General features: G+C 41.1%; 4 protein-coding genes and 3 long non-coding RNA genes across 9 annotated transcripts; all 7 read right to left on the reverse strand.

The window, feature by feature from the left end:
* Positions 1-24,697: 24,697 nt before the first annotated feature.
* On the reverse strand, positions 24,698-120,033 carry LOC309503472 (uncharacterized protein). Of its 2 annotated transcripts, none has more exons than XM_082176311.1 (5): positions 119,954-120,033; positions 119,750-119,869; positions 119,364-119,495; positions 25,261-25,362; positions 24,698-25,114 (listed from the first exon to the last, which is right to left on the reverse strand). In XM_082176311.1, the coding sequence occupies exons 1-5, from the start codon at positions 120,000-120,002 to the stop codon at positions 24,924-24,926; spliced, it is 594 nt and encodes a 197-aa protein (XP_082032437.1). In that variant the 5' UTR covers positions 120,003-120,033; the 3' UTR covers positions 24,698-24,923. The 2 variants fall into 2 exon arrangements, with proteins under 2 accessions (XP_082032437.1, XP_082032438.1); XM_082176312.1 differs by lacking the exons at positions 119,364-119,495; positions 119,750-119,869; positions 119,954-120,033 and adding exons at positions 25,565-25,696; positions 25,941-26,057; positions 26,142-26,203.
* Positions 76,739-80,115, reverse strand: LOC309503536. The gene is made up of 3 exons (XR_014207704.1): positions 80,073-80,115; positions 79,743-79,907; positions 76,739-76,879 (listed from the first exon to the last, which is right to left on the reverse strand). It is a non-coding gene; the product is annotated as an uncharacterized lncRNA (long non-coding RNA).
* LOC309503549 lies at positions 80,117-80,577 on the reverse strand. Its single transcript, XR_014207718.1, has 3 exons — positions 80,550-80,577; positions 80,315-80,422; positions 80,117-80,225 (listed from the first exon to the last, which is right to left on the reverse strand). It is a non-coding gene; the product is annotated as an uncharacterized lncRNA (long non-coding RNA).
* Positions 80,576-82,399, reverse strand: LOC309503485 (uncharacterized protein). The gene is made up of 5 exons (XM_082176326.1): positions 82,190-82,399; positions 82,035-82,097; positions 81,099-81,153; positions 80,830-80,922; positions 80,576-80,633 (listed from the first exon to the last, which is right to left on the reverse strand). The coding sequence occupies exons 1-5, from the start codon at positions 82,322-82,324 to the stop codon at positions 80,593-80,595; spliced, it is 387 nt and encodes a 128-aa protein (XP_082032452.1). The 5' UTR covers positions 82,325-82,399; the 3' UTR covers positions 80,576-80,592.
* Positions 83,621-86,366, reverse strand: LOC309503679 (uncharacterized protein). Of its 2 annotated transcripts, none has more exons than XM_082176444.1 (7): positions 86,192-86,366; positions 85,774-85,872; positions 85,332-85,564; positions 85,047-85,225; positions 84,831-84,927; positions 84,631-84,740; positions 83,621-84,398 (listed from the first exon to the last, which is right to left on the reverse strand). In XM_082176444.1, the coding sequence occupies exons 1-7, from the start codon at positions 86,280-86,282 to the stop codon at positions 84,263-84,265; spliced, it is 945 nt and encodes a 314-aa protein (XP_082032570.1). In that variant the 5' UTR covers positions 86,283-86,366; the 3' UTR covers positions 83,621-84,262. The 2 variants fall into 2 exon arrangements, with proteins under 2 accessions (XP_082032570.1, XP_082032569.1); XM_082176443.1 differs by having other exon boundaries at positions 84,645-84,740; positions 86,192-86,363.
* Positions 111,114-115,811, reverse strand: LOC309503561. The gene is made up of 3 exons (XR_014207730.1): positions 115,186-115,811; positions 114,884-115,140; positions 111,114-111,438 (listed from the first exon to the last, which is right to left on the reverse strand). It is a non-coding gene; the product is annotated as an uncharacterized lncRNA (long non-coding RNA).
* On the reverse strand, positions 111,835-114,490 carry LOC309502544 (uncharacterized protein; the record flags this gene model as incomplete). Its single annotated transcript, XM_082174948.1, has 4 exons — positions 111,835-111,855; positions 113,054-113,299; positions 113,363-113,863; positions 114,119-114,490. 4 exons carry the CDS (start codon positions 114,488-114,490, stop codon positions 111,835-111,837), a joined length of 1,140 nt encoding a protein of 379 aa, XP_082031074.1.
* Positions 120,034-144,179: the final 24,146 nt, after the last annotated feature.

Below are 144,179 nucleotides of genomic sequence, written 5' to 3' on the forward strand. Positions count from 1 at the left end.
GAATGTTGGCAACCGAACAATGCTGCTGGTACCCATTCACTTCTATTATATGGACACCAAACCAATGCAGGTCAATGGGCACCATCGTTGTTCGGTTACCATCCTTCTTCAAAATATCTTCTTCTGTGTTCTGAAGAAGAAAGTCATAAAGATTTGAAATGACAAGAGGTGAGTAAATGATGACAATTTTATTTTGGGGTAAACTATTCCTTTAATATTTGCATTATTTTAATACATGTTTTCACTCATACATTTTATAGGAGCTACAACCTTTACATTGACAATGCAAACAATGCAACTTTACACTGGAACAGATAGGTTGGCATGGAACAGATAGGTTGGATGGGGAAAAATGTATGGTGTTGTTTAGGGGTGTGACGATACAGGTACCTCACGATTCAATTCTGTGGCGATATGTGGTCCACGATATGATAATATCACGATTCGCGATATCTACGATATTCAATATATTGGAAGAAATTTCATCAACGATATATCACGATATATGTGACTGAAAAGTAAAAGAAGGAATAAGGAAATAAGGAAATTTTATGCATTTATTAATGCCAACATTTCCAACATTGTGCAAATAAATATGCATTTGCATAATAACTCACTGCCTCCTGGTCTTAAATGTAAACACTGTACATCTAGACAGATAAAAGTGCATGAACATTACAAAACAACATGAACATTAACATGTGTAAACCATAATACTGAAACGTCAGTAGTAAGTTACTGTAAACAGTGGACACATCAAGGCATATTCTTCTTGAGGAACACTAACTGATCAGCATGCTCAGATGTAAGAGCACACCTCTGAGCAGAGATTATGTCACCGGTGGTAGAAAAGATTCTCTCTGATTCTCTCTGTTGTCAACATTCTGCAAAATCCATCATTCTCGACCACGCTGTAAGGGCGAAGGTCCTTGCAAATAAATTCGGCGATGGACTTAGTGATACTCTGTGCCCTCGGCGACCCAAAGGGGAGCTTTGCTTTGAACGCAGTAGTGATTGTCAGCTGACTTGGTTTGCCCTCATTATCACCTGAGAGTAGTTCACCGTGATAGCGAACGAGGTGCATTTGCAGATTCGTAGTGTTGCTATATATATTTTATATATATGTTGGTTGTTATATTTTATCTTTGCAAAGCAGTTCTTGCAGATTGCATAGTCTTTATCCAGTGCCTTTCCGTCGACTGTCTCGTAAAACCCGAAGTGTCTCCACACTTTAGAGTGGAAACTAGCGGGTGGGTCTTTGATTCGTTTTTTTATTGTTTTCCGCCATTCTTCTCGCTTCTCTTTTTTTCTGCAATTCTCTGTTGTTGTTAGTTAACTTGTGTTCTTCACCGGCCGCTGTTTGCGCCACTTTACCCCTATTTACTCGAACAGCGCCCCCCGCAAACAGAATGGTAGATATTGGGTAGTGACAGTGACACTGACAACGGGTAAATTAATCATTTTGTGTTGTAATAAAATATCGATATTGGGCGTTAGTGTATTGATTATTTATTGTGACAGAGAGCACAACAATATATTGCAATATCGATTTTTTTTCCCACCCCTAGTGTTGTTACCTTCTGTGGTTTCCTCTGCTGGTCCAATGAGATTGGCGTAGAGGTTTTTTTTGACTTCCTTCTTTTGCACTCCTGATGATGTTTGGGGCCATTTCATTCAGAGATGTTTCCATGTTCTTCACCAAGTCTGTTCCAAACCTCATTGTCATTTCATGCAGCATCTTAAATACAAAACACGACAATTACTTCAGGTGCTTATATCCAAATTACACACTTTCAGCCAAACAAGTTCCTTAAAGTCAACATGAACTGGAGGTTGCAACTGACTACCATATAGTGATGTTTTTAACGATTAATTTCGACACCCCTACATTATATTAGAGTCTTCCCGGTAGAATTTGCGCTAGAGCTCCCATTTCTAAATTACCTCAATTTATAAGTTTTCATTTGTACCTCTGACACTTTCTTTTGCATCAATGAGGTTTATAGTTTGAAGCCAGTGGCACGTGTCATCTAGGCCTACTGACCATTTATCAACCATGGTTATCTGGGGATAAAAGAAAACAGAGCATAAATAACAATTCACAAACCAGCTATGCATTAAACACACCTAAACATTGTTGGCTTTTGAACATCTGAATGCTAAATTTAACCATGTGCTATCATCACTTTAATCCAGCGCATGCGCACAGTAAACATAGACGAACACTGCGCAGTAACTGCACAGTTTTAATGCAGACCGGCCGGAAGTTTTGAACTGTAACGTTAGCAGTGTCCACTTTCCTGCTGAGTTTAGCTCCAACCCTGATAAAACACACCTGAACAAGCTAATCAAGATCTTCGTCTGTTCTGGGTTGGAGCTAAAAACTGCACGAAAGTAGATCTCGCGGGCCAAAGTTAAGAACTTCTAACGTTATACCTGTTAACATAGGCCTGGGAAAAATACTCACCGCAAACTGAGTAACGTTATGTGTGAAACTGCGACACACATTCACATATCATTCGCCTCCGTCTTCCACCCGGTTCACTTTTATTTGAATCGGCGCCGTTTATTTGAACAACGAGCGCACGCTTCATTGAAATTAAAATTCACGCTTCTAACTCGAAGCTCGTCTCCTTATAACACAGCTATCTTATTGTAGTTGACAATTTCATTAAAATTAACAAGTAAATAAAGGGAGCCTGTATCTTAATTAATTTAAAAACCGGAGCAAAATCAATTTAACAGGGCTTTCTGAACCGATGGCTGACGAAGCCCATCAGTAGGCCTACTAACGTTACACAATAGCAGTGTTTTTAACTGAGGTAAATTTTGCTTCTAGTATCAGTATTTAACACAAGGGCTACTCTAACCAATATAAATATTAACTGTAATACTAAATATTTCGGTAAAATCATTTCAAAAATGTAAAAACTTAACTTACCTTAAGGTATGAACGGGGGAGAAATGGCGGACTCGTCAGTTTGAAAAATTAACTGTCACTTGTCTCACTTGTCTCGAGGTTCATCTTCGCCAATCCACCAATAGGAATTCAAGGATGACACAACCCATATATGCCACCAGGGGGATTTTTACGCTTATTTGTTTTTAATGTTCCCATCACAATATGGTATACAAAATAAAGAAAACTCCTGGTTAGTTTATTTTTCTTCACAAAATGATTCGTCAAAAAGGTAAACTATAATGTATTAGGAAATATAAGTTTCATGCTAATGTACAGCTCAAATCATACATTAACTAGATATTCATATTTTTGACTACAGCAGTCATTCTCATGGGTCTTGACTCAAAAAGCTTTGTGAATGTGTTGTGTAGGCCTATAATTATTGTGTAATCTTTAGTTTACACTTCAGTCATAAAACATGAATTATAGAACCATTTTAATAAAAAAAGGTTCTTTGCTATGCAAGGGTTCTACATGGAACCATTTTTTTGGTAAAAGGTTCTATTGTCCAAGTACGGAACCCCAGGGTTCTATACTGCCCTGCAAAGGCAAAAGACCTTAACTCGCTAGAGTGTGAAACTGAGAAAAATTACTTTAAAGTTTCTGTTTTGTCCAGACAAAAGTATTATAGGTAGGACTCCCAAAATTTGACAACTAGTTGCTATAATGAATAAATGTTTGTATGCAAAAAATCTTGAGCTCAAACTTGACCTTTGACCCTTGTTTGGCTGTTACTGTACTCTGCCTTTGTATCATATGCCAAAAATAAGTCGTGCAAAGGCAAAAGGCAGTAACTGACATATAATCAATATTTGCTTGCTGTCCCCCATACTTACATCCATTATAAGAACACCCAACCAAGGTCTAGTCATCATGGTATGTGTTTTAAATTATATAGAAGACCTTTGGTTGTTCCTATTTAGTGCTATAATGATCAGGATAGTGTGGCAAGCAACACTAACAAAGTTAAACAGTATGACAGTTACAGATAAACAGATAAGTAAAACGTAAACAGATAAGTTACTTTGCATACTTACAGTATGAATAAATGCAAGAAATATTTTCACAATAAAGATAATTTAATTATAATTGAATACAAATGTTTTTTTAAATAAATTACAGAGGAGCAGTAATTTATCAATTTGCAACAAGAATATTTTATATTCATTAGGCGTGTTTAGGCCTTTATTTTGAAATAGCAATAAACATGAAAAATCATGAAAGATTGGTAGAAAGCTCAGTTTGTTTCTTGGTTTTTGAACCAAGAGTTCAAAAAATAACACCAATTAAATGTTATTTAAAAAAAAAAAAGTCAGATTTAAAAAAAAATATGTAAACAAAAATATTATGGATTCTCGATTTGTGATGCGGCTGCCAGCTATAACGCACATATATGCTCTTTATGCGTTTATTAGAGGTTGAATTAAAATGACGGTGACAGTTAAAGGGTTAAAGGTACAATATGTAAGAATTTTGCATTAAAATATCCCAAAATCTCAAGGCCAGTGTTATATATTTTGTTAAGTTGATTACTTACAATATCCCAAATGTTTCCAACTATTTTTAAATCGTGAGAAAATTGCGATTTTATCCAAGGAAACGGGGCGTTAGAACAGGGGGGAGCTGGGAGTCGCCAGTCAATACCGTCATATCCGCGTTACCCTCGGTTTCCGCTCGTACTGCGTGGAGTCCTGGACAAATGCGGAAGTTGTAGTTGTAGCGTCTATCAAGCTACAAACTTTAGCTTGTTTCTTGCAGTCGTTATGGTACACAATTATTCTTTACCGATTGCTGCTGGTTCTGTCGACAAAGCATGCTTAATTTTATATTTTCCAAATGTAGCATTCGGTAATAGTTATGTTTATGTAAGGAAAGTATTATTGCTTTAGATTTGTGTTTAGTTTATTGACATTGTTTATCACGTCTGGTGTTTATGGCCATGTAAATAAACATAGCATGTGTTATACATAAAGATTAATCAGTATTTTGGCAAATGATGTGGGCATGTTCGAATGTACTTTTACAACAATTGTTTAGAACACGTAAAACTGCGCAGCGTTATCACAACAATGAATTCAACAAATACAGTAACATCTATGATAACCAATTTAGTATTAAACCTTACTTTTCTTGCGGTTAATTCATTTTAATGAAATAAAAGTGTGATGAGGTTTAAGAGTCAGGAAGGAAGAAGACAGGGGTCGGCGCGTGACTGGGACTCGTAGGCTACTTTATTAAAATAAAGCAAAACAAACAAAAGCCGCGCACAACGCGCATTCACCGTGGCAACCGCGACGGCTCAAAACAGTTCAAAAATGAGAGCTCGGATCCACCGGTTCTCTTTCTCTGCGTCCAATTTTCTCTCCAGTCTCTCTCTCGTTCCAGCGCGGCTTATAAGCTCTCCACGCCAATAATACTTTGCACTTGATCTACTTGCTCGTCTCTTCTCTCTCCCGTTACAGACCGCGCTGAACCACGCCCCCCTCGCCACAAAAAGCATGTCATTAAACGCAACATTTATAAAAATAGAACTTAGCCTCATCCATGAACATGATTTTTCGATTCCCGTCTGACAGATTTACATCCACGGTGGAGTTTAAAACGACAGTTCCCATCATTCCACGCTCCTTCACATCGTCATCAAGCTACGCCGTTGTTGTTGTTTGGAATGTAGCGCCCTCTAGCGGCAAAAAAATTATTGCATATTGTACCTTTAAGGGCCACCAAACTGCTCAAGATGCACAGTCAACGAACTCGACTTGGATTACTGCTTTTTAATTCTGAGATAATATAGACAGAGTCAACCGAAAAAAAGTTGGAATTACTTTTACCATTTAGGTTAACCTACTTTGTACGGACGTTAGCGATAACTAGCTTAGTGCTATATGGATTTGTGTAAGATCTGACATGGACACCTGCAAGAAGGAAATATGGCTCAAACACGTATGGATTGTTGTGGTCCGATACAGCAGATGACGTGCGCATTGCTATGGATTGTGGATTATGCATCTTCCATGGATTATATCGGATTGAATGGAAAGGTAGGATGCCAGTGTATTTAATAATTGGTTTTCGGCGTCTGATGTGAGGCGAGTGTCAACGTTAGCGCTAATTTACGTGACACAGATTAAATTTAGCTAGCTCCGGGCTGTCACTGATATTGACAGATCTGAACCATCGCCCTGAACGAAAATAACAACATTTATGACAACCTATTAGCTTGCATACCATCTAAGTATGGCTTGTTCACCTTGCTTTGTTTCTAATTGCATACTTGGAGCAGTTTGTCTGGCCAAAGATGTGTTGTGTGTATGTTACGTGGTTTGGTGACGATTAATGAGCGGCAAACTTTGACAGTATGACAGCCAGAGTACAGTAACATCACAGCGGCACCGTAACATCTCTCTTGATGCCAGGCTAAACAAAGTCAGAACACCGTAACTCAACTTCAGCGTGCTGGAACAAAGGCAAAGAGCCGAAACAACTGTTACGGCGTTCTGCTGTGGTTTCTCCTATGGTTTTGGAAGTTACGGTTGTCATGGCCCTTTATTTTCTCGTTAAAACAATCAAATTGACTCACGATATTTATTCACATGATAAAGGAGGTCTCAAATACCACAAAAATGACACTAACTCATTTTTGACCAAACATGATGTTACGGCGTTTTGCCTTTGTAGGGCAGTATATAGAACCTCGAGGAACCCTTTTTTTTAAAGAGTGAAGTGTCATAAGCACATTTAATAACAGATGATCCTATCAGACAATGTCCTTATTCATTGTGTGTGTGTGTGTGTGTGTGTGTGTGTGTGTGTGTGTGTGTGTGTGTGTGTGTGTGTGTGTGTGTGTGTGTGTGGAGAGAGAGAGAGAGAGAGAGAGAGAGCCTACATTAGATCTTATTGAATCATATAAGCTCATTTTATATTTTAATTGTCACACTTTAAAGGTACAATATGTAAGAATTTTGCATTAAAATATCCCAAAATCTCAAGGCCAGTGTTATATATTTTGTTAAGTTGATTACTTACAATATCCCAAATGTTTCCAACTATTTTTAAATCGTGAGAAAATTGCGATTTTAACCAAGGAAACGGGGCGTTAGAGCAGGGGTGAGCTGGGAGTCGCCAGTCAATTGCGTCATATCCGCGTTACCCTCGGTTTCCGCTCGTACTGCGTGGAGTCCTGGATAAATGCGGAAGTTGTAGCTGTAGCGTCTATCAAGCTACAAACTTTAGCTTGTTTCTTGCAGTCGTTATGGTACACAATTATTCTTTACCGATTGCAGCAGGTTCTGTCGACAAAGCATGCTTAATTTTATATTTTCCAAATGTAGCATTCGGTAATAGTTATGTTTATGTAAGGAAAGTATTATTGCTTTAGATTTGTGTTTAGTTCATTGACATTGTTTATCACGTCTGGTGTTTATGGCCATGTAAATAAACATAGCATGTGTTATACATAAAGATTAATCAGTATTTTGGCAAATGATGTGGGCATGTTCGAATGTACTTTTACAACAATTGTTTAGAACATGTAAAACTGCACAGCGTTAACACAACAATTAATTCAACAAATACAGTAACATCTATGAAGTATTAAACCTTACTTTTCTTGCGGTTAATTCATTTTAATTAAATAAAAGTGTGATGAGGTTTAAGAGTCAGGAAGGAAGAAGACGGGTCGGTGTGACTGGGACTCGTACTTTATTAAAATAAAGCAAAACAAACAAAAGCCGCGCACAACGCGCATTCACTGTGGCAACCGCGATGGCACAAAACAGTTCAAAAATGAGAGCTCGGATCCACCGGTTTTCTTCCTCTGCGTCCAATTTTCTCTCCAGTCTCTCTCTCGTTCCAGCGCGGCTTATAAGCGGTCTCTCCACGCCAATAATACTGCAATAAGACACAGGTGCATTTGCACTTGACCTACTTGCTCGTCTCTTTTCTCTCCCATCACAGACCGTGCTGAACCACGCCCCCCTCGCCACAAAAAGCATGTCATTAAACGCAACATTTATAAAAATAGAACTTAGCCTCATCCATGAACATGATTTTTCGATTCCCGTCTGACTGATTTACATCCACGGTGGAGTTTAAAACGACAGTTCCCATCATTCCACGCTCCTTCACATCGTCATCAAGCTACGCCGTTGTTGTTGTTTGGAATGTAGCGCCCTCTAGCGGCAAAAATTCTTGCATATTGTACCTTTAATGGGTAAAATAATTTATTTAATGAACAAATCAAACACAAACATGTAAGGTTTTTATTTGTACACATAACATTGAAACTATGGAGTGTTGTGGTCTAACACAGGCTTCTGTCTGCTTTATTTTAAAGAAGCACCAGATGGCACTGCTCTCTGCGCTGTTCTCGACACTCTCGAAGCTTTGAATCTTTTCCCGGAACAGTCAGGGGAAAGCCTCAGTGATTCATGAGGCTTCATTTCCCCATCCCTAGCCTCGACACAATATGGCACATTTGCTTCAACTGTTTCACGAAGCCTCGATCTGCCCACCACTACCCAGTGCTTCACAAAGCTTAATTTCACCATCACTAAGGATATGTTTCCAAAACGAAGGTTTACTTTAATTAAACAGGTCAGCAGAACAGGTAGCAACACACATCTAAATATAACAGAGATCAGACAAAGACTGACAGAACAGACGTAACTTAAATACAAAAACAGATTACACTGATTAACAGAACACAGGTGATACAGATGATGATGATTGACTAAACAGGTGATACAACTGAACTGATAATGACAGTAACCATGGAAACGAAGGAGTGGCGGGAAAAGAAGAAAGGAAAACAGGAATCAATCAAAATACAAACTGAAAATCCAAACATACACTGACATGTGACACATATATCACTGAGGATTTCAAAAGGGACAGTTAAAAATTGCTCCCCCTTTAAATTTTGAATTTGGTAAAGACATTATTGTTACATTTATTTGTATAACTGGATTTCACTGTGTTCATTTCGGTTAAACTCAGGTTCGTCAGCAGGGGGCACCCAAAGCGTTAAGGCCTATTTATACATCTGCGTCGAACTGCCGCCGTAGCTACGTCGTAGGCTGTGTGTAGTGTGCGTACCCTTCGGCGTACCCTGACGTGCACCTCTCCAAAAATGTAACAACGCGTCAACTGTGATTGGTCTGCCAGAACCCCTCCCTCGGGGTTTCACATGCTCCCTAGGTGCGCGTCAACGCGGACAACAACGCAGAAGTATAAATTAAAACCAACACGTTGCCTACGGCGTATAGGCTCCGGCGTAGGTCCGACGCAGAAGTATAATGAGGCCTTTACACTACGCATCAGTAGCTGACTAGCAGAATAGAAGTAGCATTCAGTACGTGATGAAGTGCGGTGTACATGCAAAGAAAAGCGCTCCTTGTTTGACCTGTGTTTTTCATGTCTTTTGAACAGGTAAGCTGACAATAATCTTTAGTAATGCCCAGTATTGTATTTTTATAGAGCTATAGTTCATGCCTGAGACGTTAATAAAAGTTTAATTTGAGTTTTGTTAAGAGTGTTGTACGTATAATGGCGGACGAGAGTGTTAACAACTCAAGAGAAAAACAAGTAACTTTTAAGGTGAGCAAAAAGGAGGAATAAAGGCCTAAAAAGATATATGTTCGAGATGTGAGTGCGAGACGAGAGATAATTAACCAAATAGATGTGTACGAAGTCGTGTGTAGTGACGAGTCTGGGCAGTCTGAGTTAAGAAGGCACACGTGTCTGTGATTAGTCTACACATTGATATTAACCTCATTTAGCATCACTTTGTCAGCCATTACATGTAAAAGCACATTCAGTATGTACTGTTAATAAGAACTCCAGTCAGATTCAGTGGTAAAATGCTTTTGTTAATCATTTTGTGAGCTTATTATGAGAACACAGTAACTGGTGATCGGTTGAAATCTAGTTCATGATATAGTCAGTTCATTAGCATATTTCATTGAAAATTAAAAACAATTAAAACAGTGATTAGAAAGAGTATTAAAATATATGTGCAGTTATCAATACTAGAGTAATGTGAATTTATATTAAATAGCTATTTACATGGTTATGTTTATCGAGTTTAAATGCATGACTCGCTTGTATTCATGTTAAAGGAGTTTGTGATACTTTAATGACGTTATTCGCCTTTCCTTTATGCCATGTGAGAGCGGGCACAGCACATGTTTAGATCTATGTTAATAATAATAATAATAATAATAATTTGTTACATTTATATAGCGCTTTTTCTGAGACCTCAAAGTGCTTGTCTCAGAAAGACAAGCATGTTATGATGTTTATGTATTTAGAGCATGTATTTCTTGAGAATTGAGTGTGATATGAAGAGTAATGTGTCTAGTGCTATGTGCCTGCTTAGACATTTGCACTGTTGGCCCAAGCTGTTTTTTTTACATGCATTTTTTATTTCTCTTTGCTATTTGGGCTTATTGGAACCTAATTAGAATAAAAACTAAGTATCATCTTTTGATATTTTGTACTTTTAGAGAAAAATGATGTCCACATATGTGGATTCATGGTCCGAATTTCCATAAAACACAATAAAGTCACCTTTGTGTAATAGAATGAAAAACTCTTTATTTCTGCCTTGAACACAGCAGTTTTTTTCCTGACTGTTTTTTAATGTATTAATAACACATACACACATATTTTTTGAACATGTTTTGACTATCAGAGAGTAAAAACAACATGGAAACTTTGCATTTTTGCCCAGCCATGTCTGTCTAGATATGCTAGAATCTTGCGGAATATACGCGCAAATCTTGCTCTAGGGACATGGAACGTCACCTCTCTGGCGGGGAAGGAGCCTGAGATTGTGCGTGAGGTCCAGAGATTCCGACTAGAGATAGTTGGGATCACCTCCACGCACGGCTTGGGCTCTGGAACCACACTCCTTGAGAGAGGATGGACTCTTCACCACTCTGGAGTTGTCCATGGTGAGAGGCGGCGGGCTGGTGTGGGTTTGCTTATAGCCCCCCAGCTCAGCCGCCATGTGTTGGAGTTCACCACGGTGAATAAGAGGGTCGCTTCCCTGCGCCTTCGGGTCGGGGATAGGTCTCTCACTGTCGTGTGCGCCTATGGGCCAAACGGCAGTGTAGAGTACCCGGCCTTCTTGGAGACTCTGGGAGGGGTGCTGGAAAGTGCTCCGACTGGGGACTCCGTCGTTCTACTGGGGGACTTCAATGCCCACGTGGGCAACGACAGTGACACCTGGAGGGGCGTGATTGGGAGGAACGGCCCCCCTGATCTGAACCCGAGTGGTGTTCTGTTATTGGACTTCTGTGCTAGTTACAGCTTGTCCATAACGAACACCATGTTCAAGCATAAGGGTGTCCATCAGTGCACATGGCACCAGGACACCCTAGGCCGGAGGTCAATGATCGACTTTGTGGTTGTTTCATCTGACCTCCGGCCGTATGTCTTGGACACTCGGGTAAAGAGAGGGGCGGAGCTGTAAACTGATCACCACCTGGTGGTAAGTTGGATCCGATGGCGGGGGAGGAAGCTGGACAGACTCGGCAGACCCAAACGTACTGTGAGGGTCTGTTGGGAACATTTGGCCGAATCCCCTGTCAGAGAGATCTTCATCTTCCACCTCCGGCAGAGCTTCGACAAGATCCCGAGGGAGTCTGGAGATATTGAGTCCGAGTGGACCATGTTCTCCACCTCCATTGTCAACGCGGCCACTCGTGCTGTGGCCGTAAGGTCTCCGGTGCCTGTCGAGGCAGCAATCCCCGAACCCGGTGGTGGACACCAGAAGTAAGGGATGCTGTAAAGATGAAGAAGGAGTCCTATCGGGCCTGGCTGGTTTGTGGGACTCCTGAGGCAGCTGACGGGTACCGACAGGCCAAGCGGACTGCAGCCCGGGTGGTTGTGGAGGCAAAAAATCGGGCTTGGGAGGAGTTCGGTGAGGCCATGGAGAAGGACTACCGGTCGGCCTCGAAGAGATTCTGGCAAACCTTCCAGAGCCTCAGGAGGGGGAAGCAGTGCCCTACCAACGCTGTTTACAGTGGAGGTGGGCGGCTGTTGACCTCGACTGGGGATGTCATCGGACGGTGGAAGAAATATTTCGAGGATCCCGCCAGCACGTCTTCCATTGAGGAAGCAGAGGCTGAGGGCTCGGAGGTGGACTCGTCCATCACCCAAGCTGAAGTCACAGAGGTAGTCAAGAAACTCCTTGGTGGCAAGGCACCGGGGGTGGATGAGATCCGCCCCGAGTACCTCAAGTCTCTGGGTGTTGTGGGGCTGTCTTGGCTGACACGCCTCTGCAGCATCACGTGGCGGTCGGGGACAGTACCTTTGGACTGGCAGACCGGGGTGGTGGTCCCTCTTTTTAAGAAGGGGGACCAGAGGGTGTACTCCAACTATATCCGGGTACTGGAGAGGAGAATACGGCCGATAGTAGAACCTCGGATTCAGGAGGAACAGTGTGGTTTTCGTCCCGGGGTGCTGGAGGGTTCATGGGAGTTTGCCCAACCAATCCACATGTGCTTTGTGGATTTGGAGATGGCATTCGACTGCGTCCCTCGCAGCATCTTGTGGAGGGTGCTCTGGGAGTATGGAGTTCGGGGCCCTTTGCTAAGGGCTATCCGGTCCCTGTACGACCGGAGCACTCCGGCAGGGCTGCCCTTTGTCGCCGGTTCTATTCATCATTTTTATGGACAGAATTTCTAGGCCCAGCCAGGGGCCGGAGGGTGTCAGGTTTGGGGACCACACGATTTCATCTCTGCTCTTTGCGGATGATGTTGTCGTGCTGGCCCCATCAGACCAGGACCTTCAGCATGTACTGGTACGGTTTGCAGCCGAGTGTGAAGCGGCTGGGATGAGAATCAGCACCTCCAAATCCGAGGCCATGGTTCTCAGTCGGAAAAGGGTGGTTTGCCCGCTTCAGGTTGGTGGAGAGTTCCTGCCTCAAGTGGAGGAGTTCAAGTATCTAGGGGGTCTTGTTCACGAGTGGGGGAAGGATGGAACAGGAGATTGACAGACGGATCGGTGCAGCTTCTGCAGTAATGTGGTTGATGTACCGGTCTGTCGATTTACCGGTCAATCTACGTTCCTACTCTCACCTATGGTCATGAGCTGTGGGTCATGACCGAAAGGACAAGATCCCGGATACAGGCGGCCGAAATGAGCTTTCTCCGCAAGGTGACTGGGCGATCACTTAGAGATAGGGTGGGAAGCTCGGTCACTCGGGAGGAGCTCAGAGTAGAGCCGCTGCTCCTCCACATCGAGAGGGGTCAGCTGAGGTGGCTCGGGCATCTTTTCCGGATGCCTCCTGGACGCATTCCCGGGAAGGTGTTCCGGGCATGTCCCACCGGGAGGAGACCCCAGGGAAGACCTAGGACACGCTGGAGGGATGTCTCCCGGCTGGCCTGGGAATGCCTCGGTGTCCCCCCCGGAAGAGCTGGAGGAAGTGTCTAGGGAGAGGGAAGTCTGGGCATCCCTGCTTAGACTGCTGCCCCCGCGACCCGGCCCCGGATAAGCGAAATAAGATGGATGGATGGATGGATGTATTTAGTGATTTAATTATTTATTTCATTGGGACCATGTACAGCTTTTTAGCTGCATCAGAGCTAGCTTTTTTTCCCATTTTACGTGTGTGCATGTTTACTAGCATATTAGCTTTTTCGTGGAGCTTCAGTCCATAAGTACACTTACGTATACGTCATGTTTAGTGACCTACAAAGTTGCTAGTTTTACACTTTTTATTTTTTTTATTTTTTTTTATTTGCATGTCATGACAAACAAGGCTTTTATAAATATCTAAATCAGAATAAGCCATGAAATATGACAGAACTTCTTACCTGGTCGACGTTTGTGTATGGAGCTACCACTTGAATCTTCCCTTGTGTTCGCCGCCATTTTGAATTTTGACCGTAGTGTGTTATAAACTTCTGACACCACCAGATGGCAGTGTAAGTACCCCCATACGTGTCCATAACACCACCAATTCAGCAGTGAATACAATTGTGGACATAAGAGCTAAAATGTTCTGTCCACGTATGTGGCCACTAAGCCCTAGGAGGTTATGATAATCTGTTAACCCTCTGGGGTCTGAGGGATTTTGGGGTCCTTGAGATGTTCTGACATGCCCTGACATTTGTGCTTTTTTCAGTTGCTTATAAACATATTAATGACAAAGGTATAATTACACTCTATTTAGCACAAACAGGGCTACCATAATATGTGAGCAACATGCATGTACATGTTTGTATTTTTGAGAGAATAATGTTTATGCATGGTTATTGAAAAAACTAAAAACTAAAGTTTCTGAAATAAGGCCACAAAACACATACTAAATATGTGTCAATAAGACTTTTGACTAATGGATGTCGTTGCCTAGAGTTTTTACTTCAAAATGATGTGAAAATCATCCTACCTAATAATTTACATAACACAATACATTGATTTAAATCTTGTAAAACACTTTTTGTTTGTAAAGGCAATATGCGCAAGGGGCGTCAACGATTCAACAGCATCATGCATATTTAGTGATTCACACCTGAGGAGAAAATGGGGCCCGCATACTTAACCCCCTGAGGTCGACGGTATCGCCGGCGATACCAGCTCGCTTTTTTTTTTATCAGTGTAAAATAAACTCATAAATACTCTGTTGACTTTGATTTTTCATAGGAGTTTCGTACATCAATCGATTCTGTTAAATGTGTATTATTTTTGTGTATACTCATCATAAAAACAAAGTGTTGAGCTTTTCGCCAAATAAAGAAAAATAAACACGAAGCGAGTTCTGCCTTCTCTCTGTCAGTGTAGTCCATTCTGAAACGCGTCCGAAAATGAACAATAACTCACCGAATACTTCTCACACAGACACGTGAGATATGTCTTTATGAAGCTTGAAATCTCTTCTTTTAAATGAAGTAATTTATATAAAAAACTAATGTTTTCAACTCATGTAATCCGTTTGAAAGCAAGGAGAGGTACCGTTTTTCCTTCTGCCTCATTATCTCTATAATGAGTTGAGGCCGCCCCGCCCCCGGCGCTATTCAAATGGTAAATAGTTTAGGTGATCTAGTATGCATCGCATACGCCCCCCGATCAATGCCATAAAAACACAGTTTCTTCATCAGACTTACTGATAGTTCATCGCGTTTTGAGTATGGCACGCTTCTCCAGTAAAGACGCCCTTCAGATGATTCTGGACAGCGAGGAAGTTGTTTCCTCAGAAGAAGATTGTAACTCAGACTACGAACGGCAGCATTTTGAAGAGCGAATTCCGCCGAGGACACAATTTCGGAGTAAGTTTTACTTAAAAGTCTTTTGTCTTTTATTTTTCGTGTTCGCATTTATGAGGAAAAAACAATATTACGTGACAGTTCTCCATTATGGACGCGAGCGCTCTGAAAGCGCACTAAAAGACTTTCAAACTTTCACAGAGACCTCAAAACAGAAACTACAAATCCTTTCTTTAAAACGAATTTCGTTTTGTATCAATTGTATCTTAATTTTAATAATTTTTTCATTAACAAATTTCCTGGATTTAAAGTAAATATAGGCTAGCAATCACAACATAAGGTGCTTGAACTGGAGATCATCATTAACCAGACCGTAGCCTACTCGCCTCACATGTCTAAAAAATGTGAAATATATTTACAGAAAGCTGGTTCTAAACAAAACCATACAAAACAAAAAACTATGTAGCCTAATAAATGTGCATTTCTCCGGTGCGTTCACTAGCCTACTGCGAAGATCGCGAGTCAATAGCCTATCGTCAACTTCATCTTTGCCAGAAGTTACATTTAGATTGCGTGTGTGAATGAATGATGATGTTTTAGCAAACTGTATTGCTATACTGAGGAAAGGAAAATTCGACTGAAATATGTTGAAATAAAATGTATCTATTTGTATAAGCAACGTATTAAACTGCAAATTAACAATATGCCCTAATATTTCATGAAAACAACGTTACAGTCAGGCGAAATATGAAAGACAACATCTTGTTGACTAGATTTGGGTACAGTTTTTACTGTAGAATATACTGCCACGTCAAATAAGCTTTTGTTTAGCAATTTCTATATCTATTTTTGTCAAAAATAAAGTCATCAACTAAGATGTTAGCTGTTCCAATGTTGACTATATTCAAACTAATGAATACATAGATAAAATGTAGGCCTATAATCATTTTTTTTTTTACAAAGAAAGAGTACACTTGAAATATTGTTGAAATTGTAATTATTGTTGTAATTGTAACCTTTTTAATAAAATAGCAAAACATATTTACAAGATAGATTTAAGCAAAATCTTAAATGGTCAATATAAGTCTTCTTCTAAATATATCTTTTGTCCTTGCATTGTGGCTCAGTCAGTGTCACACCTGAGTGAATGGCTCATCATTATGCAGAGTGGGTGGGACATTGTATTCTAAGGTGTAAACCACTCCTCGTTCACGCCCCCCTCGCATATTGGCTTTCCAAGCAAAACCTGTTTTACATCAATTTAAATCAATGTATGGTTTTATGTGAACGATAAAGCAAGACTATTTTCACATAATTTTGAAGAAAAAACTATAGGCGACGACATCCATTAGTCAAAAGTCTTATTGCCACATATTTACTATGTGTTTTGTGGCCTTATTTTAGAAATTTTTGTTTCTAGTTTTTTCAATAACCACGCATAAACATTATTCTCTCAAAAATGAAAACATGTACATACACGTGGCTCACATATTATGGTAGCCCTGTTTGTGCTATATAGAGTGAATTTACACCTTTGCCATTAATATGTTTATATGCAACTGAAAAAAGCACAAATGTCAGGGCATGTCAGAACATCTCAAGGGCCCCAAAAACAGCCCAGACCCCAGAGGGTTAACCCCCTGAGGTCTACGGTATCGCCGGCGATACCAGCTCGCTTTTTTTTTATTAGTGTAAAAGAAACTCATAAATACTCTGTTGACTTTGATTTTCCATAGGAGTTTCATACATCAATCGATTCTGTTAAATGTGTATTATTTTTGTGTATACTCACAATAAAAACAAAGTGTTGTGCTTTTTGCCAAATAAAGAAAAATAAACACGAAGCGAGTTCTGCCTTCTCTCTGCCAGTGAAGTCCATTCTGAAACGCGTCCGAAAATTAACAATAACTCAGCGAATACTCAGTCAAACAGACATACAGACAGACAGGCATGAAGCTTGAATTCTCTTCTTTTAAATGAAGTCATTTATATAAAAAAACAATTATTCTCATCTTGTGAAATCTGTATTAAAAGAGAGCGATTCCAGTCGAGCTCATCTCATCTCATTACGTTATAATCGGCCCCGCCCACGGAGAGCGCGCGCTATTCAAACGCAAATGGCTGAGGCAATCCTGTGAACGCCCCCATCAGCTCGAGAAAACACACACGTTTATTTAGATCATTGTTTACACCGTCTTGCAGCGCTGTGAGGAATAATACTAATGGAAAATGTCCCTCAGAAGTGCGGGTATATCGAGGAGCGAGCTGAGGAATACAAGTAAGTTTTTTCCTTCTCACGTGAATTTCTTCACGTGGGTTTCTGTTTATGAATGAATAAACGGCATGAATGCGCGCTGTTTACCACAGCTGGCAAAGACAGTTTAAATTTAAATCGCGTGTGTGAATGAATGATGATGTTTTAGCAAACTGTATTGCTATACTGAGATAAGTAAACATCGACTGAATGTTGAAATAAAATGTAGGCTATTTGTATAAGCAACGTATTAAACTGCAAATTAACAATATGCCCTAATATTTCATGAAAACAACGTTACAGTCAGACGAAATATGAAAGACAACATTTTGTTTAGTAGATTTGGGTACAGTTTTTACTGTAGAATATACTGCCACATCAAATAAGCTTTTGTTTAGCCATTTCTATATATAAAATACGATTTTTGTCAAAAATAAAGTCATCAACTAAGATGTTAGCTGTTCCAATGTTGGTTATATTCAAACTAATGAATACATAGATAAAATGTAGGGCCTATAATCATTTTTTTTTACAAAGAAAGAGTACACTTGAAATATTGTTGAAATTGTAATTATTGTTGTAATTGTAACCATTTTAATAAAATAGCAAAACATATTTACAAGATAGATGTAAGCAAAATCTTAAATGGTCAATATAAGTCTTCTTCTAAATATATCTTTTGTCCTTTCATTGTGGCTCAGTCAGTGTCACACCTGAGTGAATGGCTCATCATTATGCAGAGTGGGTGTATTCTAAGGTGTAAACCACTCCTCGTTCACGCCCCCTCGCATATTGGCTTTCCAAGCAAAACCTGTTTTACATCAATTTAAATCAATGTATGGTTTTATGTGAACGATAAAGCAAGACTATTTTCACATAATTTTGAAGAAAAAACTATAGGCGACGACATCCATAAGTCAAAAGTCTTATTGCCACATATTTAGTATGTGTTTTGTGGTCTTATTTCAAAATTTTTAATTTTTAGTTTTTTCGATAACCACGCATAAACATTATTCTCTCAAAAATGAAAACATGTACATACATGTGGCTCACATATTATTGTAGTCCTGTTTGTGCTATATAGAGTGAATTTACACCTTTGCCATTAATATGTTTATAAGCAACTGAAAAAAGCACAAATGTCAGGGCATGTCAGAACACCCCCAGGGCCCAAAAAAACGCTCAGACTCCAGAGGGTTAATGAGCCATTCATTCAGGTGTGTCACCTATAGCCACAAGAAAGAATGCAAGAGCAATATATATATATATATATATATATATTCTACCAAATTGGTTCACAGTTGGAAGCATGTCAATTATTTATTTTTTTTCACAAATTGTGCTTGCAAATTGTATAATATCCAGGAAAACATGTCTAGTAATTGTGCAGCTAATTCTCATACTGTATTTTCAGTTTTGGAATATGTATCCTCTCCCCAAATTTGTCAATAATAAAACACAATTACAATTATTTAAAGAAAAGGCTTATATTTACCTTTTAAAATTTGTTTACATCTACCTTGTAAATATATTTTTTTATTAAAAAGGTTACAATTACAACAACAATTGAAGTGTAATCTTTCTTTGTAAAAACTAAAGTATACATTTTATCATACATATTTCAAAGTTAAGGATTCATTACTTCGAATATGAGCTGAAGAACGAGCTGAACACGCTCAAAACAGTGGAGATGATTGTGGACTTCAGGAGAAAATCCCCAGCACTCCCTCCTCTCACCATCATGAACAGGTCATTCAGGTTCCTGGGCTCTACCATCTCTCAGGACCTGAAGTGGGCAAATCACATTGACTCCATTGTGAAAAAGGCCCAGCAGAGACTGTACTTCCTTCGCCAGCTGAAGAAGTTCAATCTGCAACAGGAGCTGCTGATCCAGTTCTACTCAGCCGTCATTGAGTCTGTTTTAAGCACTTCCATCACTGTCTGGTTTGGTTCAGCTACCAAATCGGACATCAGGAGACTACAACGGACAGTCCGGACTGCAGAGAGGATTATTGGTGCCCCCTTGCCAACCCTCCAGGACCTGTACTCTTCCAGAGTGAGGAAGAGAGCAGGTAAAATCATCACAGACTCCACTCACCCTGGACACCCCCTGTTTGAACTGTTACCGTCAGGACGGCGACACAGATCACTGGCCACAAGAACATCCAGGCACAGGAACAGTTTCTTTCCACAGGCCATTTCCCTTCTGAACACTTAACATGCCCCCCAATGCATATGCCTGCAAGTGCAATACTCCCACTGTCTAGTGCAATATTCTCTAACTCAGGTGATATTTATATTTATATTATTCATACTACTCAAAATACTGTAAATATGTTCATAATCTGTAACATGCACTAGACTCCCACTGTCTAGTGTAATATTCTCTAACTCAGGTGATATTTATACTTATATTATTCATACTACTCAAAATACTGTAAATATGTTCATAATCTGTAAATGTTTATTCAGACTAAACCCAACTGTGACCCCTTTTTTTACTTTTATACTATTTTTTTTTTTTATATATATTTTATTCTTATAATTTGTATTACTATGTTTCTTGTTGTGTTTGTATATGTGCACTGGAAGCTTCAGTACCAAGAAAAATTCCTTGTGGGTGCAAGCACACTTGGCAATAAAGCTCTTTCTGATTCTGATTCTGAATATAGCCTACATTGACAAAACATACTATATTTAACATATTAGCAAAAATTGGCAAACAAAAGCTTATTTGAGGTGGCAGATATTTTACAGTAAAAATGTGTAATCTGTCCAAAACTAATCAATGAAATGTTGTCTTTCATTTGTCTGTAACATAGGTGTTTCGTTTTTATTATAAGGAATATAAATGTTAAAGGTGCATTAAGCAACTTTTTCATGTTAAAAATACCCGTTTTCTAACCCATACATGCTTAAACAATTGCCTGATGGGCAGAATGAGCCCTTCTCTGATCACTGAGATTGTCTCTATAATCCTGTAAAGTAAAATAAATAAGAGGGATTCGGGACGGAATTTTAGACTGGGCGTGACGTCATGCGCGTTCACGGCACGCTCACCTGGCTGTCTGGCAGGTTTGTGTATTCGCCGCCATTCTCCGTAGAAGATGGATTCTAAGAGACCGGCTTGTAGTTCATTTCAAACACCAACGCAAACTCCACGTAAGATAAAAAAAAGAAAACTTTTGTCCGTGAGCGTGCACACTTCTGGCTGCAGTTTCGCTTGCCGCCAGAGGGGGCATAGTTCTGCAAAAACTCAGAGACTTGCGCAATGCACCTTTAATTTGCAGTTTAATACGTTGCTTATACAAATACATTTTATTTCAACATATTTCAGTCGATTTTTACTCAGTATAGCAAAATAGTTTGCTAAAAGCAGATCATTCATTCACACACAGACAGAAACGCGATTTACTTGAGAATGAAAAAAAACGTACTACAGTATTCCATCCGTTACTCCTCGAAATACCAGCACTTCTGAGGTACATTTTCCATTATTATTATTCCTCACAGCGCTGCGAGACAGTGTAAACAAGTACAATGATCTGATTAAACTTGTGTTTTCTCGAGCTGATATGGGGGCGTTCACAGGCTTGCGTGGATTGCCTCAGTAATTTGCGTTTGAATAGCGCGCGCTCTCCGTGGGCGGGGCAGATTAAAACGTAATGAGCTGAGATGAGAACGACTGTCATCTCGCTCTTTTCTTACAGATTACATGAACTGAGAATATTTGTTTTTTATATAAATTACTTCATTTTAAAAGAAGAGAATTCAAGCTTCATGCCTGTGTGTCTGTATGCCTGTTTGACTGAGTATTCGCTCAGTTATGGTTCATTTTCGGACGCGTTTCAGAATGGACTTCACTGACAGAGAGAAGGCAGAACTCGCTTTGTGTTTATTTTTCTTTATTTGGCAAAAAGCAAAACACTTTGTTTTTATTGTGAGTATACACAAAAATAATACACATTTAACAGAATCGATTGATGTATGAAACGTGTTTGTAATATCAAAGTCAACAGAGCAAAATGAATCTCTTTTGAACTGATAAAAAAAAAAAAAAACGAGCTGGTATTGCCGGCGATACCGCCGACCCCAGGGGGTTAAGGTATCACACAATAACAGAATAGAAGTAGCATTCAGTACGTGACGAAGTGCGGTGTACATGCAAAGAAAAGCGCTCCTTGTTTGACCTGTGTTTTTCATGTCTTTTGAACAGAAATACATGTGTTGCCCCAGGAAGTGACATCGCATCCTTCTTAAAAGTGTAACACACAGCATAAGCAGTTGTCGTGACGATTTTTTCTTTGATACACTAACCGGACTTTGAGTTACAGCCATTTGAAATGTGTATTTGATTGCTCTTCCGGGGGCCGTTGCTGGGCCCCTGGGGGTGGAAGGGCGGTACAATCTACACATATCTATTCTCCTCATCATGGACAACAAACTTTGTGGAGTCACATTTAAATTTCTTAAAATTTTTACCATACTTTATTACACAACAGTTTATTGGAGGACACAGCATAAAGTTGATAAAATAGCATAAAGAGAAATGAGATTCAAGATAAATAAAAATGGGTCTTCAAAAATACATTAACATCATATTAATCAATTCACAACTGCTGAAGCAACAAAAATGAGTGCCAGAGAATCCTATTCAGTCACCTATGATACAGAAAACAGATTTGATATTGTGTTGGAAAATAATGATTCATTATCACAGCTAAACTGGTTTATTGCTCTTCCCTGTACATGTCTCTATCAGGTTCATGTTCTTCTTCCTCGTCTAAACAGTTTGTTCAGTTGTACCCTAGAGTACAACAGATGAACAGAAGATGTGATCACTGATGTGGTGTAGCTTTTTCTCAACCAGGAGTCATAGTATGTTGAGGCCATTGTCGAGCGTGAACTGCAGTGCTAATAGAGTGTCGTAATTGTGTGCCGTGGACAGAAGATCAACGGCCAAGGTCAGGATTTTTGTTAAATAATACATTCATTTTGGTCTGTTTTTCACCAATCCCTATCATATACCCCCAGAATAATTGGAATATACAACACGTGTTGCATGGGACCATTCTCTAAGATACTTCTGAATCTTGATGCTGGTCACTATTTACTGCCATTATCTGGACGAGCGGAAGCGGATTTTGTTTTTTCAATTTCTCCTTGTGTGGCCCGAAAAAGAAAGAAGGGTATATGGCATTAGAACAACAACAGGGTGAGTAAAAAAAATTAAAAAATAATAATATTTAATTTTTTTATTTTAACCCTCTGAGGTCGGCAAATGCGCCCCCGCGTTTTGCTGGATTTTCTTCACATTGTAGAACTATAAACTTAAATTACTCCGTCATTTATGGTCATACAGAAAAAAGAAATATAAAAAAAATAATCTGTGATATTTCTACTTTTGTATGTGTCCACTTACAATCAAATCAAAACATTGTGCTTTTGTAAAATAAAGAAAATAAACAGGGTGTGCGTTCTGCCTCTCCGTCGCGGTGAACTTTTTTTTCTTGAGCACGTCTATAAACTGAAACAAAACTCAGCGAATACTTCTCACACATTTATGAGCCATATACCTTTATACACATTTAAGTGTGTACTTTTAAATGATCGGATTCAAACTGAAAACAAATATTCTCTGTTTAAGTAATTTGTATAAAACCAACAAGATGTCCAGCTTCTCAAACGCTTCCTAATTATTTTTAATTCGAACACGCCCACTCGCGCAGAGATTCACATGCAAATCTCCACATGGGACGCAAACGCCCTCGTTACCTCAAACACAAAACACCAAAACACTTCACAAGTCTCTGCTTTTCGTCGAGTTTGGAAGACACGTCTGAGCTTACATTGGATTTAGGCTACCTCAGAACGCGATTTGAAGAAAGATGTAAGGTAAGAAATTCTTACATATTAGTTTGTTATTGTTGCATAAATTTCACATTGCAGTTGAACTGTCTCTAGATATATGGTGAATATTATAATATTTAGACCCGTGTTTACTGTTACTGTGTTTGTGGATATCTGCTCAAACGTAGATATGTATATGGTAACCATAATGTTTTATATTTGAGCGCGATCACGTTTGAATGTATCATATTTGATACATTCGAAAAGCAAAACGCACCAAACGGCTTCATGTTTTTACTATTATCTCATTTCATATCATCATAACGAATGGAAACATTTGAAGTAACATGATAATCAATATATTTTTCTCTAGCTTAGATGTTACTGAAATATTTTGGAAGATTTATAGGCTGCTATAGGTTATTGTTATTATCATTTTATTCAGCACTGCGCATAGCCTATGCCTACAAGGCACAACAAACCTGGTGTTTATTATATTATATATTGTTGGAAACATTTGTGTGTGTGTGTATTCTGTGAATTTTAAAAAGCAATTTTAACCAGAAAAATCTAAAATGTATTCCCAAAATCGTGCAGGCCTTTCTCTTGATATCAGTATGTTCACTTTTTTTTTTTTTTTAGGGCCCAGATGCCACTGAGTCCTGCTGACTTCAACATTCACATGAGTCTCTGTACATGAACATGATAAAGTGAAAATCAAACACCTTGGAAATGAAAGGTATGTACAATGTTTTTAGGAATGGCACAAAGGTCTCTGTCTTTGGATCATTGTTTTCAATGAGTGTTTTTTTGTCATTTGCTGTGTATCTTTGGATTATGTTGTGTTGTAAATAAATCAAACAATCTAAAAGCCATTCTTTTTTAAATCTCCTCATTCTTTGTGCAAGGTTGCTCTGAATGACAGGGCCTGATCGCTCCTAATAGGGCCGTTAGGGGAGTGTCTTTGTCTTTCTCAGGTGTGAAAAGCTTACATATTAATGAGCTCCCGCATAAAGCTTTCTCACACAAAACACGTCGTAACATTTTTAAATCAATATATTGTCTTATCTGAATGAGCAGTCAGTGTGATTTTCACATAGTTTTAGAGCAAATATTCTAGGCTACGTCATGCAATTTTCAAAAGTCTTGTGAAGAAATAATCAGTATGGGTTTCATGACCTTATTTCTGTGAGATTTTTTTTTTTTTGTATTTTTACAAACCACGCATAAATGTCATTATCTCAAAACAACAAACTTTTACACACATGCTGCTGATATATTATTGTAGCAGAGTTTGTGCTGAATACAGTGTAATCAGACTTTAGCCATGAAAATGTCACTAGTAACAGAAATAAGCACAAATGTCAGAGCATGTCAGAACACCTCCAGGGCCCAGAAAACAGCTCAGACTCCAGAGGGTTAAGAAAGAAAATATTTGTATTATTGCAGAGTTTTATCTGACTTTTTTTTTTTTACAGCATGACAAGCTTAATTTATTATGACCTCAGGAACAAGGTAGTATTTTATTTTGTAAAATGTCACATCAGAATTTTACAGCAAAAACATCACATCAGAACACCAAAGATACAGAGAAAAGTTATTGATTACAGTGTGTCTGATTGTAGAATGTGTCAAGCTGCTGGATTCAGTGCAGCAGGAAGTAGGAGAGCAGAGAACAGCAGAGGAACAGGAAGCTCTGGGTGACACTCTGAGCACCGTTACACAGGTTCCCCTCACAACATGAGATGCTCTGACCATTTTTAACCGATGATTTGGCATCACAAAGATTTTTAGAGACACAGCCTTTTACAAGCATTATCAGGCCTTCAACATTATCTGATGAAAAGAAAGAGAAGAAAAAACTAAAAACAAAGGCTGCTTCAGTCTAAGCTGTACAGGTACATTGGTATTTGTGATCTGTATCAAATGTTTAAACCTAAGAGAGTTTAAAAGATAATGATCTTCCTTTTCCAGATTCTCACCTGTTAATGTAATGCAGCGGTCTTCGTCCCCTATACAGCTCAATGGTTTTGAGCAGCTCTTTTCATCACAAGTGTAACATTCCTTTCCATTCGGGACGGGATCTACAGAAGGAAAACAAGTATTCTTTTATTTTACTTTATGTACAAAATATCCAATGAAACAACACTCCTTTATCGGCTCTATTCATTCAGTTCACGGCAGACAGCCACAACCTGCATTTTATTTTCTGATTGAATGTCATTTGGAAGTAAAATGAGTGTTGACTTTACAGAAGATTTGCACGTTGTCATTTAAGTACAATACCTGGAGGATCTTGGCGGTTACACAGGTCTGTGTTACAGCAGGAATAAGTCGTCCTCATAGAGCCGTAGTTTAAGGAAAAACTTTGACAGTCAGAACTACAACCTTTAGACATCGCTTTAGAAGTAATGCCACCTAAAAATATGAATGATACAGGAAAGACCAATTAAACTGGAAAATTGATTTAGAACTTTTCTTATTTACATTTTTTAAATACAGATTATAACACTCTGAGAGAAAAAATTTAATAAAATAAAAATCTTTGTAGAATATTTTGTTTAAAATTGTTAATTCCATCAGAAAAAAAACAAGAATTTGTTATGTCGCAGCTCCAGTAAATAACAGCAGCATCTCCAACTTTAAATCATATTGGACTTACCAACTAGTGTTGCTGCTGTTGAACTATAGCACCAAGATCCAGCTGGACATGTTGTAGCCTTTTGATCTGCACAAGAATTCGTCTGACTGTCGCACTCAAAACACTGGAGAGAGTGTCCTTGTGTAATAGAAAAGAGAGAAAGAGACATCAATTATCTGTATTTGTACCAAGTAAAATTACAAAAGTTATTTGACTTCGTACCTGCAGTGAAAAGAAGGAACAGAAGAAAAACTGAGGTCTGCAGATCCATCTTTGATCAGGAGGTGAATGAAATAATGTGCCCATTTCAGCACTCATTTTATAGTGTAGCAAAAGGGGAGGATCTCCATGAGAAAATTAAAGTTTAATAGAAGTAGACATTTCTTGAAACAGAAACTTGAGCTCACATTTGTCAGTTAAAGATAAAGGAAAGTTTAATGAGGATTTCCAAGAAATGTAGTCTACAGTGTAAATAATTATTTGATCCCCTGCTGATTTATTAAGTTCCCACTTACAAAGAAATTAAGGGTCTATAATTTTTATGGTAGGTTTATTTAATGGATAGAGAATATCAACCAAAAAATCCAGAAAAAAGAAGAAGAAAAAAAAAGAAAACACATTATATAAAGATTATACATTGATTTGCATTTCAGTAAGTGAAATAAGTATTTGATCTCTAAGCAAAACATGCCTTGGAAACAAGTTTTTTACGTTTTTTACAATTAGGAGTACTTTCTTAAAGCGACAGGACTAATCTGTGTTCCACATGGGCACATAACCAACCTGTGGGAGGCAGAATCCTTGCTGGTTGGTAGGGCATAAGTGGGCGAACTTACAAAATCAGCAGGGGATCAAATAATTATTTCTCCCACTGTACTTAAATCAACCTCCTTAAAGTGATAGTTCGCCCAGAAAAAGAAATTCTGTCATCTTTATTCACCCTCATTGCAGGAGCATAATTATGGAAGTAAAATAATTGCATACGTTTTTGAAACCAAAAAGCCTGTTGAATTGCACTACTTGAAAAAAATAGGCATTGCATTAACCATGCTTGCATTTTAATGCGATGTATTTTAAGGGCTTGCATTTTTATGGGCTGAAATTCAGCATGGTTGAATATTTAAGCTATGAATATTTCAGTTCAAAACATTTCAAACACATTTTCATTATTAAAAATTCAATAATCCATATTCACCTTATATATTTAACTTCCAAAATAAAATTAGTTTCCAAAAAATCCCCTGCTGGTGAGGTCGACTAACAGCAGATGGATAGTATGCTCGGCAATCTACTGCTTTTCCTGCAGTTCCTGGGCGTCACGCCGGTTTCACACCGCAAGCGTCAGCAGCGCGTGAGCAGCGCGTATTTTTTTCGGCGTCCATGTTATTCAATGAGTGCATTCACACCGCACGCAGAAGCGGCGCAGAAGCGGCGCGGCAGCGCGTAGCAGGAGCAGAGCAGGAACAGCAGTGCCGCGATAGTTTCGGCGCCCAGTCTATTTTTAACACGCCGCTTACGCTGAATTAAAGTGACAATGCATTGATCATGGCCAAAATACACCGCAATTTTACCCAAAAAGCGCATTGATGATGTATATTGTGTTTTAAACAGACAATCAAATGACCAACAGCAATTTAAAAACAAAACAATTGTCCAAAAACAAATTAGTTGGCCGAACAATAAAAACAAAGATGAACCAAAAGTTATATAAATGAAATTAATAATAAAATACAAAAATACTTGCTTCTTGACAAGTATTTTCTCCTAAATTTATTTGAAAACGAAATAAAGCAATGCCAACTCACCCATTATAGAGTACTCTGTCTGTACACATGCCGCGGTTCAGCCGCGCGTGACAAACGCTGCCAGTGTGAAAGCAAAACGCACGTGTCCTGCTCCCGCTCACCATACGCACTGCTCCTGCGCTGCTTATGCTCTGCTAACGCGTGCAGTGTGAAACCGGCGTCAGTGTTGAATTTACTGTCGAATTTGAACCACTGAATTTGTGGAAGCGAATTTGAAAAGCGAAATAAAATAGACCGAAAATTGCCTGTTGAATATTATAGATTGTATTTTTAAACAGTTTGAATATTTTGGAAGTAAAATATGAAAGGTGAATATGGATTATTGAATTTTCAATGCCTATTTTTTTTCAAGTGGTGCAATTCAACAGGCTTTTTGGTTTCAAAAACATCTGGCATTATTTTACTTCCATACATAATTTTTCTTATGTTCAGTGACAATTATTGCATAATATGCACCACGCATTTAAGTTTCTGAATATTTGTGTTTTGATTGTAAACTTATTCATGTGTACTATTTAGGTAAATATTCTCTATTTTTATATAAAAAATGTGTTATATGTTACAATTATGCACTGGGGACCTATTATGCAAAATTCACTTTTACATGGTATTTGAACATACATGTGTGTTGGCAGTGTGTGTACACAACCACTCTATAATGATAAAAATCCACCCAGTGATTTTTTTTAAATCCCCATAAATCATAAGCAGTGCAAGCCATTCGCCATACTGGGCAAAGTGATGTCACTTTGCACAGGCCCTTCCCACGACTGTTGACTGACACTGCCGTATTAGCATAGACCCGCCCTGAGTGAGCTGTACACAGTTCAACATTGTTTCGATGCTAGAGCAGGTGTAGACAAGAACGTCTCCTAAGATTTTGAGGTGTTTTGTTGTTGGATGTAAGAATCCCAGCACACATAACCAACCTTCTAACAACATTTTAACAACATGGCCAAAAGGTTGCTATAACTACATTTGTGTGGTGAAGGTTGTTACAGCGTTGTCACAATGTTGACACTGAACCATTGTTCAGGGCGGTTGTGCCAGGGTGTCTGGACAACCACTGGATGACATGTGTACTCGTCACTGCCCTGAAGCGCAAATCAGCCTTTTAAATTTCAAGCGACCGTTGGGCCGTCTCATTCTTCATCGAGTGAGGATACATGCCCTAGTGAAAACACTTTATTGTATTTGAAATATATTCCCTTTTTCAATAGTACACTGCAAATTTACAAAAAATTTTTTTAGTATCTTTAAATATATTTAAAGTATATTAGCATCATGTTTTTACCTTTTTTCACAATGCAACCTTTAACACACTGTACTTTAGTATTTTTTCAAAAAAAAAAATATTTTTAAAAAATATACTTGAAGTGAAAACGTCTCAGGTTACGACTGTAACCATAGTTCCCTGAGAAAGGGAACGAGACGATGCGTCGATAATGCTTTGGGAACGCCCCCGGCGTGAATGCGTCTGAAGCATCTATGTCAACTAGTCCAATGGAATGAATGAAATGCGCGTCACGGGCGGGTGACGTCATGACCAGGAAGCTATAAAAGCGCATCCGGTGAAACCGGCTTTAGCTTCGAAATTTGCCGAAGCAAGTCGATCACAGGAATGCAGGAAGTATGGCAGGGCGACGCATCGTCTCGTTCCCTTTCTCAGAGAACTATGGTTACAGTCGTAACCTGAGACGTTCCCTTTCGAGGGAACTCGCGATGCGTCGATAACGCTTTGGGAACGAGAATACCCAAACCGCCAGAATTCCAAATGCCTGAGTGTAAGCCTGTTGTCAAAACCACACTAAGCACTAAGCACCTGAGACCCTGGGGCAGCATCCAGGTCCAGGCTATAGAACCTGACAAAAGTGAGCGGAGAGGACCAGCCCGCCGCATCACAAACGTCTTGCAGAGAAACTCCGGACAATAAGGCTTTAGAAGCCGCCATACTCCTCGTGGAATGAGCTCTGACCTCCAAAGGACAAGGCTGGCCAGAGGACTCATAGGCAAGAGAAATAGCCTCGACTATCCACTTACTCACTGTCTGCTTAGAGGCAGGAAGACCCTTCTTGGGTGATCCAAAACAGACAAACAATTGATCGGACTTCCTCCAGGAAGAAGACCAATGAACATAAGTATCCAGTGCTCGCACTGGACACAAAAGGTTCAGCTTTTCCTGGTCCGAAGAAGTAAAAGGAGGAGGACAGAAAGCCTGAAGCACAATAGGCCTCGGAATAATGGTTGGCACCTTAGGGACATAACCCTGTTTAGGATACAAGAATGCCTTGACCATTCCCGGTGCGAATTCAAGGCAGGTGGGAGAAACCGAAAGGGCCTGAAGATCTCCGACTCTTTTGAGGGACGAAATGGCTAGTAGAAAAACAGTCTTGAAAGTCAGAAATTTCTCTGAGACCGACTCTAAGGGCTCAAACGGAGCCCCAGATAGGCCCTCTAGTACCAATGCCAAGTCCCAAGCCGGCATCCTAGTGCGTGTTGCAGGCCTTAGCCTCAGGGTGCTACGAAGGAAACGAGTAATCAGGGGGTCTCGACCCAACGATATACCACCCACCGGGACGTGGAAGGCCGCAATGGCTGCCACGTATACTTTTAAGGTGGATGGACATAAACCTGACGCAAAGCGATCCTGCAGAAACTCCAGTACTGTGTTTACTGAACAGTTAACCGGGTCCCACTGACGCTGGTGACACCAAGAAGTGAAGACTCTCCATTTCAAAGAGTACAATTTCCTCGTAGCGGGAGCTCTGGAGCTTAGAATGGTCTCAACAACCTCGGTTGAAAGACCACTCTCTATGAGTTGGGCCCCCTCAGGGGCCAAACCCAAAGTTTCCAAATCTCTGGTCGGGGGTGAAATATTGTGCCCCCGGCCTGAGACAGAAGGTCTCTCCTGATCGGGATCTCCAAGGGAGGACCGTCTAAGAGATGAATCAGGTCCGCAAACCAGATTCGACTCGGCCAACGCGGTGCTACTAACAGTAGGCTTATTCCGTGCTGACGAACTCGCTCCAGAACTCCTGGGAGCAGAGCAACAGGGGGAAAGGCGTACAGACGTAGCCTCGGCCACGTCTGTACCATAGCATCCAGCCCCAAGGGGGCTGGGTGAGTAAGGGAGAACCAGAGTGGACAGTGCGTCGTATGCTGAGACGCGAACAGATCTACTTCGGCCTTGCCGTAAAACTCCCATATCTTCTCCACCACCTCGGGGTGAAGTCTCCAGTCCCCTGGCCTCATCTCCTGCCTCGACAGGACGTCTGCTCCGATATTCTGGCCCCCTGGAATATACACTGCCCTCAGAGAGAGTATTTTCCCCAGGGACCACATGAGGATCTGGTGCGCCAACTTGCATAGTGGACGCGAACGCAGACCCCCCTGACGATTTATATAAGAGACCACCGATGTGTTGTCTGTCCGGACAAGCACATGGTGATCCCTCAGGTCTGGGAGGAAATGTCTCAACGCGTTGAAAACGGCCATCATCTCCAGGCAATTTATGTGCCAGGAGAGATGATGACTCCTCCACAGACCCTGAGCTGAGCGGCCTTCCATTACCGCTCCCCAGCCGGTGAGGGAAGCATCTGTCGAGATAGCAACTCGATGGCAAAGAGCTCCCAACACCGGACCCTGGGACAGGAACCAATGTTTCCTCCATATAACCAAGGCGTGGAGACACCGCCGCGTGATCTTGATCATACGAAGTGGGTTTCCCCTCGGGGAGAACCCTCTGGTCCTGAGCCACCACTGCAAAGGTCTCATGTACAGCAGGCCAAAAGGTATCACGTTGGACGCCGCTGCCATGAACCCTAACAGTCTCTTGAACTGTTTCACAGTGCGTGACTGGCCTAACTTTAGCTCTTTCATGGCTGATAGGATAGCAGCTATACGAACGGGCGATAGAATGGCTCGCATCGTGACTGAATCCCATACCACACCCAGAAAAGTGGTCCTCTGTAATGGAGATAGCACACTCTTCTTGGCGTTGAGCCTCAACCCCAATTTCTGCATATGTGCGAGGACGACATCTCGATGCCGAACCGCTAACTGTTCTGCCGCTAAGAATCAGCCAGACGTCTATGTAATTCAGAATACGTATGCCCTGCAGCCTGAGCGGGGCCAGAGCTGCATCTACGCACTTCGTGAATGTGCAGGGTGATAAAGCTAGCCCGAATGGAAGCACCCGATACTGGTATTCTTTGCCCCCGAAAGAAAACCTCAGGAACTTCCTGTGCTGAGGGAGGATGGAGACATGGAAGTAAGCGTCCTTCAGATCTATCGTGACAAACCAGTCCTCGGATCTGATTTGAGTCACGATCTGTTTGAGTGTCAGCATCTTGAACTTGAGTTTTTGAACTGTACGATTCAACAGACGAAGATCTAAAATGGGACGCAACCCCCCATCCTTTTTTGGAACGATGAAATAACGGCTGTAAATCCCCGATTCTCTGTCGGGTGGATACACCTGCTCTATCGCTTCTTTTGCCAGAAGAGCTTTCACCTCTTGCTCCATCACCAGAGCCTGCTCGGGATGCACCAACGTGGGCAGCACCCCGTTGTAGCGTGGAGGACGAGAACCAAACTGGATTCTGTATCCTTTATCTACTATATGCAGGACCCATTGAGAAATATTTGGCAGATTCTTCCACTCTGTCAGAAAATTGACTAAGGGAACCAGCCTCTCGAGGCTGGCCTCTGGTGTAATCGAGAAACTCAGCCCGGGGGCCTGAAACATATCGGCAGGAACCACTCGAACTGAATGTTCTTGAACCCCCCTCAGAAGGTTCATATCTGACGCAATGTCGCGTTGACATTGCGCCAGACGATCGCTGGAGACCACTGCGCCCCGAGACCAAGGGTGCGGGGTTGGCAGAATGGCCCCCTGAGGACACCGAGGAGGAGCGGACACCGTATGCTGAGGTGTGACCCGCTCCACTCCGGGTGGGGCTGCCCTCATGGGTCTGACGCCATAGGAGTCAGGACCTTTTCTTTTGAGCCGAAGCCTTCTTAGCCTGAAGGACGGTCCTCAGATCCGGCTTCTGCTTCGAAGGCTTCGGCTGAGAGTGTTGCGTCTGCTTCCAGTGTTTCTGTGGCGGGGCACGAGACGCAACACTCTCTTTTTGCTGTGCTCTGTATGAGGAGCTTGACGGCTGGGGCTGCTCACGCCCAGCAGCCCCAGGGGGCTGGACACGGCGAGGGAGAAATCTTTTAAAAGCTTCTGACTGTTTTTTGGCCTCCTGGAACCTCTCGACGACAGAATTAACCGCGTCGCCGAAGAGGCCAGAAGGCACAATAGGTGCATCTAAAAGGAAAGCTCGATCTTTATCTTTAATTTCTGCCAGATTCAGCCAAAGGTGCCTCTCAGTGGCTACAAGGGCTGCCATAGACCGCCCAATCGCTCTGGCGGTCTCCTTAGTAGCCCTGAGAGACAAATCTGTGGCCCGACGAAGTTCTCGAACCTCATCGGGCCCCACCCCCTCACTCTTGTCCAAATCCCCCAGCAGATCAGCCTGATATGCCTGGAGCAATGCCATAGTGTGTAAGCACGCTCCAGCCTGACCTGCTGCCGTATATGCTTTGCCCACGAGTGTAGATGTTGCTTTTAGTGGTTTTGTGGGCAAAGCTGAGGCCTTCAGAGACGATGCTGAACCAGGTGACAGATAACTCGCAAGCGTCTGTTCAGCCTGGGGCATCGACTCATAACCATACTCTCTCAATCCCTTAATCCCTGAATATACATGAACTTGGGGGCTATATAATCGAGAAGAATATGGTTTATTCCAAGATCTGGACAGCTCACTGTGCAGATCAGGGAAAAAAGGAAGGCCTCGTGGTGGAAGTGATATATTAGATGTTAGGAAACGCTCATCTAATTTACTCTTAGGACGAGCGTCCCTTTTCTCGGCTGGCCAATCAATATGTAATTTATCCACAGCGCGAGTTATCACATCCACCAACTCCTCATATGCTGGAGAAGAGGACTGTGAATCCTCTTCCCTCATAACAGTGCTTTTTTCACTATCAACACTCAGTACATCTAACTCCTCGGAGCTAGAGCACTGAAGCATTGGGCTCTCTCCCGGGCGGAAGAAGCCGCAGCGCGGGCTTCCGACACCGGAGAGAGAGCGCTGGGTGCCCCAGGACAGGAAGGAGATAAGGTCCTCGGACCCGTCTCCAACCCTTCTGAGAGATCCTTTTGCGATCCCCAGGAATGCATTCTCCGTGCTGCACCCTGAGGATCGCGGGGCTGACCACTTTCCTCGAAAAGTGACAACCGGGAGCGGAGCGTGCGGAGAGGGAGCCTCTCACAATGCTGGCAATCAGCCCCCTCGAAGGCTGAAACCGCATGCTCCACTCCCAAACAAATGACACAAAGCTTGTGTGTGTCACCACCCGTTAAATAATGCAGGGAGAAGCACAGAGTTTGAACATTTGTTTTTCCATAATAGACAGACAACAGTAAATATAACAGACAGAGTACACAGATCGCTTGCTGAGGCAACAGAAGCTAAAGCCGGTTTCACCGGATGCGCTTTTATAGCTTCCTGGTCATGACGTCACCCGCCCGTGACGCGCATTTCATTCATTCCATTGGACTAGTTGACATAGATGCTTCAGACGCATTCACGCCGGGGGCGTTCCCAAAGCGTTATCGACGCATCGCGAGTTCCCTCGAAAGGGAATTCAGTTTATTTTTTAAAAGTGTATTTATTTGCACTTCATTAAAAACAATAGAATAATACAATACAATAGTATTTTGTACAAAGTATGGCCAAGTTTTATTTGTCTAATTATGTACATTTGTTATTGAACACAAGGTATGCAGTTCATTACTTTTTACTCAGATACATCACACCACGATAGCCTTGTGGGCAAGTGCACCGACATATGCTTCAGGAGACCCAAGTTCAAGTCTCGGCTCGTGGACCTTTCCTCTCCCACCTCACTTCCTGTCTAGCTGCTGTCCTATCCTAATAAAAGGTGAAAATGGCAAAACAAATTAACAAATGCAACACTTTTGTTTTTGCCCCCATTTTTCATGAGCTGAACTCAAAGATCTAAGACTTTTTCTATGTACATGGATCACTGTTCAGACATTGACACTGTCACGTTCCGCACGAACCCTAACTAAGATGGCGGCGCGCACAGACGCTGCGGCTTTGTGCTCCCCACATAGGTGTTGTTTTATGCTAATAATGTTTTTAATATTGAGTATTATTTCACTAACAAGAGCGAACACTTACTACAGTCGTCAGGAACTACTACAGATCGGATCGGACTATACAGACTACTATTATAATACGGAAGCAATACCACAGGAGATTTTCAGATCACCAGGACCATCCTTGATTCCTATTCACGAACGACGGCGCAGACGGCGCAGGGAGAGGAAGCAAAAGAGGGGTAAACGAGCAGGCCTACTAGCAAAACTAAAAGCAGCTCCCCATAAAACCCCCATCCCGAGTGTCTTTCTTGCAAACACCAGATCACTTACCAACAAAATGGACGAGCTTCGACTGGACATTGTTACACATAAAACCACAAAGGATTGCTGCCTTCTGATTTTCTCAGAGACATGGCTGAACGCCACCATACCGGACGCCGCAGTCGAGTTAGCAGGCCGTACGCTACATCGCGCAGACAGAACGGCTGAATCCGGTAAGAAATCGGGAGGAGGACTTTGTGTTTATGTAAATGATTCCTGGTGTACAAATTCAACTATAATCAATACGTTTTGCTCTCCAAATTTAGAATATTTATTTTTAAGATGCCGACCATTTTACTTGCCCAGGGAACACACAGTTGTGTTTGTTATTGCTGTATATATACCACCTCAAGCTAATGTTAAGTTAGCATTGGAGCAGCTATATGACATCATCAGTAAACAACAGAATAATCACCCCGATGGAGTGTTTATTATCGCTGGGGATTTTAATCAAGCACATCTTAAGACTGTACTGCCCAGTTTTTACCAACATGTAAAATGCAAAACTAGAGGTGAAAAAATCCTAGATCATGTTTACACAAACATAAAGGATGCTTATAAGGTCATACAACGACCCCACCTCGGACAATCAGACCATATCTCCTTGTATCTCTTACCTGCATACAAAGCACTTGTCAACAGTGCTAAACGAACTAGCAGGATTATTAAAACTTGGCCTGCAGTTGCCATGAACCAACTCCAGGACTGTTTTGAAAATACAGAGTGGAACATATTTTCCCATCAGTCCGATTTAGAGACATTTACTTCATCTGTACTATCATATATTAGTTATTGCGTAGATAACGTCACGGTAAATAAAAAGATTAGAGTATACCCAAACGAGAAACCATGGATGGACAATGTAGTAAAACAGTTGCTCAGAGCAAGGGATATAGCTTTCAAATCAGGAGATATCTCTGCTTACAGAGTTGCCAGAGCTAATCTCAAGAGAGGCATCAGGTCTGCAAAATTAAAATACAAACAGAGGATTGAAGAGGATTTTAGTAATAATTCTAATCCACGGAGAATGTGGCAAGGCATTCGATCAATTACAAACTATAAAAAGAAAAATGACACACAACAGATGTCATTCAACAATAATGTTAACCTAGCAGAAGAACTAAATAGTTTCTTTGCTCGGTTTGATAACCAAAATAATGAACTGCCTGTTTACCTGCCAGAAGACTCACAGCACCTGGTTCTAAATACTGTTGAAGTACGGCGGGCACTAAAAAACATCAACACAAGGAAAGCAGCCGGCCCAGATGGTGTGCATGGACGTGTGCTACAAGCCTGCGCTGACCAATTGGCAGAGGTGTTCACAAACATTTTCAACCTCTCCCTCTCCTTGTGTGTGGTCCCCACGTGTTTGAAATCTACAACTATTGTGCCTGTTCCAAAAAGAACTATGATAACATGCCCCAATGATTATCGACCGATTGCTCTCACTCCTGTTATTGCAAAATGTTTTGAACGATTAGTAATCACACACATTAAAGACTCAGTACCAGCTGACCTAGACCAATATCAGTTTGCCTATCGGGCAAATAGATCGACAGAGGATGCTATCTGCGTAGCTTTGCATACTGCCCTGACACATCTGGAAAAGCCCAACACATACATCAGGATGCTTTTCGTCGACTATAGCTCGGCTTTTAACACTGTTGTACCGAGCCAGCTGACCAACAAACTACATGCATTAGGACTAACTCCCTCTATATGTCGCTGGTTATTGAACTTCCTTACCAATCGCCCCCAGTCAGTGCGGTTGGATAAGTATACATCATCTACTCTAACCGTGAGTACTGGTGTGCCACAAGGATGTGTGTTAAGCCCCCTCCTCTATGTACTTTTCACCCACGATTGTAAAACTACCCATGAGTCGAACGTTCTGGTCAAATTCGCAGATGAAACAACTGTTATTGGACTTATATCAAATAACAACGAAGATGCCTACAGGGACGAGATTCGGAATCTGGAAGCATGGTGTGACATTAACAACTTAGTCCTGAACATCAAAAAGACTAAAGAAATTATTGTGGACTTTAGGGCCGCCAAAAAAATCATCCACAACCCAATAACCATCAAAGATGATGTTGTGGAGAGAGTCCCTAGCCACAAGTTTCTAGGAGTTACCATCACTGAGAATTTCACATGGGGTGAGAACACTGCAGGCATAATAAGGAAAGCCCAACAACGCCTCTTTTTTCTGAGGAGGCTAAGGAGAGCTAACCTTCCGCAGAAGCTGCTGGTCAATTTCTATAGATGTACTATAGAGAGCATACTAACAAATTGTATGACAGCCTGGTATAGCAGCTGTACTAAAGCTGACAAAAAAACCCTGCAGCAGGTTGTTAAAACAGCACAGAAGATTGTAGGCATTGATCTGCCATTACTGGATCACCTTCACAACACTCGCTGTTTGAGAAGGGCTATCACTATTATTAAGGACATCACACACCCTTGTCATAGCCTGTTCCAGCTTCTTCCATCGGGCAGGCGTTTTCGGTCAACCCGCCTCCGTACAAACAGATTAAAAAACAGTTTTTTTCCGACAGCAATAATATTGCTGAACTGTGATACTTCCATGTTGGACAATATTTAGCAACTGTTGATAATATGACATTTCTGAGTGAAATAACAATTCTTGCTGCTATATAGGTATGCAATAATATTAGTATTAGTACCATTGTATTTATTATGGACATGCCAATTAACAAATATCATGAATACATTTGAAATGTTTATTATGAGACAGTTTCTTAGCTTTTATATTGTATTTATTATTGTTAAGCTTACTAATATATTTATAAACTATTCTATTTTATCATGCATTTATTTATCAATTGCATTGTTAACTACTTGTGTTGTTTTTTGTTTTTAAATGAAAATTTACTTTTCCTTTTAAATGCGCTGTGGGGATGTCGCAAATGTAATTTTATTGTTTTATACAATGACAATAAAGTACTTCACTTCACTTCACTTCACTACACAAAAGGCCTATTTCTCTTAAATATTTTTCACAAATCTGTCTAAATTTGTGTTAGTGAGCACTTCTCCTTTGCCGAGGTAATCCATCCACCTCACAGTGAGTTGTATGAATGTGAATTGTTTTTATTGGAGAGAGAGTTAATTGACTGATACTGAAACTTTTGCAAAGTGCACACTCTTTAGGGATTACCATTCAGTGAGGAGGATGTGAGAGAAACTAGGTTAAATAATTAAGTATTTCACACCTGCAATTTACTAGTATATGACCAACACCTACACACTGGATGGGACATGATACATCCTGTTTAAACAGAACCATAAGTTTTATAATACATCCTGTTTAAACAGAACCATAAGTTTTGTTTTCTCTGAAATGATTAATGATCGGACTTTAGACATTGTGAAAGACAAAATCTTAAATGACCCTAGAACACATCAGAGTGAGTTTCATCATTTTGATCACAATCTCAAGAACATTATAAAAAAAAACTTATTTTGAGGAATACACACACACACACACACACACACACACACCTCTATATACTGTATATATATATATATATATACATATACATATATACTGTTTATATGTATATACATATATGTGTGTGTGTGTGTGTGTGTGTGTGTGTGTATATATATATATTTATACCATGGGCTGTTTAAATACTCGATTCTGATTGGCTGGAAGGTGTGCAGTAAAACCCTTTAATGCACAGGTAGTTCCAGTCAGTTTGATTACAGTTCGAAATTAATCCGCTACTATAAACATTGGTAACCATAGTAACACAGTTACACAGTAACAAAGTTACACTTGCAAACAGAGTGAGAGACACATGAAAACGTTTTTTTAGGTAGGCTAAATGGATGATTTTTGCATATCGTTTAATGTGTATGGTGAATATGGCAATTTTGAGAAATGGGCCCAGGCACAAGACGAAATAGAAGACTTGGAGAAGACGTTGAATGACAAAAAGCGGCACAAAGAATTAACACCGGCAGAGCTAGATAAGATCGAAGACGACAAAGATGAGGTCAATACGAAAAAGACAACTAAATGGGCAGTTAACACTTTGTGACTTTTTGCGCCAAAGACAGAACAATTGTGATTTCGAGACCTACTCTGCTTCTCTTTTAAATGAGACATTGCGGGAGTTTTATGCCTCTGTTCAATCTACCGCTGGACGTGAATACAGTGTTGCAAGTTTGATGTGTCTCAGAGCAGGTATAAACCGTCACATTACAAAATACAACATCATAAGTGATAAAGACTTCAAGTCAAGCAATGCCGTCTTTAAATCAGCTTTAAAGCGCTACAGGAAAAATGGAAAAGACACCAGCGTTCTTCATCCGCGTATTACTGAGTCTGACTTGGAGAAAATTAGAAATGCACCTGCACTCTCCCCTTTCACACTCACAGGACTTGTAAGAAAAGTTTGGTTTGACATACAGCTGTGTTTTGCACGGAGGGGAAGAGAAGGAAACCGTAACCTATCAAAAGAGTCTTTCTTTCTCCGGCAAGACGAGAATGGGAAAGAGTACCTGACCCTGGCGCATAACCCAGAGACAAAAAACCACAAGGATCCCACTGCATCGGATAGGGAAAATTTACGAGGATTTATGTTTGCGAGCCCCGGCGACCCACTTTGTCCCGTGGACAGCTTTAAAAAATATCTGTCAAAGTGTCCAGAAAATGCCGGAGCGTTCTATTTGCATCCGAGACGCATCCCTCTGTGCAAACTCGAGAGCACCGAAGTGTGGTTCACCAGGGAGCCGATGGGGCTCAACTACCTTGGCAATATGCAAAAAAATATTTGTGAAGAGGTTGGTATAGATATTTCGTTTTTGCCCATAAATTTAAACTGTGTTTATATTATTTTCCAAATCTAAATTGTGTACTTTAAAGTCTTGTTATTCAGGTGGAAGGTATCTCACAAATGTACACAAACCATAGTTTGCGGAGCACTGCCGTTGGACGACTCTCTGATGCAGGACTAGAAAGTCGCCAGATCATGTCAGTGACAGGCCACCGATGCGAGGCGAGTTTGCGGTCATATTGGGCCCCATCTTTGTCAGAGAGGAGCGCATGGAGTGACATACTGACATCTAGCACCTCAACAAGCAAAGCGAAACATAATTTCACCTCCAAGCCTAAACCTGAAATAACCCTACCCTTTTCCATGTCTAACTTCACGATAAATGGAAATGTGGAGTTTAACATCAGTTAGTAGGCTATAATGATGAGTAAAACAATCCCCTATCGAAATTTCCAACTGTTTGATTTTTTTGTTTTCATTTAATTTAATGCATTTCAATAAATGTAATGTGTCTTTATATAGTAGGCTAATTGTGGTTAGAGACGCTGGTTTTATTTAACACTCTACATAATTCATTTAAATAAATGACATGATTAGTTCAAATAAAGATTGCCTTGTCACTGTCAGTGTTGCCTGTCATTCATAAATAATTGTAATAAATCCATTAAAGAATCATTAAGTTAGCTATATGCTTAAGCAAGGAGGGGACTGTAGCTGCTAGACTTTAAAGAGACGCACACAGGTAACGTTAACGTTAACTCGCGCACGCATCTCTCTCTCTCTCTCTCTCTCTCTCTCTCTCTCTCTCTCTCTCTGTTCCTTCTCTTTCAGTTCTCTGTCTCTCTCTTTTAATAATCATTAAGTTAGCTATATGCTTAAGCAACGAGGGGACTGTAGACTTACACACTCAGGTAACTCGCGCACGCATGTCTCTCTCTCTTTCTCTCTCTCTGTGTTTCTTCTCTTTCAGTTTGTGATAATTCATTCAAATAAAAGCAATCCGATGGCTCTACTTTATTTAGAGCGGACGGAGTGCTAGAACTAACGAGCTGTAACTTAAAAAATAACCGTCATTTTTACACGTTTTTACACATTTTTAACTTGGAAAATAACCAAGGTATAAGCGGGATAATCCACGGCTAGCCATGCATTAAAGAATTTTAATGCACTTCGTAGAGGCAACCACCCTCCGCTTCGCGTCGGGCGGTTCTTCGCCTCTACGTCGTGCATTAAAATCCTTTAATGCATGGCTAGCCGTGGATTATCCCTTACATATATATATATATATATATATATATATATATATATATATACATATATACACATACAGTATATACATACATATATATATACACACACACACACACACACACATATATATATATACACACTCACCTAAAGGATTATTAGGAACACCATACTAATACTGTGTTTGACCCCCTTTCGCCTTCAGAACTGCCTTAATTCTACGTGGCACTGATTCAACAAGGTGCTGAAAGCATTCTTTAGAAATGTTGGCCCATATTGATAGGATAGCATCTTGCAGTTGATGGAGATTTGAGGGATGCACATCCAGGGCACGAAGCTCCCGTTCCACCACATCCCAAAGATGCTCTATTGGGTTGAGATCTGGTGACTGTGGGGGCCATTTTAGTACAGTGAACTCATTGTCATGTTCAAGAAACCAATTTGAAATGATTCGAGCTTTGTGACATGGTGCATTATCCTGCTGGAAGTAGCAATCAGAGGATGGGTACATGGTGGTCATAAAGGGATGGACATGGTCAGAAACAATGCTCAGGTAGGCCGTGGCATTTAAACGATGCCCAATTGGCACTAAGGGGCCTAAAGTGTGCCAAGAAAACATCCCCCACACCATTACACCACCACCACAAGCCTGCACAGTGGTAACAATGCATGATGGATCCATGTTCTCATTCTGTTTACGCCAAATTCGGACTCTACCATCTGAATGTCTCAACAGAAATCGAGACTCATCAGACCAGGCAACATTTTTCCAGTCTTCAACTGTCCAATTTTGGTGAGCTCGTGCAAATTGTAGCCTCTTTTTCCTATTTGTAGTGGAGATGAGTGGTACCCGGTGGGGTCTTCTGCTGTTGTAGCCCATCCACCTCAAGGTTGTGCGTGTTATGGCTTCACAAATGCTTTGCTGCATACCTCGGTTGTAACGAGTGGTTATTTCAGTCAAAGTTGCTCTTCTATCAGCTTGAATCAGTCGGCCCATTCTCCTCTGACCTCTAGCATCAACAAGGCATTTTCGCCCACAGGACTGCCGCATACTGGATGTTTTTCCCTTTTCACACCATTCTTTGTAAACCCTAGAAATGGTTGTGCGTGAAAATCCCAGTAACTGAGCAGATTGTGAAATACTCAGACCGGCCCGTCTGGCACCAACAACCATGCCACGCTCAAAATTGCTTAAATCACCTTTCTTTCCCATTCTGACATTCAGTTTGGAGTTCAGGAGATTGTCTTGACCAGGACCACACCCCTAAATGCATTGAAGCAACTGCCATGTGATTGGTTGATTAGATAATTGCATTAATGAGAAATTGAACAGGTGTTCCTAATAATCATTTAGGTGAGTACTGTATATATATATATATATATATATATATTAGTGGTGGGCCGTTATCGGCGTTAACGTGCTGCGTTAACGTGAGACTCTTATCGGGCGCAAAAAAAAAATATCGCCGTTAATCTATTCTCAAAGTTGGGTTGGGAGCTGGGTCTGTACTACGCAAGCTATGATGACTTTCACCTTGATATTTTAGCGCGGATGTATATGTATTCGGTGTTCGGTACGCATTGATTTTCAAACCGAACGGTTCGTTGGACCATTTTTCCTGCTGACCAAAATTTCGTTATTTCAAATGTAGGCGGGTCGTGCGTGGCAAGCGCGCTCATAAAGTAAGAGACGACGGCGCGACCACAACATTGTCCGACATCAAATGGCAAACGTAATGTAAGCGGAACGAAACTGAGCTACTCGTTATTGTGTGGTTGACGGACCGTTGTTTATCAGTTTGGACCAAAGCAGCGCGAGCCGATCGTGATCATGTGACACTGTTACTACACAGCGCTAAGAGATCCAGTAAATAAATTATTTGAATTCGCTACTTAACCCTGAGGTCGAGAAACGCGCCGACGCGTTTTGCTGGATTTTTTTCACATAGCAGCAACATAAACTTAAATTACTCCGTCATTTATGGTTATACAGAAAAAAGAAATATAAAAAAATTATCTGTGATATTTCTACTTTTGTATGTGTCCACTTACAATCAAATCAAAACATTGTGCTTTTGTAAAATAAAGAAAATAAACAGGGTGTGCGTTCTGCCTCTCCGTCGCGGTGAACTTTTTTTTCTTGAGCACGTCTATAAACTGAAAAATAACTCAGCGAATACTTCTCACACATTTATGAGCCATATAACTTTATACACATTTAAGTGTGTACTTTTAAATGATCGGATTCAAACTGAAAACAAATATTCTCTGTTTAAGTAATTTGTATAAAACCAACAGGATGTCCAGTATCTCAAACGCTTGCTAATTACTTTTTAATTCGACACGCCCACTCGCGCAAAAGAGATTCACATGCAAATCTCCACATGGGACGCGAACGCCCTCGTTACCTCAAACACAAAACACCAAAAAACTTCACAAGTCTCTGCTTTTCGTCGAGTTTGGAAGACACGTCTGAGCTTACATTGGATTTACCCCCAGAAGAAGAAGAACGCGATTTGAAGACAAGAAAGATGTAAGGTAAGAAATTCTTACTTATTAGTTTATGGTATTGTTGCATAAACTTCACATTGCAGTTGAACTGTTGCTAGATATATGGTGAATATTATACTATTTAGACCCGTGTTTCCTGTTAAATACTGTTTGTGGATATCTGCTCAAACATAGATATGTATAACCATAATGTTTAATATTTTGGAGCGCGATGGCGTTTGAATGTATCATATTTTGGAGCGCGCTGTGGGTTTTAATGTATCATATTTTGGAGCGCGATTGCGTTTGAAAGGAAAAATGCACCAAACATTAGGCTTTATGTTTTTACTATTATCTCATTTCATATCATCATAACGAATGGAAACATTTGAAGTAACATATGATAATCAATATATTTTTCTCTAGCGTAGCTGTTCTTGAAATCTTTTGGAAGATTTAATTTATTGTTATTATTATTTTATGCAGCACTGCGTAGCCTATGCCTACAAGGCACAACAAACCTGGTGTTCATTATATATTGTTGGAAACGTGTGTGTGTGTGTGTGTGTGTGTGTGTATTCTGTGAATTTTAAAAATAAATTTGAACCAGAAAAATCTAAAATCTATTCCCAAAATCGTGCAGCCCTATAGTTTCTCTTGATATCAGTATGTTCACAGTTTTTTCTTTTTTTTTTTTCTTTCAGGGACCAGATGCAACTGAGTCCTGCTGACTTCAACATTAAAGGGATAGTTCACTTTGAAATTAATTTTTGGTATGTTTTAGCTTACCTCAAGGGCATCCAAGATGTAGGTGTCTTTTTTTCCTCAGTAGTTTCAATTTTTATATTTTTAGGTCAAACCGTTCTTGTCTGTCAGTCATAATGCAGGTCTATGGTCACGGTCTCAAAACACATGCACAGAGTCCAAATTAAAACAATTCCCCGTCGTCCAAATTAAACAATTCCCCATCGTAAGTACACATTGATGGCCTAAGACACGAAACGAGCGGTTTGTGTGAGAAAACGAACAGTATTTATATCGTTTTTACCACTTATACACAGCCATGTCGAAGTGCTCTGATCTGACGTGTACGCAGACTGGTGCATAGATATATACACTAGATGTCGCCTTAAAGACATTCGTTCAATGAACTGCCGTAGACAAGGCGACATCTAGTGTGTATATGTCTATGCACCAGTCTGCGCACACGTCAGATCAGAGCACTTCGACATGGCTGCGTATAAGTGGTAAAAACGATATAAATACTGTTCGTTTTCTCACACAAACCGCTCGTTTCGTGTCTTAGGCCATCAATGTGTACTTACGATGGGGAATTGTTTAATTTGGACGACGGGGAATTGTTTTAATTTGGACTCTGTGCATGTGTTTTGAGACCGTGACCATAGACCTGCATTATATGACTGACAGACAAGAACGGTTTGACCTAAAAATATAAAAATTGAAACTACTGCGGAAAAAAAGACACCTACATCTTGGATGTCCTTGAGGTAAGCTAAAACATACCAAAAATTAATTTCAAAGTGAACTATCCCTTTAACATGAGTCTCTGTACATGAACATGGTGAACATGGTCTTCTGTACAGTGAAAATCAAACACCTTGGAAATGAAAGGTATGTACAATGTTTTTAGGAATGGCACAAAGGTCTCTGTCTTTGGATCATTGTTTTCAATGTGCTCTTTTGTCTTTTGTATTTTTGGATTGTGTTGTGTTGTAAATAAATCCAAACAATCTAAAAGCCATTCTTTTTTAAATCTCCTCATTCTTTGTGCAAGGTTGCTCTGAATGACAGGGCCTGATCGCTCCTAATAGGGCAGTTAGGGGAGTGTCTTTGTCTTTCTCAGGTGTGAAAAGCTTACATATTAATGAGATGATCACGCCTCTTCGCATATGGCTTTGTCACACAAAACACGTCTTAGAAATTTTAGATCAATATATTGTCTTATCTGAATGAGCAGTCAGGGTGATTTTCACATAGTTTTGGAGCAAATATTCTAGGCTATGTCATACAATTTTCAAAAGTCTTGTGAAGAAATAATCAGTATGGGTTTCATGGCCTTATTTCAGTGAGAATTTTTTTTGGTATTTTCACAAACCACGCATAAATGTCATTATCTCAAAACTACAAACTTTTACATACATGCTGCTGATATATTATTGTAGCAGAGTTTGTGCTGAATACAGTGTAATTAGACTTTAGCCATGAAAATGTCACTAGTAACAGAAAAAAACACAAATGTCAGAGCATGTCAGACCACCTCCAGGGCCCAAAAAACAGCTCAGACCTCAGAGGGTTAAGTAATAACATTGCTGCGAGATCTAGTGAGAAACATTCACATTTCTCCGTTATTAACGGATCAAACAGCGCTGACGTGGAAGCCAGGAAGAAACATTGTGCCATGAATGAACTATCCAGTGTCCACAGATCAGCAACATTTACCATGGATTTACTGTAGTAACACTAACTGCAACCATGGAAGTCATTCTGAGTCTTTTCATATCATGCCTGCCAAGCCTGAGCCACTTTACGTCATGCCTGCCAAGTCTGAGCCTCTTCACGTCATGCCTGCCAAGCCTGAGCCTCTTCACGTCATGCCTGCCAAGCCTGAGCCACCTCACGTCATGCCTGCCAAGCCTGAATCTCTTCACGTCATGTCTGCCAAGTCTGAGCCTCTTCACGTCATGCCTGCCAAGCCTGAATCTCTTCACATCATGTCTGCCAAGTCTGAGTCTCTTCACGTCATGTCTGCCAAGTCTGAGTTTCTTCACGTCCAGGGGCGTGTCTAGAGGGGGGGCACGGGGTGGCACCGGCCCCCCCCTGGAATATGACTGGCCCCCCCTGGTGCCCCCCCTCCAATCTCATTGGGTTAGATTTATTGTCAACCTGAAAATGCCCACCGCACCACTGGACCAGAGCGCTGTCAATCACTGTTTGATTTGAGACTCGCGCGAACGCGAAGAAGAAGCGAGCACAGTTGGGCGTTTTTAAAACCGGAGGAAAGAGACACCACGGCACCCACCACACCATTGGAGAGCGCTGTCAATCACTGCTTGATTTGAGACTCGCGCGAAGAGAAAGCAAGCACAGTTGCGCGTTTTGAAAACAGGAGGAGCGATACACCACGACACGTCAGTGTTTTACGGTATGTAGCCTACATGTACGATGAGCGACTGAGTGACCTGGGAGTGCTCAGTGTAGAGTCACGGAGAGCCAAGTCCCTGGACATGGATGAGTTTATCAGACTATTTGGTAGCCAGCACAAAAAAAAAACGCAGGATACAGCTGTTCTGAGGCAGAGCAGAGCATAACACATGTGATGGTGCAGTTAACCCACAGGAACAGGCACATTTCATGCTGAGAATGTTTACACACACACATTTCATTTTTGTGTTGAAAATAAAGTAATGCAAAAAGTAAAGTAAATAAAATAATGTCTGTGTGATTTTTATTTATTATTTATTGGAACAGAACCGTGTTATCTAATCCATGCAAAACACAAAAATTTTATACCATCTATATTAGAGCACTTGGCATTGCACAAGACTTTGGAAATCGTGCTTAATATTTTCTAAACCAGTATTTATTTTCAGGTGAATTTTCTGATTGGCCCCCCCTGACTGATTCTTGGTCCCCCCTGTGCCCCCCCATTTATAAAATCCTGGAATCGCCCCTGTTCACGTCATGCCTGCCAAGCCTGAATCTCTTCACATCATGCCTGCCAAGCCTGAGTCTCTTCACGTCATGCCTGCCATGTCTGAGTCTCTTCACGTCATGCCTGCCAAGCCTGAGCCTCTTCACGTCATGCCTGCCAAGCCTGAGCCTCTTCACGTCATGCCTGCCAAGCCTGAGCCTCTTCACGTCATGCCTGCCAAGCCTGAGCCTCTTCACATCATGCCTGCCAAGCCTGAGCCTCTTCACATCATGCCTGCCAAGCCTGAGTCTGTTCACGCCACGTCTGCCGCCAAGCCAGTGTCTCCAGACAAGATGGCCGCCGCCGAGCCAGTGTCTCCGGACAAGATGGCCGCCGCCGAGTCAGTGTCTCCGGACAAGATGGCCGCTGCCAAGTCACCAGAGGCTGTTCACGTCACGCCTGCCCAGCCAGAGACTGTTCACATCATGCCTGCTGTGTATGTGTCTTCGGACAAGATGGCCGCCGCCATGCCAGAGTCACGTCCCAAGATGGCCGCCGCAATGCCAGAGTCACGTCCCAAGATGACCGCCGCCATGCCAGAGTCACGTCCCCAGATGGCAGCCACAGTGTCTGTCATGGTTTTGTTTTTGGGTTTGTTCTTGGGTTTGTTCACATCATGTTTCCTTGTCTGTCATCGTCTTTGTCTAGTATTGTTAGCTGTAAACCACTGCTTGTAAGTTCACGTTTTTTCATGTTTTTCAGGGGCAGGCCTAGTGGTTAGGGAGTTGGACTGGTAACCCAAAGGTTGCTGGTTCGATTCCAGAGCCAGTGGGAAATGACTGAGGTGCCCTTGAGCAAGGCACCTAACTCCTAATCGCTCCCCGGGCGCCACACAAAGGCTGCCCGCTGCTCTGGGTGTGTGTATCCATGTTTGCAGTGTGTGTGTGTTAACTACTCACTACTCTGCTCCTAATGTGTGTGCATTAACTTGGATGGGTTAAATGCAGAGGTCAAATTCCAAGTATGGGTTACCATACTTGGCTGTCACGTGTCACTTTCATATACTTTCATACTTTCATACTTTCATGTTTGTTTTTGTTATAAATAAACTGCACTTGGGTTCTCTCAACTTGCTTCCAGTGGATCTTTACAGTTGTGCGTAGCCTACACTCTCATTTTCTTTGCGCATGAGAGTTCATTAACATGTGGTGACAGTGGCAGATGCAGTTTAATATATAAAAAAAAAAGAAATCAAGGTGAGCGTGAATGGGAAAAAAGAGCCTACTTCCCCTTTTCAGAAGAAGACAGCCAGTGAAAAGGCACCTACGGCTTCCCATTTTCCAGGACACAAATATTTCATCAAAGGACAGTAGTGACACTTGACACAAATCGGTTCAATGCCAAATGCCAGACATCATTCGAAACTGTAAAGAGTATGTTTATATTTGTGTACACTCACAATAAAAACAAAACATTGTGATTTTGTAAAATAAAGCAAACAAGATGTTTCCTTTCCGTGGAGCTTGTGGAGGACATCACAAAAATTAATCGAAACTCAGCGTTTAGGCTACTAGCAAGCTCTTGCGTGCCATCTGAACTCTTGTTTTCTGTTGGTACATAAGCTGTGTCCCAATTCAGGGGCTCTATCCTTTGAAGGCCGTGTCCTTCGTTGGACGCACTGAGACTTGTAAAAGTGGAAGGTTTAGCCGATTGCATCACCGCGGTGCGACGAAGGCTGTCCCAATTCAAAGGCTCTTTCGAAGGCTCCTTCAAATGCGGCCTTCTTTTCCAGTGAAATGAAGGATACAACAGATGGATTTTCCCCAATCTGTTTTATATACTGTTAATTAAAAATGTAATTGTTTTTCTGATCTTAAATGCAAGTTATGTTGTAAACAGTTCCAGGAGTTTTCCCACCTTGTAAATAATTAAAAAATGTCGTCCCTAAATTAAAAAAACTCAGCTGTCTGCTCCTTGTTCCCTAAAACAAAACGAAATTTTAGAACAAGTTTTGCCTCAGACCACCTAACAAATGAAGCCGCGCAGTGGTAATGCAGGGGTTAAGTTCATGTTTTTAAGAAAGAAAGAAACCCCTGCCTTTTAACACTTGTTTCTCTATCTATCTGAGTAAATTAAAAAACAATTATTGCATGTATAAGCATATTCCTCGGCCGCCATAGAAGTATCACCCGCCATTTTCTTTTAAAAAAAGAATCCTGTCGTCACCAGCGAGCAATAATAGGCTGGGCTGCTAAGAATCAACTCATTCTATCTTTCGTGGCCTGGGGAAAGAAGGACGGTAGGCAGGGTTGCCAGGTCTGTGCAACAAAAGTATCCCAATGGCCAGTCAAAAGTAGCCCAATGCGTTTTTCTCCATCTAGCGGCCGAATTCTCCACTGAATTTGCACGTGTGAGGGTGTTTTGGGGGTGTTGGAGCGCCAAAATCATACTAATGGGGGGAGAAATCAACCCGTGTGTTGATTTAAAAATCTTGTTTCCCCCTGTTGTTTAATTTCATGGAAACCGACACCAGTGATTTTGCCAAGAGATCTCTTATTTATTAATATAAAACATAGGAGGAAGAGACAGTGGACCAAGCGAAGGTCTAATTCAGCTTCTCAGTCATCTTCTCTACATTTCCATCTCTTCCTGATTTTCGGACAAAGGGGCTTGGTTTTTATACCACTGACCAAGGAAAAAAACTACATCACTATAGGAACACATACATTCAGCAGAAGAACATATGGTTTCCATTAACGTTGGAATGTATTCCCCTTATGCTATGCATATACATTTCAGTCCAGCAGCACACACTCAAGTCCAAAGTCTCCCAAAGTCTCTCCAACATATTCACAAAATACAATGAGTACAAATAATTATGAATGTATATAAAAAGTATAAAAGAGATACATAGTACTAATAAAAAGTAATAATAATACTAAAAACAACATTAAATGATGAAATTTGAGTCTTCACCGTGTAAAAAAAATGTTTTACCCGTTGCAACAACTTAAAAGTAGCCCAAGTCTTGGCAACACTGACGTTCGGCTGCATTTGAAAGACCCTTCAAATTGGGACAGCCTTCATCGCACCACGGTAACACAGTGGGCCTTCAAATGCGGCCTTCGAAGGATGCAGCACCAGAATCGGGATACAGCTAGTGATCATCTCTTCTTCTTCTTCTGCTCTTTTTCCTGTTGTGGCGGTTAGTAAACAGCATTGCGATGCGCGCCCCCTTCTGGAGTGTAGCGTGGATCGCCTGTGACTGACTGTATTCGTCGTCTGACTGTATGCACCGACCTGAGACATCAGTACAGTGACAGTTCGGGACAAATACATGTACCGTTACACCCCTAATGTATACAAATCAAAATATTCCATTATTATTACATTTACACTTAGGCAGCATGACATCAGAGCACGTTGCAGCACACTCAGACACATTTCTAACTGGCATGCATCTAGCGGTGATTGGTTCTGTGCAGATTTTTCTCATATCAAACGAGCCTAATATCCAGGGGCATTCATAACTGGTGCGCAGGGACGCATAAAAGCATAATTCATAGGTCTGTGTGACCTATGCATAACACATGCAAATGCATAAACGATGCGCAGCAGAAAACGCGAAGGGAATCGCTTTTGAGTACCAACATTTTTGGGGACAGGTTTACTTACTGGAGTAGGACTTTTCTCCATCTCTGGTAAGATAGCAATCATGATGATAACTGCTAAGTTTAACCATCATAGAGTGAAAGTTTATCATTTGGACGTGTTTTGTCTTGCCAATTTACACATTCAAACTATTTTAAACATGGAAGAAGAGGTGAGAATCGGGACTCGTGTGCTGTTATCTGTGCTTACAGCTTCACACACCCGAAGCGCGCACATGAAGAGAGTGAAGGAGAGAGGCACGTTTCAGACAGCGCTCGAACACTGAATTGATTCCTCTTTCGCATTTACTTGCGCTTGAACGGACACATGCACATAATATTGTCAAAATACCCGTTTTGGGCAAGTATTCTCTCGGTTACGTCATAAGTGAACAGTTGAGAAAGTGTGTCAGTATATTTGGTCAGTGCATTCGGTCTTAAAATGACAGCAGCCTAAAATTCCTTCTGTTGTCTGTGTCATTAATGTTAATAAAATTAACAAAGATGAACCTATATTTCATTTCTACAGAGAGCAAATAGTGTTATTTTACATTTAGGGAGCTTGTATGATAAGTGTGCCACGTAAAGTCTGAGTACCAAGCAACATCTCCAGGTGCTCTCTTGAGAACCAGACCAAAAGAGTCATGTGCACCCCTGCTAATATCACCACAGTAAGACCTCAGTAAGAAGGTGTCATAATGAACCAAACTAAGGGGTCAGTAAATCGCGGCTCACTTTCAATGTATTTCAATTTGATTGATCTCAAGGGAGTCAATAGCACTTTTGCCTCTGAAACATTATCTGCACAAAGTCAATGTATGTCACTGACACGTGTGAATTATCAGTTAACATTTCCATGATAGTACAATATCAGTGTCACACACTAGAAGTTTATGAAAATGAAACTAACTGAACAGTAGCGTGACAATCAGGATTATCAGAACATATCTTATCAGAACTGATAAGAATGTAAATGTGCAACTGCAAATTCCAATAGATAGGCTATCACAATAACTATGTAGAATATTACATATATTTTTATTTGCATCATGTCTACCCTAGTGACAAATAAATATACTAAAATATAATTTAAATACATTTATTTTATGCTAAGTATACTACAAATGCATTTACATATTTATGTACTTAATATAAATACCCTGCAATTGTACTTTTAGTATACTTACTAAATTGGTATAACTAATTTTGTACTTGGTGTACTTTAGTTTTCCAGAAATAGTGCTGAAGTTCAACTTAATATATACTTAAGTATATTTGATTGTGCTAAAGTGGAACTATTGCAAGTTTACTTTAGGTACACTTTAAATATCTTAAAGACTGATATCATACAGTGATCATATGATCCTTACGAATAGTGCTATTAAAACACATTTTTGGCTTAATATTAATAAATGGTTTAAACATACATAAATTAAATACAACTAATTCCATTAGTAAATACTGGAATGCTAAACTAATTATATATTTTTGATTAACACTTCCAGGACATTGCTGTTTACTCATTATTGTATTTATATTATTAGTTATTGTCAGATGTGTCTTTGTTCAAGTGTCATATATGTTGTCTTGTAATATATGTTTGTTTTTTACTGGTGCTACAGAGACACTGTTTCGTTTCTTCCCACAAACTTCAACCAATGATATATCATATATTTATTTGACACCGCTTTCAGCTAATCATTTGTTTGACCAGAGATCTTACGGCATTAGACGCTCTGCTGCGCCCCAATAAAGATTCTAGAGAGTTTTTTTTAGGCCAATTCAGCGCAACTCCAAAAAGGAGGACAAATGAGTGTCCGGCTTGAGGCTGCGCACAGGGGGCTTAAAATCTGGACCTATGGCCACCCTACTTTCAGTAAATTATTACAGCAGATTTCCACATCACACTGGACTTACCAGTTGATTGTTCTGCTGTAGTACTTGCACATTTTGAATATCCATCTGGACATATCTCCACTTTTGCTTTACTCCCATCAAAGCAGATGTGCACGAGTAACAATGAATCACCACATTAAAATGTAATAATACTTCTGTGAAAGCTTACTGAACTGTGTGGAAGTGAATGTTGTAACTGTGTGATAAAGTCAATGTTGGATCATATTCTTATATATTCTTGTAAATGTATTGTGTGGCAATTGGCAAAGTCTTTAGCCTCAGACTCAGTGTCTTGCCTTTATGCTTCAGTATGTTTGCTGCTAACATCAGAAGAGCGGGAAACCCCTTTCTCTTGTGCATTTCCTATTATGTGGCATTTACTGAAAACACAGAACAGATCAAATATATGCCTAGATGGATTTTTACTTAAATAAAAACTGTTTATTTAAATAAAAAAGGGGAGAGACCTGACTATTAAAATTGGTTTTTTATTAATACATAAAATTATGATTTTGCTGTTATGACAAGGTTTTGCATCTGCCACGGGTTGTCGGGATCACGAATCATGATCACGATAAAGGGTAAAGGATAAAGGGTACGTTACTGCCACTCATCAACGGCAGTGGTCACAGTTGCTAGGCGACAAAAAAACATTTTTTCAATAAGTTTGATTTTTGAGGATCAGTTAATTTCATTTATTCTTCCCTCTTTCAAAAAACATATTAGAGACATGGCAGCCGTCGACTAAGTCAGCCTTTGCAAACTTGTTGGAAGACAACGCAGTGGATTATGGAAATATGCACTAATCCCAGATGATGTCCCGCTGGTAGAGGCCTTACCAGGGTCTCTATTGTGTGTGGCAGCCTATCCCGGTCCAGCAGCACCACCAGAGTCTTCCTGCTCAGCTCAGTACAATTTTACAGAATTTTTTCCCCCCAATCTGCTTTAAATACTGTTAATTAAAATTTGAATTGTTGTTTTTCTGATCTTAAATGCAAGTTATGCTGTAAACAGTTACAGGAGTTTTTTTCCCCTGGTAAATAATTACAAATCTCCGGCCCTAAATTTAATAAACTCAGCTGTCTGCTCCTTGCTCCCTAAAACAAAACTAAATATTAGAACAAGTTTTGCCTCAGACCACCTAACAAATGAAGCTGCGCAGTGGTAATGCAGGGGTTAAGTTCATGTTTTTAAGAAAGAAAGAAACCCCTGCCTTTTATCACTTGTTTCTCTAGCTATCTGAGTAAATTAAAACATACTTACATTGATAATATTCCTCGGCCGCCATAGAAGTATCACCCGCCATTTTCTTAAAAAAAAAAGAATCCTGTCGTCACCAGCGAGCAATAATAGGCTGGGCTGCTAAGAATCCACTCATTCTATCCTCCGTAGCCTGGGGAAAGAAGGACGGTAGGCAGGGTTGCCAGGTCTGTGCAACAACAGTAGCCCAATGTGTTTTTCTCCATCTAGCGGCCGTTTTATCCACTGAATTTGTACGTGTGAGGGTGTTTTGGGGGTGTTGGAGCGCCAAAATCGTACTAATGGGGGGAGAAATCAACCCGCATAAAACAATTTTTTTACCCGTAGCAACAATTTAAAAGTAGCCCAAGTCTTGGCAACACTGAAGTTCGGCTGCATTTGAAAGACCCTTCAAATTGGGACAGTCTTCGTCGCGCCGCGGTAACACAGTGGGCCTTCAAATGCGGCCTTCGAAGGATGCAGCACCAGAATTGGGATAGAGCTAGTGATCATCTCTTCTTCTTCTGCTGCTCTTTTTCCTGTTGTGGCGGTTAGTAAACAGCGTGCGCGCCCCCTTCTGGAGTGTAGCGTGGATTGCCTGTGACTGACTGTATTCGTCATCTGACTGTATGCACCGACCTGAGACATCAGTACAGTGACAGTTCGGGACAAATACATGTACCGTTACACCCCTAATGTATACAAATCAAAATATTCCATTATTATTACATTTACACTTTATATTACATTATTTATTACTTTACATTATTATTACAGAATGACATCAGAGCACGTTGGACCACACTCAGACACATTTCTGCGCAGATTTTTGTCATATCAAACGAGTCTAATATCCAGGGGCGCACATTACTGGTGCGCAGGGACGCATGCATGGAAAAATGCATGCGCATAAAAGCATAATTCATAGGTCTGTGTGACCTATGTGTAACCTTTGGCTAAATATAAAAAAAAACCCGACTACGCCACCTAGGTGACTGCTCCACCTAGGAAAGTAAAAATAATAAAAAATACCCCAAAAAGAGAGTTTAAGCAAAAAGAATTACAACAAAAAGGAAGGACCCTGCTGATTCGCATTGCATCAAAGACAGAGACGTGACTTTCCAAAAGTATACAAAATGTATTTCGCACAAGGAGAATCATTCATTTAAAACATCCTAAAAATAGATCTCATACAAATTACCAATTAAATACCCACAGTTAATAAGAGACCATAATAAACTCACTTTAACAGAAAGGGACAAACCACACAGCAAATCAGTGAACAAAGTTTCTTAAAACAAGTGATAAACAAAATAAAAAAAAGAAACAATACCAAAAGCTTCTGTTAAGCTTCAATATCACGGATCAAATAATCAAATGTGGATATACACTGGCAAATTCATTTGTAATTACAAAGAAAGAAAAACAAAAGGGAAAAGTATTACACAGACAATCAGAATGACATATTTAACATCACTACTATTACTAATATTTAAGATCGTTCAAGCTGCTTTAAACTGACCCAGCTACCAGCGTGTTAGTTTGATATAACAGCCCATAGAACAGGGGTTCCCAAACTTTTTAGCCCGCGACCCCCATGATAAATGCGCTGCTGCTGCTTTTCTCCATCTCTGGTAAGATAGAAATCATGATGATAACTGCTAAGTTTAACCATCATAGAGTAAACGTTTATCATTTGGACGTGTTTTGTCTTGCCAATTTACACATTCAAACGATTTTAAACATGGAAGAAGAGGTGAGAATCGGGACTCGTGTGCTGTTATCTGTGCTTACAGCTTCACACACCTGAAACGCGCACATGAAGAGAGTGAAAGAGAGAGGCACGTTTCAGACAGCGCTCGAACACTGAATTGATTCCTCTTTCGCGTTTACTGCGCTTGAACGGACACATGCACATAATATTGTCAAAATACCCGTCTTGGCAAGAATTCTCTCGGTTATGTCATAAGTGAACAGTTGAGAAAGAAACCGGATGCGTGTCAGTATATTCTGTCAGTGCATTCGGTCTTAAAATGACAGCAGCCTAAAATTCCTTCTGTTGTCTGTGTCATTAATGTTAATAAAATTAACAAAGATGAACCTATATTTAATTTCTACAGTGAACAAACAGTGAAGTGTTATTTTACATTTAGGGAGCTTGTATGATAAGTGTGCCACGTAAAGTCTGAGTACCAAGCAACATCTCCAGGTGCTCTCTTGAGAACCAGACCAAAAGAGTTATGTGCACCCCTGCTAATATCACCACTGTTTTGGGATCAAAACCTCAGTAAGAAGGTGTCATAATGAACCAAACTAAGGGGTCAGTAAATCGTGGCTCACTTTCAAGGTATTTCAATTTGATTGAGCTTAAGGGAGTCAATAGCACTTTTGCCTCTGAAACATTATCTGCACAAAGTTAATGTATGTCACTGACACATGTGTGAATTATCAGGACACATTTCCATGATATCAGTATAATATCAGTGTCACACAAGGTTGAAGGAAGAACAAGAAAAAGATGATCAAGTTTCAAAAGTCTTTAATAATCCACTTCGAAGGCAACCCAAACAGGCAGGCAAACAAATCAACCTCTAACATAGATGGTGACCAGACAAAGAGTGACTGAGGGTACAACTCATAAAGCAAACACAAACAAGATGATAATCAAACACAGCTGAAACACAGAACTCATAATGACAGTACGAGTGGAGGGAAAATAGAACAAAGGGACGCGTGTGACAAATGAAAAGAAACTAGAAGTTTATGAAAATGAAACTAACTGAACCGAAACGTGACAATCAGGACTTATCAGAATGAAGCCCGGTTGAAATTCATTCATATAGTTTGGGTATTCATTTGGTTTAGTAATATTTCTTTAATATTATTTTCTAATATTTTATTTATATACATGTATTGTATGTGTATTGGTTTCTTTGTATAATATTATTTTCATTGAAAGGGAAGGAAAACGTATGATTATGTGTTGAGTTAAAAGTACTTGCCACTGTTAAGAGCTGGGATTGGTTAAACGTTGAGGGGGCGGAAACGGGGGTGACGTCCGGGAAGAAGAAGTGATGGCTGGAAGATCGATCGTGTCTGAGTACTAGTTTGATAAAAGATACCATTTTAGGACAGTTGTCCATACGAGAACTGATTTAAAATTGGTAAAAAGTTGTTTGAACGTGTGGGGATAGTAATTTCCCCTTTGATTATCAAATGACTGAGTAGCGCGATTCTCAAGAAACAGCGCTTATCACACGTGAGAGACGTGAGGTCGCGTGTGTGGAAAACTACCGTGAATCGTCTCTCTTACCCAATCCATAGAAGACATCCCAGATAGCGCCCTGAGATACCAGGGATTCTCAGTGGTTCCTCTGGCAGCGTTGGACGAGTTCACTGATCGGCCGTCAGTTAATCGGACCGCAATCCCCCTCGTGCTAGAAGTGTGTGCATCATGAAAGCCGGCTCGAACTAACGATCGGTAAGACAGTTGTTTATTTTGGTTACTCATTGAGTGAAGCGGCAACCTGTTTTGTGCCTCAACGAACCCCAGCATCGTATCAGGCCTGCAACAGGGTATTTATTTTATTTAGATTTGAATTGACACCCGGGTGTTTTTGATTACTGTTGGAGAATGTTTATGTGAGCCGTAACCGTTGTGTTGAGACAACAAAGAGTATACTAATCGACACATTGGTGATATTTGGGGCATTTTTGTGTATTTACTGTCCATCTTATTAGTTTATCTGTTATATAAATCACCAGAGTGATACGGAATATTAATACAGTGTTGTATTTGTAAATTGTTGATTTGAGTTTGAAGGAGAAAATATCCTTTTATTGTAAAACTTTAAAGGGTTAACTTTTATTTTATTTCCAATTGCTATTGGTTTTTTTATTTGAGTAAACTACTAAAAGTTTATATTTGACTTCAGACTCTGTGGTTATTTTAGTCTATTATTAAGCACACCAGTTGAGAAGATAAGGGTTTATTGAAATAAAGTTAAATAATATTCAGAGGCTACTTAGAGAGATCTAAAAATAAACTAACCCAGGGCCCCTCCCACTTAAATCGAAGGGAGAAGGGCGCTACATAAATGGAGGCACCGCTGGGATCTTATAGTTTCCCTGATATAATTTAGCTTGCACAGTGACAAAAATATACCCTTAATTTTTTTTAGTTAGAGAAAAAGAAAAAAAAAGAACTCAAAATGCAGCAGTTTAGAGAAGAGCTTAGGGGCTGGTGCAGGGGAGAAGCATTGAATGAAGACCATGCGTTAATGGTTATTGTACCTGAAGATTTGGATATAGCACAGGTTGAAGAGACAATGCAAACAATCAAGTGCTTGGGCCGCGTACGAGTAAGAGGAAGGATGTTCAGAGATAAGCTCAAGTGTTTCCTTGTTCTCTGTGAGAGTAAAGAGAAAATTGATCCAAAATTAGTACCCCCTGAAGTCTTGCCTGTTTCTGGAGCAGAACCTTGGAAAATTGTCACCTCAAGTGGAGCTGGTACTAGTTCTGAGGACTTTGCTAGAAAAGTGCACACCCTACTTCAGAGTGAAGGGAAAAAAGTTGAGGATATTCAGGCCATGTTTTCATCCTCTGCGTCCGAAAACTCTTCGCCTGATGCTATTATCCGTGCTGTTGGAGATCTGTTAGAAAAGACTGGAAAGACTTCAAGTGAAGTAGGAGGTTATAGACGGTTGAGGATGTTCTCTGGAGCAATACCTACTCCTGCAGGCGAGGAACCGTTTGAACACTGGATGGAACAAGCATGTTTGATGGTGGAAGAAAGCGAGTGTCCTGTCAAAGAGAAAAAAAGGAGGATCATTGAGAGTTTAAGAGGCCCAGCATTAGAAATCGTCAAAGCTGTGCGTGATTCTGACACTGATGTTACTCCAGAAAAGTACTTGGATGCCCTCGAGCAAGCGTTTGGATCTGCAGAGTCAGGTGATGACTTGTATTTCGCTTTCCGTTTGTTGCAGCAGCAAGTAGGAGAAAAATTGTCCGATTTCTTAAGGAGACTGGAGCGTGCTCTAACCAAAGTGGTTCAGAGGGATGGCATAACGGCGGAATTACGAGATCGAGTACGTGTTGAGCAACTTCTGAGAGGTGCCGTTGGTGCTGACATGATGTTGCTTCATTTGAGACTCCGAGAAAGAAAGACAAAACCTCCTACATTTCTTGAGCTGTTAAGCGAAATCCGGGCTGAAGAGGAATATGAAGCTTCTCGTGCAAAATTGACCACAAGGGTACAAAAAATCAGTACAAGTGTGGAAACGGATGGTAAGCAGAAAGAGATTCAAACTCTGAAAGCTGAGATCAAAGAGTTAAAGTCCCAGTTTGCCACAATGGTAACTCAGCCCGTGGTAGAACACAAACCTACCTCCAGTCTAAAAACAAATGCCAGTGAAATTCAACAGGAAGGAGAAATTGCTTTTCTTAAGAAGCAAGTGAAGAGCCTTCAACGGAAAGTCACAGGGAAAAACTGTCACCAAGAAGGGGTTTCAGCTCTCACCCTGAATGCCAGTACTCCAAAGAAACCACTGGTAAGTCCAAGAAAGCAGTGCAATGACTCAGAAGAGTATTTTTGCTACCACTGTGGAGAGGAAGGGCATATTGCCCCACGATGTCAAAATCCTCAGAATAAGGATAAAGTCATTCAAAAATTGATTCGGACAAACAGGAAAATGAAATGGGGACAAAAAGAAATGCCTGCAGAAACAGAAAAGAGCAATACCTCCTGTTCAGCGAAAAAGAGTGCTGTTAGTTCACTTTGTGGAAAGCAAATTCCAGAAGGACTGATAGGACCCCCCTCTACTGTACAGTTGCGTGTAAATGGACAGCCATGCTCTGCCTTATTGGACAGTGGGTCTCAAGTGACCATAATCTTTGACAAGTGGTACAGAAAATATCTACCTGAGGTTCCCATCCATCCTGTGTCTGGGTTGGCTGTGTGGGGTTTAAGTGACTCCAGTTATCCGTATATAGGGTATGTAGTAGTGAACATTGAGTTCCTAGAGAAAGCTACTGGTGGCTCAGAAAGTCTTTCAGTTCTGGCACTGATCTGTCCTGGTCCTACAAGCCCTGATCAGACTGCTGTGATCATTGGCACAAATGCCAGTCTGTTCACCCGTTTGGCCCAGTTATGTAAAGAGTCAACAGGGACCGATATTGCGCATACCTTGGGTATAAAAATTGAGCCCACCTTAGAGAAGGATATTCCATCTTGTTCGACAGCTACCATACCTTTTGACTTGGATGATGCGGTCGGATGTGTGAGGTGGCCAGGTCCTGAACCCCTGAGTCTCTCGCCCAGAGGTGAGTGGTGCGCAAAATGTGAGGTGGAAATGAAAGAGCCTCTTGAGAAAGCAGTACTCATGATAGATGCGTCTTCTGTGACTTCACTTCCGGCTGGAGTGTTAGTACAAACCGTCATAGTGCCAAGTGAAGCAATGGAAAACAGTCAGTTACTGGTGCCTTTGCAAAACGAATCAATGAAAGAAGTGACCATTCCGGTAGGAACTGTCCTTGGCCATTTATACCTAGCAGACCCAGTTAGCCCTTCTTCCGTGAGTGAAACTGTTGATGAGATGATTGATCCAAAACTGTTCAACTTTGGGGATTCATCCATTCCAGCAGGATGGAGGGAGAGACTGCAACAAAAGTTGAGCAAAAGAACCAAAGTATTCTCGCTTCACGAATGGGATGTAGGACACGCTAAGGGAGTAGAGCATAACATACGGCTCTCTGATTCAAGACCCTTTCGAGAGCGCTCCAGGCGTCTAGCACCCGCAGATATAGACGATGTGAGGAAACATCTACAAGATCTCTTAACTGTTGGTATTATTAAGGAGTCTCGCAGCCCATATGCGTCCCCAATTGTGATTGCAAGGAAAAAGAATGGAGCAGTCCGCATGTGTATTGATTATCGGACCCTGAACGCAAGAACTGTTCCCGACCAATACACAACACCCAGAATTGACGATGCACTGGACTGTCTAGCAGGTAGTCAGTGGTTTTCCGTTCTCGATTTAAGAAGTGGCTATTATCAGATAGACATGGCAGAAGCCGACAAGGAAAAAACTGCTTTTATCTGCCCTTTAGGATTTTTCCAATTCGAGAGGATGCCACAAGGGGTCACTGGAGCGCCGGCGACGTTTCAGAGGCTAATGGAGAGAGTCGTCGGAGACATGAACCTACTCCAAGTCTTGGTGTATCTAGACGATTTAATCGTCTTTGGAAGGACTCTGGAGGAGCATGAGGAGAGGCTCATGAAAGTACTGGATCGTCTGGAGGAAGCTGGATTAAAGGTGTCCATTGACAAATGTCATTTTTGCCAGAACCGAGTGAAGTACGTTGGACACATAGTATCCAAGGATGGAATAGCAACAGATCCTGACAAAATTGAGGCTGTGATCAGTTGGCCCCAACCATCGGACCTGAAATCCCTGCGATCCTTTTTAGGATTCTGTGGCTACTATCGGCGGTTCATTGCCAATTACTCTTCCATTGTTAGGCCGTTGACTGAGCTTACTAAGGGCTATGCGCCGACACAACAAGGAAAGAAGGCAGGCAAAGAAAAGAGCATGACCTACTTCAAGGAATCAGAGCCCTTTGGAGATCGATGGGATGAATTCTGCACGTCCGCTTTTAAACAGATAATTCATTGTTTAACACATGCTCCTGTTTTAGCCTTTGCCGATCCCAGTAAGCCGTACATCCTTCATGTGGATGCTAGCTTGAAGGGCCTTGGGGCTGTGTTATATCAAGAACACCCTGAAGGATTGCGGCCAGTGGCTTTCGCAAGCAGAAAATTGAGACCAGCAGAACTAAGGTACCCCATTCATCAGCTGGAATTTCTTTCATTGAAATGGGCAATTGTGGACAAATTCCATGATTACTTGTATGGTGCCAAGTTTCATGTCAGAACCGATAACAACCCACTCACATAAGTGTTGACATCTGCTAAGTTGAATGCAACAGGCCACAGGTGGCTAGCAGCTCTTGCTACGTATGATTTTAGCATTCAGTATAGACCTGGAAAGAACAACACAGATGCTGATTTGTTGTCCAGAAGATTCGTGGATGAGGATGAGGCTAATAAGTGGAGGGACATACCTGTGTCTGGTGTAAAGTCCATATGTCAGCGGGTGAGTTCTCAGGTGTCTTTGGAAGACAATCCCAGATATGTGGAACAGCTAGGAGCCCCTCCAGAGTCCATACCAGAAGCTTATGCCTATCCCACCAGGTTGGAGCTTAATTCTTTACAGTTGCTGTCTCAACCAGAGTTGATTAAAGCTCAGAACGAAGATCAGACTGTGAGACAGGCGATAACTGCACTGAAGGAACGAAAGTGGTCAAGCAAAATAACAGATCCCGAAGTGGTGGCATTGAGGCATGAAGCTGGAAAACTAATAATGAAAGATGGATTGCTTCAGCGAGTAACCAAAAAGTCTGATCGAGAATTCTTTCAATTGGTTTTGCCCACCAAGTTCCGAGAAGTAGTTCTTAAAGCCATGCATGAGGATCTAGGTCATCTGGGGGTAGAAAGGATTACAGAACTTTTGAGAAATCGATTCTATTGGCCCAAGATGTCTCTTGATGTGCAAGAATATGTCAAGAACTGTGGAGCTTGCATTACTCGTAAGAGTCCATGTCAAAGAGCTGCCCCATTGCATCAGATAACGAGTAGTGGGCCGATGGACTTAGTGTGTATTGATTTTCTTTCTGTGGAGCCAGACTCAAAAGGTTTGGGCAACGTGTTAGTAATTACCGATCACTTCACACGTTATGCACAAGCGTTTCCCAGTAAGAATCAAAAAGCTCTTACTGTTGCTAAAATACTGGTAGAGAAGTACTTCATTCATTACGGCCTACCAGCACGCATTCACTCAGATCAGGGTCGTGACTTTGAGAGTCGGCTGATAAAGGAGTTGTTGAACCTGCTTGGTATAAGAAAATCAAGGACAACGCCGTATCATCCTCAGGGTGACCCGCAGCCTGAGCGGTTCAATCGTACCCTCTTAGCTATGCTTGGGACCCTGAATGCTGAGAAAAAACGAAATTGGAGCCAACAGATACCTTACTTGGTGCATGCTTATAATAGTACCAAGAATGATGCTACTGGGTACTCGCCCTATTTCCTGATGTTCGGGAGAGAAGCCCGGCTACCTGTAGACATCTGTTTTGGAACTTCACCAGATGGGATGGATGATATGTCACACTCACAGTACATCAGCAATATGAAGAAAGATCTAAAACGGGCGTACCAGTTAGCAACGGAAGAGGCTGACAAAGTCCATCAAAGGAATAAAAGATCATATGACAAACGAGTGTCATTTCAATCCTTGAATTCTGGGGATCGTGTGTTGATCAAGAACTTAGGGTTGAAAGGTAAACACAAGCTTCAAACCAGATGGAGTCCAGTACCTTATGTAGTCTGTGAGAAACTCCCAAATATACCAGTATATCGGGTAAAACCTGAAACAGGAAGCGGAAAGGTCAGAACACTTCACAGAGACCAACTGTTACCCATAGGGCAACTTGTGAGGTGGCCACAGAGCAAAGTGGAGAGAAACCCAGTGAGGAGGAAGAAAAGAACGGATGTTGATGCTCCCGCACTTACAAATGAAGATATATCATCTTCTGAGACTTCCTCTGAGTTTGAATACAATGTTTCAAAACCTTACAGATCATATCTGGAGGGAACGCTGAATAAGAATGACACTTTGCCCAGCCAGTCAGAATTGGTAGACCAGGAAGGGAACCTGCTCCATGAAGGCCGTGGTACTGAGGAAGAAGAATTGGTACATGAAGAGGATGCAGAGAGCGACGTTTCGAGTTCGTCCAGTTCTTCTGTAGAAGATGAAGAGGAAAGTCAAGAAGAGACAAGCGAGGAAGTGGAAGAAAGTGAACCAGTTAGGGAAAAAAGGAGAGTAAAGCCAGTTGTTAAACTCACCTATGACGAGCCAGGGAAGTCAAGAGATCAGCCCCTAACTATTGTTCACAGAGGAGTAATAATTCAAATAGGCAAAAAAGTCAATCACAAGAAACGTAAAGCAGTAGTGTAGGTAAGATCCTAAAAGGAAATATTAGGTAGTCCACTAGTCTGTATGGGGACATCCAGACATTTAAAGGGGGGAGGGTGAAGCCCGGTTGAAATTCATTCATATAGTTTGGGTATTCATTTGGTTTAGAAATATTTCTTTAATATTATTTTCTAATATTTTATTTATATACATGTATTGTATGTGTATTGGTTTCTTTGTATAATATTATTTTCATTGAAAGGGAAGGAAAACGTATGATTATGTGTTGAGTTAAAAGTACTTGCCACTGTTAAGAGCTGGGATTGGTTAAACGTTGAGGGGGCGGAAACGGGGGTGACGTCCGGGAAGAAGAAGTGATGGCTGGAAGATCGATCGTGTCTGAGTACTAGTTTGATAAAAGATACCATTTTAGGACAGTTGTCCATACGAGAACTGATTTAAAATTGGTAAAAAGTTGTTTGAACGTGTGGGGATAGTAATTTCCCCTTTGATTATCAAATGACTGAGTAGCGCGATTCTCAAGAAACAGCGCTTATCACACGTGAGAGACGTGAGGTCGCGTGTGTGGAAAACTACCGTGAATCGTCTCTCTTACCCAATCCATAGAAGACATCCCAGATAGCGCCCTGAGATACCAGGGATTCTCAGTGGTTCCTCTGGCAGCGTTGGACGAGTTCACTGATCGGCCGTCAGTTAATCGGACCGCAATCCCCCTCGTGCTAGAAGTGTGTGCGTCATGAAAGCCGGCTCGAACTAACGATCGGTAAGACAGTGGTTTATTTTGGTTACTCATTGAGTGAAGCGGCAACCTGTTTTGTGCCTCAACGAACCCCAGCATCGTATCAGGCCTGCAACAGGGTATTTATTTTATTTAGATTTGAATTGACACCCGGGTGTTTTTGATTACTGTTGGAGAATGTTTATGTGAGCCGTAACCGTTGTGTTGAGACAACAAAGAGTATACTAATCGACACATTGGTGATATTTGGGGCATTTTTGTGTATTTACTGTCCATCTTATTAGTTTATCTGTTATATAAATCACCAGAGTGATACGGAATATTAATACAGTGTTGTATTTGTAAATTGTTGATTTGAGTTTGAAGGAGAAAATATCCTTTTATTGTAAAACTTTAAAGGGTTAACTTTTATTTTATTTCCAATTGCTATTGGTTTTTTTATTTGAGTAAACTACTAAAAGTTTATATTTTACTTCAGACTCTGTGGTTATTTTAGTCTATTATTAAGCACACCAGTTGAGAAGATAAGGGTTTATTGAAATAAAGTTAAATAATATTCAGAGGCTACTTAGAGAGATCTAAAAATAAACTAACCCAGGGCCCCTCCCACTTAAATCGAAGGGAGAAGGGCGCTACAAGAACATATCTTATCAGAACTGATAAGAATGTAAATGTGTACCTTGAAATGCAATGTAAGTCGCTTTAGATAAAAGCGTCTGCCAAATATGTAAGTGTAAATGTAAATGTTTAGCTCCATGCAGTGTAATTAGCCTTGCACTATCTTACTCTCAAATAAAGGTTTATTAATGATTAACTAAGTTTATGCTATGATGTTTCACAACTGCAAATTCCAATAGATAGGCTATCACAATAACTATGTAGAATATTAAGTTTATTTTTCTTTGCATCATATCTCCCTAGTGATAAATAAATATACAAAAATTTAAATACATTTATTTTATGCTAAGTATACTACAAATGCATTTACATATTTATGTACTTATTATAAATACCCTGCAATTGTACTTTTAATATACTAAATTGGTATACTTAAAGTCTGCTAAACTGGAACAACTAATTTTGTACTTGGTGTACTTTAGTTATCCAGAAATAGTGCTGAAGTTCAACTTAATATATACTTAAGTATATTTGATTGTGCTAAAGTGAAACTATTGCAAGTATACTTTAGGTACACTTTAAATATCTTGCATTTAAAGACTGATATCATACAGTGATCATAGGATCCTTATGAATAGTGATATTAAAACACATTTTTAGCTTAATATTAATAAATTGCTTAAAACATACATAAATTAAATACAACTCATTTCATTAGTAAATACTAGAATGCTAAACTAATTATATATTTTTGATTAACACTTCCAGAGCATTGCTGTTTACTCATTATTGTATTTATATTATTAGTTATTGTCAGATGTGTCTTTGTTCAAGTGTGTTATATGTTGTCTTGTAATATATGTTTGTTTTTACTGGTGCTACAGAGACATTGTTTCACTTCTTCCCATATAGAGAGAGAAAAGACAATAAAAATACTTGAACTTGAATATATATATATATAGATATAGATATAGATATAGATAGATATAGTATGCTTGAAGATGGCGGCGCACACAGTTGCAGCGGCTCAGTGCTTTCCCTGTTGGTACTTTTTACGAATGTGTGTGTGTATAGTGTTCTGTATCCAGTCTTTTTATTGTACAAACAACACTTACAGCCGACATGATCTATGGAAGTTTGGCATTTGTAGCAAACAGAGCATTTCCACTGATTTTCATCGCTCACACAACATTCCTCCGGATATCGCGAGGTGCCCTGGTTCTCCGTGGATTATCATCCCAGCGGGCAGGCGGAGAAGACGGCGCAAAGAGAGGAAACAAAAGCGGGGCTGCAGGGCCGGTGCACTAGCAAGGCTACGAAGGAAGCCACACAAACCACCGCTTCCCAGCATCTTCCTCTCCAATGTAAGATCACTTGTTAATAAAATGGATGAACTGAGGCTTCAGGTTGCAACAAATAATGCCATCAAGAACAGTTGCATCCTGTTGATCACGGAAACCTGGCTCCACTCACTCATCCCGGACTTAGCTATCCAGCTAGCAGGCTACACAGCACAGCGCCAGGACAGGACAAGTAACTCTGGTAAGAGCAGAGGAGGGGGGCTGTGTGTGTATGTCAACAACTGCTGGTGTACTAACACAGTGATATTGGACAGACATTGCTCCCCAGATTTGGAGTATGTGACTATCAAATGTCGTCCAATTTATCTCCCTAGAGAGTTTACTGTTGTCCTGATTACTGCTGTTTATATTCCGCCCGATGCTAACGCTAACTCAGCTCTCATACTTTTAAGTGGCAGCGTTAGCAATCAGCAGAGTAGGTATCCTGATGCAGTGTGTATTGTTGCAGGGGATTTCAACCACGCAGAATTAAAAGCAGTGCTCCCAAAATTCCATCAGCACGTAAAGTGTGCAACCAGAGGAGCTAATACATTGGACAAGGTCTACTCAAACATCAAGCGGGGCTACAAGGTCAAACCATTACCACACCTGGCCCAGTCTGACCACCTGTCACTGCTGTCAGTCCCGGCATACACCCCATTAGGAAAACCACTCCTATCATCACAAAGACTATTAAAACATGGCCTGATGGAGCCTCCCAGCAGCTGCAGGACTGCTTTGACAGGACCTGTTGGGACACTTTTGAACACCCAGATCTGGATATGTTTACAGACAGTGTTCTGTGTTATATTAAATACTGCATAGACATTGTCACAGTAGACAAACACATCCAGGTCTACCCCAACCAGAAGCCCTGGATGTCTAGGGAGGTCCAGCATCTGTTAAAGGCGAGGAACACTGCTTTCAGATCAGGTGACGAGTCTCTCTACAGTGCAGCACGTACTAATCTGAAGAGGGGCATACGAAAGGCCAAGTCTGACTACAGGAGGAGGATCGAGGACCACTTGGACAGCAACAACAGCAGGCAGGTGTGGCAGGGAATCCAGCACATCACCAATTATAGGACCAACCCTGGGGCTGTGGAAGGGGATGCCTCATTGGCGGAGGAGTTAAACCACTTCTTTGCCCGTTTTGAGGTTCAGCCACCAGAGGCAGCCACACCACATCCAGTAGCTCACAGCGACACTGTCCTCATGGTAAAAGAGCATGAGGTGAGGCGTACGCTGCGGGCAGTCAACCCGCGGAAGGCAGCCGGCCCTGATGGCATCTGCGGACGCGTATTAAAGGACTGTGCGGACCAGCTGGTGGGGGTCTTTACTAAGATCTTCAACCAGTCACTCTCCCAGCTCACTGTCCCATCCTGCCTGAAGTCCTCCATCATTGTCCCCCTGGCCAAAAAAACAAATATAACCACTCTCAACGACTACCGGCCAGTAGCACTCACCCCTGTGGTGATGAAGTGCTTTGAGAAACTGGTCCGTAGTCACATCATGTCTTTTTATCCTCCTACCTTTGACCCACACCAGTTTGCTTACAGGGCGAACAGATCGACTGAGGATGCCGTGGCTACAGCCCTCCATGCTGCACTGTCCCACCTGGAGCAGCCGGGGAGCTATGCCCGGTTACTTTTCATAGACTTTAGCTCTGCTTTTAATACTATCCTCCCCCACAGACTGGTGTCCAAACTGTCCAACAGTGGAATACCACACTCCACCTGCCTATGGATTAAGGACTTTCTGTCAGACCGCACTCAGAGGGTAAGAATGGGCCCCCATACATCCACAGCCCTCAGCCTCAGCACTGGCTCCCCGCAGGGCTGTGTGCTGAGTCCCCTGCTCTATACCCTCTACACCCACGACTGCACCCCTGCTCATCAGAGCAACACCTTTGTCAAATTTGCTGATGATACCACAGTAGTGGGGCTCATCACAAGGGGGGATGAGTCCAATTACAGAGACGAGGTGGAGAAATTGGTGGGGTGGTGCAAAGTTAACAACTTGCTCCTCAATACATTAAAGACCAAGGAACTCATTGTGGACTTCAGGAGGAAGAAAATGGTAATCCAGCCACTGTTCATAGGCGGAACCTGTGTAGAGAGGGTTTCTGACTTCCGCTTCCTGGGAGTCAACATCATGGAGGACTTGACCTGTGCCGTCCACACCACTGAGCTAGTGAAGAAGACCCAGCAGAGACTCTACTTTCTAAGAGTTCTCAGGAGGAACAACATCCCCAAAAAACTGCTGGTGTCCTTCTATCGCTGCTCAATTGAGAGCATCCTGTCATACTGTCTCTGTGTGTGGTTTCCAAGCTGCACTGTGGCACAGAGGAAAAAGCTCCAGGGTGTCATAAAGGCAGCACAGAAAATCACTGGTTGCCCCCTCCCCTCTATGGAAGAACTTCACAGCTCCCGCTGCATCAAAAAGGCCAAAACCATTATACAGGACTCATCACACCCCGGTCACACACTGTTCAGACTATTGCCGTCAGGCAGGAGATATAGGTCCATGAAAACAAGAACAAATAGACTACAAAACAGCTTTTATCCAACAGCCATAAGTGCATTAAATAATGCTGCTAAATTATAGTCCCCACCACTGATCTGTGTCAAAAGGGCCATGTGCCCTGTTTTTAAATGTGGATGTCTGCATGAGTGTGTCTCCTATGTGTTTTTAGTATTAATGTAGTAGTAGTATTTTTGTATTTTTAGATGTTTGGCACTTGACAAGGACTGTACTTAATTTCGTTGTACCAGTTACAATGACAAATAAATATTCTATTCTATTCTATTCTATTCTATTCTATTCTATTCTATTCTATATTAGTTTTGGGTTAATTCAGTTCATACCTATTGAAAATTACCACTTAAGTTAATAGATTTTCTGTTCATTTAATCACTTTTCATTTCATAACCTCTAGTAATATACAATCTCCTGTATTGTGTGTGTGTGTGAGTGTGTGTGTGTGTGTGTGTGTGTGTGTGAGAGAGAGAGAGAGAGAGAGAGAGAGAGAGAGAGAGAGAGAGAGAGAGAGGAAGAGATACAGTACGTGTGTGTGTGTGTGTGTGTGTGTGTATATATGCATGCTAAACTAATAATGTTTTAGTGCCATTGGTCTTTGTCTCCTCAACAACACTGAAATAACCACTTTGAACAAAACTTAAACTCATAAACAAGTCTTATGTGCCACAATATATGTGATGATTTCAGATATTAATATGCACATGTAAATCTGCAACATGTTAGATCACATTGACAATTTTGTAGTCTCTCCATAAAAGCTAAATGTCTTAAATGTAAATGTAAGTAGTTGCAAATTATATTATTTTTAAGCATTTCGACCTTGACTTAAACCTTATTAGTTGAACCACCAAAAGAAACTGAAGTTTCCAGTCACTCACAGAATTAACTGAGGAAGATGTTTAATATACAGGTATGTAAAAATCTTTTATTACAGCAGTTTAACACACTTTTTAAAACAGTAATGTTTTTCTTAAATTCTTTATCACTGTCACATTTTGGGTTTTGTTTCTTGTTCTTGTCAATAGGCTTGTTTGAGATGTGCCTTGCCTCGCCTGAAATGTATGCGAGAGTAGGCGGCTGTAGTGAGAGGAGGAGTGAAAAAAGCGCAGGCAAGCCGGACAGTTCTCTCTTCTCGTAGTGGATCTGACACCTGTGAGATCAAAGATGGATATCGCGGGATTCACGCTCGTGCACAGTGTGGCTAATAAACTGGATGTAATTCAAGTTCTGTTGCTTTTATATGAAAATAAATTAAATGAACAATACACCCAAAGTACTTGTTATTTAATTCAATTCCAAATACATGTTTATCGATAATTTTTTCTTTAATACAGACACATGTGTTTTTATTTATTTTATTTTTTTCTAAAAATTAAATTGCATAACCCAAAGAGATCGCACTGTCAGATAGTTTGGGAATATTCACACATAAAACATGATATCAGAGTTTTAAAATCAAACATTTTAAAAGAGAACAATACATCACGGTTGTTTAAACCAATGAGCTTTAAGTATACATGGATTTCTCGGCGACGTCATCACTGCATGCGCACGCAACCAGGAGGCAGAAAAGACCCGCGGCCTTCGTACCAGAGTAACGTTAAAGGGTTTAGGGTAGGCTAGTAGCATAGTGGTGGTGTTGTCGCTAAGTCAAAATGCTAATTATCATGTTAGACTAAGTTAGTAATGTAACAGCCAATGTTAGCAGTGCAGCATCTATAGAGCCCGCTTTTATATAAGTTAACCTTGTTTACGTTACTTTACGACCTGCAACATTTCATGACTTCACACATGTACGTGGCGATAATATTAAAAAACGTACTCTCAGCAATGGTGAGATCTTGCCGGACCCCTACGCAATACATGACGATCTTTGGATTGTGGATGACAAGTGGCCAGCAATTGTATGGCCTGATATATATAATTATAATTTATTTTATTCGAAATCCATGTATACACTACTGTTCAAAAGTTTGGGGTTGGTAAGATTTTTATGTTTTTGAAAGCAGTCTCTTGTGCTCAAAAATTCTGTAAAACAGGAATATTATGAAATATTATTGGAACATACATTTTAAAATGCATTCAAAAAGAAAACGTGTAATTTATCAAAGCTGAATTTTCAGCATCATTACTCCAGTCTTCAGTGTCACATGATCCTTCACAAATCATTCTAATATGATGATTTGATGCTCAAGAAACATTTCTGATAATTATCAATGTTGAAAACAGTTTTGCTGCTTCTTATTTTTGTGACATATTTTATTTAGGATTCTTTGATGAATAGAAAATTCAAAAGAACAGCATTTATTTGAATGTTTTCTTGTAGTATACTACACACTTGGTATACTAAATGTCAAATTTACGATCTAAATAGCTGTTTGAAAAAATAAACATGTATTTTTTTCACTGTTCATAACTGGTTGAGCAGTTAAACTCTAGTATGTGCTCATGACAGCACATAATCCACCGTCAAATCTTTGATTTACAGTAAGTAACGTTATATGTGTGCAGTCATGAAATGTTGCAGGTCGTAAAGTAACGTAAACAAGGTTAACTTATATAAAAGCAAATTCGGGCTCTAGATGCTGCACTGCTAACATTGACTATTACATTACTAACTTAGTCTAACATTATAAATTCATACATGCATCACAGTATGTCCGGATTTTGATTCGTAAACAGTTGGACTTTTTACATAATGTTATAAATATGAAACACAAACAAACAGATCCAACTCTGAAATTGCAGTTTATTATTGAGTCAACAAAAAATTACAAACAATGCGAAATCTACGTTAATTACAATGTTCTTTTATTCTTTTATTACAGAACTCGGCATAACAGATAGCTTTTTTTTGCCTCCTGGATGCGCGCGCATCCGGTATTGTTTGTATACAAGAAACCCGTGTATGGCGGCATTATAATGTCAATAATCGCGAGAGGAAATGAGATCCGCACGCGCGCACATTACTTTTGCGCGCAGAATTTCTCTGCTCGCACGAGCAGGATTATAACCCACGAGGAGAAAACTGTGCTTTGAGCGCGCGCTAATGTCAATAATCGCGAGAAGAAATGAGATCCTCGCGAGAGGAAATGAGATCCGCGCGCGCGCACATTACTTTTGCGAGCAGAATCCCATGTACATCTCATCCTATCATCCATCTCTGCTGCTCGCGAAACTTTAACCTGCTCGCTCGCTCGCGGTTAATCTTTTTGGCAGTAGGTGGGCGGATCCAGTCGGCATCATTTCACTACACATGATTGGTTACAGTTCCTGTCCTCTGTGATTGGCTGTACCATTTCACTGTGTGCCAACCGCCAATAAAATCCCATGAAGAAGAGCGGCGGCGGCAATAGCAGTAAAAGTAGAGCCAGGACAGGGTCATGGCTGACCATCAGGAGGTAAGTTACGTAACGTTATGTCTTACAGTGCATATAATATTCTGTGCATATTGGGTATAACACAGCTTATCATTTCCTTAGCTTGACATTCAGTTAAATATTTTACTAGCTTACCTTACATTCCCGCCGCTATCTGCCGGCAGCATGTTGTAGACTTGACGTAAGCTAACGTTAGCTTGGATTGTTAGATGTATTAAAATTAATGTTATTTAAGCGCTTCTTAAATGCCCTGTTTTTCTTACACATTTCCGTTAACTTCTCAGTCTCCCAGGCCTCTTCAAATGTGGAAAAGACTTCAGGATGGACCAGGGAGACAGATGCAAACAGCGGACGAGCTTGAGAGAGATTGAGAAACAGGAGAGGACTGTCATTTGCCTACTGGACAGGCCCATCACCTCAACAGGGAGATGGATTTATGCTTCAAATTGAATTTGACCATCATTGTGGAGTGCACTATGATAGCAACATCACATGTGCATCATTTCTGTGTTTTCAAGATTAGAATACTGGAAATAAAAAGAAATTAAATCTCCACAATGTCAGTTTCTTATTCTAATATGTTGAATAGTAAACCATAAAGAAAAGACACTTTCTGACAAACTTGAGAAGCTTTAGTATTTCCCTTTTATGCAGTTATATCAATACACTCCATTGCATCTCATAATAATCATGTATACACAACATATCTTCAGATGTTGATTTTGAATGTTTGTGACTGAAGGATGAAGTGTTCCCTTTATGATTTGAGAAAATTCTTACTCCTACTTAAAAAAAATTATGCACTCTCAGATAAATATGTTCCCCAAGCTCATGAAAAGTTGGCTTTGTAGAGATACATGGTTCCCAAAGGACAGTGATATTAAGAACAAGATCTTTTTCAATATGATGCATTGCTGTAGATTAAACTACCCAACAGTATGAGCTCAAACATCTACAGCAGTAAAATGCAACATACACATCAATGCAGCAGTCTTCTTAAACCAGAATCATCAGATATAATGGTTTCACACTAGCTATGTTTCCATCCACACGTTTTTATCCGCATTTAGTGATATCGAATGAAAAATGCCTTATGGAAACAGTAAAATTCGATTGAATTTCATGAATATCGACTCAAATTAGTTATTTTCAGGTCATGTGACTATTTATCATGTCCAGACGTAATTTTAACTGTTTCACGGGTATTTTTTTAAACTGAGTTTTCCCCCTTGCTATAAAAATAAACTGCCCACATAATAATACCTCAAAAAAAACAATTGAATGCATGGTCCAAATACACTTTACAAGATGAAATGCAGAAGACACGTCAAATACAAAAGACACATGATGAGATACACCAAAAAAAAAAATCCAAAGAAGGTAAGACATCAACAAAGGTGGGATCCAAACTGGTACAGCCAATCACAGAGGACAGGAACTGTAACCAATCATGTGTAGTGAAATGATGCCGACTGGATCCGCCCACCTACTGCCAAAAAGATTAACCGCGAGCAGGTTAAAGTTTTGCGAGCAGCAGAGATGGATGATGGGATGAGATGTACATGGGATTCTGCTCGCGCGAGCAGAGAAATTCTGCGCGCAAAAGTAATGTGCGCGCGTACGGCTTTCGCTTGTGCGAACTCAAAGCACAGTTTTCTCCTCGCGGGTTATAATCCTGCTCGCGCGAGCAGAGAAATTCGGATCTCATTTCCTCTCGCGATTTTTGACATTATAATGCCGCCATATTTAAGCTGTCGTCAGCAAGTCGTTTCCCATCGTGCTTTTGATCAGCGCAGTCGGTGGAGAGCAACTGCGCTCGACTGCAGAATCCGACACGTGCGCCTTGCGCTCGCGAGAGATTTTTGACATACGTCAGCATGACATCAGAGCAAGACGGACCGCACTCGGACACATTTCTAACCGGCATGCATCTCGCGCTGATCACCGGTGATCGGTTCTGCGCAGATTTTGCTCATCTCAAACAAGCCTATTCTGTGTGGAAGCAGTAAGCCATCCGGGAACTTCTCGCCTACTCTTTTATGAATACTGATGTTTCGAACGTACTGCTTCCTTCACGTACTGTTTTCGCCTACTATATAGTAGGAAAGTAGGCATATTCGAACGCACTTAAGTCCGAATCTCGCGATAATTAATACGTCACCCAGGTAATTCTCGCCTACTCTTTTGGATTCGTACATACTTTTTCGCTCGCCTACTCTTTTTCCCATACTAAATAGTAGGGAAGTATGCGGTTTCGAACGCAGATAGTGGGTACGGAAACGTGTTAAAGTTCATCAGCATAGTTCAGCTTACGTAACGTTACCTGTGTTGTGTAGTTTCCTTAGTCTCTTCTCAATGATCCAGCTTCCAATATTCATGTGTTGAGTTCATGACGAAAAGTAAGTGACTGTCACTTCGTTGTGTTTGTGTTTCTATACTGTAGAATTGCAATGCATTAACGTGCCCAGCGTGATGAGTGAGATTTATAGCGATAGAACAATGTTTATGCTGTAAAACACTGTAGGAAATAATAAGTTAACTGGTGTGAGCCTTCTGATGTCTAAGTTACGTAGTAACGTTTATAACATTGAGTTAAGAAGAGTTAATATTGTGCTCAGGAGACCATGGCTGTTTCTCAATATGCGTTCTTCAGTGATCTTGTGTCCTTGTGTTCTCGTACTACTGTACGTCATCATCAACCGTCGAAGTTCAATTCCAATACTCAAGAACGCAAGTACAGAGGACGCATGAAGTGCCCGGATGTGTCCTTGATATCGAGGATGCATCAAATGCAGACTTGAGAGAATCGAACCGCTAAAAATCCCAGAAGACGTTGCGGGCAGTGGATGTACGGAAGGCTGTAAACTTTAAACTTCTCGTTCTCACCCGCTGCAAGCTCGAAATACGTGACAGCTCGTGAAAGTTTACATTTGGCGGTCTCTTTTGCTTCATTTTAATAAAGTGATAAAGACCTCAAGAAAGCGGCAGTATTTTTATTGGCTTATTAAAAAGAATCTTAACATTGACACAACAGAGGTAACGCATAGGCTACTCATAAATACACATGGTAAAATAAAAAAGATATAAACTATGAAAACAATGTCTATAGTAATATGAAAGAAATGTTTAATAGGTTGTGACATATGTTTGTGATGTTGTGTTGTATTTGCCGAGATGGTCAGTTAAGCAGCGATATAGCAGCACATCTCAATTCTCATAAAGATGCGTTCTGTGTTCTCGCGTCCTTCCGAGTTTGTTCTTTCAAGGTCGCCTGGCAAGACCAGTCTCAAAGAGAACGCAAGTCTGTTCTTTGCATTCTTGGAATTGAGAAACAGCTCATGTGCGGACGCTGTTGTGCAGTAGCCTTGTCTGGCCAGAGGATGTCGCCATTTCTCCTTCTGTAAACCCCTTTTAATATAGTTTCATGTAAACTGGTGAAGCTCCTTATTCTCCAAAGAGTAATATCCTCGTTTATGTAATTGTAGATTATGTTTAAAGGGGCATAGTAATGTTTATTTACGTTGTATAGTAATTTAAGTACTGTAACTGTTTAAATGACAGTACCTAATGGTGACTTATTTGGTTTTTTTTATCAGACTATAATGACAATACTGGATATTGGAATGTTCTGATGAGTACTGCTGGATCTCAATACAGTTAATAAAAGAAATTACATCTCCTCGTCTTTATTCCTGTGTCCTGACCGATACACCATCCTGTTTACTGGCTGAAAACCTTGATGAACTAGCCCTGCTAGAATACCTCACTAACACAAAACAAAACAAAACATAGAGTGGTCTCTTTCCTAATCTTCTGACTCTGGACTACTAAGGTCATACTCATCATCAGTGTCCGTACTGCATTCTGTGTCCTGTATCTGGAGGTCGTCAACTATAGCACTATACGTGCTCACAGCATTTTGGAATAAACTCTCCAGTACGGAGGACCTCCGCATGAGGACACTTTTCCAACCAGCTGCAGCATCCTCTGACATGTCACCAAAATCTGTAACATACATAAACATAACAACATACATAAACATAAGAATTACAAGTATTGTTCCAAAATCGCATGTAGACCCACATAGACAGAAACATTTGGTTGTTTCTTGCATGAAATCTTAAACAAGGGATACAAGTTGAGGTGAGGATAGGGCAAACAAAGTGTGAGGATGGAGTATGACTAATATGGGTGTGATGGCAGTGTTGGCAGCTTGTTGCTCTTTTCCAGACTGGTACCAGCTCAACTCGACTTTTTAGCACTCTGTACCTACCAATTTTGGTTGCACCTCTGTTGAGGTTCCAACGATGATATGTAAATATTGGAGATTGCTGAGTGGTCATTGTTATCACTAGCATCATAATGTTAACGTTCTGAGCAGGGACGTGCACAGGAATTTTGAGGGGCAGTTGCTCTGACCTGAAGTACTCAGTATCTGATGGTACGTATGGTAACTGGGCCAACTACGCAGGATTTGTAGTATGATTGCGTGCTACACCCATAGATATCATATAATAAAGGCTAGATGTCTCGTGCGCGCTGCTGGCCAATGGAGGTCGACGTCCGCACACGGCGGCCATCTTACCACAGGGTGCTCGCTCACTCGTAACATGGTGCATGTACTTTTAAATAACCATAACTTGCTACATTTTCTACCGATTTTCAAACGGTTTGGTTTGTTATAAATGTCAGACTCGTAGTTATGACACTGCATACATACACTGCATACATATGAATAATTATAACATGCAGGTTCAAGCATTCGGAATTATAGCCACGTTAATAACGTTTGTAAGAAACCAAACCGTTTGTAAATCCGTCAAGATTTCAGCGAGATAAGAGGATTTGTGTGCGTGCTGATCACTCACCTTAATTCACAGCTTCCCTGTGGTAAGATGGTCGCCGGTGATGCCGGAAGTGACTCCGCCGTAAGACATCTAGCCTTTATTATATGATATCTATGGCTACACTGGTCGTGTGCAGCGCTGCAGCCACGTAAACAGAGTTTGCCCTTCCCGCTTTCACTTTCGGTGCCCGAATGGAAGTGAATGAGGCTTTGCGATTTTTTAAATTTTTTTTTTATTTAGGCCTACGTGAAATTCTGCATCCATTGTACTTTTTTTTTTTTTTTTTTTTCGGAAAGGCAACGTGAGTCGAGAAGGGCATATGGGCAGTTGCCCGGACAACCTGAGCAACCCCCCTGTGCACGTCCCTGGTTGCATGCCCTCAGCAGCTATCTGTCAGTGTTAGCACGACAGGACGGCTGATAAGAGTAAATATTGCCATCTCCCCAAAAACGTGTCTGTATTGTGATGAATACAGAATGCTGTTGATTTTATCTGCTATAGTCATTGCTGTTACCATCTTTTCCACGTTGGTGATGCTAGGGTAGTTTACGCAGACCTGCCAACCTGTACGTATTTTGCGTAGCGGATACGCATTTTGACTTCAAAGTACGCTGATACGATTTGTCACTATAAACTACGCAAAAACCTGGTGACGCCTCTGTGCATGCGCTGTCCTCAAATCAAGCTACAGCAAAAAACGAAGAGTTCGACCAATCATAGCACTGGGTTCATTCTCCAAATAGCAAGCGGGGATGATTGACAGATGCGTAAGGCCTATCATTAAAAAGAGACTGAAAATCGACACCAATAAAGATTCCCGCTCGACCCGACGACCCCCCTTCCACTCCCGCGGCCGCCGTCTGACTGATGTCATAAGCGAGGACAGTACAGTACAGTTCTTCTCCTGAAGGTAAACGGCCTGGGGTCGATGTGGAAAGTTGATTGTTGAGTTAACTTAATCTTATGGATTCGATGATCACACAGATCGCATGGATTATCTTAAAATACTCCGTTAAGTTATTCATGGTCACTCAGAAAAGAGGAAGACATTATTCAGTCATGCAAATAATAAAATGCTCAAGTAATGCTGAACTATAAATCTTGAAATCGCTATGGCTTAGTGATTATGAAAGTGCTGTGATTTGTGGATTAGCCTACTGATAAGCGCGAGTCTGGAGAAACGCGTTTATTTATTCATTCATTCTCAGTGTTGAGAAACGTATGTGTTACGTTATTGTGTTAATTATAACTAAAGTACCTAATTATGTTACATATTTATTTTGTATGAAAACTAGCGCGTTAGATACTTACGGATTAAAAAGTACCGTTGTATCAGTGCTGCGCGAGCTCTCTCACAAACACGGATGCGCACACAGACATAAGATCATTGTAAAATGAAAATTGACGGGCTAAGTTTAAATTTTGTTCTTGCTTGTTTTTTTTCTGTCAAAAAGCATTTTGTATTATCCATCCCTGCTTTTAAAATTCGTTAAATGACAGGCGTTTTACTGTTAACACAGCCCTCATTATATGTCGGATTCGGAACTTATACTTTATATTATTTTTAGAATAAGTGATTCGTTATGCTATTATTGGACTCCTGTCTATTCATTGTCAAATGTTTTATATAAATATGTTTGTATTGGCTAACATTTATTCAGCTAATGCGTGTCCTGTTTAAAATGTGCAATGTTCAAATGCAAAGAGAGCACGTCACAGATAGAAGCCCTTTCCTCTGTGGTATTTAGTATCATATTTGGATATTAGAAATTAAATTAATTAGCCTATCTTAATTGTACACAATGTTCCTATGTTTATATATATATATATATATATATATATATATATATATATATATATATATATATATATATTTTTTTTTTTTTTTACTGTGTTCTAGGGGTTTCTTAATTTTAGACTAGTTGACCAGCACACATTATATGCAATGCAATTATATATGCATGTGTTTTGTCGTCCAAACCGCCCACACAATATTTGACACCTCACTTCATTTGACTTACAGCCCATTCTGATGTTCTCTTTAAGCTTATCCACTGCCTTTATCTCCTTCCGGAGAGACGTGATGTGCTGAGACATCTCCTTAACCAGGATGCTCTGCTCCTCCTCAAGGCGTCCAATTAGCATTGTTTGGTCAAAAACAGACCGTTTTAATCTGAAGGAATGGCCTTTGGGTAGAGGGAATTGATGGAAATATGAAAAAGTGATTTAGTATTCAGGATTAAGTTACAAACCCAAACATACACATATAGATAGAGAGAGAGTTTTTCGTTGCTATACCATAGGCATATAGGCATACATTTTAGAGAACATGTCAAGATAGGCTACCATACCATCCTCACTTCTCTCCCAAGGCAGGATGTAGTCCTCTGTCAATTCCTCAATCGTATCCTCTGCAATAGCATTGTAGAGCCGGACCTTTTGTCTTAGTTTGTTTTTTAATTCTCTTATTTTTCTTCTCTTTCTTTGTCTGGTCTGGTTGCTATCTGCAAAGTGAAACAAGAAAACTCTAAGGAAAACAGAGTTTTTGTTTGTTTGCATTTGCAATGAGCCATTTGAATATCTGTCAACCAACCATGCTGACGATAGAGGTCCTGCTTCTTGCGTAGCAGGGCCACTATGATACTTTCTATTTCAGCCCTGAGATCCTCTGTTGCTCCCTGTTGTGTTGTGCTCCCTGGCTCTGAATAGGTAACACAGTCAAGCGATAGTTTCATTTAAAAATTTCTGATCACCTTATGTAGTTCATATTTGAACAAAGTAGTTAACAGTTGTATTTCTGAAAAGTCCGAGCACTGTGCATGGTTTACCTGTGACTGCCCACTCCTGAACATCACATTCTTCTGGCGGAAATCACTGAAGCTGGCAGCTTCCAGCTTTTCCCTCTCGGAGATCTTTAAACCACAAAAAAAAAATAAAAAAAAATCATGCAAGCTTTCATCCAATACCGGGATCAAGAAATTCCTTCATCTACAGTTTAGAAATCAATGTATGAATGAGCTTATTACAGATGGCCAGACTCCAGCTACGCTGTTTGTTGTTAAAATGTAAGTTGTGTCAGGCAAGAGGACCATTGGGAAATGTCCTTACTTCGATGTATCTGTTGGCCAAGACTTTGTGAAGGTTCGCTGTCCTTTTTTTTGTTCCACCCCATGGCCTGTTGAGTGAGCATATTCTCTCTCCCTGATTGAAAAAATAAATCAGCATGCGTGATTGGATCAATTTAAATGGGAAATGCCATTCCAGTTAGACATGACTTAATACAACAATTACTTTAGTGAGATGAGAACAGGAAAATGACATTTTAGAAGTCAGAAATACCTCATCACAGTGTATGGTTTGTAATGTGTCATACCAACCTGCCTTTGTCATGTATTTAGTGACAAGAGCTGCCCTGGAGAGGAAGCTGTTTACCTAGATGTAAAAACAATACAGAAATTAATGTATTCCCATATTACTTTACACCAATTTTTTTTTTTTTTTTAATACACAAAACATGTAGCCATATATAATATATATATTTGTTTTTATAATATCTGATCGTCAATTAGCTCTCCACCTTATAATGCCATGGAAACTAAAACGACCACACCCTTTCAGTGGTATCCATACACAACAAAATTGGCAAGATCGAGCCCGATTTTTCAAAGTTGGGAAAAACACTGGATATTATAGTGACATGCATAGCCAACTGGGTCTACATTGGGGGCTGGGGTGTTAACAGTGGCCCAGTGGTTAGGGCCTTTGGCAGATGACTGGTTTGAATGCCGACCAGGATGAAAGTGGTTGTGTGGAAAGTGAAAGTGGCCGGGGAAATCGGTTGAACATCGCTGTCCTGTCCACATCCACGGTTAAGGTGCCCTTGAGCAAGGCACCAAAACCTTTACTGCTCCCCGGACACCTTAACAGATGATGCCCACTGCTTTGAGTTAGTGTGTGTCACCTCACTGTGTGCTGTGTATGTGTGTAACTAATTCACGGATGGGTTAAATGCAGAGACTGAATTTCCCGAACAGGATCAAAAGAGTTTATATACTTAAATAGTGCAGCTCAGAGGGAACATAGCTTGAAATAGTGATGAATCATTTATACACCTACACTGCTGACTTCACTTTTTACTCAGACATAATGGGTGTTGCAACTACAGTTCAGAACGTGCTCTGATGGTCATTCTAGCAAGCATAGATCTTTGTTTGATATCCTGATGTACTTTATCCTTCACACTCTGCTTATCTCTCACATGTACCAGTGAAGTCTCCTATGTCCACATAGTTACAAAGTCAGTAATAACATACTTGCTCAACTTCCTCTCCGACAGTGTTCCCTGCTCCATCCTGATTCCTGCCACCCCATCTCACCTGTAACAGTGATTTATCATTACCTTCTAATGGTAAAGGTGTAATGTAATGTATTATATTAAACTTAATCCATTTACAGTCATTTCAGGTACCTCGCATTTTGCTGTGTGTGCTTTGGCGTGCATGACACTCAGAAATGGCCTCATTTCCATCAACGGCTGCATATCGGTGAAATTATCAGCCACCTTGCTTAGGTAGGGCCAGTACCTAGAAAACAAGAGCATCATTAGTGGGTATTACCAACACAATTTGCTTGGAAATCAATCTAAAACTACGACTCAGACTAAAACACTCAGGTATTTGTTATTGTCATTTTTTCACAGACGAAAACTAGACGATAACTAAATAAAAAATAGTTTTGAATGACAAAAACTATGACGAAAATCTATTGACATTTTCGTCAACGAATAAAAACTAGACGAAAATGTTAGATAGTGACGATTTGGGAAGCGATCCAGTCTGATGTCCTGCATTTGTGGTAGATGCGCACATTTGTACTGTGACATGCTGATCTACCCAGCGGCACACGAGTTGGCATGCGCTGCATGTCTCATAAAACGTTAAAACATGTAAACGTCTGGGAGAATGAGTAGAGCAGACATGAAGATCTGAATAAGAGTGACGACGCAAAAAAAGAGCTCTATTCGGTACGGATTTCTGTGCGCACACACCCGACCCGAAGCGTGCAGCCATTCACATAGACACCTAATACAGCGCGCGAGTACTGAATTGAGCTCTCTTTCGTGTCTGAACCAAGCGTGCCGCACAAGCCCTGAAAAGTGAAGCCAAAACGTCTCGAACGCCCCCCGGTGACTGGTCCTAGTATAGGTCATAAGCCCCGCCTCCCCATGTTATTCAACGGGACGTGAGACCAACTAAACAATTAAATTACACTTCAAATATCTTTTTTCCAAAGGTGGTTTCTTTCATTTGCTGTCGTTTTTATCACGCTGATGTAAGTTCAAGTGTCTGTTTCAAAAATAAGTTGGTTTTTAGTTAGTTACGTGATGCGGTGGTGTAACGTCATGATTGACAGCTGTGATTGACAGGTTCTCTGAGCGAAGTAGTCACTGAAGCACCAACGGACATTTTTTCGGGATCTTCGGAGGACTGAGGAGATTGTGTTTACTTTATTTTAACAAGCCTCTTGTCGTACTGCAATCAATTTTTAAAAAAGTGTGCAGAATCCACTCTCCCTGAGTGCATTCTGCGAGAGTGAGGGCGGAGCGTTGATTTCGCGACTGTACTTCCTGCTCACTACTGCGCAGGTCTGGTCCCGAGATCGCTACTGCGCAGACTCAAGTCCCAATATGTCAGCGCCATATCGGGACTCTGGCGGCTTCAGTTCTCATCAATGGAAGAGAGCGAAGGGGCGTCGTCCATCTTTTTTTACAGTCTATGGTCTGAATGGACAAATACACACAAATATTATGTCTAAATGTCCGTTTTGGAGAGTATTCACGTAAATTATGTTGGTTATGTCTTAAACAGTTGTGAGTGTATGATGATCTATGTGCATCAGTGCAATTCTGGATCCACATGTCATTGGACATGATCCGATGTCTTAAAGTGACAGTGGGTAATAAACCTAATACCTAATGCGGTCTGTGTCCTTAATATTGATCAAGCAACAAAATAAAAAGAGAAAATCATTCACTGCTCGTTAATAACTTTAATAAGGATTAATTATATTTAATTCATACAAATAAATATGTCTGCTTGAAAGAATAGAGAATGATGTATGCAAGTAGTTATAAAGAATTCATATATCATTCATTGAAAAAAAGACTGTCTTCTACTTTAGGAAAAGTGGTTTTATTTCATTTTAAGATATTTTTTTAAGTTACAGTAGTTAAATCTGTATCTGTATTGCACGTTCAAACTTTAAAATCATTCATATTAGCAGGTTAATATATGTTTTCTCCGGGAGTATATGGGTTTGGAAATTTTTGAGAAATTCCAAATAAATGCATTTAAATTGAAACCCATTATATTTTAGTCGACTAAATCTACTGTAGATTTAGTCGACTAAAATCTTATTGTATTTCGTCGACTAAAACTAGACTAAAACTAAAACAATTCAGATGACTAAAATATGACTAAAACTAAATGGCATTTTAGTCAAAAGACTATGACTAAAACTAAATCAAAATTTGCTGTCAAAATTAACACTGCCTGCAGAAAACATCCATTGCGAAGAAGGTAACATTTGCCCTCTCTGCCATGTCCTTTTGAATAAACATTGGATATGCGAAGATTTCTCCACGGTAGTGGTTCAGGGCACGCAATAATATCCCGTGTCTGATTGATAAGAGACAATATGGTTAATGATCAACTTACACAAAGAGTTGCTCAAAATCCTCGCGCACACACCAACACACACTTTCTTCCTCTCTCTCATACACACAGTCTGATTTCTTGTTTTTACTTTACATCAAAAAATGACATTCAGATGAATAAATAGATTAAAGTGTCCACAACATGAATGACAAATGACACTGTACAATAACACTCTCCTGAAATACCAACACACCTGCAAACTGCCACCTGAATACCCTCTTCATCAATTTTTGAGGAGGATTTGATGGATGTCTCCTTACTCGCCCTGAACCTCGACACCCCACACGCCCCACTGTCATTTGCCTGTGAAGTCAGCTGTTACTCATTTCAACAAATATACACACATCTTACACACATACATAAACAGATTATGGTATGCAGAATCAAACTTACTCTTGCCCCGCTGCTTCCTCTGATTTTCTCCAGAAAGGTCAGAACTTCATCATCTTTGGCTATAAACAAGCCCTCATATAAAGACGGCTCCTCAGATCTTACAAATGATCACAAAATACCTAATTTAACTAACGCACATTACTCTGCATGCAACTATTTCAATGACAATGTTCTTGTTAAATATCTTTATAAAATTACTGTGTAGTCTTTACATACCCTCTTGATTTTCGGAAGCGGTAATGTTTTCGGTTGCCATCACAACACACTGCCAACATGTCAGGTTGACAGGCTGGACAGCAAAAAGAGTCAACTTCAGACATCACGTCCTCTGAATGTTTGCATAGGCAATATTCAAAATAGCTCTTTTGAAACATATCCGCACAGATTTTCCCTATCTATGAAATGAAAAAACAATGGATTTAAAAAATAAAAAAAAACATACCCACACAATTACGAATACAGTCATAATTGTGTGTTACAATGTGATTCAGGCAGACTAACCCTTCCTCCTTGAACAGACTGGTGCTCCAACAGCTTTAAAAAAGCAAGTCTTGAAAGCGAGGGAGCTGACAGCTTCATGTTAGAGAAAGCCTCAAACACTTCAAATGCGTACAACGTTTGGCAGTTTGTGGTGCTTGGCCAATAATTGTATTGCATAAGGTCTTTTACCCCTGGAGTCCATTCAGTCTTGCACTTTGGACAGACCTTTCGAGGTAAAGACACCTCATATCGTCCTGTCAAAAAAGAAACACATTAGACTAAGGATGTTTCACAGACACAATTGTGGTAAAGGTGATTGATAATAGTCAATATTTGACATGGCCTTTGACATTAAAATTTCTGGTATATTGATCAAGTGAAACAGCTTTGCTATGCTTGCAGATGTTAAGTTGGGGCGCAAGTTCTTGGTACTGAAACAAAAAGTGGGACTTCCAGAACATACCATTCATGGTGACCACTGAGATCTGCCTCCCAGTGGTGACCACAGTCTCTTCTGTGCACCCACATAATACCTTTTCGGAGGGCAAAGGCAACTGACATACTGCAACACAGAATATTGTTGTTGTTGTTTTTTTTTGGGTCCCTCAAACAATCTATATACACCCATGTTACACTAGTGATTCGAAACCCCACTCCAACATCCACTATACCAGATGTCACTCTCACTGCTTTTCACAGATTTAACTGACAAAAAGGAAATGTTTTAGCATATATCAAACACCGTCATAAACCAACAGAATTGATTACTTCAGTCAATGAGTGATATAAATGAATAGTTTAAAGCTTATCCTTTTACATCAGCAGACAATATTTGTGGAATTACTCTTAACTAGTTTACGGAAAATGTTGGATGAACATACCCTGCTCACAAAAGTGAGGCTGGCCATTCCCATCCACCACCACAGCTTTTGTTGGTGGAATAGGCTCTAGGTAGCCATGAAATATTGCCATCCTGCCATGGAAGATTTGCCTCCTGTGGACCTCTTTGTCACACTTGCCACAGAGGTATTCAAAGTCCAGTGGGACACACTCCAAACATCGAATCACGGCCTGCAACCTCATGGCATTTCTGCCATATTTGCCTTTATACTCTCTGTGCCGAGAGTTTGGCATCAAGGAGTACTGGCCTTGCTTCCTTTGCTCTTACTCCAGCGAGTACCTGACGTTGTGTCCATGTTGTGTCTGCTGTTGCCACTGGAACTTCAAGAGAGGCAAGAGTACCCCTTAACTCTTGAAGACGATTTTCTGAAAAATAAAACAACTGTTTAACCATCTGTATGTTGTGGGAACGCATAATACTAATTCAGTTTGACCACGGAACACATAGTGTCCATTCAGTTGGTTGAATGCTTTTTGACTTGTCCATGCATGGTAAAACTTTAATGGTATTACAGTAAAAACAACATTATAAAGTGATAGTCTGTCAAATAGGGTTAACATAACACCATATTTCCACCCACTGACATTTTGTTAATAATCTTTATTATTTAACCATGATAACAGTGCAGTACACAACAAACCTGATGCATGTGACCACTTGTGACCACTTGATTTGTGGCTGCTCTCTTTCTCCTTTTTTTTTGGAGGAACGGAAGGGTTTCCCGTTGCAGCCTACATGACAATAACAGCAACATCTTCAGATACAATATCAAGATTGTAAACTTATACTTTATAATAATAGCAAATTTCATACAATTGTGAGTAAGCTAATAACAATTGGTCTCACCTGGGCCTCAAGGAGTAGCGCATGACTGATTTCAGCAGCCATGTGGCCCCTGACCTCAACGGGATCCGCAAAAAGCATCGGATTTTTGGACATGGCTGGACAATTGACACACAACACAGATACACAAAATACAGAAGGAGTGTGTGTGTGTGTGTGTGTGTGTGTGTGTGTGTGTGTGTGTGTGTGTGTGTGTGTGTGTGTGTGTGTGTGTGTGTGTGTGTGAGAGAGAGAGAGATAGAGAGAGAGAAAAAGAGAGAGTGAGAGAGAATCAGTTAAAGAGAGAGAGAGAGAGCGAGAGAGAGAGAGAGAGAGAGAGAGAGAGAGAGAGAGTGAGAGAGAATGGCTCTTAAAAGTGCCATTGTTTGTGTTTTTTTTAAAGCTATCTTTAAAATAATCTGTAACAAAGACAAAAAAAACCCCATTAGAATGACTTTTAGAATGAACATTTATACATTCATTAACAAAAATGTTAATAGTGATTATTAGTTAGATTTTAATCAAAACAATGCAGGGAATAAAGATCCACTTAACACCATGAATCTAATCGTCCGACCAACAAATCGCTCAATAAGCATTCTTGTTTAAAGTTCAAGTATACTTTATTATCCCCGATTTGGAAAATTGGTTTGGTCAAAGTGGAGCACATTGAAGACACATAGGCATATAAGTCAGAAAGGGGAAGATGCTATTGGGGAAAGGTTCCAGTGGGGGCTGGCTTTCTGCCCTCAGAACATGTTTGAGTAAGTAAAACTCCCATCTGCTAGTGTTTACACGAGAACGCTCGCGGGTGAAAACGTAAAAATATTTTATCAGATGTGCCTTTCGTTCAGATGGCGACAGCATTTTTGGGGCTTAAAAACGCACAAAAGTGAAACCACCCTCCAGAGTGGAAATCTTAAAAACGCTCCACCGTCGCGTTTCCGTCTAAACGGCAAAAACGCAAAAGTCTGCTAGACAGTGAAGGCACCAATTAGTGCTTCACATTGCCACCTAGCCGCCTGGAGTGCATACTACATTGAATTTCACACACTTTTGCGTCACTGTGTGCACGCAGATTTCCCCCCCCATAACGCTCGTCTAAATGCAGAATAGAAAGTGATCACTTTTGCGTTTTCTCTTCAGATAGTTTCCGTGTAAACGTAGCTTAGTGTGTGTGTGTGTTTTAAAGTACACAAGCATACAGTCCATCTGATCAATAGGTAGGCCTATGTGCCTGGACTCAATATTATACACTGACCATTTTCTCATCCATTCATTCATTTCTAATGCCCGGTCTTTTTTTTTCTAAAGTTAAATAAAACACTCAAATTGTTATGAAAATTATAAAAATGTATTTTGTGTGTTCAGATGTCCTGTGTTAACAAAGTCATGGAGCCTCACGGTAGTCATAAAAAGTTAACAATATTTTTGAGATAGCCTAAAATAATCGTCGGTCACATTTGACCGCCAACACAACAGGAGGGTTAAAAAGTCTAATAGCAGATGGGACAAATGACACGCTAAACCTTTTCGAATTTGCGAATGAGCCGAATGTTATAAAAATGCAAAAAATTGAAACATGGCTTGACACCCTTTCAGAACCTCCAGCAATCCGACCCAAAGGTTTCTTAAAGACGCGCGCAATCAGAGTTACAGCTCCAGATAACATGAGACAACTCTGATACAACGTTTACATAATTGCAAGAGCATAACAGACTCAAACTAATTTTCATGATGCAACCGACACTAATGTAAAGAAATAGTTAGGTAATGAGTAACTTTGTTTGGTGCTTCGAAGAAATGAACAATACAAATTACACAGCCAGAGATAATAGACAATAGACATAACATACAACAATTACAACAATAACATGAAGTGATGAAGTCACTGATCACTACATGGTAACTTGCATGTTACGTACTGCTGTAATATGTCATGCGGCGTCGCGTTATCAACCAGGCAGAACAATCCTCCCATCCACCATAGATAATTTCTCAAATTGCTTATCTAATCTGTCTCAGCTGCTGCCTGAACCCAAACAAACAGATGAACTAGAAGAACTAACTAGCACTATGAGCACCATTCTCTCTAGAACATTGGATGTGGTTGCACCTATTAAATTAAAAAAGGTCAGAGAGAAAAATAAAGCACCATGGTATAACAATACTACGCATGTTTTAAAGAGAGAAACGCGTATTTTAGAGCGTAAATGGAAACAAACTAATTTAGAGGTCTTTAGAATCGCGTGGAAAGACAGTATGTCACGTTATAAAAAGGCCCTAAAAGCGGCCAGGGCTGAGCACCTCCGCAAACTAATAGAAAACAACCAAAACAATCCAAGGTTTTTATTTAACACCGTGGCTAGACTAACAAATAAACAGACGTCACCCGAACAAAATATCCCGTTACAGTTCAGTAGTAATGATTTCATGAACTTCTTCACTGAGAAAATAGAAAGCATCAGAACCACAATTGTAAACGTTCAATCTTCAATCGCGCCTTATAATTCAGCTTCAATTATCACCCCGAAAGAACAATTACAGTGCTTTGCAACTATAGAACAAAAAGAGTTAAATAAACTTATCACTTCATCTAAAACAACAACATGTTTATTAGATCCTATACCAACTAAACTACTGAAAGAAGTGTTACCTGTAGTGGAAGATCCTCTCCTCAATATTATTAAATCGTCTTTATCTTTAGGTCATGTTCCAAGAACATTTAAACTGGCAGTTATAAAACCTCTCATTAAGAAACCACAATTAGATCATAATAATCTAGCAAATTATAGACCCATTTCAAATCTTCCATTTATGTCTAAAATATTAGAAAAAGTGGTGTCCGCTCAACTGGGCTCTTTCTTGCAACAAAATGAGATCTATGAAAAGTTTCAGTCTGGATTCAGACCGCATCATAGCACTGAAACTGCGCTCGTTAAAATCACAAATGATTTACTTTTAGCTTCTGACCAAGGCTGTATCTCAATACTAGTTTTACTTGATCTTAGTGCTGCGTTCGATACTATAGATCATACATTACTCTTAGATCGACTACAAAATTATACTGGTGTTCAAGGACAAGCACTAAGCTGGTTCAAATCATACCTATCTGACCGCTACCATTTTGTCTATTTAAATGGAGAAAAATCGATCATAACTCCAGTAAACTATGGAGTGCCGCAGGGATCTGTATTAGGCCCTCTGTTATTTTCAATATATATGATGCCACTTGGAAATATTATAAGGAAACATGGAATTAGTTTCCATTGTTATGCTGATGACACTCAAATATATATTTCATCACGGCCGGATGAAAACGCAAAATTTTCCAAATTGACAGAGTGTGTTAAAGATATAAAAGATTGGATGACCCGTAATTTTCTTTTATTAAATCCAGACAAGACAGAGGTAATACTTATCGGTTCAAAAAACCGCCCACAAAACCTCGCACAATACAACTTTAACATCATAGGATGTCCTGTTACTTTATCCTCTACAGTAAAAGACCTGGGTGTCATACTCGATTGTAACCTGTCTTTTGAAAATCATATTTCATATGTTACAAAAACAGCATTTTTCCACCTTAGAAACATTGCTAAGCTACGTAATATGCTATCAGTTTCTGATGCAGAAAAGTTAGTTCATGCATTCATGACCTCGAGACTGGATTACTGTAATGCTTTACTAGCTGGTTGTCCTGCATCCTCAATAAACAAGCTACAGTTAGTCCAAAATGCCGCCGCTAGAGTTCTTACTAGATCAAGAAAATATGATCATATAACACCGATTTTATCATCACTGCATTGGTTACCTATAAAGTTCCGTATTAATTACAAGGTATTGCTACTGACCTATAAAGCCCTAAACGGCTTAGCTCCAGTCTATTTAACGGATCTTTTATCACCCTATAATCCATCGCGCTCTTTAAGATCACTAAATTCAAGGCTTTTGGTCATACCTAGGATATCCAGAACCACCAAAGGAGGGAGAGTATTCTCACATTTGGCTCCAAAACTCTGGAATAGTCTTCCTGATACTGTTCGTTGCTCAGACTCGCTCTCCCAGTTTAAAACTAGATTAAAGTCGCATCTCTTCAGCCAGGCATTCATATAATCCTACAGTTCAAACTACAATCCGGCCTCTAGCTCATAAATGCCAGAGGAGAACTGGCCCCCGACTGAGCCTGGGTTCTCCCAAGGTTTTTTTTTTTCTCCATTAGGTCACCTGATGGAGTTTTAGGACACCATTAGGTCACTTGATGAAGTTTTTCGGTTCCTTGCCACTGTTGCCTTTGGCTTGCTCAGTTGGGGATATTTTGGGGATATTTAATTTAATTTTATCAATCAATAAATTCCTCTTGAAACAAACTTTGTTGTATTATTTTAATTTAATACTGTGAAGCTGCTTTGATACAATCTGTATTGTGAAAAGCGCTATACAAATAAACTTGACTTGACTTGACTTGACATCCAAAAAGATAGCAATCAACAATAAAAGGCGCAATTCTGAGGTGTAGCCTGCAGAGGATATGACGTCTCGCCGCAATGGCAACATCATCTTCCTAATATTATTATATCTTTTTTTATCTCTGCATTTGTTGGCTATGTGTTGTTTGGGTAGGCATATCTGACCAGTTTCAAGATGGCAAAATTATTTGGAGTTTTGGTCCGCCTATTCCGAGGAAGAAATTCATTTTGACAAAAGGACACATAATATCAGTTTAATAATAACATTTAATATTGTAACCCAAGTGCTGTAAACTAGGCCTACTTGTTGTATTCATTCTGTGACAAGGTAGATAAGGCGCACATTTAGCCCTATTAAACAAAATACTTAAAGGCATAGCGGAGGATTTTCTTTTTCCGGGTGGGTAGCCTATACTATTGGTCCACCTAAGTGTCAATCATTCTGGTGATATGTTTACGTAAGGCCGTCGTACGTGCTCGTCCTTTCTGCGCATGCACACTTTCAAGTGTATATGTGTGGTGAGCTATGGTTTCAGCCATTCATTGAAGCTCGCCGTTCTCACCGGGTTTTTTCAAAATGTCTGAGGGTTGCAAGAGAAAAAGTGTCTACGAATTGTATGACAAGAAGAGAAAGGCCTCTGAAGAAAGAAACAAGACCAGTGTTTTTGGGAGAATATTTCACACGCTGGCGTGCGCTAAAAGCACAGGTTGGGCTTCACACTGATGCCTCAGTCGCGAAGTTTCTACTCGACAGGTAAAGTTTGGCATGGTATTTGGAGAAATCCATTTAAAATCACTGCTAGTAAAAGTTAATGTAAGCTATGATTAGCGATGCTAGCGTTTAATAGGCGTTCCCTCTCGGGAGCAGGGAGAGTGTTGCGCATGTGCATTTTTTCAAAAAGTGGAGAGGGCGGTTCTTTTCTAAAATTCGGGAAAATCCTCCGCTATACCTTTAAATAAATCAATTTGCAGTGGACACTTGGATTCAGACACCATTCTGGCTGGGTTTTCTGATACATAAGTCCTCAAATCATTCCACAACTATTAATAGCGTGTCCCTGGCCCATTCCGTTCCCTCATGGTAAAAAGTCCATCATCGTCTATTAAAACCTCATCACATCATCTTGGCCACGCTTTGCTTTTGAACTATGTGTCTGCCCACACAGTTTCTGAACATGTTTCATTCATACAACATTAATACATGTTTGGTTAGTTGTGAGGGGTCTCAAAGTGAAAAATGAGCATCCAATCATGTTTGTTTTACTTTATGATGATATGTGTAAGTGAGATTCAAATTTTCTTTACATGGTAAGTCCAACAAGTCATGAAACACACCCTCTGTGGAAGATAAGATATACTTTATTCTCTAATTCAACAAATGTTACAGAAATTTGTCTTTGACAGGGATCCACTCACATTTAGAAAACATGTGACATAATTCAATACATGAATTATGAGGTAGCAGCTGACTGAGCGGTGTTCAGGATAGTTATTGCAGAGGGGATGAATTCTTTTAGACATTTTTGCGGTCCATGGTATGTTATATCGTCGACCTGACGGTAGTAGCTGGAAGGAGTGATGGAGGGGGTGAGAGGGGTCCTCTGTGATTAGGTTGGCTTTCCTGATCACTGTACAGTTCTGATAGAGGGAGTTTGGTGGAGTCAATTATTATAGCAATCTGATTTACTATGCGGGAGAGTCTTGTTTTGTGTTTGATGATGAGCTGGTTGTATAAGGGGGAAATATTGAAGGTGATAACTGATGAGGGAGTGGTAAACCAAAGCTCGTCCTTCCTGACCTGAAAACTTCTGAGTTTCCTGAGCAGGTGAAGTCGTTGCGCCATGTGTTTGTACGTTGCGTCTGTGTGTGAGAAGGACAGGGACCTGCACCTGTTCCACTGGCTGACCTTTGATACTGAGTGGCTGGAACAGGGGTGATGTCTTGTCTCTGCATCCACAGCATAGCTCCTAGTCTTTGTAATGTTGAGCTCCAAGGAGAGCTTAACAAATGTCCAGATCAAAATGGCCGTAGGTGCCATAACACATCTTTGCATTATATTACTATAACTCCATGAGAACCAACCTGGGAGGCTGCTTGACACACACAAAAACACACACACACATACTCTCACTCACTCAGTCTAGACTTGTGTTTTTTGCGCTACCTCAGGAGGAGTACAAAGCAGGGGCTGGATGGGGTCATGTGCTATGGTCTTTGCGGGTAATGGCAGTGTCAACAAGGGATGGTAGATTGGGAAGTGGGGAGGGCAATTATTTTTTGAGCACACTGATTTTTTTACGAGCTTGTTTATATTGTTATTGAGTAACCTTGTGAGGATTGAAGTGACGTGCTCTCTTTTATTAGCCTGACGTTGTCATACTCAAAATTCTAGTCAGATTATGAGTCTGATACTGTTATTGAGTAATTTGTGAGGATTGGAGTGACGTGCTCTCTTTTATTAGCCTGACGTTGTCATACAAAAAATTCTAGTCAGATTATGAGTCTGATACTGTGATTGAGTAACCTTGTGAGGATTGGAGTGACGTGCTCTCTTTTATTAGCCTGACGTTGTCATACTCAAAATTCTAGTCAGATTATGAGTCTGATACTGCTCCATTGGGATGTGAATATGGGCTTTGTTTCAACCGATACAGGGGGTGAATCCTGTATGAATTCACACCCGAACCATCCTTCTTCTCCCCAATTGCCTCACCATTCTTTTCTAGTGTTAAAGCTATGGCCCTGTCAATATCTTCTACAACAGACGCGAGGCCGAAATCTAATGTCTATAGACCTTCTAGTGTTTCTATTAGGGAGATCCGGGATGAATTAAATACTTTGTAATTAAACGTCATTTACAAAGACATCGTACCATACTGAAAGCTAATATTTTGTCACTAGAAACATCTGTCCTTTGTTAAACACAGTTGCATTTTTAGCTCTGAACAAAACCGTTTAGTAGTTGTTCTGTTCTGAACCGCTCTGGTTCGCGCATAGTTGCTCCACAATGGAGCAATGCCAGACCAAACTTCCCGACCTCAAATGTTGTGGGTGGGGCTTAGTTTGGCTGGCTCCCAGGCTACTCTTTTATTGGATTTGGTTCAAATTCTTGCATCTTTTTTAATTCATTGCAGTTGTCTGATGGACTTCTTTGGGAGGCCAGTGAGCACAGTAGCCTAGGCCTAGTCAAGCTTGGAAGATAAGAACATGGATGAGCTTCGAGGTTCACAACAGGGAGTATCTTATGTGTCTCGATCATATCACCTTTACACAATGGCTGAGGCAGCCTAATTTGTGATGCAATAGTGTCATAAAAGGGGGTTAGACATGAACTCTTTTGTCAGCCATCTGATGTGTGCCACCACCTCTCCCCTGCACACAAATCAGCTTAAACAGCATCATGCTAGGATAGGTTCAAGGTTCAAAATTGTGATGTAATTTCAGTATTAGCCTTTTTTAATTTAGAAATTAAGATTACAAAAGAACAATACTCAGCATAATATTTGTTGATTTTATTTTATTAGAGAGAAATAGAAAGAGAGAGAGTGTGTGTGTGTGTGTGTGTGTGTGTGTGTGTGTGTGTGTGTGTGTGTGTGTGTGTGTGTGTGTGTGTGTGTGTGTGTGTGATAATGAATAATCACTTGATAATCAAAGCTGTAATGTTTACATTGTAACCTGTATTCCAGTTTGATTTGGTATTGTAGTGGAGGGACATTTAGATTAACCAATGTCATAATAATACCAATTAAAAACACTATCGTGAATTTGTATATAAAATGGCACCAATGGTGACAAAATGTGGTGTATATGGAAAAGCAGACAATGGTGTTTAGTTAGCAAGGGGACAGCTGGTCAAGCATAATTCGAACAAAAGTATGCACAATGTAACGACTAATCAAAGATATGAATAATCCACAGTATGGAAATATAAAAAACTGACACTTGACACTCTGAATTTACAAAATGTTACAGCATCAACATCTCAAGTAACCATATTTACTACTTCAGAATGCAAATGAATAAAAAGTTGTCATAAATGAACAAAAACAATATTAAGATAGCAGTAATTAGATCAAACAGATATGCAAGCATGGATTATGGTGTGCATAACATTACAAAAAAGAACTACATTTCTGCATCAACAATAGTTTACAATCACTCCAGACAACACTCTCCCACCAATTCCCAAACACATACTGTGCACATCCAATAAGGCAGCAAGTATACAGGTGTGTTACAATACATAGACTGAGTTGTGGTCTACAGTATCTCACAGAAGTGAGTACACCCCTCACAGTTTAGTAAATATTTTAATTTCTCTTCTCATGGGACAACCCTGAATAAATGACACTTTGCTACAATGTAAAGTAGTCAGTGTACAGCTTGTATAACAGTGTAAATTTGCTGTCCCCTCAAAATAACAACACACAGCCATTAATGTCTGAACGGCTGGCAACAAAAGTGAGTATACCCCGAAGTTAAAATGTCCAAAGAAAAGATAAATAAAAAAAAATAAAAAAATGTGAGGGGTGCACTCACTTCTGTGAGATACTGTATGTGTGTACATGTAGCCTACAGTATGTGATTGCTGTAAGTTATGTGTATGTCTGCTGGAACACCGTAATTTTGTGGATAATTGTGAGTATCTGGTGTGAAAGACAACCAACACACCACAGTTTGCAGGGGAGCCAATCTACCAATTTCTCCATCTTCCCCTGGGAAGGCAAACAAACAAAGACATAGAAAATGGGTGCCTTGCTTAAGATAAACATTGCTCTCAACTTTACATTTAATTTTGTTACACTTAAAGGTAGTATTAGCGATTCAGAGCGTTTTGTAAACACATGTAAACTCAGCTAATATCTCCTCATGGTCCACTCACTTCCCATTCCCTTTATGAGCTGTAAAACCATTCCAGTCATTTTACGCAGCCCAGTCACCATAAAGTAGACCATAACTGCAGACAAACATTCTGGGGTTGGTAGAATCTCTAACAATAACAAAACATGGCTTGATTTTTTTCACCCTGAGAATACTGAATGTGGGGGTGAGTTATCTCTGGTGTCTTGTCGGGTGTGACAAGAGACATTTTTAACATAAACACCAACATAAACAAATACAATATCTGGTAGGATCACTGATACAAATTTTTAATTACTGCCATTAGCCAATTAGTGACATTATCAATTAAAACAAGTGATCAATCAGTATTGGTAAATCATCCATTTTTTTCTTTGCAATTGTATTGTGTATGGGAATAACCTTTCTCTTTCTTGTTTTGATCACACATCTATATGCGTGCACCTCCTGGCTGTTGTGGGGACAATCCTTTTCTTTTTTAGAAACTGTTTAGAAACATAAGCAAATAGTGAAATGTTAATCCAAATGTTAACATACAAAAAAGAAAACAAAAGTATATCATATAACTTACTGTACTACAGTCTACAGATTAGATGTATTTGTTGTGACCTGTAACTCCGTAAAGAGGGAGGGGTATGTTTGACATCACACATATTGATATTATGCATACAATTCACATGTAAATTAACTAAATCAATAATGTTAATGTCATAAAGGAGACCTGCATAGCAAATGAAATAGCAAACGTAATGGGAATAAAGTGAAATATGGCATAATATAAGCTTTGAGTTGATTAGGTACACCTTTTGTCCTTTGGCGTTTTTTGGGGGTTTTGTCATTTCCCCCCCCCCCCCCCCCCTCGTTGGTGTCGGTGGCAGGGCTTGGTTGACAGAAGAGCCTCCACTACAGTTTAGACACAGAATATACAATATGCAAGAAGGTCAGATATAGATGTGTGGCTGCTCAAGCTCATTCAACAAAAACTTCGAAGAAGGCACGAAAAGTTGAAGAGCAAATAACTAGGCTAAGCACACCGAATTGTGGTGCCATCATCGCCACTTGGTGGGACTTTGGGTTACCTTGCCGGTGCCGAGCAGTCTATGGTCAGACGTAGCATTGGCCTATGCCTTATCAATGGGGACCCTTTTCTAGATCTTTCTGTTCCGGCACCTGTTGTTCTGATTATTTATGACTATCTTTCTGTATAACACTGGTCTGACCTTTTGGTTCGGTGAGAAGACGATTCGACTGCCGAGGAGAGCTTCTCTAGAGAGACGGCGCCACTGACTTTAGAGTAGGTTTTTCCTGGTCTGTGGCAGAATTGTTTTCTGGAACTGCAAAATATCACCAGGGGACATTTACGCCGAAACACGCCTCCTCTTTTCGCTGAACTGCCCCCGCGAGCGCAAGTTCATTCCCTAATTTACCCAACGTGCGTCTGTGGAGGGAAACGTCCGCTGTGCGTCGGGTGCAAAATAGGAATGATGCGTCGGTGTACAAAGTCAATTGCGCTGGGTGCAAGATAGGGCCCTAAATGTCTAAATATTTAATAAATGTTATCTGATTATGTAATACATATGAAACCGAGAGGTACAAAGGATCTACTCAAACATGTTTTGCTATCATGTGAGCGCTTCCCAATCAGGAAAGGACAAGGCAAGAGTAAAAATCTCGCTCTAATTAAATGTAAATCGCCCTGAATTAAAATGTAAAAACAGATAAAAAAATGTATTTGTCAAAATGTTGCAATATTTTTCCAGTTAAGTTAATAAATTCTATAAATGTTATTTAGTTTAACAGCGGTTCGAGATTTATAAAAAGAAATAATAATACAAAATTTTTTTTTCGCTTTATTCACAAATCGCATGCACCCTGGTTGTAAGGATCCAAAGATCCATGTGTAATTCAATATTGCGTTGAACATTTTGCTCATGACAACAAATGAACATGCGTTTGAAGATTGGAAAAAGCTGGCCCAAACCAAAGTAGCGTTTTAATTCTTCAATTATTAAAATAATGAAATATTTAATAATAAACTTTTATGACAGAAATATTACTACATGTAGCCTAAATGATTTAATTCCTTCATTATCAACACTTTAATAGCCTAATGCTAATGTCTTGAATTGCGTATTTAAGTGTAAATTGCGACTTCTCTTTGTTTTAAGTCAGTCTCAAACTCAGATTGCCTGTGGGGGGGTTGGAGGAGCAGTTCAGTGGCTTTATCGTGGGGGTTGTAACGGAGAGCAGATCACCAGTTGCATGGTGATTAAATCAAATTAATTAATGCAGTCTAAATCTACAAAACCCCTGTCTCGCTCTGACTCAAGCTATTCTCACATTCCAAAGCACTCTCATTTACGACACCTCTGCTGTTTTGAGATTGCTCTGCGCAAGACGTGCAGCCCAAACGGCGCCGAAAAATGGTGTAAATCATTGACTATCTCTCACTCTACATGATCTCTTACGTCTAAACCAACAGAGACCGTCTGTTTATGGCCGGGAGAGCCTCACGCTGACCAATGAGAGCGATCCCGAAAGCACTCCCCCCTAGGGAGTCCCTCGGACACTGATTTACACATAGACACTAATTAACTCTTCACAACAATAAAACAGTGTTGTAGAGACCAGATGCCTGAAACATGTGGTCTGTGCCTAATACATCAATCCAAAGAGCCAAACGCACGCACACACATAAACCTCACCCGCAGCGACGGGGACAAGAGTTCAGCGGACGGGTATGAACTTTCAAGACGCACTCACATACACACACACAGAAACACACTCAGGCACCACCACGTGTGATCCAAAATCCTTGTATAAAACATTTTAAATGTATTTTCTTGATGTGTATGATCCCCTGTCCCAAATATTATGCCTATGTAGTTTGTTGGCCTGTAATCACTCTATGGTGCCCACAATTACAAGAAATGATGTACCTCCTTGATTTTAGATATTAGAACTGTCATTCGCGGTATTGCCGTGTTCCACGAACCCCAACGATGCTGAATCTTTAACACAAAATATCAGAGAATGCATTGTTTTATTAAATACCAGTGTTATTAAGTTATGGACGAATTCATCGTTTCAAAACCCCGCGGAAAAGGAGGCGTATAGACCTCAAAACGTCAGGAGGTGGGCCCATACGTTGTTAAAGACGATTGGCCCACGTACGTGAGGGAGGCGTGAGTTTAGCCCTTTAAAATTGCGCGCCCCTTTCCTCTCATTGCAGTCCGCCAGAGAGAAAAACGACACGCCTCCTTCCCTCAAGGAAGCTCCGCTCGCTTTTATTTTCCTTTTATTTCCAAGTCTTTTCTTAGAACTACCATTACTTCAGTATAGTCTTCTGAAACCAACCCACAAACCCAACTTAAGGCTAAAGATAATCTTTGCTGAGTCTTCGCTCGCTTCAAGTCGCCATAGCAACCAGAACGCTGTGACCACGTGATCCAGGTGTCTTTATCCAACACAGACGAACGCACCCACAGAAGGCCGATTTGTCAAACAGAGTAACGTAGATCTTTTAAATTTGCAATCTGAAGGAAATGCTGTTTAAAGTTGTCTAAATATTACTGAGAAACGTTGGGGTTTTGTGGTGAATGACTAAAACTGTTTCTATCTCTCTCTCTAAATTCTCTTTCACACACACAAACATACACGTTCACACACACACACACACACACACACACACATACTCTCACCCACGTGTGCCGAGATAAACACACTACCACGTGCTCACGGAGCGACACACCCACCAACGCTACCATCTCCACATCTCACACACACACCTAAAATCATTCGTATCTTAACTATTAGTTTCCTCTCGCTGAGTTTCTCTCTCTCTCTCTCTCCCTCTCCCAATCTCCCTCTAAAACCTTTTTATTTTGTTGTATCTCTGTATTACGATCGTTATATTGCCTGTTTTGTTTATGCATTTTTACTCCTGCGTGATTTAAAATAATTGTGTAATCGCTAGCTTGTTTAAATAAACTTTGTTAAATCATTTGAATTAAGTTTGCCTGTTTTGTTTCAAATTCTGAGTCCCTGATGAGTGCAGATTTTACCTTATAAGCTCTACGATTGGTTATTCTTAAAAGAAACCTAAAATTGTCTAAAACACGGAGACAATTATCTTCTTTGTGGCCACAAGAAAGTGTTATCTATCAGTGTTAAAGACGCCCGATTTCTGTTCATAAAGTATACATTCTGTCCGCTGGACGGCCAGTCTGCATGGTAAATGAACAAACTCAACTTCTACCTCAAATTCCCCCAAATTGAGTAAATGCTATCAGTGATTATTACAAGTAATTGTGTAATCGCTGATACAAGCCGAGATTTTGACCTATTCCCTAATTTGAATAAATTAATTTATGGAAGCAACAGATGCATATTCACATTGATGAATATTACCGCTAATTTGAGCTAATTAATTCCCCAACACAAAGTCATTGTTGTTACAGGGTGCAGGAGTGTTAATCGCCCCTCTTTCATATGGAGAATGTCGGATAGCCAGCCTGATGATACAGAACAGGCAAAGGCAAAATTCCTTTCAGGATAAATCTTTCGATGTTTCCAAATGTAGGCCCTATTGTAGTTTTATTGATTGTATTTAAAGGTTTTTCACACAAAATTTCAACTGAAGTGTTCAATCCAGTTGTTTCAACTAGTTTTGTGTAGTTTTAGAATGTTTGAGCAGTGTGTATGATTGTCAACAATCTGGCATTATCTAAACATGAACTGTTGACGAAACGCGTTCATGCCAACTAAACGAATGGGAGTGAGCAGCAGACACAGAGCGCTTTAATTCGCGATCGGCATTCTGTGTCTTTGAAGCAACAAAGGCTAAATAATTTGTTACAGGTTTTTTTCTTTTCTTTCGTAATTTGTGTTGATGACACGCAGCGACATACAGTATTATCAGCTGTATGATGTGTTTTTACCCTGAAATGTTTCATTTCGAGAGAGACCCGGCGCGCGCAGTGAGGGAGACGAAACTTGCTAAAAAGAGATCCAGCGCATCTGCGAGAGAGAGGAAGAAAAAAAAACGCCTGTTCTTAATTTATGTTGCTTTGAACTATTTTCATTTTGTACTGTTTTAATTGTTTAATTTAGCTGCAATTTCTTTGGCAATACAAATTTAAAATGTCGCAAGAATAAGATTCTGTATTTCTTATTTTGCATCGCGAAGGGAATAAACTTAATTAATTTGAATGTTTTTTTACATTTTCATTGGTTTTTATATTGAAAGCAATTGTGATAGATTGAAATATGTATTTGATCAATCCCTAAATCTGTGAAACATTGACAGCACTGTAGTCACGCTTTGAATGTGTGTAAAAAGGTTTATAAAATTTTGGGTTAATCTGCGATCTATTAGTTTGGCACAATGCGACATGCAATCGATTACCCTTGTCTGGTTGAACACTAGGGGGAGAACTCACGGGGTTTTTCCTTTCCACATAAAGTTTGCAGTGGGGAAACACAGAGCAAGTTTTGTGGTTAATCTTCTCCCCCTCTATTCAGGGGTACAACACAATATTATTTAGTTAGTCTGTTATTTTTTAGCCAAGTCAACAAAATCAGTCTTTTTTTGATTTGTTCAATGTATGGATCTGTTTTGAAAAAATTATTTCATTGCTATGGCCGGGTATCACTGTCAGTCATCTCAATTTCGTGAATGATTAACAAAACAATAATTTAGCAGATTTAAGACCAGCTTCATCATCTTCATTTTCTGGTGCGATCGGCTGACAATCTTCCTTCATCAGTTTTGTCGAGTTCAGTGGCTCTACTGGAATGTAGCTAATTTATGTTGTAATGTGCCATTGATAATTAAACAAAACGCTTCACTTTAATAAACAGTTACCTATTTAAGCAACATAAATGCTGTCGGCCAACATTGGTTAACAGCATGTAGGCCAGGGGTCGCCAACTGGCGGACTCCGGTCCGAATCCGGACCGCAAAATGCGTCCATACGGACCGCGAAGCCTTTTGACATAATGAAATAAATAAATGCCGCTATTTTCTAATGAAATCACATTTATATCAGGCACATCAAAGTCAGCTCAGTAGAGCCGTTTGGGTCCTACAGCGCAACGGGTTGCTATGGTTTCTACTACAGTTACTATGCTCACTGTTGCTACGTTTAGACGTGCAGTCATGCGTGCAGTGAAGAGAGCAGAGAGCGCGCAGACAGATGAAACTTTCAGCGAGTGAAAAACGCAGACAGATAAACTTTCAGTGAGTGAAAAACAATGGCATTTTCAAAAATTAGGAAAGTTGACACTGAAAACCAAGTTTTCGGAAAAATACGCATTTATTCTTCCTGCATCGAGCTGTACGAGGCCCGTGTATCTCATTTGCTCTGAGTCTGTCGCGGTTGTCAAAAGTGGAAACATTAAACGTCATTACGAAGCTAAACATAGACACTTTGAAGAAACTTATCCTCAGCAGTCCGAGGTAAGGGCGCGGAAAATAAATGAGCTCAAAGCCCAGTATGAGCGATCTACACGTGTCCTCTCTCACTCATTCACCGCCCAACAACGAGCATATGAGTGTTCACTGAGAATACAGTGGATTTTAGGTAAACATAACAAGACCTTTACAGATGGTGAAATAGTAAAAGAGTGCATGGAGGCTGCGTATGAAACACTTTTAGATGGAAAAGAAAGACATGAACTGAGAGAAAAAATTAAACAAACCCCACTTTCAGCTGCAACAGCCACAAGAAGAGCTGAAATGTTAGCAGCGGATGTGCAGTCACAACTTGATGCTGCTATTCAGACTGCACCTTGCATAGCTGTGGCAGTTGATGAATCGACTGATGTTAATGACAATGCTCAGCTTGTGGTGTACATCAGATTTTACCATGTAGTGAAGAAAGATTTCATTGAGGACATCTTAGGTGTCACAGCACTTACAACACACACCAGAGGAGAAGACATAATACTTAGCCATAAAAGAGATGTTAACGCAAAGAGGGATCAGCCTGAAACATGTTGTGTCCATCACCACTGATGGAGCACCCTCCATGATAGGAAAAGAAAAAGGAGCAGTGACTCGGATGAAAGAGGAAAATCCAGACCTCTGCTCATATCACTGTATTATCCACCAGTCTGTTCTGTGCTCCACTCTGTCAGAAGAGTATGCAGAAGTTATGGATACAGTGATGAAACTGATCAACTTTCTCAGGGCATCCTCATCACTTCAGCATCGCCTTCTTTGAGAATTCCTAGCAGAAGTTGATGCCAATGCAAATTACCTACTGCTTCACTGCAATGTTAGATGACTGAGCAAAGGAATGGTCTTTGCACGTATTTGGGCAATTAGAAATGAAATAAAAATGTTTTTGGCACAACTAAAGAACCACAAGGCCAGGTGTTTTTCTCAGTTTTTAGAAGATGAGAGGAAAATTTATATTATGGCATTCCTTGTTGACATAACTTCACATCTAAATGACCTCAACTTAAAATGTACTCGGTTACCTACCGTAACCTCGGTTCTCTCTAGAAGAGGGAACAAGTATTGCGTAAGTTGCTTACGCTACGGTTAAAGTTGTCTTTTCTAGAGATCTGAAGCCAAAAAATTATCCTTAATTTTGTATTTATTGTCAGCGCAGTGCGGCAGTCAGCAGACCATAGCAGGCTGTATAAGCGTGCTCATTGGCTGTCCTGCGGCAACTGCTGCCTACCAGTGAGCTTCGCGCCCTCCACGCGCCTCGGCCCGCCAGAATGGGTGTGGCTAGCGTGTATAAAGGAGGGGCTCACAGGCTGAAATTCTGGTTTTCATAGACTGAAGCGAATAAGCTCGTGGCGCGAAACGGCAGGTTACGCAATACTCGTTCCCTCTTCTAGAGAGAACCGAGGTTACGTTAGGTAACCGAGCATCCACTGCATGAGTCCCAGGGGAGCCCGGGGAACACAACATGCGGGAGCAGGCGGCCAGCAACGCGGGCCAGCACATGTCATAAGCACTTCATAGGAATACAGAGCGGTTCTGCCGGTCTGTGTATAAGCATGGAGAATGCGGCCAGCAGCGCGGGCCAGCACAGTACATAAGCACATCATAGGGAGAATATAGAGCGGCTTCGCCCGTCTATGTATAGAGAGTATAACCCCTAGCGCAGCTGAGTGTAGAATAGGCGGCCAGCAACGCGGGCCAGCACCAGTGCACAAGCGCGTGATGGGGAAAATACAGAGCGGCTCCGCCGTTCTGTATATAGAGAATCTCATCCCTTAGTGCAGCTCACCAGAAAAGCTAGTAGTACACGAAAGTAGTCTGCACATGAACGACTGGGCAGAACATACATATCACTTAAACTGATAACAGTTTAGCCTGCAAGTCGGGAACTTCCAGGTTATAAAATCTCACGAATGTAGAGGGGGAGGCCCAGCCTGCCGCCATACAAATGTCGTGAATAGAAATCCCGCTGGACCAAGCCCACGATGAGGCCATGCCTCTAGTGGAATGGGCTCTGATGCCCATAGGGCACTGCAGGTGTTTGGACGCATAAGCTGCTGCAATAGCGTCCACTATCCATCTGGACAGGCTCTGTTTCGAGGCGGCGAGACCCCTGGTGCACCCACCAAACGAAACAAAGAGCTGCTCAGAACGCCTAAAGGCGGCGGAGCGTGTGATGTAAACTCTCAGCGCCCTGACGGGGCATAAGAGGTTCTCACTGTCCTCGCTATCGGATGCTGGCAGAGCCGACAGGGAGATGATCTGTGCCCTAAAGGAAGTGCCAATCGCTTTGGGGACGTAACCGTGTCTCGGTTTTAGGATGACTTTGGAGTCATTTGGTCCGAACTTGAGACATGCGGGGCTAACAGACAGTGCGTGTAGATCCCCCACGCGTTTTACTGACGACAGAGCTGTCAGAAAAACGGTTTTGAGCGAAAGGTATTTCAGATCCACAGATTCTAACGGTTCAAAGGGAAACGCTTTCAGGGCCTCTAGGACCAGAGAAAGATCCCAAATAGGAACCGAGGGGGGCCGCGGGGGGTTCATCCTCCTTGCTCCTCTAAGGAAGCGGATGATAGCTCGTTCCTTCCTATTGCACGGCTGCGCGTCGTCTCCACGAACGCTGCAATAGCCGCAACGTACACTTTGAGCGTGGAGGGGGACCTGCCATTGTCCAACAGCTCTTGTAGGAAGGAGAGCACCCGTGAAACCCCACATGTGTGTGGATCCAGACTCCTAGTAGCGCACCATTTAGAGAACGCTGACCATTTAGACGCGTAGAGCCTTCTCGTGGAAGGAGCTCTAGACTGAGTGATCGTGTTTACGACCCCTTCTGGCAAATCGACGGGTATCCGTTGATTATCCACGCATGCAGAGACCAGCGCTCTGGATGGGGATGCCAGATTGATCCACCGGCTTGAGAGAGAAGATCTTTCCTCACCGGGATCGGCCATGGGGCTGAGTGCGACAGCCTCACTAGCTCTGGGTACCAGATTTGGTTCTCCCATTGCGGGGCTATGAGGAGCACTGAGTGGCACGTTTCCCTGATCCTCTTGATTACCTGTGGTAACAGCGAGATCGGAGGGAAAGCATACAGCGGGTGGCTGGGCCAGGTTTGGGCCAGCGCGTCCTCGCACTTTGAGAAAAACGTCGGGCAGTGAGCGTTGTCTTTTGACGCAATAAGGTCGACTTCCGCCCTGCCGAACAGGCGCCACAGTAGCTGGACTGTCTGGGGGTGCAGGGACCATTCTCCCGGGGGAATGTTGTCTCTGGACAGTCTGTCTGGACCGACATTCAGGTTGCCCGGCACGTGCGCGGCTCTCAGCGAGCGCAACGAGTGATGAGCCCACACGAGAAGGCGTTCTGTCAGTTTGCAGAGATTCCTGGATCTGACACCGCCCTGTCGGTTCACGTAGGACACCACGGACATGTTGTCCGAGCGGACTAGCACATGGTGGTCCCGTATATGTGGGAGGAAGCGCTTGAGCACGTTCTCGACCTCTATCATCTCCAAACAGTTTATGTGGAGGCATTTCTCCTGGTCTGACCACAGGCCAAAGACCGGTTTGCCCTCGAAAAGAGCGCCCCAACCTAAGTTGGATGCTTCCTTCGAGAAAACTTTTCGGTGCGAGACGGCTCCCATTGTCACTCCCCTCTGGTACCAGTCGGCTGCTAACCAGGGTCTCAGTGCTGAAACGCAGCTCTGAGTCACTCTGATTCGTATGCCGCCGGACGCCCAGGCTCGGTGAGGCACTCAAGCGTTCAACCAGCGTTGTAGCGGGCGCATACGCAGTAGACCCAGCTGAAGCACTGCTGCAGCTGATGCCATACAACCCAGCATCCTCTGAAATGTTTTTAGATGTGCGGCGCTGCCCAACTGGAAAGACGCGGCCAGGCGTCGGATACGGCGCGTGCGCTGTGTCGACAGCCGGGCCGTCATTGCCACAGAGTCCAGTTCCAAACCCAGAAAAGAGGTTGACTGACTGGGCAGTAATGAGCTCTTGGTCCAGTTGACCGTGAGACCCAGGCTTTCCAGGTGGCTGAGAAGCACTGTTCTGGTAGAGATAACTTCTTCCTCTGACTGTGCTAGAATCAGCCAATCGTCCAAATAGTTCAGAATCCGCATGCCCTGACCTCTCAGGGGAGCGAGAGCCGTGTCCATGTACTTCGTGAATGTACGGGGTGCTAAAGACAGGCCGAACGGCAGGACGGTGTACTGATATACCCGACCGTCGAAGGCGAATCTCAAGAATGGCCTGTGACGGGGTAATATCTGGATCTGAAAGTAAGCGTCTTTCAGATCGAGGGAAATAAACCAGTCCCTCGGGCGAATCTGCGCGAGGATCTGTCTGGTTGTGAGCATTTTGAACGATCTTTTCATAAGAGCTTTGTTCAAATATCTCAGATCTGAAATCGGCCTGGGCACGAGGAAGTAACGGCTGTAAAAGCCTGACTCGCTCAGAGAAGGGGGTACCGGTTCTATGGCCCCTTTGCACAGAAGTTTCGCTATTTCTGCACGAAGTAGGTGTGCTACTTTCCCATTCACTCTCGTCTTGGTTCGCGCTTGAAAGCGCGGGGGACGGCGAGCGAACTGCAATGAATAGCCCTCTCTTACTGTGCTCAGCACCCATTCTGACGCACCTGGAATAGCTTCCCACGCTTTCGCATGTATGGCTAGGGGCAGAATGGCCCCCGGGCTCTGATTGCCGCGTTCCGCGGACTCGAGAACCTGATTCGGAGGCGTGGGTGCAGCGCGCGCGCTCTCTGTGCTTGAATACGGCGGCTCGCATGCAGCAATGGCTGGCCGTTTTACACACAATGTCCCGGTGGCATTGGACGGGGAACATATTTTACGAGGTTGAAGTGTTTGTCAGTATGTGTGAGCGCTCGAGGGCGGGCACAGGACTTACATTTGAGATATGACCGGTAGTGAGAGGCCGTGTAACAGAGCGGGCAGTGAGTAGGTGTGGGCACGGGGATGTGGACACGTGACCTACATCTAACACTCGAGCGGCTTTTGTGCGCTTTATGAGAGTGGGCTCTGTGAGAGACACGGGGTTTATAGTGCTTGTGTGTAGGGGTGAACACAGAAACGTGGGCACATTTTCTACACTTGAAACACATGCGGCGTGAGCCGGACAACCAGACATTATGCTCTTTTTGAGATTTCTCTGGGTCGCCGTGATAACGGCGGTTGTGTGCAGGCGAGCGGGTTGATTTACCGGCTCGTTGGCTGCGAGGTAAACATCTGCAGTAGCCATGACAACGGGGACTGACAGAGCGTGAAGCTTTGACGGTGGTCCGGCCGCAGCGGGACTTAACCGTCTTTTCTTCCTTTGAGGTGCTAGGAGGACTTCGCGGGCTCGGGTTTCAGCGCGATCTTAGGCCGGGGTCCCTGCGGGGGAGGCCGCCTGTTGCGGCTGGTCGAGCGTGATCTGTCGTCGTCTGATCTGTCGTCTGATCTGCGTGATCTGTTGTCGCTGCGAAGGGCGGAGGCTGGACGCTAGGCGGAGCTTTGCACAGGCTGGTCGCGAGGACGGCGTGCGGCTGAGCTCGAGCGTCGAGGCAGGAAAAGGTTCATAGCCTGTCTGGTTTTCTGTACCTCCAAGAAGCGGTCCACGGTTATCCGCTGGGCCGAAGAGGCCGGTGGGGGAGAGCGGGGCGTTGAGAAAAACTGCACGCTCGGACTCCCTCATGTCGGCGAGCGTCATCCAGAGGTCCGCTCTGTGACGGTCAGCGAGGACATGCACCTTCCAAGAGCCTGGGCAGCGGATTTTGTGGCGCGAAGGGAGAGGTCCGTCACACTGCGCAGATCCGCGATCGAAGCAGGATCCGAGCCTCTCTCGTCCAGATCACGGAGGAGATCGACCTGGAGGATCTGTAGTACTGCCATGGAGTGCAGGGCTGAAGCAGCCTGTCCGGCGGCGGAGAAAGTGCGGCCGACGAGGGCTGATGTAGTCCTGCAGGCTTTGGACGGGAGGGCAGCCTTTGAACGCCATCCAGAGGGCGGGCAAAGGTGCGCTGCAACCGCCTCTTCCACGGGGGGAATGGCATTATACCCCTTCTCGGCAGTGCCGTCAACCTGTGAGAGCGCCGAGGAGGCATGGGAAGAGACTCTCGCGGAGAATGGTGCATTCCACGATTTAGAAAGCTCGTTGTGGAGCTCTGGCAGGAAGGGTGCAGTCCTGGATGCGGGTGTTCGGCGGCGGCGATGTAGAAAGCAGCCGTCGAGTCTGTTTGGCGCTGGCTCTTTCGGCGGTGACCACTCGAGGCCAAGCTGGTCAACGGCCTTATTGAGGAGGCGCAGAAGTTCCGCATCCTCACCGGCTCGAGTACGGCCGGATTCCTGGACTGACGAGGAGGCGGTGGACCACTCCTCGCTGTCAGAGGCCAGGATGGAGCAGCTGTCAGCGGCGGCGTCTTCATCCAACTCATCCACTTCGTCCCCTGAATGTGTGTCCCAAGTGCCGGCGGCTGCGCGGCCGGGAGGGGGGGCGGAGAGGGAGAGAGAGAAGCTCGAGGGAAGGGTTCCGGCGAGCTTTTAGGCGCCACATCGGTCTCCGGTAGTCTCTGGGAGCGGCGCTTTTTTCTGCGCGGCCCAGCAGAGACAGGCGGAGTGACAGCTTCGTTGAAAGCTTCAAGTCGAGCCTGCAGGGTCGATATTGAAAGCTCTTCGCACTCAGGGCAGCCGCCCGTAGAGAGTGCGGTGGCGTCGTGCTCGCGGCCCAGGCAGAGAGCGCAGAGCCGCAGGAAAGGCGAGGCATTTTTATAAAAACGCCTCATGCTCATTTAGAGAGAGAGAGAAAGTGTGTGTCGCAGCGGTGAACACACATGGCAGAAAAAGGATATGTCGCCGGATGGCGTAGCAGGCACGGATGGCTGAAGGCGGCGAAGGCGGCCGGCTTCCTCAGACGCTTCCTAAGCTTGCTGGTCGCTGAATTCAACGGCGGCGGGTCTCAAGATCCAGCGATGCGAAGAGCTTCGCTGAAGACATGAAAATCAGAATTTCAGCCCCTCCTTTATACACGCTAGCCACACCCATTCTGGCGGGCCGAGGCGCGTGGAGGGCGCGAAGCACCCTCAATGGGCGTGACGTCACGCAGGGCTCACCGATAGGCTGCTGCAGTTGCCGCAGGACAGCCAATGAGCACACTTATACAGCCTGCAATGGTCTGCTGGCTGCCGCACTGCGTTGACAATAAATACAAAATTAAGGATAATTTTTTGGCTTCAGATCTCGAGAAAAGACAACTTTACCCGTAGCGTAAGCAACTTACGCAATACGAGAGAACCTCTCGTAAGAGAACTACAAGGCAAGAACAACTCTGTGTATGATTTGGTAGCTTCTGTCCAGTCTTTCCATAGGAAGCTGGATATTTTCAAAGAGGATCTCAAAGAGGACTGCACACATTTTCCTTCACTGAAACAAATCAGTGAGAGAGATACTTCCTTTCATGTGGAGTTCATACAGAAACTGAAAACTTTAGAGATCGTTTTGGGAACTTCTGCCTTGGAGACCAGCTTCTCCTTTTCATTCAGAATCCATTTCTGGTAAAAAATGTACTCACATTTTCACAGGAGGCAACACAGTTATACAAGTGGGCAGATGTGGGACTGCTACAAATGGAACTGGTTGATCTTCAAGCAAATGTGGCATTAAAAAAGCAGTGTGGAGGTTGTGACCCTGCCACCTTCTGGATACAGACTGTGCCAGAGGCTATTTTCCCTGGACTTAGAAAAGTGGCACTACACACCTTGAGCATGTTTGGTTCAAAGTATAGCTGTGAGTCAGCTTTCTCAACACTTAACATTATCAAAAGTAAATACAGGTCAAGAATGACCAATGAACATTTACATTCCAGTTTGAGGATTGCACTGACCCCATTCCTCCCAAGATTCAAAGTGTTAGCTGGAAAGGCCAGAGCCAATTTCTCCCATTGAAGTTCTCAATCAGACAATGTATGCAAATTAACATGAACGTAATGCGATTTTTTTCTTTTCTTCGGAACTAGAAGTTTTATGCTTCCATCTTTACGTTCAACCCAGTTCAGCCTAACAGACAATTTTATTTAAATTTCATAAGAGGTTATTTACATTTTGATGGACTTAAAGGAACAGTACAAAATAAGAGATAAAGGGTTTCTTGCACTTTTTCATTTTTCCAAAACTGGTGGCACTATTTTTGCCTGTTTGTGTTTCTGAATGATATTGCTGATTATCTTTTACCAATGCAACTTGAAGCACAGAAGAGAGCAGTGTTCAACATTAGATACATTTAGTTAAGTAGAGTAGTGTTGTCAAAAATATCGATATTTCGATAAATATCGATACTGAAATATCTGAACGGTACCAATACTAATTTCCTGAAGTATCGATACTAGCCGAGCTGTCACTTTCACTTCTCTCCAAAGGCGCGTTGACAAACACCACACGCGCACTCGTATCATTCGCTCTGGTTAAATAGCAAAGGTGAAGTGAATGGGGCCGATCACACTTGACGCGTTTTTTGCAGTGAGAGGCGCCTATTTTCAATTGGTTTCCAGCGAGCGTTCTGCGCGCTGTTTATGCGCCTGCTGCGCCTCGCGGGCCTTCCGCTGTAGTGCTGAAAGCTAGTTGCTGTCACAACGCACACACAGGGAAAAGGTAAGATCCAATCGCAAGTAATTTATTAGGGTAATCCGTACTCACAAACTAGTCCAGGCAATGGTCAAAATCCATACAAAAGCAGTCCAACAAACAAGAAACAAACAGGCATGGAACACAGAGGTGCAATGACATTAAACAACGAATCCGCAACAATCACAGAACAGACAGGGTATAAATAGACAGGTACAAACAATGTGACGAGAAACAGCTGAATGCAATGATGAGTGATAAGGGACAGCTGAGTGCAATGAAAAGACAAGAATCATGGGGAATGTAGTACGAGAGTGTGCTGGACCCCGTGAGGAAGGAGGACATCTAGTGGTGACCCAAGGAACATAAACCAGACACTGTGACATAACCCCCCCTCTACGGAGTGGCTCCCAGACACTCCAAGACAGGACACGGAACAAAACAAGAGTTCAGGAGGGAGGTGGCACGGTGGAGGATCAGGGGGAGGGACGGGGGGCCAGGTCCATGAAGGGAAACAGAAACGGGGTAACAGACTCAAAGGGGGCCAGGGTGACACAGACAATACATCAGGGGAACAGGGCGAAGCAAACAGTCCATCCGGTGGCCGGGGCGAAACAAACAGTCCATCGGGCGGCCAGGGCGGAGACTTTCCCTCGGGCGGCCAGGGCGGAGACTTTCCCTCGGGCGGCCAGGGCGGAGACAACAGTCCATCGGGCGGCCAGGGCGGAGACTTTCCCTCGGGCGGCCAGGGCGGAGACAACAGTCCATCGGGCGGCCAGGGCGGAGACTTTCCCTCGGGCGGCCAGGGCGGAGACAACAGTCCATCGGGCGGCCAGGGCGGAGACTTTCCCTCGGGCGGCCAGGGCGGAGACAACAGTCCATCGGGCGGCCAGGGCGGAGACTTTCCCTCGGGCGGCCAGGGCGGAGACTTTCCCTCGGGCGGCCAACGCGGTGAAGACCCCTCGGGCGGCCAACGCGGTGAAGACCCCTCGGGCGGCCACGGCGCAGGAACTGGAACAGACACCAACGGCTCAGGCACTGGAACTGGCACCACCGACTCAGGCACTGGAACTGGCACCACCGACTCAGGCACTGGAACTGGCACCACCGACTCAGGCACTGGAACTGGCACCACCGACTCAGGCACTGGAACTGGCACCACCGACTCAGGCACTGGAACTGGCACCACCGACTCAGGCACTGGAACTGGCACCACCGACTCAGGCACTGGAACTGGCACCACCGACTCAGGCACTGGCACCACCGGCTCAGGAACAGACACCACCGGCCCAGGAACAGACACCACCGGCCCAGGAACAGACACCACCGGTCCAAGTGTGTGCGTAGCCCACACACACCACATGGCTGTGGCCATAATGGCCAGTGTCGCGGTCACTGAGGGCTCAGGAACAGACGCCCCCGGCTCAGGCTCAGGAACAGACACCACCGGCTCAGGAACAGACACAGAAACAGACACAAGCACAGGCACAGACTCTGGCTCCGGCTCAGCAACAGACACTGGCTCCGGCTCAGGAACAGACACTGGCTCCGGCTCAGGAACTGGAACAGACACAGACACTGGCTCCGGCTCAGGAACTGGAACAGACACAGACACTGGCTCCGGCTCAGGAACTGGAACAGACACCGACACTGGCTCCGGCTCAGGAACTGGAACAGACACAGACACTGGCTCCGGCTCAGGAACAGACACTGGCTCCGGCTCAGGAACAGACACTGGCTCCGGCTCAGGAACAGACACTGGCTCCGGCTCAGGAACAGACACTGGCTCCGGCTCAGGAACAGACACTGGCTCCGGCTCAGGAACAGACACTGGCTCAGGCTCAGGAACAGACACCACCGGCTCAAGAACAGACACAGGCACAAGCTCAGGGACAGACACAGGCTCAGGAACAAACTCAGGCACAGACACCACCAGCTCAGGTTCAAGAACAGACACAGGCTCGACGGCGGCCATCTTGTCAGGGAACACAGGCTCGGCAGACGTGACGTGAACACTCTCGGCGGCGGCCATCTTGTCTGAAGATACAGACTTGGCAGACGTGACGTGAACACTCTCGGCGGCGGCCATCTTGTCTGAAGACACAGGCTCGGCAGACGTGACGTGAACACTCTCAGCGGCTGCCATCTTGTCTGAAGACACAGGCTCGGCAGGCGTGACGTGAACAGGCTTGGCGGTGGCCATCTTGTCCGAAGACACAGGCTCGGCAGACGTGACGTGATCAGTCTCTGGCTGGGCAGACGTGATGTGAACAGTCTCGGCGGTGGCCATCTTGTCCGAAGACACAGGCTCGGCAGACGTGACGTGATCAGTCTCTGGCTGGGCAGACGTGACGTGAACAGTCTCTGGCTGGGCAGACGTGACATGAACAGACTCGGCGACGGCCATCTTGTCCAAAGACACCGGCTCGGCAGGCGTGACGTGAACAGTCTTGACACTCTCCAGGATTTGATATAACCTCTCGAAGTACTCCAACAGAGTTTCAGCTGCTCTGTCAATCTCAGACTGCACAGGGACCTCCGAGACTGGGACCACCAGAACTGGGACCACCGGACTCGGGATCACCGGAACTGGGACCACCGGAACTGGGACCACCGGACTCGGGACCACTGGAACTGGGACCACCAGCACTGGGACCACCAGCACTGGGACCCCCGGTACTGAGACCACCGGCCTCGGGACCACCGGGACAGGGACCACCGGGACAGGGACCACCGGGATGACAGTGGCCTGCTCGGATGGGACGGCCTCCGGGACGACAGCGGGCTGCTCCGAGGGGAAGGCCTCCGGGACGACCTCCAGGGAGACAGCGGGCTGTTCGAGAACGACCTCCAGGTCTTGAGGAACAGAGGACGCCTGCTTCCTCCTTCTCCTCCGCCTACGACAGCAAGATGGTGGCATCGAGTCCACCGCCTCTGGAGGCCCAACAATCTCCGCGGTCCTTCGCACACACATGGAAAAATACTCCAGCAGGGAAATATGAGACCCTGAATCTCCTCCAGATGGAAAAACCTCATTCCGCGGTATCCACATATTGGTCAGTCCATTCTCTAATTCCGCAGGGAAAAGGTAAGATCCAATCGCAAGTAATTTATTAGGGTAATCCGTACTCACAAACTAGTCCAGGCAATGGTCAAAATCCATACAAAAGCAGTCCAACAAACAAGAAACAAACAGGCATGGAACACAGAGGTGCAATGACATTAAACAACGAATCCGCAACAATCACAGAACAGACAGGGTATAAATAGACAGGTACAAACAATGTGACGAGAAACAGCTGAATGCAATGATGAGTGATAAGGGACAGCTGAGTGCAATGAAAAGACAAGAATCATGGGGAATGTAGTACGAGAGTGTGCTGGACACCGTGAGGAAGGAGGACATCTAGTGGTGACCCAAGGAACATAAACCAGACACTGTGACAGTTGCTTGAACGCCTGGAGAGTGCGATGATGGAGGATAAACTTGTGGTGCTCTCGCGGGTTACCAGGAGCTTAACGACTTCACGAACCGTAACTACCACAATGTTAACAGAAAGTAAATAAAATTAATAAAAGGCTGATTTGACGTTTACTTGACTGACAGGACAGCTGTTTCAGTGGTTGCCGAGCAACATAACAAACGCAGCGCACTGCTCGTTCTGTGTGATGATGAGTGCTGTGTGCCTCGCGTTTTCGAACCTGAAAAACGCGTTAGTGTGATCGGGGCCTAATATAGAAAAGCACCTGAAAGACCGACACCGGGATCTATATAAATCATTTCGAGAGGTTGGTAACTCTTCTCATTTTAACATTTCTGAAACATTAACCAAGATGACCTAGTATTGTTGTTGATATGAGTGTGTGTTGTCTCGTTTTTTTCACCGTAATTCTTAAAGTTAATATAATCTGACTGAGAAATCTTAGACAAGTAACGTTAAATATTTTAACTGTGGTCAAATGTAAATTAACTTGTGCTTATTTAACTTTATTCAAAAATTTGTATTTAATTCTGCAATTTGCCTTCATATCTTATCATCAATTTGATTGCACAGATACTAATTAAACTAAACTGAGCTATTGAATGACATCTTTGAATTCAATAATGAAATGCCTTTAACTGAAAATGTAATGTTTTATCTTATTATTATACATTACTGACACTATATCCTCCAATTTGATACTGTTAAGTGCTTTGACACAATCTGTATTGTTAAAAGCACTAATAGCATTGTTTTCGCGTCTAATGCACACACGTTTGTGTTTAAATCTGTTCATCAAATAACGTTAATGTATTAACCAGCATTAATGCTTTTGAACAAGTGCACTACTTCAGGACATTTTTGTTCATGTAAAATATCCCTCATTGTCATGTTCTAGAGTGTAGTTTTTTTCTCCGTGGTATCGAAAATGGTATCGAATATCGATATTTTTCAAGGTATCGTATCGAAGTTAGAAATTCTAGTATCGTGACAACACTAAAGTAGAGACAATACATGTAAATGAACATAAAATGGGATATGAGATTTCTGATTTATTTGAACAGGGAGGTTTGCGTTCATTGATTGTGATTGTTAATGTCAGTTCAGCCGAAAAAAGCACTTTAGTTTTCCTTTTAAGTTGTTGAAAGAATGTTGAAAGTAATGTATGTTCAGTGCAGATTTAGAGATGAAGGCATTTTGCACAGTTTCCTTTATCATATTTTTGTCAGACATTGTTACTGGCTGAATTCAGATATTTTGTACCAAAGCAACTTAAAGGACATAACAGAACAGCATTAAAATGAGATCAGTTTTGTGAAGGATTACTTATGTCTGCTTATACATATGAAAAGACATGTTTATCCATAACATTATACTTTGTTCAATTAAAAATAAAGAAATAAAATGTTATCTACACTAATTTCTTTAGTCTGGTAAAACCCACCAATTCATATTTTTAGGTATATAATTGTCCGGACCTCGGCTGGTGAGGAGGGTTCATTTACTGGACCTCAAGCAATTTTAGTTGAAGACCCCTGATGTAGGCTACAATGTAATCATCTAAACGCCTATTCATAAAAATGACAGGAAAACACAACAAATCAAATCAAACACAACAAAGCTCCGAAAAGTGTTTCGAATCAATAAATGAACATTTCCCAAAATTTGGTAACACTTTACTTGAAGGGGTGTGCATAAAACTGACATGACAGCTTCATAATCATGACATGACACATGTTATTAATATGAAGGAGGTTTTGTGCATGTTAATGACAATTGTCATTAAGTGTGATTCGCTCAATTATGACATTTTTTAATGCAAAGATGACATTGTTTGAGATGTCTTTGTTATGGCAACTTGACATAAACCAATACATCATAACCAGTCAGTGTCTTTGTTATGACAACTTGACATTACCAAGATAACATAACCTGTCATAAATATGTCATAAACATAGCAGATTAATCATCAAACTTAAGAAACTACTTAGCTTTATGGGTTAACATTACATTATATTTCTGACCACTTTTTTTTCCAGTGGTACAAATTGAATTTGTCATTAACATGTCATTAAGTGTTAATACTGTCAAATTGTTTTATAACTAATACTGGGGAAAAAAAGTGGTCAGAAATATATTCATGACAGTGTTATAATGGCGTCATGACAGCCAATGTCAAAACCAACCACATGACACTTTAATGTAATGTTAACCCATTAAGCTAAATAGTTTCTTAAGTTTGATGATTAATCTGCTATATCATGTTTGTGACACATTTATGACAGGTTATGATGTATTGGTTTATGTCAAGTTGTCATAACAAAGACACTGACAGGTTATGATGTATTGGTTTATGTCAAGTCATCATGACAAAGACATCTCAAACAATGTCATATTTGCATTAAAATGTCATAATTGAGCGAATGACACTTAATGACAGTTGTCATAAACATGCATAAAACCTCCTTCATATTCATGACATGTGTCATGTCATGATTATGAAGCTGTCATGTCAGTCATATGCACACCCCTTCAAGTAAAGTGTTACCAAAAGTTTTTCTTTTTGACAAATATTAAACTAGAGACAAAATTATGAAGATGGTGGAGCTGAGATTCGAACTCGGAACGTTTGAAGCTCCGCATATTGTTGCGTTGTCTGTGTCTGAACGCTGTGTAGAGAATGAGATTAACGTTTTATGCTCATGCAAAGCCTCATTGATGTAGCCTAATATTGTTCTATTGCAATGTTTTATGTTGAAATGTTTTCATTATTTATTAAAGAAAATTATGCTAATCATAACAACCTACTGTAAGCCTATTTAATTCTTAATAAAGAATCCTAAAACACAAATGCTGCCGACTAACATCGTTTAGCAGGTCCTGATCAATGTTTTAATTTGACGATAATTTAATTTATTTCACTGTTATGTTTAATTTAATAAATCTACTGACAAATTAAAATAACACGAAATATAACCTATTGACATGCATAACCTTTCTAAATGATAGAAAAATTGGACACACAATGTTAACATTTAGCCTACTTTGCTTGAATTTGATGCAATAATAGAAGCCTACGTTTTGTTTCAGTTCTAAATTTGTACTGTATTGTGATTATGAATTTGTTTAACTACACTGTTTCACTGTTTCCCTTGAATTTATCTGCTACCAGCTCTCAATCGCTCTCAATGAGCCGCAGGCAGGTTACACAATAGAGAGAATAAATGGACACTTTTCAAAGTCTGTGATTGTAGCGGTAAAAGGCAGCAAATGCACACCCACAATTTTACCGCCGCGGGAACGGCGATTAACAAGTATCATTAATGTGGGCCGTGGACAGAAGATCAACGCCAAGGTCAGGATTTTTGTTCAATAATACATTCATTTTGGTCTGTTTTTCACCAAACCCTATCATATACCCCACAGAACGCTTTGAATATACAACACATGTTGCATGGGACCATTCTCTGATACTTCTTAATCTTTTAAAAAACTTGATGCTGGTCAAGATTTTTATATCTCTTTTTGTGGTCTGAAAAAGAAAGAAGGACATATGGCATTAGAACAACACCAGGGTAAAATATGTAAAAAATTAAATTAAAAAAAAATTATCATTTTAATTTGATGACCTATCCCTTTAATCTTTTTTTAAGACATAAAATATTTTTAATATTGCAGAGTTTTATCTGACTTTTTTACAGCATGACAAGCTTTATTAATTATGACCTCAGGAACAAGGTAGCATTTTATTTAGTAAAATGTCACATCAGAATTTTACAGGAAAAACATCACATCAGAACACCAAAGACACAGGGAAAAGTATGAAGTAGGAGAGCAGAGAACAGCAGAGGAACAGGAAGCTCTGGGTGACACTCTGAGCACCGTTACACAGGTCCCCCTTACAACATGAGTATGATGATGTGGTATCACAAAGATGTTTAGAGACACAGCCTTTGGCAACCCTTAACGGGCCTTCAAAATGATCTGATGAAAAGAAAGAAGAAAAACAAAAAACAAAGGCGGATTCAGTCTAAGCTGTACATTGGTATTTGTGATCTGCATCACATGTTTAAACCTAAAAGAGTTTAAAAGATAATGATCTTCCTTTTCCAGATTCTCACCTGTTAATGTAAAGCAGCGGTCTTCATTCCCTGAACAGCTCAATGTTTTTGAGCAGCTCTTTTCATCACAAGTATAACATTTCTTTCCATTTGCAACGGGATCTACAGGAGGAAAACAATATTTTATTTTATTTATTTTATTTTATTTTCTGTACAAAATATCCAATGAAACAACACTCCTTTATCTGCTCCATTCAATCAGTTCACGACAGACAGCCACACCCTGCATTTTATTTTCTGATTGAATGTCATTTGGAAGTAAAAGAAGTGTTGACTTTACAGAAGATTTGCATATTGTCATTTAAGTATTTAAGTACAATACCTGGAGGACCTTGGCGGTTACACAGGTCTGTGTTACAGCAGGAAGAATACATCCTCATATAGCCGTAGTTATAGGACCAACTATGACAGACATCAGCACAACCTTTAGACATCTGTTTAGTAGTAATGCCACCTAAAAAATATGAATGATACAGGAAAGACCAATTAAACTGGAAAATTGATTTATAAATGTCAACATTTAGAACTTTTCTTATTTACATTTTTTAAATGCAGATCATAACAATCTGAGAGAAAACAAATAAAAAAATCTATGTAGAATATTTTGTGATTGAAATTGTTAATTCCATCAGAAAAACAAGAATTTGTTCTGTCGCAGCTCCAGTAAATAACAGCAGCATCTCCAACTTTAAATCATATTGGACTTACCAACTTGTGCTGCTCCTGTTGAACTGAAGCACGAAGAAGATCCAGCTGGACATGTTGTAGCCGTTTGATCTGCACAAGAACCCGTCTGACTGCTGCACTCATAACACCTGAGAGAGTGTCCTTGAGTAATAAAAAAGAGAGAATGAGACATCAATTATCTGTATTTGTACCCAGTAAAATTACAGAAGTTATTTGTCTCTGTACCTGCAGTGAAAAGAAGGAACAGAAGAAAAACTGAGATTTGCAGATCCATCTTTGATCAGGAGGTGAATGAAATAATGTGCCCGTTTCAGCACTCATTTTATAGCGTAGTAAAAGGGGAGGATCTTTATGAGAAAATTAAAGTTTAACAGAAGTAGACATTTCTTGAAACAGAAACTTAAGCTCAAATTTACTTGCCAGTTAAAGATAAAGGAAAGTTTAATGAGGAATTGCAAGAAATGTAGTCTACAGTGGGGGAAATAATTATTTGATCCCCTGCTGATTTTGTAAGCTCCCACTTACAAAGAAATGAAGGGTCTATAATTTTTATGGTAGTAATTTTTATTTTTTTATTTTAACGGATAGAGAATATCAACCAAAAAATCCAGAAAAAAAAACCAAAAATGTATTTGCATTTCATTAAGTGAAATAACTATTTGATCCCAAATCAAAACATGCCTAGTACTTTGTGGAGAAACCTTTGTTGGCAATTAGGAGTACTTTCTTAAAGCGACAGGACTAATCTGTGTTCCACATGGGCACATAACCAACCTGTGGGAGGCAGAATCCTTGCTGGTTGGTAGGGCATAAGTGGGCGAGCTTACAAAATCAGCAGGGGATCATAATTATTTCCCCCACTGTACTTAAATCAACCTTCTTAAAGTGATAGTTCGCCCAAAAACAGAAATTCTGTCATCTTTATTCACCCTCATTGCAGGAGCATAATTTTGTTTATGTTCAGTGATAATTATTGCATACTGTGTGGTGCATTTAAGTTTTTGAATATTTGTGTTTTGATTGTAAACTTTCTTTATTTGTGTGTACTATTTAGATAAATATTCTCTATTTTATCTAAAAAATGTGTTATGTTAAAATTATGCACTGGGGACCTATTTTGCAAAATTCACTTTTACATAGTATTTGAAATGTGTGTTGGCAGTGTGTGTACACAACCACTATATAATCATAAAAATCCACCCAGTGCTTTTTTTAAATCCCCATAAATCATAAGCGCTGTCTCAGAAAAAGCTGTTCGCAGATTCTGGGCAAAGTGACAGGCCCCTCCCACGACAGTTGACGGACACTGCCGTTTTAGCATAGACCCGCCCTGAGTGAGCTGTCCGCCATTGTTTCGACGCCAGAGCAGGTGTAGACAAGAATGTCTCCTAAGCAATTAAGGTGTTTTGTTGTTGGATGTAAGAATCCCAGCAAACACAGGACGTTGGCACAACGTACCCAACCTTCTAACAACATTTGAACAACATGGCCAAAAGGTTGCTATAACTACATTGTGTGGTGAAGGTTGTTACAGCGTTGTCACAATGTTGACACTGAACCACCGTTCAGGGCAATTGCTTAAGTTTGTGCCTAGGGTGTCTGGACAACCACTGGACGACATGTGTACGTCACTGCCCTGAAACGCGAATCAGCCTTTCAAATTTCAAGCGACCGTTGGGCCGTCTCATTCTTCATCGAGTGAGGATATGTGCCCTAGTGAAAAAAAAAAAAGTATCACTTTATTGTATTTGAAATATATTCCCTTTTTCAATAGTACATTTGCAAATATACTAAGAAAAATTGTACTATCTTTAAATATATTAAAGGTATATTAGCATCATGCTTTTACCTATTTTCACAATACAACTTTTAACACACTTTAAAACAATACACACACACACACACACACACACACACACACACATATATATATATATATATATATATATATATATATATATATATATATATATATATATATATATAATTTGTCTGGTCCAAAATACGAAAAATATCCATCCATGTATTTTCCAAGACACTTGTCTTATGTAGAATTACTAGGAAGCTGGAGCCTAATAGCAAATAATAGATAACATCAAAATAAATAAAAACAAATTAAATACCAAGAATGTGGGCTAACATAAATGAAGCATAGAAATAAAGGTTACAATAATTGTACATTGTGCAGACTTGTTGGAATCCAGAAAGGGGCTCAAAAGAATGTATACCCCCCCCATCAATTAATTTTACTAGAGTCCCTTTAATCAAGTCATTTCACTCAGCGACCATGTTTGAGATGTCTATCGAATTCTAAAAAGCTATTCACCAGGCTTACAATTAAATTACATATAAGAAGTCACTTATGAAATCTGACAACAACTGTTTCAAATCATGACAAAACATTTATTTATTTATTTTTAGGCTGAACCAGCATGTGCAGTCATAAGTGCTCAGAACAGTTTACACAACACTAATTTCAGCTAAAAACTGAAACCTTTTTATTTGTTTTAGCTGTTCATTTATAACACAACAGCGTTTTGGGGGCCTGAAAAACATCGGGCCTGAAGAGGGAACAAGATGCTGTGTCGAGACGGGAACGCCTTTGCATGATTGCATCGTGAAGCACGTGTGAAATCAGTCCAATGGTGTGACAGAACATCATAGGCAGGCCAGAAAACTATAAAGCATACCCAGAACAAAAGAAAGCTAGCTTCGGCTGAAGCAAGTCGATCACAGGCATGCAGGGAGTGTGGCAGGGCGACGCAGTGTCTCGTTCCCTCTTCGGGGAACCAGGGTTACAGTCGTAACCTGAGACGTTCCCTTTCAATGGAACTCGAGCTGCGTCAAGACGCTGTGGGAACTTTTTACCCATGATGCCACACTAACAAGTGCCTGTCCGTGTGAAACCGGTATGGTCAGCGAGCATCATATGCTGAGGAGATGAAACTGATCGGGAAGATTATGTATGAAACAATCTTTAGTGGTAGAAGTGATAGTTCTAGTATATTTGTAACACGGAGTCAGCTTTGCAGCCATGGTTAAATTAAGTTTACACTAGACTAGATAATGATCTGAGATGTCATCGCTCTGCTGCAGAATTTCAATGGCATCAACAATGATTCTATGTTACAATATAAGATTTATGATGAAGTATTATTACGACAATGAGTGGGTCCTGAAACAATAGACTAACTCCAATAGAGTTTAGAATGTCTGTAAATGCTAATACCAATGCGTCTTTTTCATTATCCACATGGTTATTAAAATCATTAACAATTGGTACTTTTTCTGCAGCCAGTACTAACTCCGAAGTCTGTATGGTGCCCTGGTGGCCTGTATACAGTAGCTAGCACAAATCTCAAACGGGATTTATCATTTACACTAGTTAGTGTTACATTAAGCACCAACACTTCAAAAGAATTATATTTGACACTAGACTTCTCAGTAATACTGAATATATTACTATAAATTACAGCAACACCTCCCCTTTTGCCTTTCAGAGGAGACTCATGTTTATAACAGTAATCTTGCGGGGTGGACTCATTTAAAGTAATGTAATCGTCTGGTTTTAGCCAGGTTTCTGTCAAACACAGCAAATCTAGGTTATGATCTGTAATCACATCATTAACAATATGTGCTTTAGAAGAAAGGGATTAATGCAAATTTAAATTTTTAGTCAATGTCTCCATTTGGAGGATTTTTTTTTTCTTGGTCTGAGTTTTTAAAGAAATTTTTGCAAAAGGCTCAGCGCAATTCTGTAGCCAGATCAGCCCGTAATGCTGAGTGTCTTTCATAAACTCAGCATTATTGATTTTTCTGAAATTATTAAATCTAGTAGATTACGCTGTAAACATGTCACCAAAAATGTGTGTTCAGGTTAGTGACGGACTAAAGTCCAGTTTTATGGGGAGCATAGGGCATGCCAACTGAGAGTTTACATCTCCGGCTATCTCTTGGTACTGGTTCAAGTGTGCTTATACTGTAAAGGCTAAAAAGGGAATTTCCTTTTCAGGGTATATACAGGAATCATGGACTTAAATTGAATACCTTTTTTAAGACCCGCTCCATACATGTCAAGACCTCATCGCCACTTCAAGTTTTAATCGTTACATCTGTGACACCTTACATTTACTATATATTGATTGTAAGATAGCACAACTAAACAGTCTTAGCTTGTGATAACTCCTTATCAATGCAACATAATTCAGAAGGGTGGGAACGAAGCACAAGATAATTAACTGAGTGACTAACCCAATGCAAGGTTTATTAGAAAGAGACACCAGAAACCAGAATTAGACCAAGAAACAAAACAATTGACAAAACTTATTGAAGAGGGAAAATAAACCTCTCCGAGCTAAAAGGACAATGAGTTCACAAAGTATATTCAAAAGACGTATTTGTAACATTAACTCTTATAACTGTCTGCAAACTCTTTTGTGGTACACTTCTCATGACAAACACCTGACTGGTTAGACAGTTTACCTGTGATTACGGAGTGCTTGATTTGATGCACCAGAGCAGAGTGTCAGTACTAGGGGTGTGCACGAATATTCGATCTGTAATTATTGTTCGAAAAAATTAAATACTTTTCAAATTACACTACGTTGATTTGCTGGCCCTAAATGCTGTGAATTTGCCAATTACCTCTGGCTAGTGGGGACACACAATATTCAACAGTATTATTGATTTGACTGCACTGACAAAAATGGATGAGAATTGAACTGAGCTGGATGATGACATCACTGTTTTCTGCAGAACTGCTTTATAGATTAAATTAACTAATTTAATAATTGATTATCTTTACAATGGAAATGAATCAACACTGACAGTATTTTCTTTTAGAGCTGTATTTTCTGTACAGCCAAAATGAGTTTGCATCACTGATTCATTTTCCTGACATGACTTGACTAGTGACCAGAGCCGTCGCATAGACTGTGCGAACTGTGCAACCGCACAGAGCCTCGCGCCACTAGGGGGCCTCGCAATCCTGCGTTTTTTTTTATTTTCTTTTAATGTTTTTTGTTTTTTTGTCCCCACCACTTTTTAAAACATCTCGCGGCACAAATGTATCAATTCTACAAATAAATTAAAGCTGCAAGCAGCGGTGAAAAGGGCCCTCGCACCCCTGCCACCGCCACCCGGTGGCTTTAGGAAAGGCCTTAAGATTACACTCACCAAATTTGAAGAGGATCAGATCAAAACTGTAGGAGGAGTTCGTTAAAGTACAACATCAGGAAATGGCAAAAACTGCACGAAATCTGAGAGGAAGTTCAAAATAGCTGACTTCCTGTTGTGTTTAGGACTACGCTCCAAGATACTTTTTTGTAGGTATTGGGTCATTACATGTATGTATCAACTTTCATACCTGTACGTGAAACGTAGAGCCGGGGCAAAATGTAGGGGCAATAATTAAGCCATTTTGCCCCACCCAATTTTGAAAACCATATCACACGTAAATTTTCACCACTTCTGAAGCGTGTGCAAAGTTTCATGATTTTTCGAGCACGTTTTGTATTTGCCACACTTCCTGCTACCAGCAGGTGGCACTATTGCTATAACCAAATATGAGCATGGTCATGTGTTCAGGACAGGACTCTTATCAAACATGTGAAGTTTGGGGCAGATTGGAAATTGTATGCCTAAGTTACTGCAGGCTGTCTGTGGTTGCCTAGCAACATCGAAACTGCAAGCAACATTAATATTGAACTTATCTGATCATGCATATATCACCAAAAGCCTGACATTTGTCAGGCCGCCGAGGGCACACCCTTCGACGAAAACTCAAGATCTTCGCAATTTAACGTCGCAAAGACCTTAAGATTACACTCACCAAATTTGAAGAGGAACATATCAAAACTGTAGGAGGAGTTCGTTAAAGTACAACATCAGGAAATTACGAAAAATGCACAAAATCTAGGAGGAAGTTCAAAATAGCTGACTTCCTGTTTAGGGCTATGCTCCAAGAGACTTTTTTGTAGGTATTGGGTCATTACATGTATGTACCAAATTAAGCCATTTTGAGTTTGAGTTTCATGAGTTTTCGTGCATGTTTAGGCCCTCTAAAAAGCGATTCACTTTGGAGAAGAAGAAGAATAAACGGAGCAAAAACAATAGGGTCCTCTCACCATCGGTGCTCGGGCCCTAATAATAATAAACGGAGCAAAAACAATAGGGTCCTCTCACCATCGGTGCTCGGGCCCTAATAATAAACGGAGCAAAAACAATAGGGTCCTCTCACCATCGGTGCTCGGGCCCTAATAATAATAAACGGAGCAAAAACAATAGGGTCCTCTCACCATCGGTGCTCGGGCCCTAATAATAAACGGAGCAAAAACAATAGGGTCCTCTCACCATCGGTGCTCGGGCCCTAATAAAACATCTCCAGTTAACTGGCAGAGCTTTAATTTCCTTTGTTTTTTAAATAAGAGACGATCTAGCTCTGAAATGTGTTTTTTTAAATCAAGTGATCAAAGTGCTCGTTGCCGCTGCGATCAGTAGCGCGGATACAGTGTTTTCTCTTGTGGCTCGCACACACGCCGCACAGTCTTCACTCGGATATGCGCTTCAATCCATTGCGGATACTCTCTATTCGTTCTGGTGAAATCACAAAACAATGCACACAAATGTGTCCCTGCTTGATATACAACCACTGATGAACATAATCGGTTTTGATGAGAAAAAAAAAAAAAACCTATACAAGTGTGGATTAGAACCCAAAACCTCTGACACGATTGGCAAAAGTTCTACCACTGGACCATTAAAGTATAAGTTGATTAAGTAGGCGGATCTATGTATGTATTCACACAAACATTTTCGAGTTGCACAGTTGATTTTTTTCCCCTCTGAAATAAGTAGCAAAAAGTCATAGCTGAGACTATGAGCATGATTATGCTGTATTATTCTACTTGATAAAAACGTATTGCAGCGAGATTATGCGTACAATAGAACTAGAACAGCTACGTCCGTGTGACTGTTATTCATGCGCAATTGAGCATCCACATCAAAGAGCAGGGCCTCGCATTTCAAGTTCGCACAGGGCCTCACACCCCACCTGCGACGGCACTGCTAGTGACAAAGACTTGCGAGTTTGAGACTGTTGGACCACTGTGACCACGTACATGGTTGCTTGAGACCCTGAGTGACATTGAAATCCGAATGAATGAGTAAAATTAGCGTAAAGAGTTAAATAGAATTATCAAGTGTCTAGATAAATTTGGGGTTTTGGGGTCATGGTTCGATACGAGTTCGGTACATTTACATATCCGGCCCCCCAGATTCCTGATTGCTTAAAAAAAAATTAAAAAGTAATTGTTGATATGTTACTCTAATTGATAGACTGACCAAGGCTGTGTGGTTAAATGCAACGTTTTCAAACGTATTAACTAGGGGTGTAACGATTCGTTTTAACAACGATTCGATTCGATTCACGATTCATGGTTGTCGATACGATTCAAGGACGATATTGGTTCATTTAGAACGATACGATCCGAAACGATTCAGTGACTTGAAATCGATTCAGTGACTTTTTAGCCAAAGATTATTGTAAGTGAATCAGGTATCAATTAATTATGGATATAAACAAGTAAAACACAAATTAATGTCAAATGCATTCACATTTTATTTTAATAGGTAGGACTGAACGATTATGACAAAAATTATAATTGTTGATTATTCCCTTGAAATTGTAATTGTGATTATTAATTACGATTATCACAACACTGAATGATGTTTTGAATAGTTTGGCTATGGGACCCACATTTCCCCATGGTCATCAAGCCGCGACCCACCTTTTTAGGAATTATATAAGCCTATTATAATACATTTGTTTAAACAAAAATTGTTGACACACAAGTTCTGTCCCCCTTTACTTAACATACACAAATGTAAGAATATGACAAATACTGATAGACAGTAGGCACTGCGAGGTTAAGCTATTAAATAGCAATCCCAAACTAGTTTTTGTTAATACAATCTTGGTATGAGCCACCACAGTCATATAAAAATATACAAAATAACCAGTAAGTGGCATTTTGTTATGGAAACAAACAACAATTAGGCTACCATGGTGATACACAATACTTAGAAGCACTGGTAAAGAAACATGGAAACTGCTCCTGATAAATAGCAACACACGTAATTTATTGGTATTTTACTTTTATTTCTTAACTTACTAATTTACGACGTTGCATTCTCATATGACTTTAGTGAAGTGATACAGCGCGCTCCGCCGCATTTGCGCGTGCAGTTGAGGACAGGAAAGTCCGTTTTTCTGAGGTGAGAGACTTGCGCTGCTTGACTGTTGTCGCGCTGCTTGACTGTTGTCGCGCTGCTGCTGGCGCGTCACGCATGGCGACGACGACACAGATAGGCAGACTGAATCAAGTCACGTTTAACGCCTTTATCATTAAATGTGCAAAGAAAAAACATCCATATAAAGTCTAACGTGCTTAAATCCAATGTGCTATTTCCTAGTATCGATACAATCGATTCATTACCTTTTAAAACGATATTAGATCGATATATGTCGTCCGGAAGGCCAACTTGCCGAGCACAGATCGATCCAGTTGGATCGTAGGAATATAAATCGATACATCGATGTAGTTGATGAATCGTTACACCCCTAGTATTAACGTTTGATTAACGTGTTGTGCGTAGCCTACACTCTCGTTTTCTTTGCGCATGAGAGTTCATTAACATGTGGTGACAGTGGCAGATGCAGTTTAATATAAAAAAACTAAAAGAAATCAAGGTGAGCGTGAAGGAGAAAAAGAGCCTACTTCCCCTTTTCAGGAGGAGACAGCGAGTGAAGAGGCACCTGCGGCTTCCCATTTCCAGGACACGAATATTTCATCACTGGACAGTAGTGAGACTTCCATGACACAAATCGGTTCAATGCCAAATGCCAGACACCATTCGAAACTGTAAAGGTTATGTTTTTATTTGTGTACACTCACAATAAAAACAAAACATTGTGCTTTTGTAAAATAAAGAAAACAAACAGGATTCCGCTTTCTGCCGTCCGGGTTTTCTTTCCGCGAAGCTTGTAGAGTGCAAAGATTTATTGAAACTCAGCGTTTAGGCTACTAGCTCTTGCGTGCATCTGAACTCGACATTCTTGTTTTGTGTTGGTATGTAAGCTGTGTCCCAATTCAGGGGCTGTATCACTGGACGCACTGAGACTTGTAAAAGTGGAAGGTATAGCCAATTGCGTCATTGCGCCGGTGACGACAGACAAATTGCCAGATTACATTTTCAAATAAAAGTATTGGGTTTCAATTCACTAGAATAATCAGATTTATCTAATGATACAAATGAAAAAAATACAACAAAGGTTAAAATGTTGACTTATATATTACCAACATGCGATTTTATATAGTTATTCTTTATTATGTACATAAACGGATTAAGGTGAACATTTTTAGATAGGTTTTCTACCCTGTTTTGTTTTTAGGCAGTTGAATATAACTTTAAAAGTCCAGTACCAACGTTACTGATACTCATCAACGGCAGTGGTCACCGTTGGTCGTGGTCGACAAAACCAGACTGTCCCATTGAACAACTCCAGGGGCGCAGTTCTTTAATTTATTCTTCCCTCTTTCTGAAAACATCTTAAGAGACATGGCAGCCGTCAACTAAGTCAGCCTTTGCAAACTTGTTGGTAGACAATGCATTGGATTATGGAAATATGCACTCATCCCAAATGATGTCCCGCTGGCAGAGGCCTTACCAGGGTCTCTATTGTCCAGCAGCACCACCACCCTGCTCAGCTCAATAAAAGTCTACAGAATTTTTTTCTACTTTTTTTTAAAAACTATTTTCATTTATCGAAGGGACACATAGGACCTCACCTACAGTACAAAAAAAAAAAAAAAAAAAAAAAAAAATCATACGTTACTCTTGAGTCTATAGAAATAATATATAAAACACTAAACTCCATGTCAGCATATTATAGCCTATGGCTCGCGATCTCTCAAGTGTCGTAGGCCTACATTAGAAGCGAATCTTCGCAGCAGCACTAATTGTGTTCCCAGCAACATATTTCTGCATCAAATGTCAGCGAGTGGTGCAAAAGCTTATTAAAGTGGGATTTGAGTGTGCCGTATGGACTCTTATTCTGGCTGTACTGAAGACCAGAGCCATGTAGAGATAGAGTTGCGACAACTAGAGTTGCGAGCCTCTCAATAGTTCCCGGAAGTAGCAGCAGCGCGGTAGAGTTACAGCAAAACAGACCGTTTGTGATGCACTTTTAAAAGGTAAGACGTTTAAGAATAATAAGATTAGTACATCTGAAAAAATCAGTTCAAAAGTCTCTCTCTCTCCCTCTCTCTCTCTCTCTCTCTCTCTCTCTCTCTCTCTCTCTATATATATATATATATATATAAAGGTCATTGACAAATAAAGCTTCAAAAAAGGTGTTTTTTAAAAATCTTTTCAATTATGTAATGTATATTTTGAGTCATGAACAATGTATTTAAACAAGTTTCAGTTGTAAACATTTCAAAAAATTTTAATTCACCTGACATGGAAAGTGTACCAACCCACCAATACTTGAAATCAGCAGTTTTTACAAACCTTTTCACTCTGCCACAAGGATCATTAAGGCTCCTCTGGACGATGCATTATCATGTATAGGCTACTGTAATTATCCTAATAAAAGAGCCATGTTTGCAGTTGTGCCACCCTGACATGCAAATTGCTGGACAAAATTTTTAAATTATCTCAACAGCTTTAAAACTACTGAAATGTATAAAAATTTGGTTAAAATTATGCCATGGATTTTTGTTTTAAATTTTGTATTCTTAAGACACCATTTTAAATAGTTTTTTAGACTGTTAATTTGTGCGGACAACCTGTTGCACAACCTGACATTTTTAGGGGTTTAAGATAACAAAACATAAAATATTTATTATTTAAATGTACTAAAAATGAATTTAAATAGGTTTTATAGATTAAAGTGATGTATGTCATGAATTTATCAAATTATGTTAAAAGGAAATAATGCACTTGGACACTTATTAGAAATGATGTGTGTGTGTATAATCATGTTTTGTTTTTAAATTTAATAGATTATGAATTAATTTATATAGTAATAAGTGCATGGGGTGCATAAGCATTGTAAACATTAAGATTAATGAAATTTCACTTAATTCAATATTACATTTTACTTGTTTGCAGTGGATTTTTAAGACAATCACCTGTTACCTGCAAGTCTCCTGTCCTTGTGAAAACATAGTGAATTTTACGTGATATCCTTAAATAACATACAAGTTTAAGAACAGAAAAATACTTCAAAACAACTGCAACACGGTCTTTAACCAAGTTAGCCAGAAATATGTTAACAAAGGCAGACAACGCTGGTTGAACACACTAAACATTAAATATTATCAGATTGTTACTTTTAAAAACAACATTGCTGTAACTACATACACATACTACATTCACATGTCAGTGTATTATATACATATTGTAAATCAATGCATTTATTGACTACAAACTACCAAAAATCAGAGTTCAGCTCTCTAACTCCATCGATTTGAATTGGCGCCGAAGCACTTCCTGGAACTATCTGAGGTCTACGCGAATCACGTGACAACCAAGCATTTTGAACTTCCATTGTCGCAACTCTCTCTCTATAGAGAATGGCAACCGACGTCATTGCGACGTCATCGCGCAATGTATTGTGGGGAGTATCCGCCATATTGTGAGGCCATAAACACAAGCAAGCAACACTATGAGCAACACACAATGTTGGTTGTATGAATTATTTATTTGAGTATGCTTAAAAATAGTTTAAAACAAGGTGGATTGTACAGAGACAAACTCTTAACGGACACCAAGAAACGCTATGTTGAAAAAATCAACTTTATTGGAAATGTCGATCCTTATGAAGTCCCAAAAGACCAGTGGATCCGCGACCCTGACGCCTTACCTCCCATCACATTTCCTGATATTTTTACTTATTTTGTTTGTGGTGTCAGTGCCTATACCCCTGAGCAATTTCGCAATTATAAGTCTCTGGAAGCCCATGTTCAGTTTACCAATGGTTGGGTACATGACCTGGAGAGTTTTAAGCCTGTCAACGGTGAAAACACTGTCGTCCGAACGAAGGTAAGTTACCAGCTTTCTTTCTTTTAGCATTTTTCTATAACCGGCAACGTTACAATGGTATTAGGCCTACAAGTTTGTTTATGTGTCATTATACAAGACAGGATTGTATACCGGTAATTAAAAATAAATAAATATAGCCTTAAACAACAGACAAAGTGTAACGTTAGCAAAGTTTGAAGGAGCTAGCGGCTGCTGCTTCTACAAGCGCTTCCGGTTGCAAAAGCAAACATAGCAGGTTTACGTAGAAAATACATTAACATTACAATATTCACTACAATATTCACTTTTTTTTTGTCTTTGTTAAGGTCATGCACTCTCAGCGACTGAATGAACCGCCTTTAAAGCCATGGGTGATCGTCAGCAGCAGTGGAAAGGTGGAGTGTGCACACTGCACATGTATGGCAGGAGTAGCGGAGACATGTACCCATGTAGGCGCTCTGTTATTTAAAGTGGAGGCTACTTTTCGGATTCGTGGGAAAAAAAACTGTCACCGATGTACCAGCATACTGGGTTTTGTCTAGCAATTTGAGCAAGATCACAGCTGAAGTGGGATACAAGATGGACTACACCTCATTTGCTAGGCAAAAGAAAATGCTTGACCAGCGCATAACTGCACCCTCCACTGCGCCAGGCATAAGGAGTCGTGCCAAAAAAAGGAAAATCCCTGCTTGACACACTGCTGCAGCATAGCAAGACTGTTGGTTTGTCAGGGAGGGATAACTATTACACACTGTACACAGACACAGTAGAGCCCTCTGCAGTGCCAGAGTCTCTTGCTACATCTCTGTGTGATAAAATAATAGATTCCCATTACCTTTCAGCTATCCAACTACACTGTGAGAAATACAGAGATGCTGCAAATGTGACTGATGAGCAGGCATCAGCTATTGAGATGTGCACAAGACAACAGCATAAATCTTCTGCTTGGTATGCAAGTTGGACTGGAAGAATTACTGCCTCAAACATGCATGCAGTCTTTGCCACCAGTATGGAAAAGCCAGCCCTGACTGTTATTAAAAAGGTGTGCAACCCACAACACACAGTGTCCACCGTACAAACCAGATGGGGTATGGAGCATGAGATTGATGCTCAAAAGACCTACCTTCACACCAGAGTCCCACATCACACAAACCTAAAAGTCGAAAAGTGTGGTTTTATAATTAACCCCAGGTTTCCAGAAGTTGGAGCCACTCCTGATGGACTTACAATGTGTGATTGCTGTGGGAAAGGCTGCCTTGAAGTTAAGTGTCCCTTCAAATATAGATCATGCAGCATCCAACAGGCCTTAGAAACAAAGGACAAAGACTTCTGTCTCGAGTTGTCCTATGAAAAGCTTCAGCTTAAGAAAACACATAGTTATTACACACAGACACAGACGCAAATCTTTGTCACTGGATCCAACCACTGTGACCTTGCTGTTTGGACTCTGGAGGACTTTGTTGTAGTACGGGTCTTTCCAGACCAGGAATTCTGGGATCTACGTCTACAGAAAGCACAAAAGTTCTTTGAGAAAGTTTGCCTTCCAGAGCTTGTAGCCAAATATTACTCAAAGAATACACCACAGGTACTATAAGCTCACTTGCACAGACATGTAGTCTGGGTCTTGCACTGTATATAATAGAGATATATTAAGTTTGTTCTCAACATGATTGCACTGTATATAATAGATATATATTTGCAGTTTCTGAAGATGTTTACACAGACATGTTTAAATTTATCGCTGGAAAAATTCAACTAAATTTCCACCCCCAAAAAACTGTTGTTGTTTTTGTACTTGCAAATTTCATTTTTATTAAACCAGTTTATACAAATTCATATTGTGTCATCTGTTTTCAATAGAAGAATTTAAGTACAATCATGTCATAAAAACTAATATATGTCAACAACAGTAATATACATATTTACAACATTAAAATGAAACAGTTTTAACATGCACATTTTTCATTTTCATCTGGTTTTACAACCACACTGGGACACATGTTTAGAAGTATACAGCAAACATTCATCTTGTCAAGAAGTGTCATCTCCTCCGCCTCACATGGCAGTAACAAACTAATTGGTATTCTCTAATGTAACATTGTGTACTTGTTGTGCATACTGCCAATCACCCTTTCAACATGAATCCTCAGGTGTGCTATCGCTCGTGTGTTTTCCACATCCTTAGCGTCGAGTTGACATCTTCCTTTAGTGAACGCAGGAACTTTGACCTCTGCACACATCATCCCCACACTATCCTTGATATCGAAGCCTCGATCAGCTAGCACTATGTCACCAGGTAACAGTTTGTTAAGAAGGCCACAGTTCTCAGTTATGTGCTTGTCAGAGGCACACCCACCCCATCCCTTGGAAATAAATGATATGGCACCTTGTGGAGTAATACCAATGAGGTATTTCATGGTGTGTGTACCTTTGTAATGAGAAAAGGCCTGTGCACGTGCCTTTAGATTTGATGGCCTTTCTGTGCGTATTTCAAAGCAGTCGACTATAATAGCAACACGTTTCCCAAAAGCTTCCAAAAATGTATGTGGCATTGTAGCTTGTAAGCAATGCCTCTCTGGCCAGCACACCAATGGATTAAGCTGTGCATTCAAAACATCTATGGTGTCAGTAAAGGCAGTGGAAAGAGTTGTACGTGAAACATTAAAGAGATGGGCAAGGTGCTGTACAGGAAGATCAAGCCTCAGACGTATGAGTGTCAACAAAAGCATTTGAAAGGATGACAACTTTTTGGCAACTGGCAGGAAAGCCTTAACATTGGTGAAAAATGACAATAAAATGGCAAAGCATGGAATTCCTGTGTAGTACCTGACCTTATTTGTGTTACCCTTTAAGAAGTCCTCTCATCCATCTTTCTCTCGTTCAGTTCACACCTAAGCTCCCTGTTCTCCTGCAACAGACGGTTGATTTCTGCACTGTTGCGCTCACAGAACTGACATTCTGTTCTTTGTCTCTTAACTGTGGTTTCATCTTCTGCCTGGTTTCCACCTTCCTCATCCTCTGCGGCTTCCACATCCGCCCATTCTCCACATTCATCTTCTACAGCTCCCACCTCTGCCTGGTCACCACCTCCCGCATCTGCTGCCACTTCTGCCTCTGCCTGGTCATCACCTTCCTTTTCTTGTGCTGCTCCCACCTGTTTTATTTTTTCCTCAACTTCTGCAGTGGTTTCTCCCTGCATTTGGGATTCACCGTCGTCTCCTGCTACTGGCACGGTCAGTTGTTGTCGTTGTAAACGACGAGAATACCGATCTGACTCGGTAGCACGCACTTCAGAGTGTCCCAGGTGCAGTGTTGGAGCACAGTCAGGATTGGACTCATCCATTTCATATGCTGGTTTACCTTCAAGAAGACATCAATAAATAAATACAGAAAAAAAAAGAAAAAAAAAACTACTGCAGTAAAACAACTTCTTTTTAAACAACACAGAAAATACATTTTAAGATGCATATTAAAGAAATCACACCTTATTTAACATTAAAATCATAATAAGAAATTAAAATAGGAATGTTTACCAATACTTAATTTAAGAACACAAACAAATCTTGTCCTAAATGTCAGTCCTGTCACAACACCGTCAGCCCTGTCACACCACAGTCAGTCCTGTCACATTAAATATTGATATAAAAATGTCATATTTGAGATAATATTGATTAATTAATTTTTTTTTTTACTGTGTAGATTAAGGTGGTGGTATATAAAATACAATGTGTTTGTAAAATCTCCAATGTTAAAGTAGTCTATCTTAAACTATATAAGTGCCTGGTGGTTATTCTGGACTTTCCATTACAAACCCTGTATTGAGCTTCTCTGAAGCTTACAAAAAAAAGAGTAAAGATATGTTCATAAAGAGTAAAGATATGTAAAAGGAACAATATAGATTTCTAGCATCTCTCCTGTATTATTTCACCCACCAAAATATACATCAAGAGTTTTTTGTTTGAAAATGAGCACGATGTGGAAACCGTTCTTTCAGACAGTGTTGAGGAGGCAGAAGGAGATGATGGAGAGCTGTGGGAGAAGAGGAAGAGTCTCTTTCTTACCCCACCAGCGGAGGGCAGGGTCTTCTGAGGCAAGGAGAGGAGGATGGTCTCTCTCTATATATTCACTTTGGATCTTTGAAAACTGGAAAATAAAAAATGTACCATACTATTGTAGTCAGGTTTATAGTTTTTTTTTAGAAAGGAATAAGAAAATTGTTTAACTTACGTATTCCTCCTCCTCCTCTTCCTCTTCCTTATCCCGAGCTGCACTGTCACCTCATCGTTCTTCTTAGGCAGCTAAAACAGAGGAGTACTTTATTAATGTTGCTAATCTACGGCTTTTAATGCTTTTGAAAGAAGTAATTTATGCTCACCAAGACTGCATTCATTTTATTTTAAATACAGTAAAAACAGTAATATTGTGAATATCATTCAAATGTAAAATAGCTGTTTTCTATTTTAATTTATTTTAAAATGTAATTTATTCCTGTTATCAAAGCTGAATTTTCAGCATCATTACTCCAGTCTTCAGTGTCACATGATCCTTCAGAAATCATTCTAATATGAGGATTTGATGCTCAAGAAACATTTGATTATTATCAGTGTTGAAAACAGTTGAGCTGTGTAAGAGTTTGGTGTAAACCATGATGCCTTTTTCAGGATTCTTTGATCAATATAAAGTTCAAAGAAAAGTTTGAAAGTTAAATCTTATAACATTATAAAAGTCTTTTGATAAATTTAATCCATTCTTGCTATTAATGTCTTCCAAAATCTTACTGACCCCTAACATTTGAATTGTAGTGTACACAAAAACATGAAGCAGCATAACTGTTTTCAACATATTAGATAATAATCAGAAACATTTCTTGAGCATCAAATCATCATATTAGAATGATTTCTGAAGGATCATGTGACACTGAAGACTGGAGTAATGATGCTGAACATTCAGCTTTGATCACAGGAATAAATTGCATTTTACAATATATTATTCACATAGAAAATAATTATTTTAAATGTTAATATTATTTCACAATATTATTGTTTTACTTAATTTTTAATCAAATAAATGAGTCAATAATATAGGTAAAAATATGGTGGGGTAAAATGGATATTAAGTTATTTAATAAGCTTCCTCAGTTCACCTGTGTTTCTATGGAAGCGGATTTGTCTCAATTATAATTCACACAAAAAAACGATTCACACATGCATAGACAATTTCACATGCATGAAACCTAATTCACGTACACACAAAAAAAAATTCAGGTGCGTAAAAAAAAAAAAAAAAAAAAACACAAAAAGCAATTCACATGCGCAAAATAAAATTATATGTTCATAAAATACATTTCACAAAACACAATTCGTAGATATACTGTACAACTGTGCACAAAAACCTTTGAATGTTTAAATCCTTGAATGTGAATGTGCAAATCGTCATTCACGTGTGAATCGCCTTGGATTTGTGTGTGTGGTTTTTTTTGGTTGACTTTCCTGACAGCACAATCCTCCTACACAGATGAGTCGTACTCTTTAGCCAATCAGATTTAAGCTTATCAATCGACCAATCAGTATCACGTCAGGGCGGGCCTACCTGCATGTTACTATGGCGGGCCGGAAAGGTCCAAAAATAGGACTAATGATTTGTCGTGGGAAGTCACTATACTATAGCCCCTAGCTACTCACTTTCCCACTGATATGCCAGCGGTGGATCTGTATACGTACTCTCCTCAGCGAGCAACTCACTTTCCTCACACAGCGAGCTACTCACTTTCCTCAGCGAGCGACTCACCCTCCTCACACAGCGAGCGACTCACTTTCCTCAGCGAGCGACTCACTTAGCAACTCACTTAGCGACTCACTTTCCTCAGCGAGCGACTCACTTAGCGACTCACTTTCCTCAGCGAGCAACTCACTCTCCTCACACAGCGAGCGGTTACAAAACGGTTAACAAAAGGTTTCGCAGCTGTTTTTTGTAGTATTAGGTGTCCTTAATAACATACTAAAAGTTTACCAAAGTTTGACCACTAGAAAGGTGTAATTTTCAAGATGGCATCCAAGATGGGCAGGAAGCCCTTAAAATATCCTAACTCCTTCATTATTTGACCTAGCCAAGTAATCTTGGTGTCTAACCGCATGTTTTCTGGGTCTATAAATCCATTGGACTTGTCTAAATTGCACTGACATGATTACATACTTATGGAATAATTTTGTGAGATAACAGGTTTTATCTTTGTTTGGGGTGAACCAGAGATGTAAACGATTTAGCCTATGTCATGTAACCACTCAGTACGTGTTTTTGGACACATACCCTTTTTTTGCTAAAAGCAAGCAAGCAAGCAAGCAAACTTTATTTATAAAGCACTTTACAACGACCGGAGTAGCCCAAAGTGCTGTACAAAACAAACCATAACACAACACAGCTAATGCACTATAAAATACATAGTGAAGTAAGTTAAAATTAAAACATATAAAACAAACAATAACATACAAAATGTCAACTCCCGGTGTTAAAGGCCAAGGAAAATAGATGAGTTTTTAAAAGAGATTTAAAATGAGTAAGTGAAGTGGCCTGTTTTACCGGCTGAGGCAGGTCATTCCACAATTTTGGTGCTGCCACAGCAAAGGCGCGAGTTTATCGGCTGACCTAAGAGAGTGAGTGGGTGTGTGAAGATGTATTAACTCAGAAATATAAGACGGGGCAAGACCATTTAATGATTTGAAAACAAATAAAAGAACTTTAAAATGAATCCTGTACTGTACAGGCAGCCAGTGAAGCGACGCCAAGACGGGTGTAATGTGCTCATATTTACGTACTCCTGTCAAGAGACGTGCTGCAGCGTTTTGCACCATTTGAAGACGAGCTAAAGAAGACCCACTAACCCCCACGAGAAGTGAGTTACAGTAATCCAGCCTGCTAGTAATAAAGGCATGGATTACTGTCTCAAATTGTCGTCTTTCTAAAAAAGGCTTCACTTTGGCCAATTGCCTCAGCTGGAAGAAGCCTGTTTTTACCACTGCTCTGATCTGGCTGTCAAAGTTAAGATGAGCATCAATTTTAACCCCTAGGTTAGTGAAGACTGGTTTAACATATTGTGCCAAGGCACCCAGCTCAATGGAACTAGTCCCATTTGTACCACCAAAAATCATCACTTCCGTTTTATTTGTATTAAAACTTAAAAAATGAATAGCCATCCAGGCTTTAACATCGTCTAGGCACTCTACTAGCGTACTGACAGTGTCATTCTTTTTAATCGGCATGTATATCTGACTATCATCAGCATAGCAGTGAAAAGATATACCATGCTTCCTAATTACTGAGCCTAGCGGTAGCAAATACAATGAAAATAGAAGGGGACCCAGAACTGACCCCTGAGGGACCCCACAAGAGAGAGGTGCAGAAGAGGACTCCACACAGTTCCCACAGCTGACACAGAGAGTTCGACCTTCCAGATATGATCTGAACCATTCAAGCGCTATACCTTTTATGCCCACACAATGCTCCAATCGAGAAATCAAAATTTCATGGTCCACAGTATCAAATGCAGCCGTTAGGTCAAGAAGCACAAGAACAACATAATTTCCAGAATCTGTGGCTAAATAAATATCATTAAAAACTTTTAAAAGAGCGGATTCGGTGCTGTGTAAAGATTTGAAGCCGGACTGGAATACCTCAAGGGTATTGTTATCTTTCAAAAAAGCCATTATTTGATTGCAGACTATCTTTTCAAGGATTTTTTAAATAAAAGGCAGTTTTGAAATAGGCCTAAAATTAGCAAGATCTGTAGGATCAAGACCAGGTTTTTTAAGTAGAGGTTGCACTACAGCGTGTTTAAAAATTTTAGGGACCACACCTGAGGACAGACTGCTATTAGCAACTGCAAGAACAGACGGTCCTATAGTGGAAAAAACCTCCTTAAAGAATCGAGGAGGAATAGCATCTTGTGGTGAACCTGAGGGCTTCAAATTTCCAACAATCTCCTGTAACATACACAAAGTCACAGGTTCAAACTTATCAAATGTCGCAGAGCAGATAACAGAGACTGAGGGGTCACAGGCAGAAGGTGAAATTAGAGCTCTAATAGAAGTGATTTTATCATTAAAAAAGCGTAAACAATTTTCACAGGCAGCCGAAGACTCATCAACACAAACAGTTTGTGGAACATTAATAACTGAGTCAATAGTTTTAAATAGAACGCGAGGCTTATTACTGTTCAAAAAAATGATCTCAGAGATATACATTCTTTTAGCATCCTTCACAATTGACTGATAGTGACGCCAGCATTCCCGTAGCATTTGAAATGACACTTGCAGTCTATCCTTTTTCCATTTACGCTCAACTTGACGGCACTTGCGTCTAGCAGCACGCATCGTGTCATTTAGCCATGGTTCAAATTTAGTTTTCGGTTGCCTGACTTTTAATGGAGCCACAGTATCTATAACAGATTGACAGGTGGAGTGTAACCATGAGCAAAGCTCGTCTGAATCACACATATGCTGTGGTATACAATAATTCTGATTAAAAACAGATGACAATTTAACAGCAGTAGTAGAGTTAATAATGCGGCAGGGCCGAGCAACAGTACAGGGTTTGTCTAAAACACAGACTTGACATTCAATGTAAAAGTTATTGCACCCAAAAGTAACTTAAATTGGAGTTGTATAACTTTGATCATAAACAACTCTGAATTAGCCCGAACAGAGGCCTGTGTGTGAACCCTCTAAAATGGTCACTCATTTCAATTTGAATAAGGTAATACATATGTAATACATCCTCTATAGATGTTTTTGAGTATAAAGGTGGCATTATACTAAACCTCAGGTTAGATACGCCTTTGGGGGGAAGGCGTATCAGTACCGGGTCCTTCCATTTGGTCCAGCTTTGGCTCCGCGGACATTCTCCAAGTGCATGGATGCAGCTCTGGCCCCCTTGAGGCTCCAGGGCATCCTTGTGGTAAATTATCTAGACGACTAGCTCATTCTGGCTCATTCCAGAGAGTTGGTGTTTCGTCACAGGGACGTCATTCTCCACCACCTCCGGTCTCTTGGTCTCAGATTGAATGCTCAGAAGAATGTCTAAACTCCTCCTCAGCAGACCACTTTCCTGGGTGTCCAACTCGATTCTCTCTCGATGCAGGCCCATCTGGCCCCTGATCGAGTTTCCAGTCTCCGTGCGTGCTTGGCCCGTTTCAGGGCCGGCCATCATGTAGTGGTGGGCATATGTCGCAGGCTTCTGGGGCTCATGGCAGCAGCCTCTCCTGTGCTGCCCTTGGGTCTCCCTCATATGAGACCATTCCTGTGCTGGATGAAACTCAGGGGCATCTGCCCCTCATGCTCTTTGGAGGTGGAAAGACTCCCCCTTTTTACTTCAGGGGGTCAAGATCGGTGTAGTTTGCCGTTGGCAAGTTGTCGCGACGGACGCCTCTTTGACTTGTTAGGGTGCGGTCTACGAGGGCAGACCGGCGTACGATGTTTGGACGGGTGAGCTTCTCTCGTGGCACATAAATTGCCTCAAGTTGCAAGCTGTCTCTCTGGCCCTGGATCAATTTCTCCCGGCCCTAATGGACTCATGTCATTGTCAGGACGGACAACATGGCAGTGGTGTCCCATGTAAATCGCCAGGGGGGCTCGTGGTCGCGCACCCTCGACAGGCATCTTTTGGGCTCAAGACAGCTTTCTTTCGCTGAGAGCAGTTCACGTTCCAGGGGACCTGAACATCGCAGCAGATTTTCTGTCGAGACAGAAGCTCAAGTCGGGGGAATGGATGTTGTACTGCCAAACAGCGGCTCTAATTTGGAGCATGTTTGGCGAGGCGGACCTCTTTGCGTCGCAGAGCTCGACACAGTGCCCCCTATGGTTTTCCCTGTCTCAGCTTATCTGACACCTCTGTGGATAGATGCTCTCACTCATCCGTGGCTGGAGTTGAGACTGTATGTATTCCCTCCGGTCAAGCGAATCCCTGCAGTCCTTTGCAGAGTGAGGGAGTGTGGGATCCGCCTCCTTCTGGTAGCCCCATTCTGGCCATCCCAGACGTGGTTCTCGGAACTGAGCTCCCTGGTGGAGGAGTCCCCTTGGCAGATTCCTATCAGGAGAGATCTGCTGTCTCAGCTCCAGGGCAGGAATTGGCATCCTTGACCCGAGATATGGAGGCTGTGGGCGATAAGAGGCAATCTCTAGCGACAGTGGCGTCTGGTCTTCCCGCTGATGTTTGAGAGATAATTGATAATGCTCGTGCGCCTTCTACTAGACTGCTGTATTTCTCTAAGTGCAAGGTTTTTGAGTCTTGGTGTTCGGCTCATGCAGTGGACCCTGTCAGCTGCCCGGTCGGTTCAGTGCTGGAATTCCTGCAGGATAAATTTGTGGCTGGAGTGGCTGCAACTACCTTGAGAGTTTATGTCAGCTATCGCTACCTATCGGGAGTCAGACGAGGTCCCCTTAGGTAAACACTGTCTGGTCTCCTCGTTTAAGCGTGGAGTTAGACACTTGAGGCCTGCACGTCCTATTAGTGTCCCCACCTGGGATTTATCAGTTGTTCTGGAGGGGCTATTAGAGCCTTCCTTTGAACTCTTGGAGTCAGCTCCGGACCGGATTCTTACTCTCAAGGTGGCACTTTTGTTAGCGTTGGCCTCTCTCAAGCGCATGGGGGATCTGCAGGCTCTTTCTGTGAGTGAGCCTTGTGTGGAGTTTTCCCCAGGTCTTGTGAAGGTGTTTCTATGGCCTAGACCTGGTTATGTCACCAAAGTTTTGTACCATAGTACCACACAGTTCTAATGAATTTATTCTTTATTGGAATCAAAAGAATGGTTATGAACCACAGAAACCACCAACACTAGGCAAAACGATATGAGAAAGGAGAAATATGTAATTACTTAAGGCGAGACATGGCAGGCAAAAGCATCGTTTTTTTTCTTCAGATTTTGGGATATTTGTCTTCAATAACATGTCTTCTTTCAGACTTGTGGCGAAAAAGAGTCTGAAATACACATTTAGGTCTTTATTTTACTACACTTTGTCTGTTTGTGTCTGTAGATTTCTCATAAATTCAACAAAAGTTGGCGTTCTAAATCATCCCGCTGCTCCGCAATTGCTGGAGCACCCTGCACCCTGTCATCACATACACCGTAATTTTTTTCCCATCTAATACGTGAACACAATGAACTAATTATTTTGAACCTGGCTTTATCCAATACTCAGATTTCGTTTTTTATATATATATATATATGCAAATAAGCGCATATTTAATTAGATAATGCCTAATTTGCATATTTAAACATTAAATTACAGAAAACTTGTAATACATTTTTTTTCTCATCTTAATGTAGACAATCAACTGGGAAAGTTGCATGGTGATATCTGATAGTTAAAAATGTTACCCTATTCACCTGTAGTGTCTCGCCTTAAGGGAAATTTTACTTATTTTTAGCATAAATATGCTTGTAACCAATTGCTTTAATATATAATTGTACTTGTAATCACTTATCTGTCATGCAAATATGTTAATTAGAATATTACATGGCCCAAACATGTATCAGGCACCAGTATTCCTTGTCTAGGAGGAATACAAAGGAGTAATGGTCATTTTAAGGGTCCTGACGGCCGCCATTTTGAAAATGGGGCCTTTCTTGGAGTCAAACTTTGGTAAACTTTTAGTATGTTTTTAAGTACATCTGATACTACTGTAAACCACTGAGAAACCTTTTGTTACAATTTTTTTGGGGTCAAGCCATATTTGCAGCTGACTATAATATTATAATACAATCTCTACCCTTTCAAGTACTGTATTGGTGCAATAACTAACTACTTCAGTAAAGTGTTCAATTTTTGTGTTGTAAAAGTAATTTATTCTGAACCAATAATCTTAAATTGATTCTCATTGCATTTTTTTTTAAACATTTATAAAGGCAATTTCCCCCTAACTGTCATCTTACTATATTGCTTTTACCAATCAAATTGACTAGTATCAACAAAAAATTTTTTTTCCCACTGCAGAGAAAACAGAATCTGCATCAGAGGTGGCATTTATAAAAAGTTTAATATGCAAAACAAGCATTAAAAAACAAAACATTATTCAACATAAATGCATGGGGCAAAAATGAAAAACTACGTTGTGTATATTATGTGTATTTTATGTTTGTTTAAGGACTGCTGCTGGCCAATAAAAAAGCCAATAAAACTTATGAATACAATTGGTTCAAAAACAAAAAAATAATCATAAAACATAATGGGGCATTCATGTTGAATATTCTTTTGAATGGTGTCATCAAATAATAATCTGTTATAATCTGATAGAGAAAAACAACATGCAAGTAATTTATAGGCCTACAGTTAACTAATGTGATCTTTACAAAAACATAATGGCGTATGTAATT

This window comes from Leuciscus leuciscus (genome assembly GCF_965113295.1).
Source record: "Leuciscus leuciscus genome assembly, chromosome: 7".
Lineage (NCBI taxonomy): Eukaryota > Metazoa > Chordata > Actinopteri > Cypriniformes > Leuciscidae > Leuciscus > Leuciscus leuciscus.

Coding starts and splice junctions, on each gene's coding strand:
- LOC309503485 (XM_082176326.1), bottom strand. CDS start 82,324: ATGATGCTCTTGTTTTCTAGGTACTGGCCCTACCTAAGCAAGGTGGCT. Junction 82,098..82,189: donor CACACACAGCAAAATGCGAG/GTACCTGAAATG, acceptor TCACTGTTACAG/GTGAGATGGGGTGGCAGGAA. Junction 80,923..81,098: donor TAAATACATGACAAAGGCAG/GTTGGTATGACA, acceptor TTTTTCAATCAG/GGAGAGAGAATATGCTCACT.
- LOC309503679 (XM_082176443.1), bottom strand. CDS start 86,282: ATGGCAATATTTCATGGCTACCTAGAGCCTATTCCACCAACAAAAGCT. Junction 85,226..85,331: donor AGTCTGTTCAAGGAGGAAGG/GTTAGTCTGCCT, acceptor TTCATTTCATAG/ATAGGGAAAATCTGTGCGGA. Junction 84,741..84,830: donor GAGGAAGCAGCGGGGCAAGA/GTAAGTTTGATT, acceptor CTGACTTCACAG/GCAAATGACAGTGGGGCGTG.
- LOC309503472 (XM_082176311.1), bottom strand. CDS start 120,002: ATGGATCTGCAAATCTCAGTTTTTCTTCTGTTCCTTCTTTTCACTGCA. Junction 119,496..119,749: donor AACAGGAGCAGCACAAGTTG/GTAAGTCCAATA, acceptor CATATTTTTTAG/GTGGCATTACTACTAAACAG. Junction 25,115..25,260: donor CCGCTGCATTACATTAACAG/GTGAGAATCTGG, acceptor TCTTTTCATCAG/ATAATGTTGAAGGCCTGATA.